At 56.7% G+C, this 110,972-nt stretch overlaps 3 protein-coding genes across 3 annotated transcripts; all 3 read left to right on the forward strand.

Annotated features, from left to right (window-relative positions):
• The first annotated feature begins 218 nt into the window (after positions 1–218).
• DRG2 (developmentally regulated GTP binding protein 2) lies at positions 219–18,330 on the forward strand. Its single transcript, XM_080826478.1, has 13 exons — positions 219–344; positions 3,919–4,079; positions 8,080–8,169; positions 8,640–8,700; positions 10,282–10,372; positions 11,005–11,077; positions 11,170–11,260; positions 12,080–12,177; positions 12,345–12,421; positions 13,651–13,739; positions 14,524–14,582; positions 17,113–17,166; positions 17,513–18,330. The coding sequence occupies exons 1-13, from the start codon at positions 281–283 to the stop codon at positions 17,597–17,599; spliced, it is 1,095 nt and encodes a 364-aa protein (XP_080682604.1). The 5' UTR covers positions 219–280; the 3' UTR covers positions 17,600–18,330.
• Positions 18,331–26,108: 7,778 nt separating this feature from the next.
• Positions 26,109–73,932, forward strand: MYO15A (myosin XVA; the record flags this gene model as incomplete). Its single annotated transcript, XM_080826602.1, has 66 exons — positions 26,109–28,057; positions 28,100–29,723; positions 31,762–31,844; positions 32,435–32,498; positions 33,046–33,155; positions 33,498–33,572; positions 33,830–33,920; positions 34,986–35,036; positions 37,557–37,660; positions 37,773–37,836; positions 38,744–38,857; positions 39,325–39,486; positions 40,571–40,684; positions 41,140–41,198; positions 41,289–41,412; positions 41,645–41,740; positions 42,149–42,280; positions 42,731–42,856; positions 43,563–43,640; positions 44,423–44,571; positions 44,688–44,733; positions 44,918–45,042; positions 45,325–45,442; positions 45,725–45,900; positions 46,396–46,480; positions 47,141–47,194; positions 47,291–47,372; positions 47,458–47,588; positions 48,069–48,164; positions 49,136–49,371; positions 50,721–50,902; positions 51,204–51,276; positions 51,481–51,672; positions 51,978–52,156; positions 52,237–52,331; positions 52,877–52,997; positions 53,216–53,283; positions 53,359–53,436; positions 53,575–53,755; positions 53,866–53,998; positions 54,330–54,435; positions 54,571–54,643; positions 55,960–56,081; positions 56,314–56,373; positions 56,838–56,913; positions 57,261–57,376; positions 57,461–57,579; positions 58,572–58,713; positions 59,331–59,442; positions 59,528–59,602; positions 60,031–60,209; positions 60,850–60,965; positions 61,237–61,309; positions 61,568–61,640; positions 61,878–61,951; positions 62,199–62,281; positions 64,117–64,247; positions 65,035–65,129; positions 65,312–65,389; positions 65,688–65,784; positions 66,963–67,123; positions 67,495–67,628; positions 69,118–69,251; positions 69,561–69,694; positions 70,913–71,053; positions 73,831–73,932. The coding sequence occupies 66 exons, from the start codon at positions 26,109–26,111 to the stop codon at positions 73,930–73,932; spliced, it is 10,626 nt and encodes a 3,541-aa protein (XP_080682728.1).
• Positions 73,933–79,068: 5,136 nt separating this feature from the next.
• Positions 79,069–104,709, forward strand: ALKBH5 (alkB homolog 5, RNA demethylase). The gene is made up of 4 exons (XM_080825700.1): positions 79,069–80,591; positions 89,836–89,916; positions 99,498–99,653; positions 100,470–104,709. Exons 1-4 carry the CDS (start codon positions 79,822–79,824, stop codon positions 100,645–100,647), a joined length of 1,185 nt encoding a protein of 394 aa, XP_080681826.1. The 5' UTR covers positions 79,069–79,821; the 3' UTR covers positions 100,648–104,709.
• The last annotated feature ends 6,263 nt before the right edge of the window (positions 104,710–110,972 follow it).

Below are 110,972 nucleotides of genomic sequence, written 5' to 3' on the forward strand. Positions count from 1 at the left end.
GGCCCCGCCCCAGCCCGTCTCGGCCCCGCCCCGGCCCACCGCGGGTCTCCAGCCCCCGCCCACCGCGGGTCTCCAGCCCCGCCGGCGCAGCGGGCGGAACCAATAGTGTCTGGCACTCCGCTCGACGTCGTCCGTCCGGACTCTGAATCCCGGAGCGCCGGGCGCACGAGGACGCTGTTCTCTGTGGGCTTCCGGGCTCACGCAGTTCTTCCGCCGCCGAGAGGGCGGAATTCCCGGTTCCGGTGCCGAGTGTGTCGGTGCGCCGGGTTCAGCTGCCACCATGGGGATCCTGGAGAAGATCTCCGAGATCGAGAAGGAGATCGCTCGGACGCAGAAGAACAAGGGTGAGGGCCGGCCTGGCGGGGCCTTCCTTTCTGCCCGCCTCAGTTTTCCTGTCTGTAAAATGGGGGAACAACTCCAGCGATAGAGCTGAAGCGGGCTCGAAGGCAGCAGAGAAGTGCCAGAGACGTGACCAGGTCTCCCAGCGCACCCGAGGCAGGCAGGACCAGGCGGGATCCGGGTCCCAGCGCGCTGGTCTGATTGCAGACGATCGCTGTGAGATCGGCTCGGTGCCAGAGCAGGCGACCGGGGAGAGAAATCGCAGCCCGCAGCCAGCGTCTGACCCAGAGAGAGGCATGGTCGGGCTTCAAACCCGGGTCTCCTGGCGGCTGGGCTTGGGGAGTCGATGCTCTCCCCTTTTGTACTGGAAAGCCCAGGAGGAGACCTTTCACGGGTACAGCCTCACCCAGCGTCTCGGGAACGGAGGCCGTCAAGACTCGAGCCTGGCGGACCTGGGTTTGAACTCCAGGGCCACCCGTACCTGCTGTGAAAGCTTGGGAAGTCACTTCGCCTCTTTGAGCCTCAGTGTCCTCATTTGCAAATGGGGATCATAACCCCGTCTCATCTTAGCTCACAGCTCAATTAAATTAGGTAGTGTATGCAAAGTACTAGGCACATGGTAAGCACTACGTAAAGTTACCCCTTAACATCGATAGCGTGTAATAAAGGATCAAATGTGGAGTTCAGATTACAAGGGCTGGAGGCGATCGCAGGAGAAGAGTAGTGGGGAGAAACAAATGATGACACCCAAGAAGGCTTCCAAGAGGAGGTGGGACTTGAACTGGTTAAGGGGAGGGTACCCCCCGTGAGGGGCACTGCTGAGGCAACAGCATGGCAGTCCTGGTGAGCATGGTGTGTTCCTGGAGCAGTTCTAGATCTAGAACAATCTAGATCAGAAGGAGGGTCTGGAATAATGGGGGATGCGATTGGCCAGGGTTGGTGAGGCCCGGTGCCCAAGCAGACCTGCTGTGGGGTTGCAGAGGCAGAAAGTGGGGAATACTAGGTACCTAGTGTCAGTGTCTGCCCTTCCCTGGCTCTGTGTAGTTCTGGAGGCTGAGAAGTTGGGGGACTTCATTCATTATGTAAATCTTCCCCAGGCCCTTATAATGTGCTAGGCTTGAACACAGCAAGCACATCCTTGCCCTCCTGGAGCTGACCTTCCAGTGGATAGTCTTTAAATGAATAACCAAATAAATAAGATCATTTCAGCCAGCCATAAATGCTGTGACGACAAACGAGGCCGGTAGAGCAAGAGTGTGGGGCATGGGAGCTGGGCCTCCTAAGGTAGAATGATCAGAGAAGACCTCCATGAGGTGGGGACATCTGAGCTGAGACCAGAATGAGAAGGAACCAGCCATGCAAAGATCGGGGGCAAGACTATTCCTGGCAGAGGAATGAATATCACTGAGGCTGGAACAGACTTGGCTTGGTCAGGGATCTGAAGATTTGGGGCTGGCGTGCAGTGATGAAAAGGAAAGGGCCAATCATGTAGGGCCATGTATGTCATGGGGAGGTGGCAGTTGTTTTCTCAGGCAGCGGGAGCTAGTGGAGGGTGTAAGCAGGGGAGAGACGTAGTCCGATTTCGGGTTTATTTATTTGAGAGAGGGCACAAGCAGGGGGAGCAGCAAGCAGGGGAGAGGGAGAAGCAGACTCCCCGCCGAGTAGGGAGCCCGATGCAAGACTCGATCCTATAATCCTGGGATCATGACTTGAGCCAAAGGCAGATGCTCAACGGACTGAACTATCCAAGCATCCCTGATTTCTGTTTTAAAAGCTCCCACTGGCTGCCCTGTGGAGTAGCATCTACAAGGATCAAGGAGAGTAACAGGGAGGCTTTGGCAGTGGGGAAGGGGATGTAAAGATGATTTAAGGATCCAGACCTAGTCCTTCCTTTCAGAGGGGCTCAGAATCTTTTATGAGCTGGGATGACAAGAAGGATCAGATGAACCTGACACTTGCGGAACCCATTCTTGACCCCTTCTCTCCGCCACCAATTCACTCCTTCACTTGTTAGACATTTCCTGAGTACGTGCCCTGTGCCACCGGAAGCCGAGATCCTGCCCCATTTGAGTGAGGGAAGTAAAAAAAACAAGATAGTATCGAATAGCGATCAGAGCCATGAAGACAATAAACAGGATCATGAAGCCAAGAGGGGCCAGAGGAAGGGTGGGGGTTACCATAGATCATAATGACAACCAGTGATTACGGGGTGCTTATGTGTGCTAGTCATTGTTCTTAGTGCTTTCTCTAAGGCTCAACGAAAGTCCAGTGGTGTGGTTTCTCCTGATAACATCCTACTTTGCAGATTGAGACACTGATACGCAAGAAGATTAAGTAACTTTTCCAAAGTTACGTGGCCAGGAATGGCAGGGTGGGTGTGACATTGCCCACTGCCCCCTCTGGCTGAGGAGGGGAGGCCTCTTTGAAGAGATGCCATTTGAGCTGAGCCTCGAATGTTGAGAAGGAGCCAGCCCTGGGAAAATAAAGTTGCAATGGAAGGAATAGCAAATGCAAAGGTCCTGGGGCACAAATAGTGTCAGCTTGTCCTGAAGAAACAAGAAAGCCACTGTGGCTGGAACGCAGTACATACAAGAGAGTGGAAGGAGGTGTTGGAGAAGTAGTGAGGGACCATGTTACCTAGCCCCAGCCTGCTCTTGTATCGAGGATTTGGTAACACCTCCTTTACCATCAGGAAATGCAGCTCACCTCGGATACTGTAACTTTTGTCTGCTCAGAATTTGAGAAAAACCAGTGTAATGTCCTAATCATAAAAAAAGGAGGAGAAAAAAGACGGCATAATTAAAATAGTGTTGATTTCAGTATTTACATGTTGGGGCATGGCCCAGACACAGCGATGTTACAACGAAGGCGTGAGGTGTTCACACCTCTGGGCAGCATCACAGGGCATGTGCCGGCCGCGACGCAGCCCAGTGCTCAGTGTGTTGTGTTGGTGACTTAGGTACCCTACAAGAGGCCTGGGATCCCCAGATGGTGAGCACCTCCAGGTAAAGTTTCCAACAACACATGCTGGAGTCTTTCCTTAACATGCACAGAAGTTGTATTCCTGGAAATTCCAGTGTTTATTGACACTGTTAAAAAAAAAAAAAAAGTCCTGTGTTGCTGTGTGAAACAGAAGGCTCTAGGCCCCAGGTTTTCCCTCTACAGATGTCTTAGAGCTGTGAAAAGTCATATGGAACATGGGACGATTGATGGCTGTGCCAGACTGACTCACACTTTGTAGGGCTGCGGACTTCCCTGGTCCTTGCCTGATGAATGCTGATGGGGACTTCGCCATCACACTGACAACAGAAAACATCCCATTCCCCGGACTCCCCTAGGGAGTGCTGCTGCCCCGGTTGAGAACCACTGACTTGAGGTCCCGTGGTCTCGATAAGGAGACTAGCTTCTATCCTAAATGAAGTGAGAGGCTAAGTGGTCCTGTTAAGCAGAGGGTGTTTTCTTCCCCGATCTGGTTCTTGATGTTTCCAGCCAGCATTTGGCTGTATGTGTGTGCACACCTGACCCACGGGGATTGGAGACCCTGGATACTTACCTTCCGTCTTGCTTTACGTCCTTCAGCCACCGAGTATCACCTGGGTCTGCTGAAAGCAAAACTCGCCAAGTACCGGGCTCAGCTTCTGGAACCGTCCAAATCGGCCTCATCCAAAGGAGAGGGTTTCGATGTCATGAAGTCGGGTGACGCCCGCGTGGCACTGATTGGATTTCCCTCTGTGGGTAAGGTCAGTGATGGTCAGCTTGGGCCTTGGGGAGGAAGCAGGTTGTCTTCCAGACACGACTGTCCAGCGCCTTCTCTCGCTGCCTTTCTGAATTAGCTCCAGGGACCGAGAAGACCCAGCGTCCCCCAGGATCCGGTCCCACCCCTTTGTCATCCTGCCATGGCGACCATCGTTGCCTGTCTCTGGGAGGAGTGTTTCTGCTCAGTCTCAGACCCATCCGTCACATACAAACATTTACTGAGTGCGCACCCTGGGCCAGGCTCTGGGCCGGGCCCTGGTGATGCGGGAGCAAACGAGATAGTTCTGTCCAGTGAAGAGGCCGCACAGATACAGGCTGAGGGAACAGTGACCAGGTGGCTTGGACAGGTGCTGGTGGAGCAGCTTTTAAACCAATTCAGCTAAAAGGTGTTAAGCCCGTGCCTCTGGGCTGCACACGAGGGGAAGCCGCTAGCCGCTACCATCACTTGAGTGCTTGCTGCCGGCTGAGCGGGGTAGCTGTGCTTTGTATGGGCTTGGTTTTATTTTCCCCTCTGCCTGGATCATGGGTGTGTATATCACAGGAGGTGGGGATTGGTCTGTGCTCTGTCCACACACACACACACACACACACACACACAAGATGGGATTGTAGCTGCACTGGCTGCTGGCGTGTCACTTCTCTGTGGCTGTCTGTCCCATTCCCGCAGTAGAGTTCCCTCACCCCGTAGTGGCTGCCCAGAAGCCCCCACTGTGCCCAGAGCATCCTCACAGTCCGCTCCTTCCCTCGCGCACCGATCACGTCCTAGAGCTGGTGTTTCTGGAGGACGTGTACCTCCAAGGCCGCCCAGGGGCTTGAGGTGGCAGGTTTTAAAAACATCTATCAGCGCTGCCGTTTATCCTCCGACACAGCACTGACTGACTCTAGGTGGGGACAGTTGGGAATGTCTCCAAGCACCCGCTCACGGACGCCCACATGGGGAGCTGTGTGAGTGTGGGGCTGTGGGCCGGGCCAAGGACAGGGTAGAGGAAGACCACACTCGGCATCGAGGTCTGCAGGCTTCCTTCTTGGGGGCATGTAGGTGCCTCTGACTCTTCGGGGAGCTCCCCTGTTCTAGGTGGACCTTATCGTCAGTACTAGTGGTGGGCGGGCGCTGGGTGCACTGCCCCCTTGTCCTCCATCCATGTGGGCTCAGGACATCATATCATTTTGGTTACCATCCAAGCTAGGTGGGACGAGAAGGGGAACGTTGCTGGAGGCAGAAGTGACACCAGGTGCTGGACATGAGCCGCTGCCCTCCGTGGGTCCTCCTCCTCTGGGGCCGCTGGCTGTTCCCCCAGCCGACGCCTTGCAATGCTCAGCATCAAACCTGAGTGTGCCGTCTGACATGCAGCTTCCCCACCAGGGCTTAGATCCCTGTAGTAGTGTCGGGTGCTTATGACCCCTCAACTGGACAGAAGTTAGACACGGAGCAGCGTAGCGGCCTCCTGCTGCCGCGGCTCAGAAGGAGCTGATGCCCCCTCTGCAGGGCGGGGGGCCCTCGGGAGAGCCAGGACCTCCCCCACGTGTGCCCTCTTCTGGCTGAACAGCCTCATGATCTTCAGTCCTGGCGGGGTGTCCAGATCCCCCTCTGTCTCTTTGGCCGTTTCTCTTTTTTTTCTGTGTACTAGAAATTTCCACACACGTGGAAGAGGTTAAAGCAGAGTACAACGCACCTGCTCTCTGAGTCCGTCCATTTCGCCATATTGCTCCGTCCCTTCGGATTTGTGTCTGTGCGGGTGTTTGCGGTTTTCTTTCTGTTTCGACTGACCCATTTGAGAATAAAGTACAGACAGCATGCTTCCTGACCTTTCACCCCAAAATATTTAAGCCTGTGTCCCTAAAGAATAAGGATATTTTCCTACGCAGCCATGAGCTATCACACCAAACAAAATGAACAGTAATTTAGGAGTGATCTAACGCCGGGACCGCACTCTGATTTCAACACTCACCCCCAAATGAGCCTTGAGGCTGCTCTGTCCCAACCAAGGTCCATTCCAGGACCGCATGTGGCCCCTGTAGGTATCATGCCTCTGCCTGCTCTACTCTGCAACGGTCCCTTTTGCCAAGACCCTAGCTCTAAAGAGACCGGACAGCGGCCCTGCGGAGAGTCCGCGCTTGGGAGGTGTCCCCTTGCTTCCCCGTGGTGTGCTTTAGCCGGCTCGTCTGTCTCTTGTGTTTCCTGGGAGCCAAGAGTCAGGTGGAGACCCGGGACTGGTGGCCAGATTCCGCATAGGAAATGGGGCGGACCTCATTTTGTACCATGCCAAAGAAAACCCCCGACCGCTGGTTGCATGTCCAGAATGGCTTAGGGGGAGGCATGCCCTGTGTCCCTTCTGTGTGGTTGCGTCGGTGTCCCCTCAAGTCCAGGTAACTGGAAAGTCCGCTGCAAGGTGCTGCTGCAGTGGCGTGCGGCAGTCGGTCCCTGTCGGCATCCCCTTAGTGACCTTGACGCCAGTGAATTGTCCTTGGCTAGGAGGTTTGTTAGCTGGGGTAAAATGTCAATTTTCCAGTTGTCTTCCTCCTTCCTCGCTAATTAGCTGATGTTCCTCTGGGGAGTAGCGCTTTCTCTCATTGGGGTCAGCTCTTTGGTTCACCTGAAAAAGTTCCTGGAAAGGCAGGACAAGTGCGTAGGTGCTGCCGTTAAATGACCAGCAAGATGCTGGGGTCAGAGCTGTCCCGCAGCGTGACCAGTAACTCTTTTTAAGCTTTAATTCTTGGGGTGTTGTGATGGACTCCATCAGTTTTCACCTGGTCTTGATTTTACTTCCAACCTGCCAAGGACTTCTTTTCCAAGCCCAGGCTGGGAGAAGAACTTTGTTTACCAAGGGCTGTGTGCCCTTGAGGGTCTGGTCCCGTGGCCAGATCCTACCATCCTGCTGGGGACTGGGGCTCTCCCACCAGGGAAGGCCCCAGGCCTCCCCTCCCCGCAGAGGCCAGACAGGGTCAGAGTGCCCTCCTGTTGGCCTCCAGCAGCGGTAACTCAGTGTCTCAGCAGCCCTTGCTCTCAGGGTCACCCCACTTACCCATACTCGTCTGCCCCACCAGGCTTTTATCTGTCCTTAGGTTTCTAAGAGGCCCCCAGGACGGAGAGTGTCTGGATTTGAGGCCAGGGTTTCCTTCAAGGTGTGAGGGTATATGAGTGAGATGTGCCCCCAGCCTTCCTGGTTGCCCGAGAGGCAGGGTCCACGTGGCCCAGTCACAGCTGTGTCTCAGGCTCTCTGTTCCTGGTGCCCTGCTGACTAGGCTGGGGCCACGGGGCCCGGGCTGGGTTTCCTCCCCCTCTGGCTCTGCGCACTGCTTTGCTGGCCCTCTGGCCCACTATACCCATTGCTGTGGCCTCACCACACTCTGGGCTCAGCACACCTTGGGCCTTATCATCTCCTTTCACCCCACGCAGCCCCCCAAGGTGGGGACCGAGCAGATGGCCAGCATGCATACAAAGGACTCAGAAGCTCAGAGGAAGAAGTTTCTTGCCCGGGGGGAGCCTGGTCTCTCTGAACTCTCAGCCAAGCCACAGCTCTAGTCCCACAGTGAACCGTGGCACGAGCATTCCCATCCAGACCCTTCCCAGCTCACCCCTTCCTGCCTGGCAACACCTTTTCCTGCCGTCTGGCTCTGTCTCAGACCACGTCTGTCCCCTTGCACATTTCACCCCTCCCTGGGTGAGCAGCTGCTCGTTGCCTGCTTGAAGGTCTCTGGGGCCCAGGAGGGGCTGGCAGGTTTGGTGGAGTTGGCAGGGGGCCCCGATTTTGGAACCGGTTCCCTCTGGCCACGTGAGACAGGCCTTGAGGCCTCCAAAGAAGGGGGTGCCCTCTGGTGCCCCACCTGCCCTGGGCAGGGCCAGAGGTGACATTTCCAGCCATTGAGGCTGAGGCTGAGGAGGGAGTCTGTGCTGCCTGCGTCCAGCAGGCGCCCGGCCCATGGGGATCCTCCCAGGAGGCTGGGACAAGACTTCTCACTACAATGACCTCCTTTTCCTCCTAGTCCACCTTCTTGAGTCTAATGACCTCCACAGCCAGCGAAGCCGCGTCCTATGAATTCACCACCCTGACGTGCATCCCTGGGGTCATTGAAGTAAGTTGGGGCGTGCTTGGTTCCGGAAGGGGAAAGGGTGTGTGCTCGGGTTTGCGGTGGTGTAGCTGGGTGTTGTGGGGGGAGAGGGCGTTGTCCGTGGGGAGGGGGAAGACTCTGAACTGAGCTGCCTTGCCCTTAGGCACTGGCACCTCTCGGCGGTACCCGTCTTGCTCTGCGTCCCACACTGCCCCAGCTTGGGTCCCTTGTTCCTGGCTGGCCGGATCCCTCTGGCTCCCGTGAAGCTTCAGAGTCTGGGGCCACTGGGGTCCCGGGGCCTGGAGCCTCCACGGTGCAGGGACATTTCTGTGCAGTGCTCTTACTGTCACTGGAGAGCCCCTCCCTGGGGGCTCCTCAGCTCGCGTGATCGCGTCTGTGCCGGACTGGGGCGGTAACAAGGCCGGGGTCCTGGGGTCAGGCAGGCCCTTCCTGCAGGGACTCCTCCCCTGACCTTCTTCTCTTCCCCAATACAGTATAAAGGAGCCAATATCCAGCTCCTGGACCTTCCCGGGATCATCGAGGGCGCAGCACAAGGTAGAAAGTGGGGACAGGTTGGGGGGAGACAGGGTGGACCTCGGCACCCCAGCCTGCCATCTTCCAGAGTGTGTTGGGTGTCCTGGCCTCACTGTTAAAATTGGACGTGGCTGCGGGGCCAGATGGGTCGGGGAAGGCTTGTAGCCGCTCACACCGCTTTGGCCTCATACAGTCCTGGCTGGCCCCATCTTAAAGCCAAGGAAACCGAGGCCCCGTGGGGTGAAGTAATTTTCCCAAGATTGCGTAGCTCACCTGACAGGTTTGAATTCACTCTTCCACTCCGCGGGCTCCAGCATGGCCCTGCAGGGACCCCTACAAGGAGTGGACACCTATCAGTTGTGCTCCTCATCCCGGAGCCCCGTCCTTTGTCATTTTAGTTCTAGGTTCTGAGATGAGAACATGCCTGTGGCTTCTAGTGGCGGGGGGGTGGCCCGCAGCCTCGCAGAGATGGGAACCAGCTGATGGTTCTCCGGCAAGTGACAGGCTGTGTGTTGGCCGCTGTCTTAGTCCTCAGCTGGCCCTATGACTTACTGAGTGTCACCATTTCCTTTTCGTAGCTGGGAGGAGTGTCAGGGATGACAGATAAAGGGTCTGCCCTGAACTGAAAGGGTCTGCCACTCGGGCAGAGCTGGGGTCGGCACCCACCTGTCTGGGTCTGCAGCCCCTGCATGGCTGGGCAGCAGCCGGGCCTCCTCCCTGGGGGTCCATTTGCCGTCTCTGCCCTGCACCCTCCCATACCCCACTGTCCTCATCAGGCCAAAGTCCCGCCTGCTTGCATTGGGGCAGGGGGAGTGACGATGGTCCCCCAGGAACCCGCTGTCCCTTCTAGCATTGTGGGGCTTGGGAGTGGTCTGGCCACAGTGGAGGGCAGTGTGCAGATAGTGTCAGGAGGCAAATGGACCATGAACTTCACTGCACCCAAGCCCCTCTTTCTCAGGAGAGAGGCCAGTCATGGCTGAAATCTGTACTAGATCCTAGTGCTGTGACCTTGGCAAGGTGCCTGGCTTCTGTGGTGGCCTCGTAGCCACAGGGTCTGATCCTTATAAAGTGGCGGTCCCCACAGCATCTCTTCCTGTGGCGTCTCGTGATCCCCTCTGCAGCCCTCAGAGTGGGGCTGGGTCATAGCGCCCGTTTCCAGAAAGGGCAGATGTGTTGAAATCCTCATACCACACTAGCTTTGTGATCTTGGGCAAGTGCTCGATTATCTCTAAACGAGGTCTCGGTTTTCTCCTCTGTGAAATGGGTGTGATAACGCTGCCGGTACATGATAGTTTTGAGGACTAAGTGAGGAAATGTTTGTGAAGCACTTGGCAGGAGGCCTGCCGCATGGTAGGGACAGGGGAGAATGTTACTTCTCCGGGGGGTGGCAGTGTTACGTTGCCTTCTCTACAACAAGCCTCCGGGAGTAAGACAGCACGTGGAACAAAGAACAGGGCCCGGGAGATCCCAGCCCAGGGCCGGCACGTGGCAGAGACCAGGGAGGAGCTGTAAAGAACCAGAGTCTGGGCCCCGTGGGCTGGGTGCAGGTCACACGCAGCGTGCCTCTGTCACCGTGTCACCATGTCTCTCCCACCCGTCCAGGGAAAGGCCGCGGCCGGCAGGTGATAGCTGTGGCGCGGACGGCAGACGTCGTCATCATGATGCTGGATGCCACCAAGGGAGAAGTGCAGAGGTCCGCAGGCTGGTGCGGGGGCGGACTGATACATCTGGGGACGGCCCTGAGCAGGCTCGTGGGACACTGTGGCCCAGCTGCTGTGTCCCTGAACTCATGATGGGTGGCCCGGGGGTGCTTGGGCCTCTCCCACGTGGGAGCAGCGGCAGGCCTGTCCACAGGCTAAACCCGTGCGGTCCGCCTGGAGCGTCCTTGCAGAGGCTTGCATCTGGCACGTAGATGTCTGGAGACTGGGGGGTGTGCTGTGCTGGCAGAAGCCTCTGCCACTGGCTCTCGCCAGCACAGGCCATCCTGGCTCTGGCTCCCACCTGCCAAGGCCAAGGTGCCTCAGTTGCTGCCCAGACCCATGAGGAGCCTGGCCTCAAGCCACAGAAGCTTTGTTCATGCCCTGACCTGCTGGCCGGGGGGCACACCGGGCCTCCCTCTGCCTGCCAGTCGCAGACCAGCCAGTCTCCCCTCCAGTGGGACAGAAGGGCCAGAGGCTCCCCTTCAGCAGCCTTGGCTTGCCGGGTTCCTCCTGGGGGGTGAGAGGGCACTGGTCTCCCTCCGGGTGGGCAGAGGCTTCCGGTATAGCACGGAAGCCGCCCGGCCTGCCCCCGGGCACTGATGAAGGTTTGCCGCGGCTCCGCCAGGTCTCTGCTGGAGAAGGAACTGGAGTCCGTGGGGATCCGCCTCAACAAGCACAGGCCCAACATCTACTTCAAGGTGAGGCCCCTCTCACTGGGAGGCCAGGCCCGGGCGGGATGGGGATGACCGCCGCTGCCCCTCAGTGAGCAGCCCCCCCTTCTCCTCTCCAGCCCAAGAAAGGCGGCGGCATCTCCTTCAACTCGACAGTCACGCTGACCCAGTGCTCAGAAAAGCTGGTGCAGCTCATCCTGCACGAGTACAGTATCCTTTCCCAAAGCAACATGGGAGGGGCAGCAGGAAACAGGCGCCTTATGGCCCAGGATGCTGACACACCACACCCCAAGCCGCCCCAGAGCCGTCCGAGCCGCTACCAGGAAGGCTGCAGCCCAGTGACGTGGGGCACCTCCTGTCCCCTTCACCTCCATGCTCCCCAAGCTGCAGGCTGGCCAGGCCACAGCCGTGCACTCAGCAGTGCCTTCCTGACTCCCTGCGGGTTCTGGGACTGGTGGCCAGTCACATCTGGAAGGAAGGTGACATGGTGAGGGAAACAGCCCCCGAGAACAGCCTGAGTAACCCTCAGGGAGAACCAGGGGCTAGGCGAGTGTCTGGAGGACCCTGGAGGACACGGCAGAGCCCCAGAGGCAGAGAAGCTCAGCACATGGAGAACTCCCCATGGGACAGGCTGTTTGCAAGGTGGTGAGGCCCCTGTCACCACAGGTATGCAAGCAGAGGCAGGGCGGCCTCCAGAGGAGAGCACTGCATGGGGGCAGGTGGGTTAGGCCGGTGCCTGCAGACAGTGCTCGTGGCCCTGAAGCCTGGGGTGCCGCTGAGCATTCTGGCAAGTGCATTTTTCTTGCCTGGCGGGGAAGAGCGAAGCCACCGACTAAACTTTACGTGTTCTTGTTTCTGTTGAAAACATGAGGGCGCTCCCCACACTTCACTGTCTTGTAAAACCCCAAGGCAGATGAGCTCCGAGGTCCCATTTGGCACTGTGTTGCTTGCCTGGCCGTTCGGGCCCCTCTGATGCAGGGACCTGGGAGGCTGCTGGTACATAAGTGGCCCTTAACCTGAGCCCCTCAGAGATCTTCAACGCGGAGGTGCTCTTCCGAGAAGACTGCTCCCCAGACGAGTTCATTGATGTGATCGTGGGCAACCGGGTGTACATGCCGTGCTTGTATGTAAGTCGGGCTGGCCCCCCGGTGCATGTGCAGGAGGGCTGACCCCCATGGGAGGCAGGTGTCCCAGAGGATCGGGAGGGGCCTGGAGTTGCTCCGCACCCCCCCATTTCCTACACTTCTTTGTTCCTTTCCTTACCCAACACCTACCTCCCTGGTCTCAATCCCAGGTTTATAACAAAATTGACCAGATCTCAATGGAGGAAGTGGACCGCCTGGCCCGGAAGCCCAACAGTGTGGTCATCAGGTGAGCACTCAGCTGCCCCGAGTCCTTCGTGTATGTGAGCTTGTCAGGCCTCCTGGGCACCTTGGCCAGGCAAGCCCCCCATGTGCACCCAGGGTGGAGGAGACCCATCTCAGTAATGGCTTTGACCTGGTCTTACCCTGGATCGGCCTGGGCAGAGTGGGTGATGCGGGGTGGGCTCTGGCTAAGAAAACAGAAGGGAAATAGTGCCACCTACGTAGAAGGTTCATAATCACTGAGGCTTCAGAGCCTCGTAGTCAACGGCAGGCCTCAGAGAGCCCACAGGTGTGAGCCAGCTCCTCCCGATCTCTGGAAGACGGGGCTTCCAGCAGCAGCAGCCTGGAGGGTAAAGGGAACTGAAGTCCTTGGGTGGGTGGGGCCATCCTGGCCGTGGCCTCCAGCCCTGCTTGGAGTTGGGGGTCTGGGGTGCCGCCTGCACCTTGGCTGAGGGCTGTTTGTTCACTCCTCACCGTCCCTGCAGTTGCCTCCTCTGGGGCAGCCTGACTTGGAGGCTCTGCTCTGCCGGCTGCCCAGCTCAGACAAGGCTCTCTAGCTTCACAGGGAGGCTTGGCTCAGGGGGAGCAGGATGCTGAGTGACCGAGTGGGGTGACTGGTGCAAATGATGGGTAAGGGTCCTGGACCATCTCCTGGGCATTGCCAGCTACCGCCAAGGGCAGCAGAGAGCGGGCGTCCTTCCCGAAGTACAGCTCAGTTCCTCTCCTGCTGTGTCTCAGGCTGCCTTCAGGGGCTGCCGAGGACATGTCATCCTCAAGGCGTGAGGTCACCTCCACACCACACCTTCACCTGCTGTGCTCACAACATGTCACGCTCAAGGTCATGCCTCTGCAAACGATCAAGCCAGGGGCTGCCCCATCACTGAAATCCCCACCAGGTGGCCCTGGAGCCGCCAGTCTCCCAGCAGCTGTCAGGAGGGAAGCCCCCCTCCAGGTACCCTGTGTCTGTTAGCGCTGCTGTGTGCTCTCCACAGAGCGCCACGGAGACCCCCCAGGAGAGACAGCTGAGCTCTCCTGGGCATGACCGTGGCTGTGACCGGAGGCGCTGGCAGCTGAAGTGTCAAGCTGCTCTCAGATCTGCGGGCTTGGTTCCCATGGGTGCCAGATGGGCTGCACTGGCCTCGGTGCAGGTTGTCGTTTGCACGAGTGAGAAAGCAGGGAGCCCCGGTCTCTGAGCCCATGGGGGCTGCTCTGACCGGCTGCCTTCGACCCTGGCAGCTGCGGCATGAAGCTGAACCTGGACTACTTGCTTGAGATGCTTTGGGAGTACCTGGCCCTGACCTGCATCTACACCAAGAAGAGAGGACGTGAGTGCGGCGGCGGGCAGCCCAGGAGACGGGCTGAATCCCCCTCCCGATGGGGCTGCCAGGCTCTGCCCAGTGCCCCTGACTCAGCTGGTCCGTACAGATCGCAGCTTTTCTCCCATTTCACAGCTGGCACTGCCCTCTGCCCCGGGCTGCTAGAGACCGTGGCTGAGCTTTTGCAGTAAAGAATGCTGCTTTCTGGGGCTGCCAGTTCTGAGGATGCCCCAGGGCAGGGGCGGGTTGAGGCTGGCCTGTGGTTCCCCATGGGCTACAGTGATCACCCCCCTCCCAGCCTCCTCTGGGTCAGGACATGAGGCATGTGAATACAGGGGAGCCTTCACCATGTGGGGTCTCACCCCGCCCCCACCACCACCACCTCTCACACCCTGTGACCTTGCAGCTGAGTTCTGGCAGTTTGTGCAGCCTTGACCTTGTCATCAAAGAAGGAGCTGCAGCTGCCCCTGACTGGTCGCCAGCAGCTGTCACATCTTGCCAGTGCTGTCCAGATGCTCCCCGTGACTGGACTTAGTTAGGGCCCTTGTGTCTGATGGGGTTGCGGGCCGCCTGAGTCCTGGATGTGGATTTATGTTGATTTCCTTTGTTAAAGTCAAAGTTGCAGAACACCACACAAGGACCTGTAGGGAGGGTGTGCCACATGGGAAAGGTTAAACCAAGGCTGGGGGCTAGAAGGGCCTCTGTCCCCTGATGGAAGGCAACCACAGAGCAGCTTGGGGCCATAATCGTGGTTGCCTCCCTGTCCCCCTACCTCCAATCTCTACCTTCGCAGAGAGGCCAGACTTCACAGATGCCATCATCCTCCGGAAAGGGGCCTCCGTGGAGCATGTGGTGAGTTGCCGAGTCATGTCCAGACGGCGAGTCAGGGAGGTCACCGTGCCCCCTGCGGGGTCTTGCTGAAGGCCCTCCCAGCCCTCTGCTGGCTTGAGTGACACCAGCTGCGGTAGCAGAGTGGCCGTGGGCAGGCCCCAGAGTAAGACCTGGGGTCGCCTCCCAGCTACCGTTCCCAGCTGCATAGCGAGCCTGCAGGCCTCGCCAGAGGCAGGGATGTTCTGCCCACCCTGGTGGTGGCTAGGGTGTGCGGATGCATGAGGCCCCCGGCAGCAGGCCGGGCACTGGGAAAGTCCGGGAAATAGTGGTCATCCCCATTCTGTCACATCCTCGCGCCGCAGGCCTCTCAGAGTCCTTGTTCTCTCAGAGAACCCTCTCAGAGTCCCTTGTTCGGGTGCTCCACCACCGAGAGCTGCTGCCCTGGGGCATTTCTGTATTTTTAACTCCAGGTTGTGTTTCCCCAGTGCCAGCTTACGGCTCAGAGTTACCACCTCCCTGCCTGTAGCCTGTCTTGGCTTCCTCTCCCCCAGTCAGCCCCCCACAGCCCTCCCTGCTCCCACCCCACCCCCCAGTAGCTCTGAATGCTTTTTGCACTCAACACACATTTACTGAGCACTGACAGTAAACAGAGCATGCCCGGCAGAAGCCACATCTCTTAGATGACTTATAAGGAGCTCCGTGGGGGTGTCCTGTTCCTACAAGCCTGTTTCAGAACCTGTGAGTGAGGTGTGTCCTGGGGACCGAGCAGCTGTTGGTACAGGAGCCCCCGCCGGGTGCTGGCCCTCTGTGGGGTTACCCTGCCCCTTCTATGGGTACTTTCCTCCACCCTCTCAGGCCCTGGCTTCTTGCCCAAGAGGTTGTAGGACTTTAGCCACTCCCGGGAAGAAAAGCAGGAGATAGCAGGAGAATGATTTTCTAGGCAGGGGGAGTAGCAGGCCCAAAGGCCCAGAGGCAGGAGCAGATGTGGGGAGTGCTGGCTGTTTGCCATCAGCTGCACAGAGGGTCACAGGCAAGAGGTGCTAGACCCAAGGGTGAGAAGCGCCCAGTGGGGTGGGGAGGGGCTTTGGGGGCCGGCTCCAGAGCCTGGACTGTGTCCCCCAGAGGCGTGCTCTTCAGTGGTCCCGGTCTCCCTGTTCACCCTCCCCACAGGTACCTCCCTCCCGGGACACTCAACTGTCCCAGGTGCCACAGGGTGTACACAAGGAGGCCTGCCTAGACGCTGATGGCAGGGACCCAAAGTAGAGGAACCAGGGAGACACTGGAGTCAGGCAGATGCAGGATCATACGCTGGTTCCCCCATCCTGGGTCAGCCTCCCGGTGTCTCAGTTTCCTCTCCGGGGTGTAACTGACCCCCCCAGGCCCGGGCCTTTGTGATGCACCCAGCCCTGGTGTATATTCAGTGAGAGCTGATAAAGGCCTTCCCTCCAAAGGGGTCATGGGCCATACCTCCCCGAGGCAGCGAGGACCTTGCTGGGCTCTCAGCAAGGTGAGAGGTGCGGTGGGCACAGAGGAGCAGGAGTCCCCCCATCATCAAACAACACCATCTCTCCCCCAGTAGAAAAGATGGCCTGGGATGACCTTCATTGTCCCTAACTGCTAGGGACAAGTACAGAGAAAGACACAGGAGGCCCAAAGCAGGTGGGAAATATTCTTACAGGCTCAGCATCCTCTCAGGAGCGGGGCCGAGGGCTCGGGGCTCTGAGCAGGACCTATAAGGCTTGCGGGCGCGTGGGAGGTGAGGCAACACCACACGGCCTTCCCTCTGGCGCCCCTTCCACTGCCCCCGCTCCACTCTGCAACCAGGGGCTCCCGATCTCGGGAAGAGCTGGCTGCCCCTCCAAGGCCCCCTCTTCTAGCTTCCTTTTTTTTTTTTTTTTTTTAAGATTTTATTTATTTATTTGACAGAGACAGTGAAAGAGGGAATACAAGCAGGGGGAGTGGGAGGAGAACCAGGCTCTCCACTGAGCAGGGAGCCTGATGCGGGGCTTGATCCCAAGACCCTGGGATCATGACCTGAGCTGAAGGCAGATGCTTAATGACAGCCACCCAGGCACCCATTTCCAGCTTCCTTTACGAGCTCTGGGATTCCTGAGGCGGGGGTGGATGATGTCCTGGGCGGGAGGCTCCAGCTCCCAGCTGTGGCCAGGAGACGGGGACCAGCTGTGGTGATTCCAGGCTGAGGTGGGGTGTCCTGAAAACCACCCCCACCCATCCAAAGGGGCATCTGCCGGGGTTGTCATTCAGGCAAGGCCAGCAGAAGGCTGCTGACAGCCAGATCCAGGCATCTTCTAAAGGCTTTGAGAACATTTCTAATGGGCACCACAGCCTTCGGGCCAGACTGGAAGTGGGAGCATCAGAACAGCCTGCTGCGTGTGGCTCGATCCTGTGGTGTCCACAAGGCCACTGCTCTCTGAGCACCTGCCTGGAGAACTGCTGCCGCTTAGCACACGCCTGGGGCTTGGGGGTGTGGCCAGGCGCGGGGGTGCTCAGGTTCAGACTCCTCTCACTGTCCTACTCTCCCATCCTCCAGTGCCACCGCATCCACCGGTCACTCGCCAGCCAGTTTAAGTATGCGTTGGTGTGGGTAAGTCTCTGGGCCAGAGATGGGTGGGGTCATACCCAGCATCGCCCCTGGGTTGGGCAGGAGCATGGCATCTGTGCTGTTTTGCCCGGCATCCTGGTTCAAGGGCCTGCATGCTGACTCGTGCTGGCCTCTCCCACGCTGGGGTCCAGGGATGGTCAGACTCCTGGGGACATTGTCCTGTCTGCAGGTGGTCTGCCAGTGCTATGGCCCCCACTTCAGACTCTGGCATTCCCGTCCCCCCAACATACCTACAGCCGCACCCGCCATCCTCCTGTCATAGCTATTCCGGGCTTGGCCCTGCTCAGGACAGAGGCTGACATGGTCCCTCTGTCTGTCCCCCGCCTAGGGCACCAGTACCAAGTACAGCCCACAGCGGGTGGGCCTGACTCACACCATGGAGCACGAGGACGTCATCCAGATTGTCAAGAAGTAGTGCCTCCTGCTGGGCCCCCTGCCTGCCCACCCTGTCTCCCCCGGGAGTCGGATCCGGCCGGACACACCAAAGCCCAAACAGGAAATAACGTACAAATACATACACCCCAGGAAGGGGTCTCTCAAGTCTCCACTGTTTCTGGAAGTTTCTTCAGTAGGCAGATGATACAGAGTGTATTGGGGCAGAGGGACATGGTTGGGGAACTTGGGCTGGTCTGGTGGCATTTCCCGTGAGACTGGCCCCTTGGATGGGGATTCTGTGTTTGGAACCCTGGGCCTGCGCCCTCCACTTGGCCCCCTCAGGCACCGAGGGGGCACCCTGCCCTCCTACCCTGTAGCCAGGGCCTCATGCGGACGGCTTGCTCAGTGCCGGGGTACGGAGCCAAGCCTGCCCGGGTCCCAGGAAGCTGTTTCTGGTGGGGCGCCTTGGGCCTTCAGCTCCCGCCGTCCTCTCTGGCACTTGAGGAGGGGGCCTCCCAGGACAAGCCCTCTGCCCCACCCCAGGGCTGCTCCATGGTGGCTTTAAGCCCCAGCTCATGCCCTCTGCAGCCTGAGGAGCCTTGATGTACGGCCCTCCCAGGGCCGCCCCTGCCCAGAGCCCACGACCCAGGGCCTTCACGGACGCGGGGAGTGGCGGCTTCGGCATTGGGTTTCTGTACTTTTTCTCTAAGCCCCTGGTCTTGGCTCTCCTTTCTACAATAAAGAGTGGAAACAATCCCTGTTCAGACTGAGGACAGTTCTGTCAGTTGGCTGGACTCTGTCACCAGGCTGGGTCTGGGCCAGCCACGAGCCTGGGGATCTGAGTGTGGGTGGAGTTTCGGCTGTGGGAGAGCAGGCCCAAGTCTGGGGTGCAAAGGAGAGTGTGGGGGACCTCCAACGTGGTCTCTGCCTTGGCGGGTGGGCCAGAGGCCACGGGCCCCAGATGCGGCACCTCCCAAGGCTAGGCCTGGCTGCCAAGGTGGGGAGAATTCTCAGAAGGTCCTTGTGGCTTTTGGGGTGGCGGGGAGGCTCCCCTGGGAGAGCAAGGTAGCCAGGTCTGTCATCTGTTACCTCAGCAGGCAGGGGTGGACGGGCCTTGGTGTGTGGCCAAGGAGGGGCAGCATGTGGTCACTGAGCCCCAACCTGCCAGGGTGGGTGTGGGGCAGTCCCAGCAGCCTGGTCTCCAGGGGCGGCAGCGTGCCCTGGGGTTCCACAGCTTGTGAGCGCGCAGCTGGGATTTCAACTCCAGCTGGGGCTTCTCAGCCACAGGGGAGGCTTCCTGGAGGAGGTGGGCCTTTGGGGAGTAACAGGTTTCACGGGGCTCCCAGGCACTGCGCTGGCAGGAGGCAGCGAGGGCTCCCCCGGAGGTCTTCAGGTCCAGCTGGGGTGTGGAGCAGGCCCCCTGCCCTGCTTTCCAGGCTGTTCCTGGCTCCTCTGTCAGCTGCTTGGGCTCCTTTCCTGAGACAAAACAGGAATAATAGACATCATTAAATATACATGGGGCCCCAGGCGGTCGGCGTGGTGGGCTGGGCCTCTCCTCCCCGCAACACCGAGCTGCTGTGCTGGGCTGGCCATGTTCCTGGGGCCACCCGCAGGACCCCCATCAGGCGGCATGCAGGCAGGGAGCAGTCCACGGGACCCAGGTAAGAAGACCCCGGCCCCAGGCCCTTGGGGTCTGCCACAAGTACCTCTCCCCAGTCTGCAAGGAAGGGAAGAAGGGAGAAGGCAGTGGCAGAGCTGGGCCTTGCCCCTAACTCACAGTGAGGTGCTCCACTGGCCTCAGTTTTTTCATCCATAAACTGGGCGTGATGTGCACAGAGTTTCCCTTTCAGCAATGGTCGGATGCCAGGACAGGTAAGTGCTGCGTGGCTTACCTCATCCCCTCTCCCCACGGCCACAAGGCCTGGCCATGAGGTCCCATGCAAGGCTTTCTGCCTGGGTGATGGGCACTGCCACTTTCTGCCTTGCAGTTAGGGAAGGGCTCTGTGTTCATGGAGCATCAGATCCAGGCCTACACTGTGCACCGGGCTGGCTGGGAAAGGCTTGGGGGGAGACAAGGCTAGAGACGGTCAGGCAGTGTGGGCTCGGGGCAGGCATTGTCAGAGTCTCCAGCCACTGGGCCACCGTGTTCCTCACCATGGACAGGCTGTTTCCTGGGCCAAGTCTGTGTGTCCACAGATAGATCAGGGCAATCTGCCTCTCTGTGCTAAACATTTGGTTTTCTGGATGGGTGGCTGGCGTCGTCGTCCTGTCTGGGCCCGCGTGAGAGCGGAAGGAACCGTGAGCAGTGCACACCCAGGTCGGTGTGAACTGGCAGCTTGCAGGGCCTCGTGCCAGAGAAGAGGTCCTTAGGGCTGGAAAAGGCCCCCCTAAGAGCCCCCCGAGGTCCCTGCCCCCACCCCACCAGGCTGAGCGGCAAACATTGGGCCCCGCCCCAGACAGCCCCCCTGTTCCCACCACTCACCTTCCCTGGGCCGCCTTCTGTGCGGGGAGGCTCGGGCCCGGCTGATCCAAAGCCCCTTCCTGCTCAGACAGCCTGTTTCCGTGAAGGTCAGTGAGACCCAGTCCCTCCCTCAGGCCCGGCCACAGACCACAGGGCTGTGTTCCCAGAGAGCCCAGACCGCAGCTTTACAAGGCTCAGGGGCAAAGGAGCCCAGGGTGTGAATATTCATCCCCATCTGCGCGTTTCTATGTCCCTCCTCCTCACCTTAGATTTCAAGCTTCCTCCTTTCAGCGACCTCCGTTATCAAGAATCCCCCCGGCCAAAGCTCATCTGCCTTCAGGATCCCCTCTGGCCTGGCCCCAGGAGCGGGGCTGGGGGGCTCATACCACCTGCTGGGGAGGGGTGCTCGAGCGGTGCTCGAACCACCTCTGCTCCCCCTTGGCCCCCAGCTAGGAAACTTATCTTCTCCAAACGCTCCAGGCTCCTCTGCACCCACTTCTCCAGGATGGAGAGGCTGAGTCTGGGCCGCCACCTCCGGGCCTTCACCCTACAAGGGTTGACTCAACCTCTCTCTGTTTCTCTCGATTTCTCTGTCTCTCCTGGGTCTATCCCACTGATTTGCCACCTAATCTGTATTAGTTGGTGGTGCTGCCATAACGAAGTGTCACAGACTGGAGGTCCTAGACCACAGAAATGGATTTCCTAGCTGTTCTGGAGGCTGGAGGTCTGAGATCAAAATGGCGGCGGGGTTGGTTTCTCCGGAGGCCTTTCTCCTCGGCTCACCGGCTTACAGGCCCCCTCAGCCAGCATTTTGTCTGTGCACCTTGTCCACTGAAAAAATTATGAGTCCCTGGACATGTCATTCTCTGTGGCCACCTCCTTTTCATGGCTCAGCTCCTCCAGGTACCTGCCCTCCCCCGTGTCAGTCTCCTCAGCGACCAGCTCTCCCCAGCCTGCTGCCCAAACAGCTCTTGCCGCAGCCCGATGCCATACGTTTCTAGACAGCGGACCATTTCTTTCTTTTTTTTTTTTAAGATTTTTTATTTATTTATTTGACAGAGAGATCACAAGTAGGCAGAGAGGCAGGCAAAGAGAGAGGAGGAAGCAGGCCCCCCACCGAGCGAAGAGCCTGATGCGGGACTCGATCCCAGGACCCTGGGATCACAACCCGAGCCGAAGGCAGAGGCTTCAACCCACCGAGCCACCCAGGCGCCCCGACAGCTGACCATTTCTAACCATGTCTACCTGGCCCAGCAAACTTGGCATAGCCAGTGAGCACCCCCTTACCTCTGTCCCTCATAGTCCGTAATGGCTGGAGTGGGAGACCCCGACTTCTTCCTCTGTCCTCCTATACAGGTTCACCCCACCCCCTACCTCTGTTTCACGTGACTTGTGGATCTAAATTTCCCTGCCTCCTCATCTGGGCACCCCATGGTCCCCCCAACACTCCCTGTGCTAGAACAAACCCCAGGCTTCGCCACACGGAGGCCCAAGAGCTTCTCCCACACTTTCCAAGAAGCAACATGAGGCAATGGTCCAGAGCACAGACACTCAGGAGCCAGATCACCCAAGCTCAACTGTTTCAGGCTCTGTGGCCTCGGGCAACTCACTAGACCTCTCTGGGCCCATCTCTCCCCATCTGTAAAGTAGGAAGAATGATACCTACTTCCCGAGGTTGTAGTGAGGGTTGGATGAATGCTGTGTGGCTGGGTAGTTTGCGATTCCTCGCTGGGGGTTCTCTGCTGAGTGATGGAAACTCTCTAATCTGGAGCCCTTCATCTATGGGATGGGAAGAGCAGTTCCCACCTTACATATCATGAAAATCTTGTGAGATATTATATATCTTAGATTATTATATATTAGAGCAAAGCATTCAGGACCAAGCCTGGCACACAGCAAAACTTGGCAACGTTGGTTACTTTTGTTATTTTCAAAATACATATGTGGTCTTGGCACTCCTGACAGCCTAAAACCCTTCCAAGGCTCCATGCTACTCCAGGGACAGAGAACGAAGTCCCACCCCGGCCTCCAGGTCTCATGGAGCAGGTCCCTCCTGCATCCTGGCCGCTTCTCACTCCACATGCTCTGCCTCCCCTTGCCCCTCTCACCTCTTGGCCTTTCCCCATGCTGTTCCACCTGGCTGGAACACTGTTCCCTCTTTCATTTGATCAGCTCCCGTTCATCCTTCAGATCCTGGCTCAGGGGCACCTTCCTGGTCTTCCAATGGACTGTTACATCCTGGCCTTCAGAGCCCTTCTCATGGCCAGCAGTGTCCCCTTTGGGGAGGCTCTTTGCTTCAACTCTATGTCCCCATGACACTGAGAGTTCCACGAACACACAGACTGTGGCTGGTTCCAGTCAACCGTGGGAGCCCCTAGCACCCAACACAGTGGCTGGCACTGAGTAGTTAAACACCCTGCTCCACATCCCCTGGGCTCCTCAGAGGACCGTGGGCCCTCCTGCAGCAGGGTGCACCTCTCTGAACCTCAGTCTCTTCATCTGAACCAAGGACCCTCCACTTACGGCAGAGGAAGGGTGTGACTCTGGGACGTGTCCTTAAGCCCAAACCTACCCTGCCTGCTCTCCCTGGCCTCAGTTTCCTCAACTGTCACATGGACCCTGGGAATGGGGTTGGATCTTGTGGTCCCAGGCCAACGTTCTTCCCAAGAGCTCCTCTAATGGGGTGTTTCCATGCACTGTTTCCAATCCCTTTTTTCTCCATTTTCACTTTTTCTCTTTTCAGATGTTATTTGTTGGAATCAGAAACACACTCACATGGTTCAGAAATCCAACTGATACAGAAAGATTTACAGCTGGATAACCATTTTCATCCATTTCTTGAATACCTTTCTCAATATTTCTATATGCACATGAAAGCAAATAGCAATGTATATTCCTTCCCCTACACTTGTTGCAAGAAAGAAGGCCTGGGTATGAACCATAGTCAGCACTGTTCTCCACCGTCCTCTGATCGTTAGCAGATTCTGGGGATCGTCCCCTATCCGTACACAGAGATCGTCTGTGCTCCTTTTTATGGCTGTGTAGTACTCCACCATGGAAGGCACTACAGTGTGGGTACCAAGGAGTAGCTCAGTGTGTATACCGTTCCTGTGTGCACAAGAGGGCTCTGCAGGATGGACTCCTGGCCGTGGACTCCTCCCTCCCTCCCTCCCTTTCTTTTTTCTAATAGCTTCAAGATATAATTCACACGCCACATGGTTCACCTATAAAAGTGTGTCTGATGCAATGGGGTCTGATAGGTTCACGGGCATGCACGCCCCGTGACCAGAGCGTTCCTGGCTTCCTTGAACCTTCTGCCATTAGGCTGGGACCACCCTCACCCCTGCTGCTCCATGGGGACCACCCTTATGGTAGCTGCCTCCAGCATTCAACTCTCCATCTTTGACCAACCTGCCTCGTGTGCCCGTTGGGTGCAGCTGCTCTGCTCTCCTCCCCAGCCTACTTTCCACTTCTTTGTCCCCACCAGTGCAGCCCTGTGGGGTTCATGCCTTCTCCTCCAACTGCACTCATTCCCTGGTGTCGTCCTCTGGAACTGTTCTTCAACACCACCTAGGTGCCCCTGACGCCCTAACTGATGTCGTCAGTCCTGATCTCTGCGGTGCACCCCCCCACCCCCCCATTGAGTTCCTGGTGGTGCCCGATGGACACCTGAGACCAACAGTACAAAGCTGAGATGTCTGGCCATTTGGCCTCTACCTGTTCTGCTTACAGTGTTCCTCATTCAGCCAGTGGCATCTCTATCCTCCCCCTTGGGTAGGAAGGAAACCTCAGAGGTACTCACAGCGTCCCTGTAAATCTTAGTGGCTCTGCCTGCAAAAGGTACCAACTTCGCACGACTGCCCTCCAGCTCTGTCTCTGGCCCGGGCCAGGCCCCCGGTGTCGCTCACCTGGACCACCATGCTGTGGCTTTCACGCCAGTCTCCTGCTTCTGCCCTCACCCCCTGCCCTCTGTCCACCTGAAGCAGCCAGAGTCGTCCTGGGAAGACCGAGGTCAAATTCCACCCCTTCTCTGCCACAACGCTCCCACCGCAACACCCTCACTTGCTGTCAAGGCCAAGTCCTCAACCTGACCTCTGACCTCACCTCCCATCTTCCCCTCTCACTGCACTCTGGTTACCCTGGTCTCACTGCTTCTCCATCACATCAGGGCCCTCCTGCTACCCCCGCAGGGGTCCCTCCAACACCTCCTGCAGCTCTTGGTCCCCCGTGTCCTTTCCCAGTGTCACCTTCCCCAGTCCCTACTCAGTGTTGCACACACACAGCCCCTCCCTGCTTTGTTTTAACCACCAGCGCTAGTCACCGTCTGACCAATTACAGCTCTTCCTTATCTTCCTTGTTTGTTGACAATCCCCCCGCCCATATCAACTCCCCAAGAGCAAGGTTTTTCTGTCTCCTTCTTACCTGTATCCTCAGTGCTCGGCCCATGAATAAACAAACAAACAAAGGCACGCTGGCTACAGCACCGGAGGGACAGAGGCCAGGCTGGCTGAGGAATCCAGGTGGGAGCCCCAGACAGGGACACGGGCCTGGGCGATCGCTATTGGCATGTCAAGAGATAAGCACCATGGAGGCCTCGGTGCCTGAGGGATGGAGACCTGACTGAGTCTCTGGCTTGGCCAGGGGTTAAAGCAGGGGCTTCAGCCCCCATCAAACTCCTGGAAGGCCCAAGCTCTGGGGTCGGCTCAGTTAAGCCCCTGCCTTCACCTATCAGTAACTGAGGATCTGTCTTCAGCTGCTCTGAGTCCTGTATGTCCTGATCCTTGATCTTTGGGCCCAGAGGGTAAGAGGACCTGAGGCCTCAGGTCTCAGAGCTGCTGCCCCTGAGTTCACACCCCCCAAGGCCCCCTGACACCCACTGTCTAACGAGCAACAACCCGTACCACTTATGACGCCTATTCTCAAAAGTGGACTGGTCACTGGCTAGATGGTGGGTGTCTGGCCTTGGGACCAAATGTCCACACTGGAGCAATGAGCTGCACCCAGAGAAGGCAGGGGCCACAAGAGCACGGCCTTCTCCACAAGGACAGAAACTGGGAGGAGAGGCCAGGGCTGGGGAGGCATCCCAGGTACGAGCCACGCATGTGGCCCCTCTAGCCACTCATGCTACCCAGCAGCTCCATCAAGTCTTGCTTTCTCATGGAGGAGACAGGGCATGGCTTACCACTTCCATCCTACAGATGAGAAAACTGAGGCCCAGAGAGGATAAAGGGATTTCCCGAGGCCACGCAGCCAGCTGCTGGCAGAGCTAGGACTCAGAGCCATGACTGACCCGCCCTCTGTTTGCTACCCCAGCCCCCTGGCGTGCAGCTTCACAAGGCCCTGGCGAAGTTCCCTGAAGACACCCCCACTTTTTCCTGCCTTCTGAGCTGGCCGCCTCTTTCTCCCCAATGCATTATTCATGTTCCCGAGAGCTGACCAGCTCTGGTTACACTGACCACAGCCCTGGACACCTGCTCTGCCCATTCCCCTCTTCCATTGCCCAGGTCCTCCTGGGTCCAAGGTTCCCATCCAAGGTAATTTGGTGGGCTTTGAACCTCCCACGCTGGCTCAGGAGAGGTGGCTCCCCTCTGGCGCAGGACCCATGTACTAGGTGGATTCCCACAGGTGGCTTCCCTGCTCTGGGACTCAGAGTTTCCCTCCGTGGAGTGGCAGTGATCCAAGCATTCACTTTGGTGGGCTGAGGTGGGTGAGCCATAGGGAGGGCTTGACCCCTCAGCTTGGCTGTGCTCCTGGCGATTCTAAGGCCAAGGTGGTCGCCCCGGCATAGGCCTGGGCCAGACCTCCCCTGCTGCCGGGTAAACAACACCCATGCACTTTCCACCGCAGCTGGGGTGAAACCCAAGGCGGCTCTGGAGGAGATGAATTATGGATCTGCCCTCCCGGAATCTGGTCACAGCCAGAAGCAGCTTGGCCGTCCCTTCCAGGGCCACCCGGGCCAGTGCCGGCTGCTCCCAGCCCGAGGAGGCCGCGTGTCCAGCGGCGGGCAGGAGACACAGCGTGTCTCTTTGTCTCCAAGTCCCAGAGCGCGTGACACGGGGCACAGCCCAGTGGGGAGCCGGCAGCCACCATGGCAAAGGAGGAGGAGGATGAGAAGAAAGCTAAGAAAGGGAAAAAGGGGAAGAAGGCCCCGGAGCCCGAGAAGCCCAAACGGAGCCTGAAGGGGACATCGCGGCTGTTCATGGGGTTCCGCGACCGCACGCCCAAGATCTCCAAGAAGGGCCAGTTCCGGAGCGCGTCGGCTTTCTTCTGGGGCCTGCACACCGGCCCGCAGAAGACCAAACGCAAGAAGAAGGCGCGCACGGTGCTCAAGTCCACGTCGAAGCTCATGACGCAGATGCGCATGGGCAAGAAGAAGCGGGCGATGAAGGGCAAGAAGCCGTCCTTCATGGTCATCCGCTTCCCGGGCCGGCGCGGCTACGGCCGCCTGCGGCCGCGCGCCCGCTCACTCAGCAAGGCGTCCACGGCCATCAACTGGCTCACCAAGAAGTTCCTCATCAAGAAGGCCGAGGAGTCCGGCAGCGAGCAGGCCACGCTGGACGCCTGGCTCAACCGCTCGGACTCCCGTGTGGGCTCCCGCAAGCTGCCCTTCCCGTCGGGCGCCGAGATCCTGCGGCACGGAGGCCGCCTCCGGAGGTTCCCCCGCAGCCGCAGCATCTACGCGTCCGGCGAACCGGTGGGCTTCCTGCCCTTCGAGGACGAGGCCCCGTTCCGGCCCTCGGGCTCCCGCAGGTCGCTGTACGGGCTCGAGGGCTTCCAGGACCTGGGCGAGTATTACGACTACCACCGTGAGGGCGACGACTACTACGACCGGCAGTCTCTCTACCAGTACGAGGAGGAGGAGCCTTACCTGGGCTACGGCGGCTACGGCCCCTATGGCCCCTACGACCCAGCCTGGCCGCCCTATGGAGACCACCCCCCCCATGGGTACCCGCCCGAGGACCCCTACGACTACTACCACCCGGACTATTACGGCGGCCCCTACTACCCCACGTACCCCTACGGCTACGGCTACGACGATTACGAGCCCCCGTATGCGCCCCCGGGGGGGTACGCGTCCCCCTACAGCTACTATGATGGGTACCAAGGCGAGCCGTACCCGCACCGCTACTACCTGGATCCCTACGCCGCTTATGAGGCGCCATACCTGCCCTACAATCTCCCGTACGACCTCCCGTACGACGTACCCTATTTTGATCCCTACGGGGGGCCCTATGGCGCCCCCTACGCCGAAGGCATCTATGGTGGCGCGGACCAGGCTCTCTACCCTCCCGAAGCGCCCTATCTTTACCCAGAGGAGCCGGCCTTCGCCTACCCGTGGGCGCCGCCACCCATCCTGTCGCCGCACAACCCGTACGCCCACCCCATGGATGACATCGCGGAGCTGGAGGAGCCGGAGGAGGCGGGCGGCGAGCGGCAGAGCACCTCCTTCCGCCTGCCCAGCGCGGCCTTCTTCGAGCAGCAAGGCATGGACAAGCCCGCCAGGTCCAAGTTGTCCCTCATCCGCCGGTTCCGCCTCTTCCCGCGGCCCCAGGTGAAACTGTTCGGGAAGGAGAAGCTGGACGTGTCCCTGCCCCCGTCCCTGGACATCCCTCTGCCCCTGGGGGATGAGGACGAAGACGAGGACGAGGAGGAGATGCCCCCGGTGTCCCGGGTGCCCTACGCCCACCCCTTCTGGGGCTTCCTGACGCCGCGCCAGCGCAACCTCCAGCGCGCCCTGTCCGCCTTCGGCGCCCACCGGGGCCTAGGTTTCGGCCCCGAGTTTGGCCGCCCCCCGCCCCGCCCGGCCACCTCGCTGGCGAGGTTCCTCAAAAAGACGCTGTCGGAAAAGAAGCCCATCCCCCGGCTCAGGAGCAGCCAGAAGGCACGGCCGGGCGGCCCGGCGGTGCGGGAGGCGGCCTACAAGCGCTTCGGCTACAAGCTGGCCGGCATGGACGCGGAGCGGCCCAGCACGCCCATCGTGCTGCGGAGGGCCGAGGCGCGGGCCCGCAACAACAACAACTCGCGCCGGCCGCCCGCGCCCGCGCCCGCGCCCGCGCCCCCGCCCCCGCCCGCGCCCGCGCCCGCGCCCGCGCCCGCACCCCGGCCGCCCTCGCACTGGAGCGCGCTCCTCTCCCCGCCCGCAGCTCGGCGGCCCCCCAGCCCCAGCCCCGCGGCCCCGCCCGCCCCGACCCTCGCCGGCCTGCCCCGTCCCGCGTCGCCCTACGGTTCCCTCCGCCGCCACCCGCCGCCCTGGGCCGCCCCGGCTCACGTGCCCCTCACGCCGCCCGCCGGCTGGTGGGCCTTCATGGAGCCCCCTCCCGCGAGCCCGGAGGGGCCCCCCGACCCGCTGGCATACCGGCGCCCCCGGCCCTCCTTCAGAGGCTCCCGCCGGCTACCGGCGGCCTTCGGCCTTCCCTGGACCCCACTGCCCTCGCCCCAGCCCTCGCTGAGGAGCCTGCCGGGCCTGGGCTACCGCTCGCCCGTGGGGGGCCGGTCCCCTCAGCCATCCCTCCGTGCTCGGCCCTTCCAGCCTCCCTTCTCGCCCCCACCCCGCCGGCCCCGCTCGCTTCGGGAGCCCCTGTCCCCGCGCCGTGGCTCTGGGCGCCTGGGGCCACCGCGCTCGCCGGTGCTGGGCTCCCCGAGGCCGCCCTCGCCACCCCCTCTGTTGGGCCACAGCTCGCGGTGCCGGTCCCTCAACCTTCCCTCGCGCCTACCGCACACGTGGCGCCGGCTCAGTGAGCCCCCAACCAGGGCCGTGAAGCCGCTGGTGCGCCAGCCCTTTCCCCGGCCTCCCAGTGCTGGCCCCTGGCCGGTGGCTGCAGCTGCCCCTGAGCGCTGGGAGAGCCAGCGGGAGCCTGAGGACTCAGAGACACCCTGGACGGTACCCCCGCTGGCCCCCAGTTGGGACGTGGACATGCCTCCTGCCCAGCGCCCACCCTCACCCTGGCCAGGAGGTGCAGGCAGCCGCCGTGGTTTTTCCAGGCCACCCCCTGTGCCGGAAAACCCCTTCCTCCAGCATGTGGGCCCTGTGCGGCCCCCTGCTTCCCAGCCTGAGGACCCAGCCTCAGACATGACCAATGTCTTCCTGGGTAGACACCATGACCCAGGGCCTGGACAGTTGCTAAAGTCAGCCTGCCCGATCCCTGAGAAGCCAGAAGAAGAGACCACTCTGGGGGAGCCTCGGCCACCAGCAGAGCCTGAGCCCTCCAGCCCGACACCTCCCAAGGATTCCCTGCCAGAGCGGAAGGCACTAAGGCTCAGCCTCTCCCACCCGCTGGCCGCATGTGATAAGATGAGAGCCACAGGGCCACCATGGCGCCGCTGGGGGACACTGCCCAGCGCCCCAGCCCCCTTGGCACCCTCTGGGGCCCCAGCGCCCCTGCCCAAGGCGGGTGAGCGGCGCCAGGCAGGCCCTGGGCGCTTTGCAGTGGTCATGCCCCAGGTACAAAAACTCAGTGCTTTCCAGCAAGTTCGTCCTGCCGCCCTGCAGCCCCCTGTCCAGGTGACCCAGGACCCAGAGTCCTGCCCCAAGCCAAGAGCCTGGAGTTTGCTCTGGTCCTGTTTCTGGCTGCCGGCGGAGGCCCATCGACCCTGGCCACGAGTGCTCACCAGCCCCCAGTCCTGCCGCCTGGGCCCTGGAGCCAACTGCCTGCCCCATGGGGGCCCCTGGGAAGAAGTTGGCCCCAAAAGCTGGTGGAACAAGGTATGAAGGCATAGGTCAGAGGGAGGGTTTGGGGGTTCTGTCCTGGGAAACAGGACAGGAGACAGCCTCACGATCCCGGTGAGTTGCTGCCTGCTTGGGCCTCAGTCTTTCCATCTGTAACCCGAGGAGAACAGCCTTAGGGCTTCCAGAGCTTTTGGAAGATCGAACACGAAGGATGCCCAGCACAGGCGGGCACAGTACAGAGACTCTGGAAACTCCTCCCAGTCACTTTAGGGAAGGGATCTTGTCCCAGCCTGCGCTCTGGGCAGCCCTGTCCTGGGCCAGTCTGGATGGTGCGTCTGCCCCCAGCAGCCCCTCAGAGATCTTATCTGAGTACAGAACTTCAGGACATGCCTGTTCCCCCTGTCCCAATCTCACATCCATGTTCACACTGTTTCTGTTGCCACCTGCTGACTCTCCCCCGGGCTGGAGTCTTCCTCTTTTGACTTCCTGCTTAAGGGGAGTTCCTTGGGCTGCAGAATTCTGAACTGTCCAAAGGTGAGAGGCTCAGGATCCAAACCTCCCGTGTCCTCATAGTATGGGGAGGAAACTGAGGCCCAGAAGGCCACACAGTGAATGAGGGACCGGCCCAGGAATCTGTCTGGGCCCCCCGTGGGGTGCAAGGCAGGTGGCTTGTCTGAAGGGTGCCAAGCTCATGCTTGGCTACCACGCGCATGGCGGAACGCGAGCCTGATGCTGGGTGGCCCTTGGTGGAGGGGGGTGGTCACCGGAGACTCCCCCGGGACGCCCGGGGTGGGCGGGGCACGCAGGGCGGCCGGTGTTTCTCAGCCTCTGCACACGGTGCCCCGGGGAGCGGGCGGCCAGCCGGCCTGGCAATGGCGACTGGGGCGGCCTGGCTGCTGGGGGGGCCCTGGCCCCGGCGCCGGGTGCCCCGTGCTGTGTGGGCCGCAGCATTGTGGGAGCGGGGCGCAGGGCGCCCAGGGGTGAGGGGCAAGGATGCCTGGGCCCTCCTCACCCTGGAATACGTGAGTGGCTGAATTATTCAGGGTTTGTGGCCACTGGCGCACATGGCCAGACGGGTGGGCGGGAGGCCAGGGACTGCAGGGTGATACTCTCTGTGCCCTACTTAACAGCCTGGTGACAGGCCTGCAGCACACAGGGCTCCCTCCTGGTGTCCCCTTCCCTTGCCCGCTCAGAGGAGGGTGCAGGGAGGCTGGGAAGGCGGGATGTACACACGCTCTCACAGTCGTGTGGGTCACAGGCAGGCCTTTGGGCCTGGGACACGTTCTTACGTGTACTGCGGCCAGGCTCTGAGCAAACGTGGCATCCTTGGTGTCACGAGTGTGCACACAGATGGGCACGGTGAAGATCCCACAGCCCACGGTGGCGGGGGAGGTGGTGCACAGGACCTTTGTCTTGGGACCCCCGCTAGCTGTGATCAAGAGAGCCCCAGCCCTCCATGCACTTGAGAATGGGTCAGACGGATCCTGAGAGCGTGTGCCTCTTAGCCAGGCAGCCTAGGCCCGCGTGCGTGTCCACAGGCATGTTGCAAGACCACGGGTGTGGGTGAGAGTTGTATGAGCTGTGAATGCCTTTGCATGTGGGTCTGAGCGCAGGGTTGTACGTGTTTGCCCTGGGCTGGAAGCAGAGGTGTGGTGCTGAGGGGCATAGTCTCAGTGTCCGCCCTCCACCAGGATGTGGATGTTCATTAGATGGTCACATAAGCAAAGATGTGGGGTCCACCCAGGACAACGATGTCGACGCTGGGACAGCATGAGGTTGGGAGGACCTCCAAGCAGTCAGAGGGAACAGTATGTGCATGTGCTCAGCCCCAGGTCAAGGACACGGGAGCACCTGCCACAGGGGACACATGGGCACAGGGCAGGCCTGTGTCCCTAGGAGTTGCAGGCAGCCTCCATGGGCCACAGTATTCCACAGCAGGGAGGCCCCAGGACCCAGTCTGGCTTTGGCCTTGGGGTTCTCTCCTCCCCCCAGGAGCAGATCCCAGGGGTGTGCAGGACAGGCGCCCGCACACGGGTGCCCTCCATCTGGGCCGACCACAGACTCTCTCTGACAGATGCACTCCATCCGCAGCCTGCCCCCCACAAGGTTCCGCGAGCAGTGCCGGGACGACGGCGTAGAGGACATGACGCAGCTGGAGTAAGTGGAGTGTGGGGGTGGAGGGGTGGCAAGGGGTCACCATGGGGTGGCCCACTCCTGGCCAGGGCGCCTCCTCCTGCGAAGGGGGCCTCTCACCTCCTGGAATGTTTCCAGAGCCTCCGTGTCCTCACCTGTGAAGTGGGGTCATGCGGCGTCACAAAGTCAGTGTGTGCTTGTCAGAGCTGTGAGTTCAAATCCCAGGCCCACCACTTCCTGGCTGGGAGACCTTGGGCAGATCGCTTTGCCTTTCTGTGCCTCAGTTTCTCATCTGCAAGATGGGGGTGGGTGGCTGTTACTGTCAGGATGCCGGCACCTTGGAGGGGCCCAAAATGGTAGGGTTGGTGTCATTATCTGGTGGCGATGACTCAGCCCTCACATCTGCTTCCCCAGAGGATCCCCTTACCCAGGGAGGTAGAGACAGTGATTAGTATAGACATGGAGAAACCAAGGCACGGAGAAGTCAAGGACCTTGCCCGAGGCTTCACACTGGGTTGGTGTCAGAGATGGGACTCGAGCTCAGGCCTTTCTGACCAAGGCCCTGCCGTGAGGGGGAAGGTGGGCCCTGATGTCCCTTCTTCGCGCCCTCCCAGAGACCTCCAGGAGACCACCGTGCTGTCCAACCTCAAGACAAGATTTGAACGGAACCTCATTTATGTAAGTCCCAGGGCTGGCCCTTCCCTGGGCTCAGATCAGAAAGGTGGCTGCCTCTTGGGACCACAGTGGGAAGCACAGATTTCTCCTGCTGAGCTCCCAATGTGTGGTCTCTGGTTTGAAATGTGGGGTTTCTACCATTTGAGTATAACATGCTAGAGTCTGGGGTTCTAGATGGTGGATGTCACCCACAAGGGCTCTGGCCACTCCAGTCCAAGCAGGAGAGGTTTGACCTCACCTTGAGACAGAAGTTTCTGGAGTCTAGTCCTGACTATGCATAAATGGAATACACAACCGCTGACATGGCCACCTTTGCTGATTTCGTGGCTGCGGGGTTTTGCTTACTTGAGCCTTCTCCGAGCCTCAGCCTGGTACAGTGCCTGAAATCCTTCAGCCAGAGTAGAGGACCCATCGAGCTGTCAGAGGGTCCCAGGCGTGAACACGGAGGCTAGGCGGCCAGAGACACCTGGCGCCATGGAAACAGGCTCCCGGAAGCAAGGGAGGAGGTCTATGAGGAGGCATAGCATTAAGGCCACTGTCTGCCCAGCAGACCTACATCGGCAGCATCCTGGTGTCGGTGAACCCATACCGAATGTTTGGAATCTATGGGCCTGAGCACGTGCAGCAGTACAGCGGGCGGGGCCTGGGAGAAAATCCCCCGTGAGTGTCTCTGGGGCTGGGGCGGCGGGGGGTGGGGGGTGCTGTCCTGGGATCTCCTGGGTCGCTCTTCCTGAGCTCAGCAAGTCCCCGCCTGCGCCCAAGCCATGCATAGGGCCAGCTTACCTTTTCGGCCCAATGGTCTCTCCCCGAGTCTGGCCACGGTCCTCTCTAGGTCAGAGGCCACTGTGGCTCTGACCAGAATGGGCGCAGGGAGCATTTCCCCAGGATGAAGGGTAGAGCAGAATTGGCTGCTTGGGTGGACAGAGATGCTCTCCAGCTGACCCCTGAGGGGTTAGAGAGGCAAGGTCCTGTCCCAGTGATACCTGTGGCCCGTCTCTCCAGGCACCTCTTTGCAATTGCAAATCTTGCTTTCGCCAAAATGCTTGATGCCAAACAGAACCAGTGCATAATCATCAGGTGGGTCAGGCTGGGGACCTTTGTGTCCGTGGGGCAGGGTGGGGGATGGGGGAACGTATGGGAGGAATCTCAGATGACAGGTCTGCATCAGGCCAGACCCGCTGTGGGAGCTGGGGTAAATCACTTGGCATCTCTGGGCTGGGCCGGCCCGCCCATGTTCTCTTATGTCATAGGAGGTCAAAGAAGGGTAAGGGGAGGGGGAGCCCAGAAGAGGCTGTGACCTTGTGGATGCTCACTCGGCTCCTTTGCCCGGTCAGCGGAGAGAGCGGTTCTGGGAAAACTGAGTCCACCAAGTTGATCCTGCGCTACCTGGCTGCTGTGAACCAGAAACGAGGCATCACGCAGCAGGTGAGTCTGTCTGTTGCGTGATCTGCCTGAGTCCCCAGGACTCCTGAGCTTAGTGCTCCCCCGAGACAGGCTCCTAGGCCCCACTTGGAGGATGGGGAGGCTGAGGCCAGGGTTGCACTGGGAGGGCTCCTAGGACTCTGGCTTTTTCTGCCACCACCCTCCCCACCCAGGGCATGGCTGCAGGAGTCTGGTTCCTGCCCTGCTGGGCCTGGCCAAAGCGGAAGTCCCATTTCTCCTGCCTGGTCTCATCTTCCTGGTGGTGTAAGAGACAGGACAGGCCTAGACGTGGGGGTGGGCTGCAGAAGATGCTGGGGCACTGAGGACATGGAATCTGGGAGATGCTGCCTCAGAGCATTGTGGAGTGTGCTAGGTCCTCCAAACCTGAGAGTGTCAGGCCCTCAGGAAAACTTTCCCGAGGACATACTGTGTGCCAGGCCTGGGCTAGGAGATGAGGAAGCAGGCAGCAGCGATGCAAACAAATGTTCCCACACTCATGGGAATTTCGCTACAGTAGAGGAAACAGAAGGAAAGAAATACACAAGGAAATGACATCTATGTGAAAGGCTGGGAAGTTGTGGACAAAAACACAACAACAACAAAACAATGGAGGAGGTTGGGGAGTTTGGGGGTTTGTAATTCGAAGCATGGTGGTCAGTGAAGGCTCTACTGAGAAGGTGAGGGAGTGGGCCCTAAAGACATCTGGGGAAAGAGCAAGCAGGTGGAGGGAAGGGCAAGTGCAAAGGCCGTGGGGTGCAAGGAGGTCTGGTGTGTCCAGGGGATGGCAAAGCGGCCTGGGGGAGTCCAGGTGAGGGAGGACAGTGGCTTTGACCAGGGAGGTAGTGACGGAGGTGGTGAGCACAGCTAGACTCGGGCGCAGTTTAAATGTCAGCTGATGACTTGCTGAGGGACCAGATTTGGGGTGAGAGGGGATCGGTCCAAGGGCAACCCCAGGCATTTGGCCTGAGCCATAGGCAGCGTGGAGCTGCCATTAGCTGCATGGGCAGGGCAGCGGAGAAAAAACAGGTAGGAGTCTTTTCTCCCGGGGAGTCTGCTGGGTGTCCCTAGAGCGATGGTGGGAAGGTGGTGGATGTGCCACCAGCCTGGAGCGCAGGGAAGGTGAGGCTGGAGGTGAAGGCCCAACAATTCAGACTCCAGAACCTTCCTTTGCTCCAAGCGGGTCTTTCAAAACCTCTAAGTGTGGATTTCTGGAAGGACTGGCTAGGTGGGCAGGGCAGTGTGGGCTTTGAGCACCCCTATGTCTAGTGTGATATGGAGTCACACCAGGGCGGCCCAGCAGCCCTGGGAGGCAGGTGTGTTTGTGTCCATTTATGGACTGGAAAACTGGGAAGGGAGAGCACTTACCCAGAGTCCCAAAGTGTGGGGGTGGAGGAGCTGGGATTTGAAGCTCAAGGGCAGAGAGCTGTCTCGGCAGGGATCGGGGAGGACGATGAGGGTGGTGGGATACGGCTGGGTCTGGGAGTTTTTGGCCCGGCCTTCCACAGACATGAGGATGGGCCTGCCAGCTGTGATGCTGTGGGCTCATTTCCTAGCTGCTGCTGGCCCAGCTCACGTAATCTGACGGTCCTTACCTAGGTTCGGTTTCAGGTATGGCTGGATCTAGGGTCTTAAACAGCGTTCCTTGTTTTGGCTCCATCCCCATCTATGGGCATCATTCATTCTCAATCTCTCTCCCATTGATCAGCAAGATAGGGCCACAGTGTGCCACCCGCACCTCCTAACGTGCCAGGAAAAGTCTCAGGGTTCTCTCTTGTTGGACTAGTTTGGGCCACGTGTCCTCCCTGGGCCCAGTTGTGCCTCAGTGGGCTGAGGCCTGGGCCAAAGTCTCTGCCACCGGGCTGGGAATGCGACATGCGTTTCCCAGGAGTGGAGGGTGCCTGGGTGCCGCCCAGCCCAAACTACAGGCCGTCACCCCACCTGCGGGTTGAGCTAGGGAGCCCCACAGGACCGCACGTTCACCCATCCAGCCCAGCAGTCCTCTTTCCAGCCCCTGGCTGGGTGCTACGGAGAGAGGAGAGGCTGACTCCCACTCAGACACCTTCAAGGGGATTCCAGAGCAGGGGATAGCATGGGCCAACACCCAGGCAGACCCCAACTCACTGAACAAGCCCAGGCCATCTCACACTCTCGTCTGGGCTGCAGTTTACTCCTTTGTGCGATGGACGTGGTATTTCCTGACTAAACGGGACCATGGCCGTGAACAGATGGAAGGAACTGGCGCTCTCCCCCAAGTAACATTTCTGCAAAGAGCAGACCTTCCAATTGCTTCTTTCCTGAGAATTCATCCCAAGGAAATGACTCAGCCTGAAAGTGCTGTGGACACAGTTACCCCGCGTGCTTGGCACGGTGTTGTGATCTCACTCGTGGGACTCCGCAGTCCCCCGGCTCACACCTCACCTTTCCACGTGTTTCCTGATCTGTGAAATGGGTGCATCAGTACCTACCTCCAGGATGGTTCGCAGCCATATCATTAGGGCCACTAATCCTGTAATTCTGGCACGTGGTAGGGGCCACTGGCTCTGCCTTGGGCAGCTCTGCAGTCCTAAAACGCTGGTCTTCGTGTCATTCATTCAGCCCCTATTTTTTGAGGGCCTCTGATGCTCCTGGTCCGGTGTAGATGCTGGGGACCCAGAGATGGTACGCACAGATTCTTGCCTGGGGGGCCTGACGTTCTAGGGTGGGGGAGACACGATGCAAGGAAGTGAGGGGATTTGCCAGCGGTGCTGAGGGCTCCAGAGGCAGAGAACCCTAGTCCAGAGGCCGGCGTGGGCCTGGGTCAGGAGGGCTTTGCAGGGCGAGGGAGGGAAGAAGCAGAGGTGGAGCCAACCAGGAGCTTGGCTGTGCAAGGCTTGGCTTTGAGCCCGAGTGACGTGGAAGCCGTGAGGGGACCTAACAGGACCTAACGAGTTCAAAGGACCCCTGGAGGGAGCAAGGCCAGGATCAGGAAGGAGACTCCTCTGGGAGCCCAGGTGATTGACAGGCGGTGATGGCCGTGGGGATGGGGTAAAGAGGACATCCCCAGAGCTTTTTGGCAGGTAGACCCAGCAGACTCCCACACCCTGGGACCATACTGCAGACCCCACGCCTAGACAGCTGGGGTCTCGAAGGTTCACAGGCTTGCTTTCACCTGGCAACCCCTCTACCTAGGGGCCCAAAGGGGTCAGTGGTCCCTCCACGCTCTAAGGCCCCTGGTGTCCTGGAGGGAGAGGGGTTCAGTCCTGTAGGTGACCTGCTTCTGTTCTTGTCCCTCTCTCCTCCTTCTCCGTCCTGGGCACTCCTGAAGATAAAGGTACTGGAGTGTGCCTGTGTGCGTGTGCGTGCTCATGTGCTCATGTGTGATGGCAGGATGGGCAGGGAGGGGCATCCAGAGGCCTGTCCTGGCTGGGGGCTGCTGTGGGAGGGGCCGGGGGCTGGGAGAGGGTAGCTGTGGCCTGAGTGTGGGGCCTGGCAGCATGAGGGGTGCTGGGGGACACTGGGGAGACCCAAGGATGCTACAGGGAGCCCACCTGCAGTTGCCCCTCACACAGGGGGCCTATATCTGGGAAAACCTAGGGGTGGCCCTAGCTACACTCCCTACTCTGGGCCCCCAGAACAATTCCCACATCTTCTGGGGTCCAGATCCTGGAGGCAACACCCCTCTTGGAGTCCTTCGGTAACGCCAAAACCGTCAGGAACGACAACTCCAGCCGCTTCGGGAAGTTTGTGGAGGTCTTTCTGGAAGGGTGAGTGGGATGGTGGCAGGAGGGGACCCTCAAGGCTTTGCGGTGCACCCTGTGTCCTGGTGCAACCCCTCAGAGCCCACCTGCACAAGCTGACTGAGCTCCCCCTTTCCAGGGGCATGATTTCCGGTGCCATAACCTCCCAGTACCTGCTCGAGAAATCCAGGATTGTGTTTCAGGTGGGACAGGACCTCCCGGGGCCCTTGTGCACTGGGAGGGGCTGGGGGTAGACAGATACGCAAGCCTGGCACCTGGTGGGGCTGGGGCAATGTTGAATTAATGAACAAAGACATGTTTCTGTGTGAGCATGTGATCTCCTCTCCTCTCTCACCCCCTACAGCCACACTGACACCTTCTTGTCCCTGAAGCACACCACCCATGATCCTGCCTCAGGACCTTTGTACATACGATTTCTTCTCTCTGAGCACTCCTCCCCACCAGACCCCCACGTGACCCAACCCGCATCTCCTCCAAGTCTCCCCTGAAATGGTACCTGCTTGGGGGAAGCTACCCCATTTAAGATGCAGCCCCTCTCCACCCCTCTCCCAGAACTCCCACCCCCTCCCTGCTTTATTTCTCTCCAGAGCACTCTGTTCTTTCTGACATGTCTTATTTTCACCAGCGGTTGGCTGGGTGTCTATCTCCACAGCTAGCAGGTGGGCTCCAGGATATCGAGGGCTTCTGTGTTCCTTGTTCCCCACTGGGTCTCAAGGGCCTATAAGAGGGTCTGGGCGCAGTTAGGTCTCGGCCCGCCCAGGCTGAGAAAACCTTCATGAGGCCCGGTGTGTGTGCATCTGGGCCTTGGACACAGTACACGTAGCCGGGTGTGCCCAGTGTGCACATGAGACCTTGGTCTCATTCCTCCAAACAAAATTAAATCCTGACCAGAGCCCCTTCCTACCACCATTCCGGGGCTTCTCTGCCCCCGCACCCACCCCCAATCAGAGCCAGGCTGGGGGCTCACTGGTCACAGGTGCCCGGTCTCACCTGTATCTGTATGGGCGGGCACACCTGGCCTCGTATGTGTGTCTGGGGGTCACCTAGGTGGGTGGCTCCCTTCTCTGCCCCTGCCCACCCCCACTACAGGCCAAAAACGAGAGGAACTACCACATCTTCTACGAGCTGCTGGCCGGGCTGCCCGCCCAGCTGCGACAGGCTTTCAGTCTGCAGGAGGCTGAGACCTACTACTACCTGAACCAGGTGAGCCCTGGCAGGCATCTGAGGGCCCCCAGGCCTGGTACCCCTGCCCCATCACCCTGAGCAGGCTGAGAGAACCAGCTCATGGTGTCCTGACAGCCAGCGAAGTGGATGGGGATTGGCGGGGGTAGGGCACAACTTTGGATTTAAAGTGTGTCTTATCACGACAAGGTGACAGGCATCTTTGGGGTCCAAAGTGGGGGTAGAGGAGGCCTACCTGACTTCATTTCTCTACGACCTAGAACAAAGATAAGCAGCTCGGAGTTACGGCGCTTCCGGTTTTGTGCCTCAGTTTCCTCATCTGTGACATGCGGACAGCATAAGACCACGTTTTAGGGATATAGTGAGGATAAGATGAGGAAACGTATGTAAAGCAGTTGATCAGGGCCTGCCTCCTGGCCCATGGGAGTGGGACAGAGCTAGAGTGCCTGCCCAGGGTCCCTGACCCCCCGGCCCCTGCCCTTGCCCAGGGCGGGAACTGTGAGATCTCAGGGAAGAGTGACTCTGACGACTTCCGCCGGCTTCTGGCCGCCATGGAGGTGCTAGGCTTCAGTGGTGAGGATCAGGACAGCATCTTCCGTATCTTGGCATCCATTCTGCACCTGGGCAATGTCTACTTCGAGAAGTATGAGGTGAGAGCCCACAGCCTGCAGGTCCTCTCCTCAGAGGCTTGGGGGCCATGGATACTGGCCTTTCATGGTACGCCACGAGCGTGTTTCATTTGTTCTCTCTCCCACCCCTGCCCCAACCATTGGTGTCACTCCTCTTTTTCTTATTGATGTATGAGAGCTTTTTATATATGAGAAGGAGACCAACTCTTGGTTCCTGGTGGGAATTACCAATATATTTTCTGGCTTGTCATTCGTATTTTGATTTGTACCCAGGGTGTTTTGTTTTGGCATTTTCCTTGGTGGTTAGTTTGTTCTGTTTTGGTTTGTTTTTTGCCATGTAGGTGTTTAGAATTATTTTCAGGTATTTTATTTATGAACGTTTTCTTGTATAAATTTTAGACTTTGTATCATTTTTAGGGAGGGACTTATCTCTCTAAATTGTAACAGCTTTCACCCATCACTTTTTCAAAACGAGTTATGGTGTATGTGTGTGTGTGTGTGTTCACATTTAATCTTTGGTTCATCAGGAGTTTATCCCAGTAAAGCATGAAGTAGGAATCCGGTTCCTTTTTTTCCATGTGGTTACTCAGTTACACTAATCCTATAATTCAAGAAATAGAAAGTTACCATGTACTAAATTCTCACATACCTTTATGCCTAGTTCCTGATTTCCTGTTGTGCTTTATTAACTTACGTATTGTGTGTCTATCTCCCACTGTTTTATTTTGTTTTTTAAGGATTTTATTTATTTTTTTTCTTTGAGAAAGAGAGAGAAAGCGTGTGAGTAGTAGAGGGAGAGGGAGAAGCAGACCCCCCACTGACCAGGGAGCCCAATTCGGGACTCGATCCCAGGACCCTGAGATCATGACCTGAGCCGAAGGCAGATGCTTAACTACTGAGCCACCCAGACGGCCCTAAAATCCCACCTCAGTGCTTTAATTATTGTAACTTTATAACACATTTGACTCTCTGTCTCCTTGTGCTCCTTTACTCCCCTTCTATGTCGGAATTTTCCTGGTTTTTCTAGCTTGTTTATGCTTTTTACATGAACTTTAAGTCAAGTTACGTAGTTTGAAGCATGTTGTTGTTGGTATTTGGCATGTAGACGGACGCACAGGAGACGGCCTCGGTGGTGAGCGCCCGGGAGATCCAGGCCGTGGCAGAGCTGCTCCAGATCTCCCCTGAGGGCCTGCAGAAGGCCATCACCTTCAAAGTGACCGTGAGTCCCGGGCCCCCGGGCTGTCAGAGCCCCCTGCCGGCACCTGGATGGTATCGGCTGTTCCCTCTGCCTCGAATGCTATTCCTTCTCCTCCTTCAAGACCTGATGCAAGCATCCCCCATCCAGGGTGCCACCCCTAAGCCCTGGGTGGGTCATTACCTCCCCCGGGGCTCCCACAACCCTTGGCTCTTTGTCTCTTCCCAAGGCTGATCTCGCTGGGTCTGTAGCCTTATGTGAGTGTCTCTGCTTTAGACCAGTGGCCCTACCCCCGCCCGCAGCATAGTCAGGCAGAAGTGGGGGTGAGGGTGTCTTATTCCACCTCTGGCCAGCCCTGCGCCTGAGACCAGTCACACCAACATTCCTGCTCTCTTCCATGTGCTCCCCCCAATCCTCCCGGGGGTTTCCTGGAGGCGGCAGCCAGCCCGCTGCCATTCAAGGGCCTCATCCCTCCGCAGGAGACAATGCGAGAGAAGATCTTCACCCCACTGACCGTGGAGAGTGCTGTGGATGCCAGGTGAGGCCTTGCCCCTCCCCGCCTAACCCCCAGATGCCTGCACCCCACCCCCGCACCTTCCCACCTGTCCCAGCACCATCTCTGCTCCAGGGACGCCATCGCCAAGGTGTTGTACGCGCTGCTCTTCGGCTGGCTCATTGCCCGGGTCAACGCCCTGGTGTCCCCTCGGCAGGACACACTGTCCGTCGCCATCCTGGATATCTATGGCTTCGAGGTAGGGCTGCACGGGTGGGTGAGGGGCAGAGGACATTAAACCACATCTCCCTCCTGTCTCTGCTGACAGTCCCCCCCCCATCTCCTCTCTCCTCCTTCACGTACCCTCCCTGAGGCCACGGAAGGCAGGGAGGGCACTGGGCAGCCGGGGCCAGTGAGCGGGGCCCTGGGCGGGGACACGTGGGCTACTGGCCAAGGAGGGAGCCGGCCCAGCCTCACCATCCGCCTGGCAGGACCTGAGTTTCAACAGCTTCGAGCAGCTGTGCATCAACTATGCAAATGAGAACCTTCAGTACCTTTTCAACAAGATCGTCTTCCAGGAGGAGCAGGTGTGCGGAGCCTCCCTGAGCACTCGTGTCCCCTCCTGACGGGCCAGGCAGGACAATATTGGTTCTCAAAGGGCAAACCAGAAGTGGTCAGGCAGAGGGGAGGGAAAGGTGTTCTGGGCCGGGGACCAGCACATGTGAAGGCCTGTGCTCTGGACACAGAAGATGCTGGATGCTGAGCCGACAAAAGCCCTCTTGGCGTTGTGGGGGATCCTTCTCCCCCGCTGCAGGGCTGTCCCAGGGGGAGGGTGGAATGGGGCTCAGAGATGGTTCGTGTTGCCCTCCCGGGGAGTGAGCTCCCTGTGCGAGCAGAGGTGCCCCTGGCCAGACCCTTTCACGGGGCTCCGCCCTAGGAGGCAGGGTGGGTGCGGCCTGGGCAGGGCAAGGAGGCCAAGCGCTGGACGCCTGCAGGAGGAGTACATCCGGGAACAGATCGACTGGCGGGAGATCACCTTTGCCGACAACCAGCCATGCATCAACCTCATCTCGCTGAAGCCCTATGGCATCCTGCGGATCCTCGATGACCAGTGCTGCTTTCCCCAGGTGAGCCATGGGTGCTGTGTGAGCCTGGTCAGGTTGGTCAACGTCTCTGAGCCTCATGACCTCATCAGGCCCGGGTCCTGCCTTCTTATCTGCTCTGGCCTGGTGGACAGGAGCTCAGGGCACCCAACCTACAATTCACGACCTGGGGGACGGAGGTTGGATAGGGGGCTGTGGGTGTCCAGAAGAGGGTACCAGCCTGGGAAATTATGGAAGGCTTCCTGAAGGAGGTGACCTTGAGGCTGGACCTCAGACTCTGATTGGAAGATGCAAGTCCGGGGTGGGATTCCGCTTAAGCCTCCCCAGTCAGGGCAGTGGGGCCGCTGGGGGCAGCTGTGACTTGCTCCTCCCCAGCGCTCGCCGGGAAGCAGTCTGGGCTGAAGGATTTGCCACTAGTCCTGGAACGGGGTGCCTGGCTCCCCTGCCCACCCGCTGACCCCCACCTGCCCGCAGGCCACAGACCACACATTTCTACAGAAGTGCCATTACCACCACGGCGCCAACCCGCTCTACTCCAAGCCCAAAATGCCACTGCCTGAGTTCACCATCAAGCACTACGCAGGCAAAGTCACCTATCAGGTGAGACCCAGGACAACCTGCACAGCGTCCTGCGAAACGGTCCCGCAGTTGGAGACACAAGCGCACCAGGGGCTGCAGACACTCCCCACTGGTTCTAGTTCTGGCCCCCTGCCAATCCTCAGTTGTGTGACCTTGGGCAAACTGCTTTATCTCTCTGTGCCTATGTGGAGACATCTGGAAAATGGGGCTAATGATAGTGCCCATCTCCTTTGCTGAGTGTGATTAGGAGTAGCTGTTATCAGTAACGACGCTGATGCTGCTGATGCCGTCACTCTGTTATCTCAGACATGTTCCTGCCCTGGGGGTGGTGTCTCCGGGCGGGATCTGAAGCTTCTGTCTCCATTCAGGCATCGTTTTCCTCATCTGGAGGACAGATACAGGACAGGGTCCTCCACTAAGGATGGGGCCAAGACCCAGACTGTTTATACGAAGCTATGGCTGGTGCCCCCTCCCCGGAAGATGGGAAGGGTATTGGGGGCAGAAGGGGAGGGGACCACAGGAGGGGGAAGGGTCCCGTATTCTCTAGGACAGATAGGGAGATAGAGGCCTGGAGGGGCAGGGGCTGAGAGCCCCTGACCCTCTGTAGGGAAGAAGGAAGGAGGAGGGGAGCAGACAGACTGATGCACACTGGGGTAGGTTATCCCCATGCCCTGCCCCCAGGCTGAATGGGCTCCAACCCAAGCTACCCCTTGTTACCCCTTTGCAGGTGCACAAGTTCCTAGACAAGAACCACGACCAGGTGCGCCAGGACGTGCTGGATCTCTTTGTGCGGAGCCGGACACGGGTGAGCAAGCTTCACCTCCCACTGCCCTGTCCCCTCCCCCCCCCACTCCGAGAGCAATCAGCCCACCCTCAGGTTCCTCTCTCGGTCCAGGAAATGGGGAGGTCCCCTAGGTGCCCAGGTGCTGGCCCTGCCTCTAGCACACCCCAGGTCCAGCCAGGCTCTGACCCTGATCTCAGCCCTAACCCAGAGTTTTGCCTTGCTCTCTACTTTCTCCCATTGCTGGTCCTGCCCCCTGAAGAGCCATGCCCCTGGCTGGTCCCACTGGATCACCCTGCCTGTCCCCTGGCCCTGCCCACCCAGCCATGCCCTGCCCTGTTCCTTCAGTGAGCAGTTTTCCCAAATAGCCCTGTTGTTCCCAGACACCCACCCCATTCTCTGGGTCTCCACCTTCTCTGTCAAATGGGCACCCTGCTGAGGTCATTGCCAGAGTTCATGACCATGTGTGTAGAAGGCCACCTCAGGACCAGCTGCACATTCAGACAGAAGGAAAAAAGTCAGCCCGACCACGGGACAGGTCCCTTGGAAGGTGCTGAGCACCTTGACTTGAGAGGGGTGTGGTCCAGGAGGACAGTGGCCTTGCAGAGAGGGCAGGGGCCCAGGAAGGTGGTTTTCTGATCCCTCTGGTCTGGAGATTTGGCTCCTTTTGTTTTTAACTCCTTTTGTCCCCCCATCCTCCTGCCCCGCCACCAACCTCTGTTTCCTTGTTTCTGTCTCTCGGCCCCTACCCTGCTGTCTCTCGGCGCCTGGACCACTGCCCCGGCCTGCTGCCCGCCCCCGCTCAGGTGGTGGCACACCTCTTCTCCAGCCACGCCCCACAGGCTGCCCCTCAGCGCCTGGGCCAGAGCAGCTCCGTCACCCGGCTCCACAAGGCACACACAGTGGCCGCAAAGTTCCAACAGTCGCTCCTGGATCTGGTAGAAAAGATGGAGAGGTGAGCGTGCAGGGGGGTGGGCATTCAGCTTCACCTCTGACCCACGCCACCACCCTTACGGGTCAACACTTCCTTTCTCTGGGACCTCACACGGCCATCCTCCCGCCCCTGCGCAGGTGTAACCCCTTGTTCGTACGGTGCCTGAAGCCCAACCACAAGAAGGTATGTGAAGGCTGACATCCCCGGGAGAGCCAAATCCTCTTCCCTGTGATGTGTGACCTGGGGCAAGTGGCTGTGCCTCTCTGGGCCTCCAACCGCCCAGCCCACTGTGGGGACTGTTTGTAACTGCTAGTGCCTGGGGCACGTGGGCCGGTGTGCAAACTCCCTATCTGGGCCGTCCTTACAGGAGCCAGGCCTCTTTGAGCCAGACGTGGTGATGGCGCAGCTGCGCTACTCGGGGGTGCTGGAGACTGTGCGAATCCGCAAAGAGGGCTTTCCAGTGCGCCTGCCCTTCCAGGTGTTCATCGACAGGTACCGCAGTCAGGGTGGTTCCTGAACTCCACAGATCCTTACCCAGCTCCCCCGCGGCCCCAGGAGTACAGAGCCCAGGCAGGACGCAGCCTGCCATGCACAGTTGCTCAGGTTGTTCACCACCCAAGATCATCACCGGCTAGCTATCACAGAGCAGATCTATCCTTCCGCATTTTTTCGTAGTTTCACCGCCTGTGTGCATGTAGATTCTAGGAGTAATTTGAAGCTATTACAAGTTTCCAGCAGGTGGCAGTAAAGTGTCTTATTCCACGGAAACCGTAGGTACCGCTGTCTCGTGGCCCTCAAGCACAACCTGCCAGCCAGCGGGGACATGTGCGTGTCCGTGCTGAGCCGCCTGTGCACGGTCCTGCCGAGTATGTACCGCGTCGGGGTCAGCAAGGTGAGCCCCACCCCACGCGCAGCCCCTGGAAGCCTCAAGTTCAGGGGCTTCAGAGCGGGAGACGATGGAACGAGAAACGGCGTGACCGAACATTCCTGACCCAGAGAGCAGCGCGGTGGGGCTTGGTCCCGTCTCGGGACCGTTGCTCGGGCCGGTCCCACCGCCCGGTTCCCCGTCGCGGCTCCTCCCACCTCTCCGCGCCCAGCCCGCCCCGCACCCACCCCGGCTGGTCCTCCTCCCCCGCTTCCCGGGAGACCCTCACGGGCCGCCTGTCCTCCGCAGCTGTTCCTCAAGGAGCACCTGCACCAGCTGCTGGAGAGCATGCGGGAGCGAGTCCTGCACCTGGCTGCCCTCACCCTGCAGCGCTGCCTCCGCGGCTTCCTCATCCGCCGGCGCTTCCGCTCGCTGCGCCGCAAGATCGTCCTGCTGCAGAGCCGGGCCCGGGGCTACCTGGCCAGGTACCAGGCCCTCCCTCGTAGGGCAGGGCTCGCCCGCCGGAGCCCCATGGCGAGGCTTGGGCGGGGCCATGCCAGAGCAGGGGAACGAAGCTCCCTGGCCCCGAGGCGTGCAAGTAAGAGCCGGGCCTCCTCCAGAAGGATGTTCCCACTATGGCTCTGCCTTGGGCCGTCCTGCCCACCGAGCCCCTGGCCCTCGTGATCTCTCCAGCCAAGAGGGGCCCCAACCTGCATCTTAGGAGCCCTGGGAGGACAACCCATTGGGGTGCGCCTGCTCCCGGCAGTGTGGTCCAGGCCTTGCCACTTAATTGGCTGTGTGACCTTGGTCAAGTCACTGCCCCTCTCTGAGCTGTACAGGGCTCCCGTAGTGAACCCGGGGTGCTGATATCCAGGCCAGGTTGGCGTGGGCATCTCTGCACCTTGGCCGCCGGGTGATTCCAACCCCTGCCTGCCCCATTCCCTCCCCCCACACACTTCTTTCCACCCACCCCCCTCCAGGCAGCGGTATCAGCAGATGAGGAGGAACCTGGTGAAATTCCGGTCCCTGGTGCACACGTACATGAACCACCGGCATTACCTCAAGGTGCAGGCTGGCCCCTCCCCCTGCTCCAGGGAACCAGGCGGCAGCGGGAGGGAGGAGGCACTTAGCACCCAGGAGGGGACTCCTGGCCTCAGACAGTCCTGGGTTCCAATGCCCACTCTGCCACTCGCTAGCTGTGACCTTGGCCTTCCCCATCCTCACTTTCCCCGCCTTCCCCTGGGGTTGTGGAGGGGGTTCCGTGAGATCTTGCTCGTGAAGGATTTGGCCTGTGCTGGGTTCACGGCAGGGCCTTCAGTCGTCGGGTATGACGGAATTTGTCGACCGAAGCCGCCCTAGATACGGTTTTCCGTTTACCTCGATGCCCATCTTGGCCTGTTGTCATATAAACCAATGATCCAAAGGACAAATGTAGTCCCCAAAGCCTTGAAGAACGATCTGGCTTCTACTGAAGGCTTTGCGGAGGGATAGAGGCGGGGACCTCCTGTGGGTCTTTCGCTTTCTCCCAAGTATTACTCCCTCTGCCTCGTGCCTCTGTCTCTCGCTCTTCTTCCCTTCCTGTTTCTCTGGCCGTATCTTTGCCTCCCTCTGCCGCCTGCGAGGCACCAGCCGTCCTCTGGGAGCCGGCTCAGGCTGCCCCCGGCCTGGGGCCTGCCGTCGCCTCTGCCCACCATTCCCCTGCCTTGACCATCTGCTCTCCTGCAGCTGAGGGCAGAGCGGAGGCTCCGGGCGGAGGAGGCGCGGCTCCGGGAGCTGGAGGTGGGTGCGGGCGCTGGGCGGCAGCAGGGGCAAGAAGGGAGGCTGGCCGGCGGGCGCTGTGGTGGGCCTGCCCCTCACTCGGTGCTGTTCCTCCAGGAGCTGAGCAAGCGGGAGGTAGTAGCTGTGGGGCACCTGGAGGTACCTGCTGAGCTGGCAGGACTCTTACAAGCCGTGGCAGGTCCGTGAGTGCTGGACCCTGGGGTGGGGGGCGGGTGTGGGCGGGTGCTAGACTCTGGTGCCCCACGACCTCCCTTTGTCCACAGGCCTCAGAGCGGCCCAGGTGCCCCGGGTGGCCCCTGTGCGGACTCCCCGGCTCCAGGCTGAACCCCGTGTCACACTGCCCCTGGATATCAACAACTACCCCATGGCCAAGTTTGTCCGATGCCACTTTAAGGTAAAGGCTGGCATGGTCCCACGTGGCCCTGGCCAGTGGGCACTGGCAGATGAGAAGTCAGCCTGGGGCAGGCTCCTGGCCATGCCCTGCGGCATGGGGTATGAGCTCCTGAGTTGCTGGATCATGAGGAGTCTGGGGGCTCCAGGGGAGGGCTGGACGGAAGTGGGGGGCCCTCAGGGGCTTAGGAAGTGGCCGTTTGCCCACCAGTTGGAATTATTTCAGATGTCTAACAACCGGTCGAGCCATGGGACATCATCCCGTCTTTCATTTCCGGCTCTCCAGGACGCTCAGATGGTCTCCACCCCCAGCTTGCTGATGCCCAGAGTCTGCCCCCTTTCAGGCCTCAGTAGCCCCATCCACACCCTGGGGAAAGCAGCCCGTAGCTCCCTGGCTCTTGTCCCCCTCCCTGGCACAGAGCAGTGGATCCAGATGTGCCCACAAGCCCCAGCTTGGTCCCCACACCCCGCCCTGTGCCCACAGGAACCTGCTTTCGGGATGCTGACGGTGCCCCTGAGGACACCCCTCACTCGGCTGCCAGCAGAGTGCCACGCGGAAGCTGTGAGCGTTTTCAAGCTGGTAAGGGTCCGCCCAGGCCGCCTTTGAAGTCTCAGGCCATGAGGCTCCTTGTCTTGCCATCCTCGGTCCTCCACTAGCCCAGGCCATTCAGCCCAGAGCTCTTCTTTGGAGGAAAGACTTCTGGCGTGGGATGGAATCTGGGCTCCACTCTGGGCTAGGGCTAATCCCACTCAGGGGATTGGGAGCCTTTCTTCTCCCAGCCGTCTTCCTGGCAAAGAGCTTCCCAGGGACACCAAGAATAGATCGGGGTCCTCTCCTCAAGGCCTTCCTAGTCCGAGGGGGAAGGCAGAGCACACCTGACCAGTGACGACTAGCATGGACAGAGGTCAGGCACAGAGGCCAGGAAGTCTGATTGGAGCCCTAATCCCGTTCTGAATGGACAGAATCAGAGAGGGCTTCTTGGGAGGAAAGTACGGAGTTGGGGGGGCAGCATTTGAGCTCAGAATCTGCCAGCTGAGACAGATGGAGAAGGCACAGAGAGAAGAAAAACTTGATGTCAAACACATCAGTTGGTGAAAGTCAGAAGGGCAGAGGCAGGGAGAGGTCCCAAGGGCCTGTCTGCCAGGTCAGGAGCTTGGAGTTCATTTCAAGGGCCCTGGGAAGCCAAGGAAAGTGCTTGGTCAGACATGGATGTTAAAGAGCGCTCTCTGGGGCCTGGAGCAGGAGATGAGGGCTGGCTGGAGCCCAGGGATGCAGGCTAGAGCTGGGGCTGTATGGAGAGCGCTCGTGGAAGCTTCATGAGCATGAGAGAAAGTCAGAATGCACTTTGGATCCTGACTTTTGTTGTAGTTGGTGCAAATCACCTGGTCATTTGGCACGGGGCGTGGCAATTATACTGTGACACAGGGGGCTGTTATCTGGGCTTCCCAGGGACCTGGGGGAAGGACGGGAGAGGGGTGCATGTTGGGGGTGGTGGGACCCTGGCAGGAACCACCTTCTAAGAGGCCCAGGAGAGTCTGTCTGTGTCCCAGATCCTGCGTTTCATGGGCGACCCCCACCTGTATGGTGCCCAGGAAAACGTCTTCGGGAACTACATCGTGCACAAGGGGCTGGCGATGCCTGAACTCCGGGATGAGATCCTGGCGCAGGTGGCAAACCAGGTGTGGCGCAACCCCAGTGCCCACAATGCTGAGCGTGGCTGGCTCTTATTGGCTACCTGCCTCGGTGGCTTTGCACCTTCCTCGCGCCTGAACAAGTACCTGCTCAAGTGAGTGGACCCGGCCAGGGCATGAGGACGGTGACGCGGGCGTGAGGCCCCCGGGGTGGGATGTGAGAGGTCAGGCCAGGTGGGAGTGAGGTCTCTGTGCTGGGAAGCTCAGGCATTGGGGCTGGGCTGGGGGCTGGTCTCTGTCTCCACTGGGCTCAGAGCCAGAAACGAGGGCAGCTGTTCACTCTGGAGGGTAGGGCTCAGGCAAAACTCAGATGATGGCCGAGACCAGGGTCTGGGGAATTTGGGGAAAAGGTGCTGATCTGTCATGTCATGGGAAAAGGACCAGGGAGTTAGGAGCAGAGATGCTGGACACGTGACAGTTGGGGTTCAAATCCCAGCTTCAACCTATAGAATACCAGAAGCGGTGTGTGGGTGTGGATCTGGTCTGCATCCTGATCGTATTGGTGATGCCGATGATGATGATGATGCCGGGTGAGAAGAGTGATTTGCAAAAGAGAGAGCTCAGGCAGGCCCCAGGTGCAAAGCCCAGCTTTGGTACTTCCCTGCTGTGTGACCTGGAGCAAGTCACTGCCCTTCTCTGAGTCTCCTTCCTCACCTGTGAATTAGCAGTGGTAACAGGACCAACCTTACGGGGGGCTGTGAGCCTCAGTGTGCAGGGCCGCGCCCAGTAGGTAGGCAGCTCAGAGAGTCAGTCTTGGGAAGCTGGGGCAGCAGTTTAGGACCACTGCCTGCCTGTCTGGGGCTTCCTGTGGGAACAGCTCTGGGTTCCCTCTTGCGGCCACCGTGGGCCTGCTCCACGGCTGTCCCAGCAGCAGGGAGAGAAGGAGCCAGAGAGCCAGGTATGTGGGGTACCTGCCTCTGGAGGGGATCAGTCTGATTGGGCCTGGGTCAAGTTGAAACCTCTCAGCCATCTCTTGTATGGATAAAAAGCTGGAGGCAAGCTCAGAGGGGGCAAATGACCCCCTGGGAGGCTTGGTGAAGGGATTGGGAAGAGTGTTCCAGAATCCATATTCTTGCCCACACCCTGCTGCAGAGCCCACCTTGTCAATGACGTTTTGCTCCAACAAGCTTTGGTGGGCCTTCCTGGAACCCGTTTGGCCTTTTGTTGGACCTCTGTGCTGGCTAAAGATACTTCTGGTTAGCCTGGGACCCTTTCAGCTTAGTCCTGGGACTCTGGGCGCTCGAGGGACCCCTTTAGTGTCATCCCAGAGCTCTGGACTATAGCCTGGGACCCTTCTGAGCCAGCCTCAGAGCTGGGGCCTTGTCAGCTTCACCTCACAGCTCTGGGCTAGCCTGGGCCTCCCTCAGATTAGACTTAGAATCCCCCTCTATCAAGGGCTAGCCACAGCACACTCTTCATCCTGGCTCCAACTCCCGCCCATCAGGTTTGTGTCTGATCACGGGCAGAACGGCTTCCAGGCTGTGTGTCAGCACCGTCTCATGCAGGCCATGGGCCAAGGCCAACAGCAGGGCTCTGGGGTGGCCCGCACCTTCCCCCCTACCCAGCTCGAGTGGAGAGCAACCCAGGAGAAGGCCAGTATGGCGCTGGACGTGGGCTGCTTCAATGGTGAGCTGTTCTGTCCCCACCACGGGCTGCCTTCCCTCCTCCCTTTCTCCCTCCAGAGGGGCTACTGGAGTCAGCAGGCCCCACTTGCCCTGGGAATCAGGAGATGCTGGGGAGGGGCCCTCTGGGTGTGTCTCGGGAGAGAGGTCAGCAGGTGGATGTGGGGGCTGGACCTGGAATGGGGGAAGGGAGTGGGGCCGGGAGGGTGTGGATCCAGGGTCCAGGACAAGAGTGGGCAAGCAGGCAGGGAAGCAGCAGGTCTGGACCGCGGATGCATCCTGGCTGAGCCCAGCATCTGTCCCAGGCGACCAGTTCTCCTGCCCGGTGCACTCCTGGAGTACGGGGGAAGAGGTGGCTGGAGACATTCTGCGGCACAGGTTGGCTCCTGGAAGGCCCCACCCGGCACAGCCTTGGGTAGTGCAGAAGGAGGGAGGGGGAGGAGCAGGAGACCAGACACCCCCTCCCCCCACCATGGGTTCCACTCTGGTCATGCTTAGGGTCTGGCTCGTGTTCCGTGGTTTCTCCGGACAGTACCCATTGGCTCTGTCCCTCATTCCTGCTCCTCCATGTGCTGTCTCTAGGGGGCTGGCAGACGGCTGGCGGGGCTGGACGGTGGCCATGAAGCATGGGGTCCAGTGGGCAGAGCTGGCAGGCCACGACTATGTGCTGGACCTGGTGTCCAACCTCGAGCTGCTCCGGGACTTCCCGAGACAGAAGTCCTACTTCATCGTGGGTGCAGAAGGGCCCGTGGCCGGCAGGGGAGGCCCCAGAGCGTAGGTGGCTACCCGGACCCTTCACGCAGATGGCCTCTCCTCGCACATGGCTTTTCTCCCAGCTGCTGGTTCAGAGCTGAGTTCTAAACCCAAGCTTTAAGCAACTTCTACACCCAGCATGGGCTCCCACTCACTATCCCAAGATCAAGAGCCCAATGTTCTGCTGCCCCCCGCCCCCAGGGTCCCACCTTTAAAGGGAGGGAGTCACCCATTTTCAGAGCCCAGAGAGAACATGGTGGGGGGTGATTCAGGGAGAGCTACGATCTCGTAGGAGGGGAGCTGCTCCATGGTCCCCTTCCCTACAGGTTGTTTGGGAACAGCTGGGACTCGGATGAGGATACGCCCACCAGGCCCCAGGCCCAGGGACATGTGACCAGAGTAGCTGACTCCGATGGCTACTGCAGCCACAATGAGGACGGTACAAATGGGGCCCAGAGAGGGACAGCGAACCACCAAGACCAACCAGCAGTGGCCACTGTCTCTGGTGGGAGGGATCTTGGAGGCGATGGGGTGATTACCACGAGAAAAGAACTTGGCTTTCGTGTCCCCCACCCTCCCAACCAGACTCAGACAGCCCGGGAGAACCCTCTGTGCCCCACAAGGGACTGGACGGCTACCTGGACAGCCTCTTCGACCCCGTGCTGTCCTACGGGGATGCGGTAGGGATTTGCGGGGGTGGTGTTTGCAGACAGCTGGGACCACGTGTCCATACCAAGTCACAGTCCCACAGGGTGATGCAGGAGCATCTCACAGCCAGGGCTGGGGGGTGGCACGTCTCACCTGGGTCTCTGCTGGGGGCCCGGCAAAAGACGAGGGTGTCCCCGTGGCTCAAGATGCTCCGGGCTGACCCCAGAAGGACCCACGGCTAAAGGTCCAGGGCCCCTCCTCCCCCTCCGGTGGGAGCCAGCCCCCTCAGGCACCCTTGCTCGTTTTGGGAACTTCCAGGAGCCCCTCCTCGGCATGATGTGGGCCCTGAGCAGGGCACAGCATCTCCTGGAACCTGTTCATTCACCTGTGGGAGGGGGGATGGGTTTGGGGAGTTTGCAAGGCTGGGGAGTACTGACTGGTATGCTGCATGAGCAGAGGCTGGGCATGGAGCAGACGCCCCGGGGACAGAGGAGGTGGCCGGTGTCAGGTGCCCGTTGCCTTGGTGCCTGAGGAGCATGACAGTGAGGCAGACACTTGAGCCACCTGCTGCCCCCAGGACCTGGAGAAGCCAACAGCCATTGCCTACCGCATGAAAGGGGGAGGCCAGCCTGGTGGCAGCAGCGGTAGCAGCACTGAAGGCCCCCCCAGGAGACCCCCAGAGCCAAAGCCAAAGCCAAGTCAGTGCCTGCCCCCAGGGTGGTTCCGGGGTCGGGTGAGGTGAGGGGAGCTCCCCTGCTGGTTCTCGGGGCTCCTCCACCTGCTAGGATGGAGGCAGCCACGGGCCTGGCGGGGGATGGGGAGGACAGCGGCAGGGTGGGGGGTAGCGGGGGAATTCCTACTTCCCTCTACCTCCCATCCCTCGGGATCCACGCCCTCCGACTCGGCTCCCCCCCAGTCCCAGGCCTAGATGCTTCCACGCTGGCCCTGCAGCAGGCCTTCATCCATAAGCAGGCCGTCCTCCTGGTGAGTGCCGGACGGGTGCGGGGGGGTGCCCTGAGTTCAGGCCTGCCAGTCACCACTGCCACCACCTCTCCCCAGGCCCGGGAGATGACCCTGCAGGCCATGGCGCTCCAGCAGCAGCCCCTGGGCCCCACCCCAAGGCCCTTGCCCCCGGAGGTGAGCCTGGCCTGCCCAGCCAAGAGGCATGCTGCTCTGGGACATCGTTGTGCCTCTCTGGGGCAGTCGCCCCGCAGCCCATCCTGGGCAAATGTGGGGTCCCCAAGAACAGGCCGGTGTGTCCCCTGTTCTCTGCAGAAACCCCTACCGCCAGAGGCACGGCCGCAGTTTGTGGGCACTGGACCCCCAGCCAAGCCTGTGCTCCTCCGCTCCTCTCCAAAGCCTCTGGCCCCTGCCCCTCTGGCCAAGGCCCCAAGACCCCCTACCAAGCCTGTGGCTGCTCCTGTTCTAGCTCAGCACCGGGTTTGTCCAGAAACCAGTGAGTGTCCTATCCCTGTGGTGGGGGGCGGGGGGCTTCCCGGGACAGGACTGGGATTGTAGTGTGTCCCCTGGGGCCTTACCCTGTCCCCCACCCCCCCTTGCCCACAGCTGCACCCTGCCCAGATCTGGTCCGGTATTCCACACTCAACTCAGAGCACTTCCCACAGCCCACGCAGCAGATCAAGAACATCGTGAGGCAGTACCAACAGCCGCCCCGGGGAGGCCGGCCTGAGGCCCTCAGGTCAGCTCTGCCCCTGTCCCTGCCGTCCGGCACTCTGGACGCTGTGGGGCGGGGGCCCTCCTCACTGTGGGTCCGTCCACCCGGGGAGCAGCCCCCTGCCTGGCGCCCTGCAGGGAGTGAGTCTGCTCACGCAGATGGTCCCAATGATCCTTCAGCCAGAGGAAGGCGTAAACCGCTGCTCTCTAGGTTGTGCTGTGTGACCTCAGGCCAGTCTCTGACCCTCTCTGGGCACTCACGTGTAACGATGGGGGTGGGGCTGTGGGTGGAGGAAGAAGTTCCCTATTACAGGTATTTGTGGCTGGGAAGAAGAAACCCCTATCCAATCCACCAGGAAGGATGGCGGAAAGATGTTTGGGAAGCGGCCGGATCCCCACGAGGAGGCGCTAATGATCCTCAAGGGGCAGATGGGTGACCCAGTGGCAGCAGGGGGCAGCCAGGTGAGGGACACGTTTGGGCTGGGGCCCTGGAGTGCTTCCAAAGCCAGCTGCCCCTATAAGCTGCTGCCCCTGCCACTGCCCCCTTCCTGCCCCCCCCATTCTGCCCCCTGAGCACTCTCTTTGTGGTGGGGACAGGTACCCAGAGAGGCCGTAGCCTTGGTCAAGCCAGTGACCAGCACACCAAGGCCATCCGTGGGACCCACTCCAGGTGAGAGGCCAGGAGGGAGAGGGGAGAGAGGGCATGAGGGTCCAAGGGTGTAAGCCTGTGTGAGCACAGGGAAGCACAGTCTCCATATCCATGGCATGTGTGTGTCTGTGTCCCTGAGCCCACGTGGACCTACTGTGTGCGCATTCATGTAAGTGTATCAGCACTTATGTAACACTGATTTCAGGCCAGACCCGCTCTGGCCTCAGTAAATCCCCACTCAAATCCTTCAAGGAAGTACTGTTCCGGTCTCTAAATTACAGATGGGAAAACAGACACAGACATTTGTCCAAGATCACACAGTTCAAATGGGTCAAACCAGGAATATAAGCTCAGCCTTCCTAGACTCATAATTGGAGCCCTAATCTCTACATCCTCTGCCTCATGGCAACCACAGTATATCTTAAAAGCTCACATCATGTTGGGGCGCCTGGGTGGTTCAGTGGGTTAAAGCCTCTGCCTTTGGGTCATGATCCCAGGGTTCTGGAATCGAGCCCCGCATAGGGCTCTCTGCTCAGCAGGGAGCCTCCTTCGCTCTCTCTGCCTGCCTCTCTGCCTATCTCTGTCTGTGAAATAAATAAATAAATAAAATCTTTTAAAAAAATGTTTTAAAAGCTCACATCATGTCTCTGCCAAGAACTCTCCCATAATTTCTAGGATGAACTCCAGACTTCTCACTATGGCCTATGAGACCCTACACGATCTGCCCACCTCCGCAACCTCATCTCCTCCCACTCTCCCTTTGGCACACTCTGTTCCTGGAACACAGCAAGCCCACTCCTACCCCAGGGCCTTTGCACTTGCTATACCTAGAATGCTCTTCCCCAGAAGATCTTTGCATGCCTGGCCCATCTCATCATTCTGGTCTTTGCTCAGTGTCATCTCAGAGAGGTATGCCAGATCACAGAGACTGAAGGACCCTCACAGACAAGCCCCTAGACTTCATCCTAAATACGCAAGATTTATTTCCATCCCAGCTCCTAGAACTGAGACCTTTGTTATTTCTCGCCGTTCCATCAACACCTACCACAAGACTGTCAACACAAGGGCAGGAGCTTTGTCTCTACTGTTCACACCCAGACTCTAGCACAGACCGGCTCCATACACTAGGTGATCTATATATGCATCAGATGAAAGACTGAGCCAGGGCTGAGCTGTTATGATTGTTCCTGTGCCCTCATGACTGATGTGTCCACAGTCAGGGGTGTGGGAAACCTCTTAGCCCTGGTCCCTTACCTGACAAGAGGTCACCCCCAATCCCCTCCCTCATCGGCTTTGCGTCTCTCACTCATGCCTACCCGACTCACTGTGCTCCCCAGTGCCGCCTTCGCGGTCTCTGGAGCCCCCTGAGGAACCCCTGCAGACGCGGCTGCACCGCCTGGTGAACCCCAACTTCTACGGCTACCAGGACGCCCCCTGGCGGATCTTCTTGCGCAAAGAGGTACTTGGCACCGTTGAAGCCAAGGGAGGGGCTGCATGGGGGCGAAGCCCTCTCCCCTGCAGGGGGCAGGGAGGAGGGGCGGAGCTGGGGGTGGGGCACAAGAACGTGGTCCATGTAAGGGGGCGGAGTCAGAGCCCGAGTATGGAGCCTGCTGTATTTAGGGGATGGGGCCTAGTGGGAAGCAAAGCGAGGGGACTGTCCCAAGGGCCTCACTGGAGCCCCAATCCCACAGGTGTTTTACCCCAAGGACAGCTACAGCCATCCTGTGCAGTTAGACCTCTTGTTCCGGCAGGTGAGGTCTTCTCTTCCCTTCTGCCTCAGTGTACTCATCAGGGCAATGGGTACATAGACTAGCTGTCTGCAGATTTCATTTTTGTACTCTTGGATGTGGGGTCCTTGACCACAGAGAGGATAGGAAGCTGTTCTACTGAATTTCCCACCTCCACTGTCAAGGTCAGTAAGCCCACAATTGGGATTTCACCAGATACACCGTTTGTCTGAGCTGGATGGTACTCAGAAGTCAAATCCCAGCCCCAGTAAGTACGGGAGGAAGCTACAGCCCAGGAAGGGCAGCATGGGTTGTGGAAGAGAGGAAGGAGGAGAGGGGCCTCTGTAACTGGGATCTGATTCACACAGATGACCCCACTGCCTCATAAGTAGAAACCTCCGCATTCCTACTCCCACTAGAACAGTCCGGCCTGGGTTCCCAGCTGGGGGAGTCTCAGCAGCCACCTGCATTGCGGCTCATTCCCACAGATCCTCCATGACACGCTGTCCGAGGCCTGCCTGCGCATCTCCGAGGACGAGAGACTAAAGATGAAGGCCTTGTTTGGTACCATAGGGGCAGGAAAGGACCCAGATGGGGCATCCAGCTAGAGTCAGGCTAGCCCTTTCCCACAGGGAGATTGGGGATGATGAACCCAGCCCTGTTTGCCTCCTGGATAGCCCCCTTGGCTCTGTTTCTGGCATCTTCCCTGGCCAGGTGTCAGGCTGAGTTCAGATTTGCCTAACAAACCATGTGTCCCTAGCCATCCTGTCTGTCCGTGGATCTTGGTTTCCCCATGTAGACCCTGAGAACACAGTCCCAGTACCTTCTTGCCGGGTGTCAGCCTCCCTCCCTCCAATGTGGGCTGGCAGGGGAGGGGAGGAAGGGTTCTGACCTGACCCGGCATCCCTTAGCCCAGAACCAGCTGGACACACAGCGGCCCCTGGCAACGGAGAGCGTGAAGCGGGCCGTGGTCAGCACCGCACGTGACAGCTGGGAGGTCTACTTCTCCCGCCTCTTCCCCGCCACGGTGCGAGCCCCCTGCCAGCCCCCACTCACCCAGGGGCTTCAGGGAGGAGACTAGAAGACTCACGTATCCCTCATCCCCACCCAGGGCAGCGTGGGCACTGGCGTGCAGATCCTAGCTGTGTCCCACACAGGCATCAAGCTCCTGCGGATGGTCAAGGGCAGCCGGGAGGCTGGCGGGCAGCTGCAGGTCCTGCGCACGTACAGGTAACCAGCGGGGAGGTGGGTAAGAATGGGGCTGGCTGGAGGTGGGCATGGACCGACAGTAGCATCTCCTCCCCGACTCTTGCCCCAGCCAACTGCCAGCTGCCTGTGATGTGCCAGGCTCTGGGACAACCCCTTTAAGCGAGTCCATTTTACAGACAGGGTAACTGAGGCTCAGTGACAGAAATGACTTGTCTCAATTCACAAAGGCAGGAAGTGGATGAAGCTAGAAGCCCACCACCCTGTCCTGCCTCTTAGCCTACACCCAGCCCTGCCCTCCCAGAGCTCACTGTGCAGTGCAGGCGTCTGTGTTGTGAATAGCCGGGGAGGGCAAGGGTGCTCCAGCATAAGACCTCACGGCGTCTGCGGACCCCTCCTCTGTCACACAAGCCCAGAGACAGAGCCTTGCTCGCCGGTTGTGTGAAAGCTCCTTACTTTGAGAGATGCAGAGAATTTGGTCAGTGGGTGAAAGAGAGACATTTCTGTGGGCAAGACCTAGGAGGCTGGATTAAGAAACAAACAAACAGGGGCGCCTGGGTGGCTCAGTCGGTTAAGTGGGTAAGGGTCTGCCTTCGGCTCAGCTCATGATCTCAGGATCCTGGGATCGAGCGCTGCATGGGGCTCTCTGCTCAGCAGGAAGCCTGTCTCTCCTTCTCCCTCTGCCACTAGCCCCCCCAACTTGTGTGTGTGCTCTCTCTCTCAAATAAATAAAATCTTTTAAAAAAGAGAGAGAAAAAAAGAAACAAACAGAGCAAGGCAAAGTGTAGTGAGGGCTGGAGTGTGAGTTCACAGGGTGCTAGGAAATGAGCCGGAGCCACAGGCAGGATGGGGTGGGGAGGCTAGGCAGGCTCCCAGGTCCCGTGGTGGCAGGGGGCTGGGGTGGGACTGGGCTTTGGGAACCGTACAGGGCAGGAGCAAAGGAGCAGGATGGGAAGGGAGGAAGGCACCCTCCGGCCAAGGAGCCCTGCCTTCATGCCACTCTCTCCGTTCTCCAGCTTTGCGGATATCCTCTTTGTGACCATCCCCTCCCAGAACATGCTGGAGTTCAACCTGGCCAGTGAGAAGGTCATCCTCTTCTCAGCCCGAGCTCAGCAGGTCAAGACCCTGGTGGACGACTTCATCTTGGAGCTGAAGAAGGTCAGGGTCCTCCTACAGATGCCCTCTCCTCAGGGGCCCGGGGGCAGAGAACAGGGCTCTCCTGCATCGTGGACATGCTTGCTGCACTGGCCTGGGAGGCATGGGTGTGAGTGTGTGTGTGTGCGTGTGCACATGTGTCCACAGACATCTGGCATCTTTCGGGCCTTTGCATAGGCCGTGTCTGGGACACCTGTTCCCACTTTTGCCGGCTCCCTCAAAGCCTTTCCTAATGCCCTCATCACGGGTGTCACCCCCCCCCACACCCCGAGGTCCAGGGCGAGTGCCCGCCTCGGCCTCCGCAGCCTCCCTTCCTCCCCACCAGGCAGCCTCAGGCCCAGCAGCTGGCCTCAGTGGGGCAGCTTTGGAGAGGGGGGAATGGGTAAGGCCTGTACACGTCCTGACAGCCACCAGTGTCCCTCGGACTCTCAGCTCGAGCCCTTCATGGTTATGGGAACCCCTTCGACTTGCACAGCGTCCTTCCCTCTTGCACCCATGGAATGTTCACTTGCCCAGGAATCAGGGAGAAATACCTGCGGGAGAGAGGAGCCAGGGCGTGGCCCAGGCTTCTGGGAGGAGGGGGATGGGACCGCAGCCCCTCTCCCTGCCCCTCCACCCAGGATTCGGACTACGTGGTCGCGGTGAGAAACTTCCTGCCCGAAGATCCAGCGCTGCTGGCCTTCCACAAGGGCGACATCATCCACCTGCAGCCCCTAGAGCCTCCCCGAACAGGTCAGGGCCCTGGGACGCTGGGTACTGGAGGGGGAGGCCGGGCCAGGGGCCTCTGGGCCGGTGCTGACATCAGCTCGACCCCCAGGCTACAGTGCCGGCTGCGTTGTCCGCAAGAAGGTTGTGTACCTGGAGGAACTGCGGCGCAGAGGCCCCGACTTTGGTGGATACCCCCGGATCCCCCCATCTAGCCTCCAGGGCTCCCAAACCTGGAGACCCTAAACAGCTCCTCCTGGCTTCATGCGCTGGCATTGCGCAGGCTTGGTGGGGTTTCTCCTGCCCCACAGCTGTCCGGTCCGTTGGCAGCCCTCTAGCCCAGCCCTCTGTCTGCCTGTCGGGCTGAGGGGTCCCCTGTATGTGGCCTGGGTCTCTCTCTGCCCGAGGGTCTACAAGCACCGTGTCTTCTCATCCACCTCCGCTGAGGGAATGCCTTCCCTGTCCCTGTGTCTGCATCTGCAGATAGGCTCCAGGCAGGGCTCCCTCACAGACCCTGGGCCAGGGGCAGGAAGGAGCTCTCTTACCCCTTCAGGGGCCCCTTAATCCCAAGATGAGACCCTTCTGTTTGTCTCAGACCCCTTACCTGGCCCCTAGGCTGGAGGTTCGGGACCATCCACGGGCGCGTAGGCCGCTTCCCTTCGGAGCTGGTGCAGCCCGCGGCCGCCCCCGACTTCCTACAGTTGCCAGCTGAGCCGGGCAGGGGCCGGGCTGCAGCCGTGGCTGCTGCCGTGGCCTCCACAGCCGCTGCATGGGAGGTGGGCCGCAGGAGGGAGGTGAGACCGGCAGGGCTGGCCATGGGGCTGGAACAGCAGGGGGTGCTCAGCCTGATGGTGGAGGCGGAGGGGAGCCAGGTCAGCCAAGAGTGTGACCAGTTCCAGGATAGGAGAACCTGGTAGGGCTAGCCAGATGTGTGACCTAGGGGATGGGACCAGAGACAGCTGGAGGTGTGGCCAAATGGGGTTGGGGTGGTGGGGGTCAGCAGAAGGATTGTGATGAGGCCCCTGGAGGAGGACCAGCTTGGGGGGCCAGTAGGGGTGGGGCCGGCAAATGAGGCGGGGTTGGGTGTGTGGAATGGAGCTAGCGAGGGGTCGGGTGAGGTAAAACTAAGGAGTGAAGGACAAGGTCAGCCACAGCCAAGCAGCTGGGGAAGCTACCCCTAGGCTCAGATGGGGGGCGTGGCCAGGTGCCGCAGGGGGCGTGGCCAGGTGCAGCAGGGGGCGGGGTCAGCTGGGCCTGTGGAAAGTGGGGCCAGGAGAAGGGGGCCAGGACTACTGAATGGGGGTGGGTCTCGATGGGTGGAGGTTAGGGGTAGCCTGAGAGGCTCTGGACAGAGTCATCCTGGAGTTGGGTGTGGCAGCTATGAATGTGACCCCTGTGGCAGGACAGGACCTCTTAGCTCTGGGCCTCCTGCAGGGGCCCCCGGTCAGGGCTGGGTGCCCTGACGGTGCGGAGGACGGCCTGACTCTCCCCCCGTACTCGATGCTTGAGTTTGCCCAGAAGTATTTCCGAGACCCTCAGAGGAGACCCCAGTGAGTGGTGGCCCCACCCTTTATCCCCACTCTGAGGAAGATCCTTCTGGGGCTTCTTACAGCCATCCACGTGGGGGCACCCACTTGTGATGGGGGGGATGAGAAACCCCCCCAGATGTGAGGTCCGCCTGCAGCCTCCGCTTCTGGGAGCCTTCCTGCCTGGCCGACTGACGCGGGGTGGAGAACATCCTGGGTGGGAAGGGGATGTCGCCAGAGGCTCAGAGGCGAGACTAGTCAGCAGCGCCATCCCTGTAACCTATCTCCTGTGCAGGGATGGCCTCAGGCTCAAATCCAAGGAAGGTCGGGAATCCAGAACCTTGGAAGACATGCTCTGCTTCACCAAGGTGTCCAGCCCCGGGCCTGTTTCCCCATCTGTAAAATGGTGATGCAAGATTCCCCCTTCCAGGCCCCTCGGGAAAACAGTCTTGTCCTCAGTGGGCCCCCTCTCAGCTCTCAGCACCCCAGCCACCTGATTCCTCCCAGGGGCAGGATCTGTCCCCATTGCGGAGCAAGCCTGGTGCCTCTTCTGTGATGTGGACTCTCCTGTCGTGAGATGGGAGGCACTCCCTGGCCCTCACACAGCTCCCTTCCTCCCCTCACAGACCCCGCTCCAGGAATCTCTTATCGAGCTCAGTGACAGCAGCCTCAACAAGATGGCCACTGACATGTTCCTAGGTGTGTGGGTGGGATGGAACCGTGGCCAGGCCCCCGGGACCAGCTGGGATCCAGCACCCCATGACCCTACCTATCCCACCCCTCTGGTCTTGAGTCTTCCCCCTCCCCTCAACTCAGACCTGGGGCCCCATTAAACCCCCAGCTGCCTCCCGGGGATGGACCCAACCTTGGGGTGCCCTGGTGGGGAGCGGGCAGCTAGGTGTCTGCTGGCCTGAGTGGGTCAAGTCTTTCCTATAGCTGTGATGAGGTTCATGGGCGATGCTCCGTTGAAAGGCCAGAGTGAACTGGACGTGCTTTACACCCTCCTGAAGGTCAGTCTGGCAGATTCTCCAGATGCTCCCTTTCTGGCTTGTGTGGCTCAGTTTCCCCAACTGTCACCCAAAGTTGCAGGACTTTGGGCGGAGGGGAAGCCCAAAGAGGAGTGCATCCTGCAGGGGGGGAGGGGGCTGGGGAAAGGACACCAGGCCTTTCTCCAAGCACACACCCTGTTCTTTTGTAACTGGTGTGTGGCACGGGTCCTGGTCTGGCCTTGCCATGTAATGGCCTGCCCTCCTTCAGCTGTGTGGGGACCATGAAGTCATGCGGGACGAGTGTTACTGCCAAGTTGTGAAGCAGATCACAGACAACACCAGCACCAAGCCGTGAGTGAGCTGGGCCTTTCGCTCTGTGCCCACGCTGGGTCCTCGCTCTCACCCCCCACCCAGATCTTCCCTCCTAATTCTCTTCCCCTCATGCTCTTCCTCACCCAATGGATAGAGTACACATATTTGGAATTGTTTGATCTGGGACAAGCTGCTGCTGCTCTCTCAGCCTCATTTTCCTCATCTGTAAAATGGCATTGATCGTGTGATAAATCCAGGATCTTGGTTGCAAGTGACAGAAACCCAGTTCAAGATGGTTTAACCAAAAGAGGATTCAGGTGACTGAAAAGCCCACGTATGGCTTCAGGCGTGGCTGGATCCAGGTGTCATTGGGAACAGGCTTTCTCTAGAGTCTAGCCCTGCTGCTCTCCGTGTTGATAGCATTCTTTTTTTTTTTTTAAATATTTCGTTTGTTTATTTGACACAGAGAGAGATCACAAGCAGGCAGAGAGGCAGGCAGAGAGAGAGGGGGAAGCAGGCTCCCCGCCGAGCAGAGAGCCTGATGCGGGACTCGATCCCAGGACCCCGAGATCATGACCCGAGCTGAAGGCAGAGGCCCAACCCACTGAGCCACCCAGGTGCCCTGTTGATAGCATTCTTAAGTAACATCTCCCATCCACTGGCAAGGTACCAGCTCTGGGGGCACCTGGGTGGCTCAGTGGGTTAAGCCTCTGCCTTTGGCTCAGGTCATGATCCCAGGGTCCTGGGATTGAGCCCCGCATCGGGCTCTCTGCTTAGCGGGGGGTCTGCTTTCTCCTCTCTCTGCCTGCCTCTCTGCCTACTTGTGATCTCTGTCAAATAAATAAAATTAAAAAAAAAAAAAAGATACCAGCTCTGGGAAGACATTTCCCAGTTTAGTAATCTTAGGGAAAGCCAAATTAACCCAAGATTGTAGCAAAAATTCCCAAATCTAGTCGTTTTGGCTTCAGTTAGTCCCGTGCCCATCCCAGAACCAACCACAATGGCTAGAGAATACCGAGCTTTGACTGGCTAGAACTGGGTCAGATTTTTGTCCCTCACCCAGTCACTGGATCCAAAGGAAGGTTGAACTCTGATTGGCCAGACCAGGATCAACAAACCATCCCTAAACCAATCACTGTGGCCAGGCAGCTACAGTGTTCTAGTTCTAGGTCAGACCTGGCTCCCATGTCTGTCACCAAACCACGGTGAACTGGGGAGGAGAAGGTGCTTTCTTAAAGGAAGCCCAAGTGCTGGCCACAGGCCCCAGTAGGCCCCACAAATGAAACCTCGCCTGTGGGGCGGTGGGAAGGTGAATGTGTCTTACATGGGACCGGCACAGAGCAAGTGGCCAGCGTGGGATGCTCTTGTTACCACCAAATCCACCCTCCTGTCCCCATCTGGTCTACTCCCCCACTTGCTCTCTACCCCCCCAGGAGTTTTAGAAGCACTCAGCATATCCTCCTGCCCTTTCCCATCCCCTGGCCCTCCCTGCCTTTCCCTGTGCCCAGCCCCAGCATATTCCTCTCGCCCTCCTTCAAGGCCCTCCACCCAGGAGCCTCCCCAGAGAGATTACACCCAGAGAATACTTGTGGGTTTTTTGTTTTTGTTTGTTTGTTTGTTTTGTGCACGTCTGGCTTGTCCTGTCACAGGCCTTATTTCCTTCTTTCCCTGTCTCCCACCTTGTCTTCCCAAGCACACTGTACCGTCTGCATGGCTCTGGGGCCCTCCCGCCCTCTCTCCCTGGCTGGGGAGCACCGTCAGCCAACAAGCTGCATGAGAGCCGGAGACTTCCAGCCCCATCCCTGGAGTTTCCCGGCATGGCCCTCTGGGGCCGCGGCCAGCTGTGATGCGGCCCTGTGTGCGTGTCCCCACAGGGACAGCTGCCAGCGAGGCTGGAGGTTGCTGTACATCGTGGCTGCCTACCACAGCTGCTCCCAGGTCCTCCAACCACACCTCGTTCGCTTCCTCCAGGACGTGAGCCGGACTCCAGGCCTGCCCTTCCAAGGTGAGGGGCCAGTGAGTGGCGACCTTGGGTAGTGAGCGCATGGCAGGGATTTCTAGGTGGGCCAAATGGCGGGAGCAAAGGCCCGGAGGTGGCACTGTGTGGCATGCGGGAGAAAGAAGGGGGTAGCAAGGGCCTGGAGCACTGGGTGAGGCCCTGCTTCTCTCTCGGCCATTGAGAATCCCCAAGGGTCTTGAGTGGGTCTGCGCAGGGGTGAGACCCAGCTGGTGGCAGGGTCTCAGCCTTTCCTCCCTTGGAGACTGGAGGAAAGGGGCTGGCCCTCAGCCTCACCCCTACCCTTGTTTCCAGAGCAACCCCTGGGTTCCCTCTAAGAAAAAGGTCATCATGGCAGTCATGAAGGACCTCACTTTGTCCGCCCCCCGAGTCCTCCTCTTTCATTCGGTTAACATTCCCAGAGAAACAGACGGTGGTGTCTTCTGCACCCAGCTCTGGGTGAGGGAGGGGGGTTGGCAAGGGGTTCCCAGCTGACAGGGGAACATACCCCCCTGGCAACAGCGGAGGTGACAGCTGTTTCCAAGGCCCATAAGTAGCTGGGGGACCGTGGGCTAGACAAAAGGCTTTAACCACATGGGCCATGAGTTCGAATGCAGCTCTTGGCTTTGGGCAAATCCCTGCCCCTCTCGGGACTGTTTCCTCAGCTACCACCACATTGGGGAGTAGATACCCCGTAGATTGTGGAGAGAAACCAGTAGGCTGGTGCTGGTGGCCGGAAGAGCCTCTTTCTTGCACTGCCTACCCTGGGCAAGGCCTTGACTCTCTGTCTCCTCAGGGATTGCCAAGGCATGTGAGCAGAATCTTCAGAAAACCTTGCACTCTGGTGGCCGCGTGGAGCTCCCCAGCAGCATGGAGCTTCGGGCCATGTTGGTGAGCGTCAGGTGGGGTCAGAAGGAGCAGGGGGGAAGCAGGAGCCCAGCCCAGAGACGCCGTGGGCACTCAGGCCTCGCCCGTCCAGAGCCCCTTGGTTCGGGCACTTCTGTGGCCGGGGACAATGGCTGGCCCAGATCCCAGGACCCGGCCTCTCTTGTCTCCTCCCCTCTCTGTTCCAGGCAGGCCGCAGTTCCAAGAGGCAGCTCTTTCTTCTCCCCGGAGGCCTTGAACGCCACCTCAAAATCAAAACATGCACCGTACGTGAGGGAATGTTTCTGGCAGGCAGAGGCAGGAGGGTGGTGGGGGGGGGTGCCCTAGGGTGCTGAGCCCCACAGGGCAGGACTTACAACGTCTCAGGGAAGCAGACCAAGTCTCCGAGAAAGAATTTGAACTCCAGAAGCTGTGCTCCTTCCCTGCATGAGGCCGATTCTCAGAGGACCTTTCACGACCCTGCAGAGGGCCCGAGGAACTCTGTGGTTGGCCTTGCAGGGCCTGGGCCACCGGGAGGACAGGGGTCAGCTCAGCTGGCCTGGCCTCACCCTTCCCTCCCTCCAGGTGGCCCTGGACGTGGTGGAAGAGATCTGTGCCGAGATGGCTCTGACCCGCCCCGAGGCCTTCAGCGAGTACGTCATCTTTGTCGTCACCAACCGAGGTGAGGGGCCAGGGGGACTGGGGATGCGGGGCCCAGCCCTTAAGTCCCAGGTCAGATGCCACTTCTTCCGGGAAGCCCGGGCTGCCGTGCCTAAGAACTCTTCTGTGCGCCGAGCACCCCAGCTCTGGACGTTGGTTTTGCCTACCAGACTGGAAGTTCATGGAGGACAGTGGCCTGCTCGGCGGGAGCCCATGGGCCCTGCCTTCAAGGAGCTCACATCCTGGGACGTTGCCTTGAGTGGACCCTGGCTTCTAGAGCCTGCCACGCATGCATTGCTTCCTGTCTCTCAGGCAGTAGCAGCGGTCTCCCCCAGCCCTTCTCACGCGGCCCAAAGCCCCTTCTGTCTGCTGCCCACTCTGGACCGTGGTCTTGCCTCCTGCCACCCTGGGGTTGGCGCCAGCCTCCTGCCCCTAACTCTAGTGGCTGCTGGCTGGGTTCTGAACTGTGTGTCCTCAGCCCTGCCCGCCCGGGTCCAGCTAAGACAGGGGGCCGGGGATGGTGGTCACAAAATGGTCCTCATAACGGACATGTATGGACCGGATACGGTGTTCCAGGCACAGTTCAAAACATTTTAATTGTAAAAACTCCTGGAGGGGGTCCATTGTTCAGTGGAGGTTAAGGGGTTTCCTGAGGGTCACACCCTGGGCAGTCTAGCCTCAAGAGTCTGGGTTTTATCATCACGCCATACCTCCTCTTTGGTAAAATGTTACTGAAGACCTGGGATGGGCAGCAGAAAGGTTCATGCGAGAAGGAAGAGCTTAACCCTCCCTCACAGACTCAGACCACCCCCATTGCCAGGCCCCCATCTTCCCCACCCCCCACCCATACCAGGAGCCACTCCAGGCAAGGGGGTCTCCCCTGAAGGAGTTCTGTAGGAAGGCACTCATGGGTCTCACGCCCTGGGGCCTGTGGTACTTCTCCGGGTCCCCAGCCTCCTCCGGAAGGGGGCTGGGCTTCCTCTAGCCATGACCCAAGGCACTTTCCGAGACCTTGGTGGGCTGTAGCTTGGAAGCTTGGATTGGAATGATTCCCACCTCTGCTCATCAGCATTCCGCAGGCACGGGGTACCGTGTTCCATACACGTGCTCCCCTTCAGGGAGGACCCAAGTCCTGGAGCAGGGAGGGGCCCTGCCCGGGCTCTGCATGTCTGCTCTGCAGCCACCCCTGTGTCTCCACAGGCCAGCACGTGTGTCCGCTCAGCCGCTGTGCGTACATCCTAGACGTGGCCTCGGAGATGGAGCCCGTGGATGGGGGCTACATGCTGTGGTTCCGGCGTGTGCTCTGGGATCAGCCCCTCAAGTTCGAGAATGAGCTCTACGTGACCATGCACTACAACCAGGTCAGCACATGGGCTCTGGAACCTTCCACGCTTGCCTGTGTGAAGTCGGACTCCACAGCCTTGGCACCGGAGGCCTTCCCGGCTATAGTGACTCTGGCGCAGGCTCTGTTTTCCGAAACCCCGGCCCACTGGTTGTTCCTGAATGCCGCGACGCGGATGTCCACAACACTCTTCCCCCGCCACTGTGGGGACTCCCATGTGGGCTTCCGGGCCATGGCCCTCCCCACTCACCTTCTTGTACCTCTCATCGTTCCCCAGAGCCCAGGAGGGTAGCCAGCCTCCCCAGCCCAGAAGTAAGCGGGACTGGAACTATTGCAGTCGCATGCTATGGGGCGGCCTGCAGCCCCTCATCGGAATTCTCAACCCCACAGGTCCTGCCCGACTACCTGAAGGGCCTCTTCAGCAGCGTGCCAGCCGGCCGGCCCAGTGAGCAGCAGCTGCAGCAGGTGTCCAAGCTGGCCTTGCTACAGCACCGGGCCAAGGGCCACTCCCATCTGCCCAGCGTGTGAGCACCTGCCACCTGTCAGCCCCCCTCCCCACCCCCACCCCCAGAGCTGGCCCTCCCAGGCCCCAGCGCTCTGCTCCTGCACCCGTATCTGCCAAGCTGGCTGGGAAGCGGAGAGCAGTCCTGGCCCTGGGGCAGAAATGTTCGCTGCAGTACCGCAACCCCAACCCCCCACGATAGGAGATCCCTTAAATAAATTCTGGGTGTCAGGCAGCCTTTAAACTGAGCTCCCCAAAGAGGTCATCCTAAGACTTTCGGCCTCAGAACATTTTTACTCTCTTAAACATAGAACCCCAAGGAACTTTTGTTTATGTGGGTCGTACTTACCGTACTAAAAACTGAAATTGAGAACCGCCTTAAAATATGCGTGGCTTGAAAAATAAGGATAATGTATTACACATTAATATAAATAACCATATAATAATTGTAGTTCTAAAAACATGTCAGAAGCATTTGTAACTCAAGCAGCAGAAATTAATGTTACGTGCTAATGGAAACAACTTTTTTTTTTTTAAAAGATTTTATTTATTTATTTGACAGACAGAGATCACAAGTAGGCAGAGAGGCAGGCAGAGAGAGAGGGAAGCAGGCTCCCTGCTAAGCAGAGAGCCTGATGTGGGGGCTCCATCCCAGGACCCTGGGATCATATGACCTGAGCAGAAGGCAGAGGTTTAACCCACTGAGCCACCCAGGCGCCCCTGCAAACAACTTCTAAAAACCAACTGTGTTTCCCCAAAAAGATCTAGTGAGGAGAGTGGCACTGGTTTACATTTTGCACATCTCTTTACCAACTGGCATAACAGAACACAGCTGGGTTCTCAGATGTGCTTCTGCGGGTTGGTGAGCTGGGATCTCACAGGTCATGGGGCCTGTGGCAAATTCCACTTGTGAGAGAACCCGAGGGGAAAAGTCCAACTAACATCTTAGCTCTTCAGATGTTATCAGGGAAATGGCTTTGACCTCCCAGGCCCTCAGCCACACCCTGAGAAGCCCTGGTATGAATAATAGTAAGATAACATAGCTATGCTATATGTATTTCCAGGAGCTCGTAATATGGTAAGAACTCCGAATGTAAGGCTCTTTTTATATTCTATTTTTAAGGAAAAGGTCAAGGAAGGATGGACAGCTATGATCCCAGTATTGGGGGGAGAAATCACTGAGTTTTACTTTTTGGAAGGTACTTAACATGCATCATCTCAGCTAATCTTTATTTCCCCCCTAATAGACGAGGAAACTAAGGCCCGCAGAGGTTACAGGGCTTACCGAAGCTTACCCAACTAATAGGTGGGGGAACCAGGATCCAAACAGAAGGGACTGGAGTAGGGGGTCTGTTGGCCCAACGGGTCCAGCCTGGAGCCCCACGCTTCTCTGCTCCACGCTCTGATCACATCCGTTTGGCCTAACACCTGCCGTGCAGGGAGGATGGCAGAGACCGAGTGCGGAGCCTATGACGCTGGGCGCTCAGGACCATCCTTCCTTCCACATGCAGGCGAGAGATGCAGGACTACATCCCGGCCCAGCTCTACCGCTCCCTGGCCGGCTCCGCCTGGCTCGGCCTGCTGGGCCAGCACCGGCAGCAGACACAGGCACTCAGCCCCCACCAGGCCCGGGCCCAGTTTCTGGGTAAGAGTCTGCAGCTGGGGTAGATAAGCAAAGGGCACCCCACTGAGGAAGGGGTTCTGGAGGCAGGGGGAGGGGGCACTTTTTTCTTTGCACAAAGGCATTTTCGGTGCTAGCAGAGCTGAGCACCTGCCTGGAGAGGACACCTTTCCAAGAAGTTCACCAAGGCACCACTGAGGCTCTGGGCGGCTGTGGGCAGATGTGGGGGCTGGAGAGAAGGAGGAGCCTTGGGGTGAGGACACAGATGCTGGGCGCAGCGGAGGGAGGACACAGGCAGCAGGCTGACCGACCACCCCCCTCTCCCCTCCCCAGGCCTCATCAGCGCCCTACCCATGTTCGGCTCCTCCTTCTTCTTCGTCCAGAGCTGCAGCAACGCCACGGTACCAGCCCCCTGCATCCTCGCCGTCAACCAGAATGGCCTCAACTTCCTCAGCACCGAGACCCACGTGAGTGGCCTGAGCCTGGCCCCCGCCCCCTGTCCTCCGAGCGCACTCCCTGGGGTGGGGGACGCTGAGCTGGGCAGTGGTGGAAGCCAGCCCCAACACACCACAGGCCCGCTCTGAGCCTCACCCGCTCTGAGCCTCACATGCCCATCCGGAACATGGGTATGATAGCAGAACCCAGCCCACGGGCCGTCGTGAAGGTCAGCGCGGTGGGCGCTCACATAACTAGCACACAGGTCTGCCCCGCCTGCCTGAGCAGCCGCAGATGCTGATTTCTCGAGGGTCTGGAGGCCCGAAGCCAGAGAGCAAGGACCTGGTGGGGTTCATTTTCCCTGAGGCCTCTCTCCTTGGCCTGTAGATGGCCGCCGGCCCCCTGGGTCCTCACGTGGACTTTCCTCGGAGTGCACATCCTTGGTGTCATCCACACATCCAAGTTCCCTCTTCTTCTAAGGACAAGGGTTGGATTTGAACTACACCCACCCGCCCCGACGAAGGTCTCATTTCAACTTCGTTCCCTCTTTCAAGGCCTTGTCTCCAAATACAGTCGCAGTCTGAGGGACGGGGCCTTAGGACTTTATTGGAGGTGATCTAGGAGATGCTGGAATGAGGAAGTGAGACCAGGAAGGGACAGTCTCAGGCACCTTGGAAACACACCTTCTGGAAGGGTGTGTGAGCAGCCAGTGGGAACTGGCGCTCAGTGGTGAGGGAGAGGGGGCGGGGCTTGAGACAGCCTGGGACACACCCCTGGAAGGATGTTCTGGGGGCGAGAGAGCTGGGGTGTCTATGCACCTTGTCACCTCCTGTCACTAATCATGGCATTAACTCCCATTGCCCTGGCTTTCCATGCATGGGCTTAGGGTTTGCTTCTGGGGGTGGAAAGAAACCTCCAGGCAGAGAGGAGCAGACGTTAAGAGGCAGCTTGGATGGGAAGGTCAGGGCACCGCTGGCTTCTACCGCACCCCCGGATCCCAAGCATTCAGAACAGGGCCCAGCACCGTGGAGATGGGTGCGTCCTATTTGTAGAATCAGTTTCACAGGCGAGGAAACCGAAGTCCAGAGAGGTAAAGTGACTTGCCTCACGTCACACAGCAAGTCGCTGGGGAACTGGTACTCCAGCCCCCCCCCCCCGGGGGGGGGTCCTGCCTCCTGCTGATCTGATCTGCAGGGGAGAGGTAAGGGTGGGTCCCACCCACAGGCCTGTCTCCTCCCCTCTCCCTCCAGGAGCTGATGGTGAAATTCCCCCTGAAGGAGATCCAGTCAACTCGAACCCAGCGACCCACAGCCAGCTCCAGCTACCCCTACGTGGAGATCGCACTGGGGGATGTGGCTGCCCAGCGCACCATGCAGCTGCAGCTAGAGCAGGTGGGCCCAGCCCTGGCCCCAGGCCTCAGCCTCCAACCCAGCCCCTCCCTCATTAGTTTCACCCACCAGGCTCTCTGCCAGGCCTGGCTCCATGGTAGGTCAGGTCCTGGCCATACCTCCCGGGAGCAACCAGCCGGGTGCTGGGCATAGAGCTAACCCAACTAACCCAACCAAGCACAGAACTGTGGGTCATTAGGGTAGTCTGGCAATGAAGCATCTCGGTGGTGGGCTCATGGGAAAGGGCCAGGTTATTTGTAGAAGATTGAAGAGTTTGATGGGGCACTGGGGAGACACAGCTGGCCCAGGGGAGGTCTTAAAAGTCCTTAAATGTCAAGATAAGACTCTGGGGCATTCCGAGAGCACTAGGGAGCCACAGAAGGTTGGTGAGAGGGCAGGGACACAGGAAGTCTGAGGAAGCTCACCTGGACTGAGGCTTGGAAGATGGATGGTGAGGTCTGGGGTTGAGGGTAGAAAGGGTGTGTTCCCATGTGACAGGGAAACAGGTCCACCTGTCCTGTACCTTCCCATATCTGGAGCAACTGTGGCGGCTTCTTAAAAGGCATCTCTAGACTCCTTTCCAAGTCTCACATCCCTGGCGTAAGAGTTCTCACCCCCTGGAGAGAGAGTATTGAGGGCCAGGGAAGGTCTGGGACCTGGGCTAGGGCCATGCATGTCTGCGCGTCCAGGCTTCCACACCCCCTCAAGATCTGGGCCTACGACCACCCCCCACACCAGGGCCTCCCTTGGAGGGGCTGACCTCCCAGTGCAAGACGGAGGGACTCCCACCACCCTGGCCCTGCCTCTGAGGGACACAACAGAGCCCTCCATGTACCCCTTGCAGAGCCTGCAACTCAGGACCAAGCCCCCTGTTCTGCTTCCCACCACACCCGAGTCCCGCTCCTGCCAAGCTCACCCCCAGTCCTGGCCTTACTTTCTGACCTGGCCTGCTTCCCAGAACCTTTCTTTCTGAGCTCACACCACAGCGAACTTACCTTCCACATCTTTCTGGCCTCCTTTTCTGCTGTCCCCTCCCTGGATGATGTCTAAGTATTGCTGAGTCTGAACCCCTCACCCCTTCTGGCCCTGAGGCTACCATCTGTGCTGTGACAGCCCCCGTATTTCTGGCTCCTGCCCTCACCCCTCATCATCTCCCCTGGAGACCAACAGCACTTACCTCAGAACCCTCCTAGGCTCTCGGGCCCTAAATCAGGGGCCCATTCCATCCCTCTTGCCTCCTCTCTCTACCTTTCTGGCCTCTGCTCTCACCCCCCTCCCCTCTGCGCACAGCCCTGGCCTCTTCCAGCTCCCTGATGCCAAGCTTGCCCTTGCCTCTCTGCCCCAGACCCTTTGCACTCACTGTCCCGTCTACCTGCAGTGCTCTTCCCTGGTTCAAAGAAGCGTCGCTTCTTTCCAGAAGCTTTCCCTGACTCTCCTCCTGGATGTGCTACTGTCTTCACCTTGGCAGACCTCCCTATGGCGTGTAGATCCGTCACTTGTTTACATATTGTCTGTCTCCCCCACCAGAACACCAGCCCCCAGAGGCCAGCGCTGTGTCTGTTTTGTCCACATTGGGTCCATAGCACAGCCATGCTCACTAAGTGGCTGGTACTATGGATGGTTGGATGGGGCCTTTTTGGCTTCTCCATTTCCTTGCAGACCTCCAACACTTTATGCTGCTGCCTCAGCCTCTGGCACGTTTGACTGAGGGGGTGGGGTGTGTTCATTCAGCACATAACCACGGAACATCTCTATGTAGCAGGCTCTGTACCGGCTAGAGGGATCCCCTCAGCCCTTGCCCCCACCGAGCCCTGAGTCAAAGAATCTCTCCAGCAGACCCCATGATCAGTGCTAAGGATGATGTAGCTGAGCTATCTGGGATATAATCAGCGAGGGCTTCCAAGAGGAGGTGATACTGAGTATGGCGGCAGTGCAGCCGACAGACCTAGGTCCCTGCCTCGTGCACCTCTGACAGGCTGCATGAGGGGATCTCAAGGCACCTCCACTTCTTACTGAACTTCAGTTTCCACACTTGTCAAGTAGGGCCACGGCTCCGGGGAGGCCTCGCATGCGGCACGTGGGTGGGAGGGCTGGCTGGAGAATTGGCTGGCACGGTGTGGACCAGAAGGGGTAAGGTGCTGGAAGCTTTCAGGACGGTGCCTGGCACATAGTCAGCTCAGTCAGCATCCTTTCTCTTTACCTCTGTCAGAGCAGCTCCCGTGGCCCCTCGGAGATCCCTGTGGGGCTGCCGCCGCCGCCGCCCGTGGTCTGAGAACCACGCTCAGGTGGATTTTCCACACTTCTCTGCCGCCTCTTCCTCCCCACCCCATCTGGGAGCCCTGAGGCTGGCCCACAGCTTATTCTCGGCCCTGGGTGCCAGGTGGTAACCATGGCAACACATCGGTAGACGCTGACCACTCATCTACTAGACTAATATTTTTTCCATGCAAAGGGTTTACATGCAACAAAACCTAAGGGAATTCTCCCTGCAGCCCCGTGAGGCAGGCCCTGGGAAACTGAGATCCTACTGATGAGGCCGCTGAGGCTCTGAGAGGTGAAGTCACCAGCCCTAGGTCACACTGGTCACAGTGCAGCAAAGCTGGCAGATGCACTAGGTCTCCTGCTTACTGACCCCTTTCAGCCTGGAGGTGGGGACAAGGGTGGGACCTGCCAGTACTCTCCCAACCACACCTCACCCCAAGGTGAGAGCTGGGGAAGTATTGCTGGGTGCGGGACTCTTTTTTTTTTTGGGTGCAGGACTCTTACTGTCTCTTCTGCAGGGCCTGGAGCTGTGTCGGGTAGTGGCTGTGCACGTGGAGAACCTGCTCAGTGCCCGGGAGAAGCGGCTCACGCTGCCCCCCAGTGAGATTACACTACTTTGATCCAGCCCCCAGCCCTCCCGCTGCCCTCTGCCAGAAGGCTTGCTGTGTGGCCCCAGGGAAGTTACTGGGCCTCTGTGGGCCAGTGACCCCTGGAAGGGGCCAGACCCTTGGTGCAGAGACCAAGGTTGGGTAGGACGAATGACCTAAATCCCTGGGAATGAATACAAGAAGACAGATCCACAACTGGGATGGAGTTGCAGTGTGCAAACTTGGGTCAGATAACAGGAAGAACTTCCAAAGACTGGCCCATGGGGACTGGAGTCACATACCCTGTATGGGCCCGGCCCCGACTCACCCCTGTGGCAGAGAAGCCCCACACCAATGGCCTAGTCAAACTGGACTGTGAATTTGGTTTACCGCAGGTCTGATTTTTTTTTTTTTAAGATTTTATTTATTTGACAGACAGAGATCACAAGTAGGCAGAGAGGCAGGCAGAGAGAGGAAGGGAAGCAGGCTCCCTGCTCAGCAGAGAGCCCGATGCGGGGCTCGATCCCAGGACCCTGGGATGATGACCTGAGCCGAAGGCAGAGGCTTAACCCACTGAGCCACCCAGGCGCCCCAGGTCTGATGTTTAAGTCTGCCCCAGCCCCACATCTCAGCCCCTCACATGTCCTCCTTGAGTGCTCCCCGCACTGCTGGTCAGCTGGGATTTGGGACCCTTGGTCATGTCTGTGCACTAAAAGATGTGCCTGGCAGCCATTCCTCCCCCCCAACGCAGTTGCTGAGTAGCTGGGAAAGCAGTCTAAGGGAGGAGGCAGGAACTGGAGGCCCAGCTGGGCCCCTGACTCACTGCCCGTGAATACAGCTTCTAGCAGACCCCTGTCCCCCAACTCCACACTCCTTAGGTGGCCCTGACCCCAGGCCCCCATCACTGGATGGCTTATGCAAGGTTTGAGCAGGGTATAGTGGTGGGAGAGAGAAGTTTCACATCAGAGTCTGGGGAGGAAGAAGTCTGGGAAAGGCTTCCTTAGAGAATGGAACATTGGGGTTGTGTTTTGAAGGATGGGTAGACGTTTGCTAGGAATAGATGAAGGGAAGGGGAATGAACGTTCCAAACAGAGAAAACAGTGTTCGTTCCCGACTGTTACCCCCCAGAGCCTAGGACAATGCCTATCACAGAGTGGGCGCTTAAGCGTTTGTTACACGGATGAAAGAATAAATAAATGTTGATGGAAAGTGTTGGTGCTTTGGGGAACTTGGGGAGGACAGAAGCACTAGGCGTGTGAGAAGGCGGCTGGATAGCTATGTGAGGGCATAAGTAGCTGGAGCCATGGTGCCTGAGGACCAATGTATTTACTCATTCAGTACATATTAAGCACCTACTGTGTACTTGGCAAATGCCAAGCCCTGGGACTTGCTCACAGTGAAATGGCTATAAACCATGATAAGGTCTGTGAGTGGGACTTAGGTGAGGAGGAGAGGGAACAGTATGTGGACATTGGAAGACTTGAGACCGAAGAGGCCAGCGTGGGTGGATGGAGTCAGGCTTGCAGGCTATGCTAAGGATTTAGGATTTCATCCCAAGAGTGATGAGGAGCCTTCAAGGTTTTCCGGTGGGAGAGGGGGTAATCTGCTCAGATCAGACTTTGAAGAGGTCATTCCGACCACAGAGCAGAGAGAACGTAAGAGCCAGGGAGACCAAAGTGGGGGCTGCTGTTGTGTCAGCCAGGAAACCCTGTGGTGTGGACACTGGTGGTGGTGACAGGCGAGGAGAAGTTGGTAACTCAAGGAGATCAGTCAGGCTGTCCTGAGACAGGGAAGGTCAAGGAAGAGCCCTTCATACGCCACGGGGCTGTCCCATTAGTAGCACTGTCGGGCTGGTTTCCCCCAAAGCCAGTCCAGCGCATGTAGCTGATTTGGGAGGTGAGGGAAGTGGAAAGGGAGTCGGAAAGAGTGCGTTATCCATCAGGCTACCCCTGCTGCAGTTACTCTGCCCAGGTGAGAGGTGAGAGGCCTTCTGGGTGTCAGAATCCAGGTGGGCCATGGGAACATGGCCCCTTGGAAGTGGCTCCTTGAGGTTGAGCAGCCCTGCTAATGCGCATGGAACCGAGAGGAGCCTTCCAGCCCACCCCTGGCCGGGCTGCAGATCTGAGCTGGAAAGGTGACTGAAGGCTAAGTTTTGGGGGTAGTTTGCTACACATAGCTTTGGACAACCCAAACACCAGAGCTTTGGGGATTTCAGGACTTATCAATTCAAGCCCTTGTAAAAGGAGGTCACAATCCCCACAAGGCAGAGAGGAGAGTCAGGAGTGACAGGAGAGTCAGACACTACTGTGTCCCTCAGGCACCGTAGGGGTATGACACTGGGCCCTTCTACCTGGGCCACACCCTAGAAAGGAACTCCAGGTACTTGTGGGGAGATCCAGAGCAGAAGGAACCAAGCCTTAGGGTTCCCAGCCGAGCGTGTGGTGAGAACCATACAGGAGAAAGGTTTAGGTGGCCCGGGAGCCCAAGACAGTCAACTGGTACAGGCTTGAGGTACCAGATGGGTGTGGCAGGAGGCACCATATTTGGGCACCGAAAAGTAACCAGAAGGACTTCATTGCATCCCCTGTGTGGGACAAGTGGCTAGACTTTGCAGGTTTGGGTGTTCACATACTCTCCTTGCTGGTTCCCCTTGCCTGGGGGTGCCACCTGCTGCCCAGAACCCACAAGCCTATTAAGAGAATCTTCGCTGTGGAGCCAGAGGACTGTGTTCAAATTCCACATTTCCTGATTAGCTGTGTAGCCTTTTGCAAGCCCCTTGCCCCTTCTGAGCCTCTGCTTCCTTCTTTGTAAACGGGAAGCACTGACAGAGGTGTTAGAGCAAATATTTCCTAAGGGGTCATCATTATGTCCAGCATAGAATACAAATGCATGTCCAGGGTGGGGGTGGGGAAGACATTTTTTCCTTTAAAAAGCTAATTCTTACCAAGTTTTTACTCTGCACCAGGAATTTTACATACACTGATGCACTTAACCCTCAAAATAACCCCAGTGAGGTGGGTACTATTATCACTGTTTCATATATGGGAAAACTGAGGCCCACAGAGATGAAGCAGGTAACCACTAAGTGGTCTAGGCAAGATTCGAACACAGGCAGGCTGGCTCCAGAGTCGGTGGCTGTCTCTCACTGAGGCTCAGCGAAGGGAGGGCCCTGGCTCCAGAAGAATCAGAAAGGAGCACATGGACGCTTACGATGAGGGGTCTGGGATGGGAGGGGTCGTTGAGACCCAGAGAAGAGGTGATCCTCATCCTTGGCTGGGTGAGAGGAGCTGGGCTCCGCAGAGGAGTCTCTGGGTTTTCTTATGACTGTGCGATGGTGACCTCCCTGTCAAGCAGGTGTGTGGGCAGAATCCAGTGCCCCCCACCCCCATGTTAGAGGGCAGTTTAGAGGTGGGGGGCTGCTGGGTTCTGAAGGGCCTGAGCCACCACAGGCCAATTGCTCATTATGCAGGCAAGGGGTCCCTGCCCATGTGTTCACACAGCATGGCCCAGGCATGACTGAAACGGGAGCTCCGGATGCCTGACTACAGCCTTGCCCACTGGCCACCTTCTCACAACCTGCAGCTGCCTTCCTACCACCACCACCATCAGCGCCCCCACTAGGCTGTGTCAGAAAGGGGCAGGAGCCAAAATTACTATGGGCTTCGGGCGTGCCCCATTTTCTGCTGCACCTGCTGCATCTTAGGAAGGAAGGTGGCCCAGCAGGGAGCTTGGGGACAGTACTAGAGTCCCAGCCAGGTGTCCAGGATTCCCCATCTCACAGGCCCCGCCGGCCTAGGCTTGCCCGGCAACAACACAACGCACATTTCCCAACAGCGACGGGCAGGCCCTTCAGTTTGGAAACAGACCCTGACTACAGCTGTGCAGGCCCCTCTGCTTAACATACATGACCTTGTTTAGTTCTCACAACTACCAAATGAGGGGGTACTAAGGTTATGCCATTTTACACACCAGTAGACTGAGGTTCAGAGGGTAAGTCACGGCCAGGGGTCAGAAAGCCCATCAGCCCGTCCAAGACTCAAACCTCTGTCAGTCTGGTGCTTTGGCAAGTTGGGGGGCTGGGTGGGTGGTGGTGGGCGGCGGTGGGCGGCCGTGGAGAGGATGCAGACACGCACGTGGGCTGGGAGCAAAATGGCCAGGGAGGTGAGGCTGAAGGCAGATGCCGAGGCCAAATCACGAAACCAAAGATGCATCTCATTTCAGTGTGTGTCTGGGAAGGCTGCTAGGGGGGTGAGCTGAGGCTCAAAAAAATCAACGTGAAGGAGATGGGTGGAAAGGAACTGGCATTTCAGGAGGAAGAAACAGCTTGGGCGAAGGCCAGGAGGTGTGACAGAGTTTGTCTGAGCGAGGCTAGCGCTCAGAGTTCGCGGGGAGGGTAGAGGGGGCGAGGCCCGAAAGGTCTCAAACGAAGGCTTGGTACGCCAAGCAAAAGAGGTGAACTCGATCCCGGGAGCCACGGGAGGTTTTCGAGAAGAAACCCTGGCTGGGGAACCAGCCCTCGCGGAACCGCCACGCCATTGCCCACGCCGTGCGCGCGCTGTCCAACCGCACGGCTTCAAAATTTTGGAATCGTCCCCGGTAATCAGCTATAGTTTTGCCTTCACCGTGAGTCTACTTGTCCCCTTGAGTTTCCTTCTGTCGTTTCGAAAAGGAGCCCCTATACGCATCTCTAACGCGAAGGAAAACCGACGCCAAATCCCCGCGCGCCCCGCGGCTGCGCACGCGCCCGCCACCACCGGGACGTGACTCGTGGAACGTCCACTCCGGACGACGGGGGTGGGGGGCGGGGAGGTGCCCCCTGAGTCCCGCTTCTGCGGCCGTCGCCGTTTGGACTTAGAGCTGGGACCCGGTGCTCTCGGCCCCGCAGTTTGAAAAGTTTCTGCTGGTTTCATAAGTTTCCTAAGGAGTCTGAGGGCTTTTCTCCGTTGGCGTCTACATTCGGGCACTTACATAGCCACCCATTCACCCTTCAGGGGTCCTCGACGCCCTCCACGCAGCTAATTAAGTGACGGACGCAGTAGCCAAGGCGACCGCTTGATCGACAGGCTTGCATGCAAACCAACTTCCGGAAGCTGCTGTCTGGGCCCGCCCGGCGCGTGGCCGGTGACCCAATGAAAGAACTAGAAACGCCAAAGGGGGCGGTGACGGGGCAGCCTAGGTTGTGGCGGTTTCCCGGTGGTTGCGCGTTGAGGGCTGAGGCGTTTTCGAGCATTTGGACGATGCCGTGACGCAGCATCGCGACAGCGTTGACAGCGTGAGCGCACCCCTGTGGAGGGAGCCCTTCGGTCGCGGAGGTGGCGCGTCAAGGAGGCAGGTTGCTATTTGAGGGTGCTCCCTCGGAGCCCTTCAGTGAGTGGGGGAGGGGTGGCGGACGCCGAGCGGTCCCCGTCTGCGCTTGCGCCGGCGCCTCCGGTGACCCGGCCTACACGCACGCGCATGCCCGCTGCGCGTGGAGCCGCGGTGGCCGGCGGCATTGCGCGTGCGCGCAGAAGAACCCGCTGAGGAGCGGCGCTGGCGGACGTCGGGCGGACGGCCCGTGACGTCGTGAGGAGCGCTTTAAAGTGCGGGCTGGGCCGGGCGTCTGAGGGTCTGGCTGGGAGTCGGGTCGGTCTTCCGCGGCGACCCTCCGCGGCATGAGGCGCTGCCGGCGCCCTTGGTCCCTGGGACGTGGAGAAGGTGGAGGAGGAGGAAGCCCCGTTGCCGCCACCGCTGCATGACCCCCCGCCCCTGAGGCCCGACCCCGCGCCCGGCCCCTCAACGACCCCCGCCGGGTCCCCCGGTCTCGCATGGGGGCTTGGCGCTGAGGAACACTTTTTCTCCCGGGGCGCCGGGGCGCGTCCTCCGAGAGCCATGCCCGGCCGCCCCTCCCGCCCCGGAGGACCCTAGAGCAACGTCGCGGGGGCTATGGCGGCCGCCAGCGGTTACACGGACCTGCGTGAAAAGCTCAAGTCCATGACGTCCCGGGACAACTATAAGGCGGGCAGCCGGGAGGCAGCGGCCGCCGCCGCCGCCGCCGTAGCCGCCGCTGCCGCTGCCGCCGCCGCCGCCGAGCCTTACCCGGTGTCCGGGGCTAAGCGCAAGTACCAGGAGGACTCGGACCCCGAGCGCAGCGACTACGAGGAGCAGCAGTTGCAGAAGGAGGAGGAGGCGCGCAAGGTGAAGAGCGGCATTCGCCAGATGCGCCTCTTCAGCCAGGACGAGTGCGCGAAGATCGAGGCCCGCATCGACGAGGTGGTGTCCCGCGCCGAGAAGGGCCTGTACAACGAGCATACGGTGGACCGGGCCCCGCTGCGCAACAAGTACTTCTTTGGCGAGGGCTACACGTACGGTGCCCAGCTGCAGAAGCGCGGGCCTGGCCAGGAGCGCCTCTACCCGCCGGGCGATGTGGACGAGATCCCCGAGTGGGTGCACCAGCTGGTGATCCAGAAGCTGGTGGAGCACCGCGTCATCCCCGAGGGCTTCGTCAACAGCGCCGTCATCAACGACTATCAGCCCGGCGGCTGCATCGTGTCTCACGTGGACCCCATCCACATCTTCGAGCGCCCCATCGTGTCCGTGTCCTTCTTTAGCGACTCGGCGCTCTGCTTCGGCTGCAAGTTCCAGTTCAAGCCTATCCGGGTGTCGGAACCGGTGCTTTCTCTGCCAGTGCGCAGGGGAAGCGTGACTGTGCTCAGGTAACCCACCTGGGAGGAGGGGGCGGCCCTGCATCCTGCTGCCGTAGCTGCCCACCCTCACCCGTGGGGCAGCAGCAGACAGGGGCCCGCTCTTTACAGTTCTGATCCATTCTTCTGGTTTTGGGGGGGAGGAGGGTGTGGGGGGAAAGGGGTCTGTGTTTAAAACACGTGTAGTGATAAAGTAGGGATCGGTCAGGATACCAGTCTAGAATTTTGTATCTCGAGGGCAGGTTTGGCATGATCACACAGGCTTGACCAAGAATTGATACAAGGCATCTTTCTAGAAGGCTGAGATTTAAATTTAAGGAGGCTGTTTCCGTGTGTGATTTTAGCAAGTCACTTTTCCTTTTTCTGGGTCTCTGTTTCCAGATCTGTGCTTTTCTGAAAAATAAGTTGAACTCTTATCTGAAAGTCTCTCCAACTCTGCCGTTTTCATGTTTGTTAAAAAACAGAAACAGAAAAACGGAGGACATATGTGAGGATTTCTTAACAGAAAATGTGGAGGAAGGTCCCTGAGAGTAATAGATAAACATTCTCTCTTCCTAGCACAGGGAATGACTTCGCTGGAGTCAGATCGGTTAGTGGCTGGGGCAGAAATAGAGTGCAGCGGACTCTGAAAATTCAGCCCCTGTTGTCTGTTGAAGAGCCTGTTGGGCCTTTGTAAGAACGTGTTACCTGTTACCGGGGCCCTATGAAACCAAATAAAGCAGATCTCTTTACCCGATATTTGGCATTGTAGTTTCGTCAGCCGCAGAACTTAGGTGCTAGGCCTGTTTTGGGTCCCAGATCCTGCTGAGAATTCACTCAGTACCCTGGCCCCCAAAAAGGTTGCCTGCTGGAACCCCTTTGTTGTTTATATAAAGTGGAATATTTGTTTGGAGGCTGCGTCCTTCCAGCCCTAGAACAAGTAACCTAGCACTGTATTTCAGTAATCCCCAAAACCTCTTAGGAGCTCTAGACTGCAGCTTCTCAGAGCCGCTGCTTGACCATCGAATTCTAGTATAGGATCAGGACATGCTGAGTTTTTGTGACCCGCTTAGCCTCTGAAGTCTGTGCCATGGGTCCTGGGGAGAAGCGGGTACCCTGGAGCCCTCTTAATATGAGGCAGGTCACCAGTCTCATTTGAGTTAAACAGCTGAGGCTGCTTCTGTATTTGGGGGTGGCAGCAGAGCCTTGTGATATCCCAGGGTCTCCTCACAGGGAAGTTTGGGAAGTCAGTGGTAGCCAAAACAGTACTTTGCATCTGAAACGTAAGATAGCCACTTATCTGTCAGGTGCCCCTTTGTCATTTGGGCTTCCAAGCTTGTCCTTAGATCTAAGTGGTGATCCCAGATTGATGTTTTAGTAGAACCCTTTTAAGGTGGGATTTCCAGGGCAGACCCTCACAAGTGGCTTACTGTGTAAGGCAGTTTGGCGTCTGACTTCGTTGAAGGGCTATTGATGCTAAAAGGACCTCACACAAAGACCATTTAGTCTCTTAAGGGGATAGTAATTTTCCACATAGTCACAGGTCTTTAAGGTTGTCATGAGCTGTAGCAGTGGTTGGACATGTAATGGGTGGTCATAAAAAACAGTTTGTGACTCTGAGGCTTTCCTGTTCCCCAGCTCGCGTGCAACACACACACCCCGCTGTATTGAAGAGCAGAAGTTTCAAGTTCTTAAAATGCAGGTCTGCTAGTGATCAGCAACAGGATTGCATCATCAGGAAAATTTTCTTCATCTTTTCCTTGGGATAGTAAAGTCCTAAAGCTTTCCCAGTCTTCCTCCAACTCCTGGATTCTGACTTGGCTGTAGAGTTAATGTGGGAGGCTCAACCATATCCTGAAAAGTGCTGCCCCAGGCTTTGAATCCAGCTCGGCTGTCATTTGCTTTGGGACCTTGTGGGTGTTCTTTGAGCAGGCTTTCCTGTCTGTAAAGTGGGGGTAATGCCAACTTCCAAAACCTGTTAGAACTAAACACGGTGATTTGGTGTTTATACAGAACCTGGCACGGAGTAGGCACCTAAATGGGTATTTGCTTTCATACAGAACCATATAATAATCCCTTGCTCTCTTGTTAGGGAAAGGGCTAGATATTTGGTGGAGCCTACAGCGTGGCTCTTACTTCATGGAGTTCACAGCCCAGTGGAAGCCACGGGCAGTTACAGCCCAGGAAAGTAACTGCAGTAGTACTTTGAAGGTGAGGGAACCCATTTTGGAGTGTTAGAAGTTTTTAGGAGGAAATAAGGTGGAACTTGAAGGGTGACTAGAAGTTAGCCAAGCAAAGAAGTTAGCAGGGAGAGCACGGAAGCTTTGGTGGCAGTAGCAGAGAGTAGCCATAGGTAAGGGGGGGGCAGGTAGATGCTAACTTGAGGCTGATGGAATTTGATTTTAGTTCTCCCATTCAACCTGGACCTGAAGTAGAGATTCTGGCGAGGCGTGCCATGGGAAAGCACTACATCAGATCTTCTCCGTAGTAGTACTGTTGACATTTCGGGTTGGCTGATTCTTCGTTTTGTAGGGGCTGGTCTGTGCATTGCAGAATGTTTAATAGCATCCCTGGTCTTTGTCTACGAAATAGCAGTTTCATCTTCATGGTGACCAAAAATGTCTCCCAAGTATTGCCAGCTATCCCGGGGTAGGTAGGGCTGCAAAAATCCTTCCAATTAAGAGTCACTGCTCTAGTATTCTGGATGCCCCCACTAATTTTAATTTTCTAGCACCTGCTTACTTAGTGTACTCTGTTTACTTGGTATGCAGGTGGGTGAACACCTGTCTGTCAGTAGTGCCTCTTTAAGTGCTCCTTGGGCTTTTCCCCAGGCTGGTAAGAGGGGATGCTTTCTTTGACTTCCTGGTATGTATCCCAGCCCAGAAGTGATGAGCTGTAAAGCTGCAGATTGGAACATGGGGGCTGATGAAGATAGTGGTTCTCTGCAGGTGGGGAGGGTTTTTAGTAATTCTCATGTGACTCAGACATTAGTTGTTGGTGGCAGTAGAGTCTATACCCGTTCCAAGGCTACATGGCAGGAATACTGTTTTATGTGTAATAGTTGTCAGTGTAGACGTTAGCGTGTGGCAAACATTGACTCAGCAGTGTCCAAATGTGGGCATTTAGAGCAGTGCCTCACAGACCCTTCTGGAAGTGCTTTAAGTGTCTTTCCAAACCCAGTTTTTGTTGTTGTTTTTGTAACCTTCCCATGTTGGGCCTGGTTGGGTCCCCTCTTAATACTGTTCTCCAGGGAAATGAGTATCTTTCACCTCTTTCTATCAGTTCTTTCCACATTCTTTTTTTTTTTTTTTAAAGATTTTATTTATTTATTTGACAGAGACCACAAGCAGGCAGAGAGGCAGGCAGAGAAAGGGGGAGAAGCAGGCTCCCCGCCGAGCAGAGAGCCCGATGCGGGGCTCGATCCCAGGACCCCGGGACCACGACTCAAGCCGAAGGCAGCGGCCCAACCCACTGAGCCACCCAGGCGCCCCTTTCCACATTCTTTCTCCTGTTCTCTGTAGGGTGATGGGGCAGATTAAAACACATTTTAGTTGGATTAATTAGAATAATTACCTCAAGACTAATTGCTTACTTGCTGCTACTTTTAATCACTGCTTCATGGTCTGTGGTTGTGGCCACATGCCCAGAGACCCAGGCCTTATTAGCCACCTGTTTGGAAATGACTGTTAACCACCCAGCCATGGGACATGCAGAGGTGGGCACAGCCTGTGCCTTCTAGGTAGAAACTAATATTGGGTGGAGTGGGCACCCCTGTTCGTTCTGGGCTAAGGGCTGATCTTGTTCAGCTTTTGAAAGCAATATTTAGCTTTCAGGCTTAAAATAGTTGGGAAAGTAGGGCAGATAGGTCCTGGGCCACATCTCTTGTGTGCAGTCTGATTCCATGGGAGGGGGAGGAACCTCAGGATGAAGTCAGGGCTGTGCTGTGCGTTCTTAGGAGGAGCTCTGGGCCAAGGGGATTGGCTGGCCTTGGTTTTACCAGGCCTAACAAGAAGGCAGCAGCAGCAAAGGGAAGGAGGCTAGCAGGTAAACGATGGTCTTAATCATGAAGCTCAGAGCAAGCAGAAAGTAAACAGGCCGCACAGATTTCAGGGCTGGCTGGCCATTTTCGCCTGGGGAGTTGGTGTTCAGCCATTGCTGAGATAGGGTAGCTAGCTCTCTGGAGACATGGGCTCATCTTTGCAGACTTCTTCCTTGGGGGTGGTAGGTATTAAATGTCCTTTTCTAAGGCCAGTAAGGTCCTCCGGATAGATTGGACCTTGTTACCAGAAAACACAGATGGGCTTTTCTCTCTACTCCTTATTATCTACCTTCTCCCTCAACCAAAAAACCAAAAACATGGATAGCATAAATACTGAAATCAAGAGTTTGATTAGAGTTCCAGTGTCACCATTTTAGCTGTTTGACCTTGGGTAAGTAACTTAACCTCTCTGGGTCTTAGTTTTTCTCTGCAAAATGGTCTATTGATGGCATAGAGTTGTTAACAGATATTGAATTTCACGCTGTTGAATGCTTGAAGTTTAGGTAAAATGTCTCTGGAGATGAGCTACTTTCTGTGCTTAGCTACTCTCTAACTATACCTTGATGTGAAGAGAATTGGGACCTGGAACAGGTTGACCTTCCTTCTGTATTCATAAAGTCCCAGGACTTCTCATAAAGCTAGGCCATGGGTCCTCTTAGAAGGTTGGGTCTGGTTATAATGAGCGTGAGCTCACAATCCCACCCCTGTGCCCAGGTGGCTGGCCTCCTGTTCCCCAAAGCCCAAGTTTCTTAATCCTCTAGGCAAGCTGTGAGGCAAGCTCGTGGGGGCTGCCCAGAGCAGGTTAGCTGAAGGAAGGTTGCCTGGCAGTGCTGGTGATCTTGGCCAGTCCCTCAACCTCTGGTTCTGTTCTGTCCTGGGCAGGGCACAGAGTGGATGGAGAACGGTTGCTGTCTTGGAAATTTGCCTTAACACTGTCTCCAGAACTGTTCCCTAGAGAAGAGATGTACAGTCCTGCACAGTCTCTTAGAAAGAGTTTTTCAGACTCCTCGTTTAACTTGCACCTAATCCTCTTAAGGAAGGATTTGCTGTGAGAACTTTTTTTTGTAGATGTGGAAACAGAATAGTTGAGCCCAACACACATTTCATTTAGTGTCCATTGAGTGCAGAGATGAATAAGGCCTTTGCAGCACTTCGTCTTACAGGGAAAACACAATTTCCACAGGGCCAGACATAGTAGTAAAGGAGGGTGGGCGGGTGGGTGGTTGGTTGGTGTTGGGGAAACCCATTCTGGGGGATTTGAGGAAAGCTTCCCTGTGGAGAAGAAAGACTCTTAAGAGTCACTGTAAGGTGTAGTGCTATTGGGTTACAGAACCACGTCTGTCGCTCTTGATGCTTGTGGTGCTGGTCACTGCTACATGGGGTGGGGGGACCTTGAAAGGGCTCAGCTCAGGCAGGGAGCAGAAGGCTGACCAACATGAAGTATTTCCTCTTCTCCTTTCCCTGTGAAAACAAAGAGCAGGAGGCACTGGAACTTTTCTTCCTGCCAAGGGTAGGGCTGGACCCAGGGCATATTAAGTTTCAAGCTGGCAGACTGGGACTTGCAGATAGTTTCTCTTGTGGTAAGTAGGTTCCTTAGCAGTAAGTAATCCTCTGTGGTCTCTGCTGGACATTTTCTGTTGAAGTTTAGCCAGACGAGCTTCCTTGGCCAGGACTTAGAGCCTCCTGCTCCCAGAGGAGCCTGAGATACTGAGGAGGGGTCAGTGGGCCATGTCACAGCTGCCCCGAAGTTCTAGAAGACCAGTGCTAATGAGCTGTTCAGGTGCAGTCAGTGATGCGGTCATTTCTGGGGGTCCAGGTGGTCTTAACTCCGCACTAGCTCTTCTGAGGCCTGAGTTTAGTGGCACAATTCTGGAGCCCTTGGGAGTGGGGGCAGTTAAGGTTTTTTTTTTTTTTTTTTTAATTTTAATTTTAAATTTTTTATTAACATATAATGTATTGGGCAGGTAAGTTTTGACAGACATCTGGGTTTACTCCTTCTGCATTAAGGGGAGTTGTTCCTTGCTGAATATGGGAGGTGAGGGCCCCAGTTGCCTATAGCTGTGTCAAACAGACTGATACTTGTTGACAGTAGGAAAGATTGTCTGTGGCCAGTACTTCAGGTTCAGGCTTTAGAAATGTGCCTTGGATTACCTTTGGGGAATTGGACTTAGCTCTTTGAGGGGAGTCCTGTATTCATACAGGACTGTCTTGCATCCTACATCTGTGTTCTCCCAGTGTGCAGTGACAAGAACCTAGAACAAGCTCTAGAACTAGTCCAGAGAATGGGGTCCATGAGGCTTCTTCTGCTGGCACATCCCCGCAAGAGGAACCCAGATCTCATTTCCTTGGCACGTACTGAACCCAAGTCTCTAACTTCCCCCAGGGTGGTCCAGGGCCTCTGGCTTGTGTCCTGTGCTTAGTAAATGGGAATGCTGTGCCAGGCACAGTGCATTGTCTAAGTTAATTCTCACAACACCCTACAGGTTTCAGGGGTGCCAACCATGTAGTCATAGAACTCTAGTTCTCCCTTCAAGGGAAGAGGCAGGGTCCCCCTTTTTAAAATCTTATCATTGGGGCGCCTGAGTGGCTCAGTAGGTTAAGCATCTGACTCTTGATTTCAGCTCAGGTCATGATCTTAGGGTCATGAGATCAAGGTCGGTGTTGGACCCTGTACTCAGTGCAGAGTCATCTTGGGATTCTCTCTCTCCATCAACCTCCCCTCCCCACTTCTGTGCATCGCATCAATGGTGTCTTTCTCTCTCTCTCTCAAATAAGATAGAAAATCTTATTTTCATTAGTGGTCATAAAATAATACCTAAGTTGTAAAGCATAACAAAGTGAACACCCGAAACCTACTGCTGTCTTTATTACAGATGAAGAAACAGGTTTAGGTGCCCAGCAAGTGAATTCCCTAGGGTCACAACGCTAGTAGGCAACAAAACTCAGGTTCTCACTCAGGCCTCTTCAACTCCTCTAGCTCTGTGTGGCATTTTTCACTGTAGGCCTACAGATATTAATAGGTGTTATTTGAGAGAAGGTTCTTTGGTCAGTGCTCAATTAAACAAAGTCAGCAGATTCTTTTGCTGTAGTAATTCTCAGATCTCTTAACATAGTCGTGCTTTTTTTAACTCTTCAATATTTTCCACGTTGATATGATTGTGGACACTTATCCATAGTCTCTTCTAGGACTGATGTTCACAGAGAAAATTGAAAACCTCTGGTCTAGGAGCAGCTCAGAGAAGGAATCTTCAGAGTAAAGGTTCTGGGAGCGCTTGGTTGGCTCAGTCAGTTAGGCATCTGCTTTCGGTTCAGGTCGTGATTCCAGGGTCCTGGGATCAAGCCCCATATCGGGCTCCTTGCTCAGCCGGAGCATGCTGCTGCCCTCCCTGCTTGTGCTCATGTGCTCTTTCTCTCTGTCTTTGTCAAATAAATAAATAAATCTTAAATAAATAAGGGGCACTTGGGTGGCTCAGTCATTAAGCGGCTGCCTTCAGCTGGGGTCGTGGTCCTGACTGAGCCCCACATCGGGCTTCCGGCTCCGTGGGAAGCCTGCTTCTCCCTGTCCCACTCCCCCTGCTTCTGTTCCAGCTCTCACTGTGTCTCTCTCTGTCAAATGAATAAATCTTTTTAAAAAATCATTTAAGGGGCACCTGGGTGGCTCAGTGGGTTAAGGCCTCTGCCTTCGGCTGGGGTCGTGATCTCGGGGTCCTGGGATCGAGTCCCGCATCGGGTTCTCTGCTCGGCGGGGAGCCTGCTTCCCCCTTTCCCTCTGCCTGCCTCTCTGCCTACTTGTGATCTCTCTCTCTCTGTGTCAAATAAATAAATAAAATCTTTAAAAAAAATAAATAAATAAAAATTTAAAAAAAAAATCATTTAAAAAACAAGCAAGCAACAAACAAAGGTTCTGGGATGCCAGGGTGGCTCAGTCAATTAAGGGTCTGCCTTCAGCTCAGGTCATGATCCCAAAGTCCTGGGATTGAGTCCCACATCAGGCAGGGAGCCTGCTTTTCCCTCTGCCTGCCACTCCTTCTGCTTGTGTGCGCACACACGGTCACATGCATGGTGTGTGTGTGGGTGTGTCTCTCTCTGACAAATAAATAAAATCTTTAAAAATAATAATATAAAGGTTTTGTCTCTCCCAGCATGGCCTCAAAGCAGAGGGTTTTTTTTTTTCCCTCTCTTGGACTTATTTTTTTATTTGTCTTGCTTCTAGTTCTTGTCCATGTTGGGGCAGCCTGGCCATTTTGAGGAGTTCCTCCCAGGCCTGCAGTGTTTCTAATAGTTACACGGTTGTCTTTTTAGTTGCCCTTGAGAAGGGAGCTGATGAGCAGCCATGGAGAGGAAGATTTGCAGTCTAGGGGTGGCCAGGGAAAAGCTGAGCGAGACCAGGCTGAGGTGTTCACCTCCCACTATGCCTGTGGCTGAGCGTGGGTCTGGCTGTGTAGAGCCCTGCCTCAGCTCCGTGGAGGAACTTGGGGTGGGAGTGCCTCTTGGGTGCCAAGCTCCTGGCGAGGGCATGTGAGGAGGCTCAGGATGCTGAGTCTGCTTCCAGAGTTTCAAATCAGAAAGATGGTAGCTGTGAAGAGGACAGTCATCTACCCACATTCATTGGTCTAAGCAGTTTTTTAAATTGTGTAACTTGATGAAAATAAATAGATATTTGAGTGTGATGGGAATTCTTAAAATATCCCAAACACAGCTGTCTTCAAGATTTTTGGATCCCCCCAAATGGAGGTTTTTGAAAGCTTGTTTTCAAGTAGACAAATTGTCTTTTTAAACATTGCAGCCTTAGTTCTCTCTGGTGACTCAGGGCTGTCAGTGTCTGCCTAGGCTTCCTCTTTGTGCTGAAGGGTGGGGGCGGGGTGGGGGAAGAGGAGGAGGTAGAGTTCTTGTCTTCTCACCAAGGTTTGGCCTGAGTCACTCTAGCTGCCTCCAGAGTGATTAAAGGTGTACCTTCTTGGGGGCCCTGTAAAAGAAGGGCTCTTGGCTTGTGTGGAGAGATTGCTGCTGTGGTTTATACCTTCAGGCTTATCTTTGCCTCTTCCCCGGTTTTTTTCTTGAGTGGTGTATCCTGAATCTTAACAGATGAATTCCCTTTCCACGTAGATACTTGAACCTCTCAAAATAACATGGCAGCGGTGTCCATAAGACCTGGACCATATTTCTCTCTCTTTACCCTCTGGGAACTTCAGTTGTCTGTTCACTTTCCAAGCTCATATGCTCTGTGTTTATTTTCAGTGGATATGCTGCTGATGAAATCACTCACTGCATACGGCCTCAGGACATCAAGGAGCGCAGAGCGGTCATCATCCTCAGGAAGTAAGTGCCCCGGTGTCTGGCACCTGCAGGCCTGTCTGGAGATGTAGGTCTGGATTCCCTTAGAACTTGGCTCCTCTGTATCAATAGCATAGCGGCATGAAGCCTGGGAGAGGAAAAGGCTATCAGGTCTCCTACTTTTTGATTTTAATTCTTCGAGGAAAAAGCTGTTTTGTCTTTTCTTCATTGGAAAATTAAGTTCTGTGGTTGTTTAACTAGGGAGTTGGGGACTGAGCAAAAGCGTATGCTCCCTGTGTTTATGGATACAGTCTTGAGACAAGATTTAGGGACCCCTCTTCCAGACCTCCCTTCCCCCTCTCTTTTTCCCCATCTCTTTGGTTCTGATTTGTCACATGTGATCTTGCTGATTATTTTTAGACTGCGCCTTAGCAGCCTGCTTTAAAAATGCCTGGGTTTTCACTTCTGGGAGGAGCAGGGAGTGAGAAGAGGAAACGAAGGTGGGAGGTTAGGCTGCAGTGTTTAGCAGGTGTATAGCTTGTGGCTGTCTCTCTTCTCTGGCCAGGAAGTCGGGGATATACTGACCAATATCACCAGTCCTGGCCTCTTCCGCTCTTCTGGTTTTCTGCTCATGGGATGAATGGACTGAACCAAGCGGATGCTGGGTCAAGACAGGCTTGTCTTTAGAGTGGAGTGCAAGAGGCTAGATGATTGTCCAGGGTTGTACAGATGGTAGTGAGGAGAGCAGAACCAGTGCCAGGACACCCCCCACCCTCCGCCCCAGCTAGAACACAGCGTCCTATAGCTTGCCATCTTTTTTTTTCTTCTTTTAATTTAAATAAACATTATTTTTAGAACAGTTTCAGATTTATAGAAAATTGTAACGGTAGTACAGAGTCTCTGTACTCCAAGCACCACTTCCCTGATATTAATGTTTTATATTAGTAAGATATGTTTGTTATAGTCAAGAAAGCAAATTGATATATTATTGATATATATTATATATTAATTGATATATATTATATTGATTATATATTGATATATATTATATATATTATTAATTGATATATGTATTATTAATCCTATGTATTGGGGTTTCCTTAGCCTCCTTGTAACATACTTCTTCTGTGCCAGGACCCCACATTACATTTAGTCGTCAATCATCTTAGGCTCCTTTTGGCTGTCACACTTTCTCAGACTTGCCTTATTCATGATATCACTGGTCAGATATTTTGTAGAGTATCTCTCCATTGGAATTAGGCATTTTTCTCCTGGTTCTACTGGGGCTCGGGGCTTGGGGGAGGAAGACCACGGAGGTGAAGCCCTCTCCTCTTCCGTCCTATCCAGGGCACAGGACTTCTCACTGTTGATGGCGACTGGGAACACCTGGCTGAGGTTGTGTCCTCTGGCTGCGCTCTGCGCTCTAGAGTTGCTGCTTTCCCAGGGGTAGGAGGGAAGTCTCTATGCGCAGCCAGCCCATAAGGAGTGGGGAGAATTCCAAGTTATTTGGAATTCTTCTGCAAGGAGATTTTGTTTCTTCTCTTGTTCATTTGTTTACGTCTTTATTCAGTTGTTTACTTACATCAATATGAATTTATGGGTATTTGTTTTATGCTGCAGTTATGCCAGCTTTGGCCATTAGGAGTTCTTTCTCTCTGTCTCTCTTTTTTTTCTTTCTTTCTCTCTCTCTTAAGTACATCCTTATTTTCTGGCATGTCACTTTTTACTTATTTATTTACTTATTTTAAAGAGTATTTATTTATTTGACAGAGATCACAAGCAGGCAGAACAGCAGGCGGGGGTGGGGGGGAAGCAGGCTCTCCGCTGAGGAGAGTGCCCAATGTGGGGCTCGATCCCAGGACCCTGGGATCATGACCTGAGCCGAAGGCAGAGGCTTAACCCACTGAGCCACCCAGGCACCCCTGGCTTGCCATCTTTTTAACTTCAGTTTATAACTGAAAGCCTCTTGGCCTTTTGGGTCCAGAATGCCAACATAATGTCGTGGATGAAGTCTCTTTGGCATGGCTCTGCCACTTTGTCAAGTCAAAACTTCGAGTATCTATTGTACCTATGTAGCATGGAAATGATAGAGACCTAAAGGACGATCCTGGGGTGCAGGCAGAGAACAAGGCACATGTGGGAGCTGCAGACGGGGGTCTGTACAGGAGCTGGCAATGTCTCGCCTCTAGCCTACAAATATTCCTAGAATTCATCAGAAGAAGGGTTTTTAATCTGCCTTTTTGCTTTCTTTTCCTGTGGTTCCCAGCACAGGCCAAAACCCAGAACACGGAAGTGATGCAGTCCAGAGTGTAGCTCCCTTCTGGCCTCTTCTCCCCGGTCATTTCTTCCTGGGCTATACTGGCATTTCAGCTGCAGCCAGGGACAAGTGCCCCACCTAAGCCAGGAGCTTGGAGAGGAACTCCCAGGGTGATACAAAACCAGAGCAGCAACTTCCCAGGTGTTCCCTGCAAGGCTCTCAAAATAGCTTATCCCAGGGAAATCTTCACTGGAGGTGCAAATGAAGTGGCCATAGCTGGAGTGTCAGCTCATTCTTCCAGCTGTTTCCTTCCTCTTCGGCAGTGGCTCCCTTGCTTGACATCTCAGGCTGGCTGGGTTGGATGCTTCTCAGTGGAGTTAGGAGCCTACACTGTTAACCAGGTCCCCCTGGAAGCTCTTCAGCCAGCCGGGCTCCTGGCAGTGGTCTGACTTTAGAGAATGACTGTTGAAAGGTCAAAGAGCATCAGTCATCTACCGACTTGAATGGGCCCAGGAGCCAGCCACAGACTGGGTTAGACAGCAGAAGCACAGAGCTTTGGTATGAGGGGGCTGGAGAGGAATGGGAGGATGGCCCTCAGCTTCCCTGGGTCAGCTGAGCTAGAATACCGCCCAGCTGTAGAGAGACAACTTGGGACCAGACGAGAGGCCCAGGATAAACACCAGGCTCTTTGTTCGGCTTTGCCCGTCCATCCAGCCTAATCTTTTGGAGTTTTCCTTGTTGTCTTGTACTCCACACTTATATTAAAGTATTGCAGCTCCTAGTGTGGTCCACGGGCTTGGATCCTTGCAACAGTGTGACCTCTATTGAAAATGTTTTCCCATCAACATGTTCATCTTCCTCCACATCCTACCCTGCAAATGACCCACCTATGCACAGTGAAAGTTGGTTGACCTAACCATCCCTCAAGGCTCAGGTGCTGACTGTTTTGACACGCAGAAAGCATCAGACACATACCTGTAGCCCTGTCAGTGTATCTCCTCCCTCTTTAGACTGTTAGAGCCCATATACTTGCCATTGTGAATTTCCAAATCTGCATTCTATGGGGACAGGGACCCTGCTCATCCAGGCCCAGCACTGAAGCCCAGCCCAGAGGAGATACCAGAGGGGGACAATGCAAGTGAATGAGGAACAGCTCCAGAGTAGCTGTATGGGCTGGTCTTGGAAAAGGACAAGCTGGTGACGGGATGAAAAATATAGCATCCTGGCCCAGGCACTGCCCAGGCATTAAGGATGTGGTCTTGATGGGCACCTGGCTGACTTGCTTGCTGGTGAGGCCATATCTGGATGGGTGGAATCTGGGCATTGAGCCTGGCCCTGCTCCATAGGCAGAGGGGATGGAGCCAGTCTTGCCTTCTCTTAAGTTTGGATAAAAATTGCACAGGCTGTTGTGGGAGGGCCTGGGGGCTCTATCACCAGCTCGGGTCAGTCAGAGCTGGGACAGTCCTAAACGCCTCATGGGGGGAAATGGGTGGGTAGCCACTAAGTGCTTTTTGATTCAACACAATGTGGCAGCTTTGAATGTGAGTCTTCATGTGTGTGGCACCATTGTTTCTCACAGAGAGGACTCGAGGCTGGGAGTGATCACCTGAGAGTTTCCCCATGAGTGGAATCCTTGGGCTACAGCTCAGTGTCACAGTCCTTTCAGGGTCACAGCCAGTAAATGGCTGAGGAAGACCTTGAACCCGGGTCTGCTGGTGTGTAATGGAGCTGGCATTTTGCATGCTAGTACACCACCACCAGAGTAAACACTGTCTTAAAACCACAAAGTATATCTGCTGGATCCCAGCAAACAGGAGCAGCAGCAAATAGATTTAGCAGTTATATCCAGCTTGGTAGGGGTTGGGGGTGGGATGGGACAGGATTGGTGGATCTGACTCCTGAGCTAGAAATTGCCGGCCAGGCAGAGATGGTAAGCCTGGGACTACTGCGTGGCTCAGCCGGTTAGTGTCTGCCTTCAGCTCAGGTCATGATCCCAGGCTCCTGGGTTCTCGCCCCGCACGTGTCAGGCTCCCTTGCTCAATGGGAGTCTGCTTTTCTCTCTCTGCCCCTCCATGTGTGTGTTCTGTCTCTCTCAATTAAATAAAAGTTCCTCAGAAACAAAAAACAGCTAAAAGGCTAGAAGGTACAAAGTATAGAGGATCTCTGTAGTTGAGGGGAGGTGTGGAAAGGAGGTCTTGTTGAATCAACACTTGATCATCAGAGATGGGTTGTGGGCCTTCAGAGCCTTCGGTTGGTGGCCAGGGCACCCAGTCCCTTGGCCTTCAGGAGATGGGCTGCCCTGGTCTGCTTATAAGACCTTATATTTCTGCACAGCTAATCTCCAGTTAATCAGATAAAGTGGCTCAAGGCAGTGTTAATCGCCCATTCCTTTGCTTTTACCGCAGTGGGTTGAAGCTGGGAAGAGCAGCTAGAGGTTCATTTGCCAGATATTAACCAAGGCTGGTGTGTGCCAGGAAGCAGTGGGGTGAGGGATTTGCATGAGAGAGATTGTAGGCAGCCGAGCTAAATGGCTTATTTGGTCCTTCAGACCAGGGGTTTGCAGGGGTCAGGGGGAGACTGTTCCTGAAAGCAGAGTAGCCCAAGTATGAGGCTCTGTGATGAGGGGAGGGTGGAAATGGAGGATGCATTCTGGGCTTTGTCCCTCGGGGCAGGGGTGGCCAGCTCTTGGCTTTCCTGACTTGGCCTGAGACATTGTCCCCATCAAGTCACGTGCCATTGCTTCTGCTCCAAGATTCTCATCCCCTGGGCCAAGGGTTAGCCCACCTTTGTTTCCTGGTCCAGTGAGTATGTGTATATGCATGTGCATTTATCCTGCACAAGGAGTGGGAGAGCAGTAAGACCACCTAGAGATGAAACTGGCTTAGGCTCCTGGCCGGCTTTGCCCCCTCTTCAGTGAAGACAAGCTGGTTACTTGAGCCATGTGTTCTCACATAAATTGGGGCAGCGGTGGTGCTGGGGATGGTTAAATTGAAGAATGCCGTGCCTGCTTCTCTTGGCCCCTTCCTCACCATACTTTGCCTCTGAATTTGATGAGTCAGGGGTAGGGGATGAGGAAGGCTGTGTCCATTCGAGGTAAGATATGAGTACAGGCACAGCGAATGAGAGGAAAGGGAACCTGGAGATAGGTTGTTCACTGGCCCAGGCCAGGGAAAGCAAGCTTGTTTGACTGCCTGGTGTCATGGAGGATATCAGTACCTTACCAGGTCTGAACGGGAGCTTCCTGGACACCCATGATGCTGGCCCTGTTGTCTGGCTATCATCTGTGTAGCACTGGCTTCTGGAGCCCTGAGTTACAAGTGTGTGGTATGACATGTTGGTAATCAGGCTGAATGAATTGGAGAGGTCCTTGGGGCCTCGTTATCTTGCAGGCCTGGGTATGGAGGTCTTCTGGAAGCCTTGCTAGGACCATGGGCCTTGGGTGCCCTCTCTTTGGGTTATACCCCTCACATGCTTTTTAGGCTCTTTGAGACCGGTGTGGAAGCCTGCTAGGGTCAGAACTGTCTTGAGGCAGCGATGTGTGATGTTGGAAGGAGTTCGGTGGAAGATGGGGAGTGGTGGCAGGAGGTCTGAATGCTGTTGCAGGAGAGACAACCGTACAGGTCTGTGCTTTATGGGAATCTGACACTCTGGTGCTGGAGCTTAGACCTAGAGGCCCAGGTCACTCAGTAGACAAGGGGTGCTCAGACAGGCTTGCCACACTGCCTCTATGCTCTGTTGGGAATGTAAGCGCAACAGATGTTGTAAGCGGCTTTGTAAGTGCAAGGGTGCTTGGTGTGAGGGTGGAGCCAGAAGTTGAGGGATGGTTGGCCTGAGGCGCAGGCTGGTTCCGGGTTTCCTAGAAATGGTGTCTGCCTGGACAAGCAGTCTGTTCTGTTGCAGTGCAGCGAGCCCACTTTCAGAGGCCTTCATGGGATAGTGGCTGTGTGGCTTAGGCCAGCGACTTGGTCTCCAATTAATATTGCTTCCCCATCCTTACAGTGGGAGTAGTCCTCCTCAGCAACTTCTCCAGAAGATTAGAGAATTCAGTGAGTAATAAAGGAACATGAGGAGAGCTCCTGGGATGGTCAGCCCCCTCTCTTCACTCTCAGGTCCCATGTTAATGCGTTAATATTAATGCTCAGTCATCCTCCCTTTGTTTTGGCTTCCCAAGTATCTCTGCCCAATCCCTGCTTTTGTCCTGGGGGTGTCCTGATGCCTGGGTGACCTCATATATCTGGGGTACCTTCCTGTAACCCCTGGATGTTGACTCAGATCTGTAAGCCAGGTCTCTTTGCCTCTTGTCACCTGAGGAGACCCAGGCCCAGCCCTTACTGCTAGAACTTCCTGACTTCAGAAGTTTATGGATATGTTTGCTGAACCCTGAGGGGTCTAGCATGCTCCTTGAAAGTTAGCTGCCTTTTAAGAGGGCTGTTCTCAGAAATTAAGCTACCAGTGGGTACTGGGTTTGGGATCTTGCTCTAGGCTGGCTTCCTGCAGCATAGTAGCCTTTTGGAAATGGAGGGAGGGAAACTCCTCCAGCTATTCTGAGATGTACTGGTAAAGCCCCAGGGGATTCGTCAGGAGCACTTTCGGGTCCCAGAGCTTATACTGTCCCAGAAGTAGGTACAGGAGGCAGGGACTTTTTTTTTTTTAGTAGGGCCACCTCCTGATCATCTCTTCTCTTGAGGCTGCATCCTGATGGCAGTGGTATTGTCATGTGCAGAACCCCCTTCCCCTCCTTCAGGCAGTGAGAGAGGAGCAGAGCCAGTCTGTGTTCTTGGCCTGTCTAGTCCATACCTGTCTCCCTAACCTCTCCAGAGGCTCTACACCCATAATGGGGGGGATGAGGCCTGGCCTGCTAAAGAAGAGGTCCTTGGGCTCCAGTGATTTCTGATTCCCACCCTTGTGTCTGGGTGTTACCTGGCACCATCTCTTCCCCTTAACCCCTCTCAAGAATGTTAGGCATGAGGGGTGCCTGGGTAGCTCATTCGGTTACATGTGCCTTCAGCTCAGGTCATTACCTCCAGGTCCTGGAATCCAGTCTGGCTTCCTGCTCAGCAGAGAGTCTGCTTCTCCCCCTCCCTCCCTCTTTCTCTCCCTCCCCTCTGCCACCCCTCCCCCTTTTAAGTAAATAACTAAAATCTTTAAAGAAAATATTTTTTAAACTTTTTTTTTGTGATTTTGGGACGCCTGGGTGGCTCAGTTGGTTAAGCAGCTGCCTTCGGCTCAGGTCATGATCCCAGCGTCCTGGGATCGAGTCCCACATCGGGCTCCTTGCTCGGCAGGGAGCCTGCTTCTCCCTCTGCCTCTGCCTGCCACTCTGTCTACTTGTGCTCACTCTCGCTCCTCTCTCTCTCTGACAAATAAATAAAAATAAAAAAAAAAAATAATAAACTTTTTTTTTGTGATTTTATTTATTTACTTATTTTTAAAGATTTTATTTATTTATTTGACAGACAAGTAGGCAGAGAGGCAGGCAGAGAGAGGAAGGGAAGCAGGTCCCTGCTGAGCAGAGAGCCCGATGGGATCGTGACCTGAGCCGAAGGCAGAGGCTTAACCCACTGAGCCACCCAGGTGCCCCAGCGATTTTATTTATTTTGGGGAGAGAGAAAAATGGTGAGCATGAGCAGGGCAGAGGGAGTAGCAGATTCCCTGCCAAGCAGGGACCCCGATGTGGGATTTCATACCAGGACTCTAGGATCATGACCTGAGCCGAAGGCACACGCTTAACCAGCTAAGCCACCTAGGCACCACCCCCCCCAAAATCTTGAAAGTCCTAGCCTTGAAGGAGGCCACTTGATTTCTAGACTCTTAGAACTGAAAGAGGACCTAGGGACAGCTACATTTCTCCCTACTTTGTTTAGATGGAGAAGGCCCAGAAAAGGATGGCAATTAGCCTGGATTCTAAGTGGCACCATTAGGGTTGGATCTTCTTCCTTTTGTTGCTAGATAGGTCCTGGTTCCCTGAGCCTGGAGGGCCCAGAGTGGAGGCTGAGACTGGTGGGCCAGTGAGTACAGCTGACCATTCTGGCTTCCCTCTCCGTAAGGCCAAAGCAGGCAGGCCTGCGAAATTGCTCTGCTGGTCTGCCCACCACTTTGGACCTGAGGGTGTTAGAATGTTGGCTCCCAGCTAGAAGGCGCCCCCTGCTGGCTTCAGGAGAAAAACCCGGGGTCAGAGCCCTGTCGTTCCAGCTTGTTAGGCTTGTTTGGAGTCTCACCTGGGCTTAAACTTTTCTCCCACGACTTCCAGGAGCCGTGAATTACCACAACCTTTGGGACCTAGTTTTCCCCATCTGTTTACAGCAGGTCAGCCAGTTGGGGGTAGGTAGAGGGATCTGTGAGTTTTGCATGCACTTGTTACCAAGAACAAGAACCTGCCGTTAGGCCAGGGCAGCTCTCGGGTTTCCCTCCTGCTGTCTTCCCTGCAGTGTTCTTGTGAAGGTGCTCTGCTCTAACCACAGCACCTTCCTCAGAACCAAGTGACGATTTTGTGCACAGCTGCCTACTGGAAGGGTGCCTTTAGGGCCTTCTGCCAGATGTGTTCCATCACTCCCCAAACCAGGCTTCTCTCCTGCCCCTTGCTGGTACCAGCCTGACTTGCCAGCCTTCTCGGGGCTTCTTTGAGGTTTCCCAGGCTAGCTTCCTCCTGGCCTGGCTTTTTAAAGGATTCCGATCACTGCCCCATCCATACTTCCATGTTTTCCCTTTACTGGGCAGCATCTTCCTTAAAACTCAGGCCTAGTGCTCAGCGGGGATTCTGCCTTCAAAAGCCCTTCGGCCTTGACTTGGTTAGCATCCTGTAACCAGCAGAAGCTGCCAGGTGGCTGTGGTGAGATCAGAGCCAAGTGTGTGAATGTTGAGTTGGGCCTGGACTTTCCTGGCTCTCCTATAGCTTTAGTGTTACTGTGTAAGAGAGTAGGAGAGTCTCTTTTCCTTTTGTAGGCCTGGACCAGGGGAACCTTGCTTCCTGTCTTGATATTTCAGGAAGGATGAGGGCATCTGCTGGAGTATTTTGGGGCCCTCAGGACTCTGGCAGGTAGAGTAGAAGCCCCTGGAGAACCTCTGGGCTGGAGTAGGGTGAGTGGGGCTGCTTGTCCAACTGAGAGAGAGAGAGCCCTGGATCTTTCCCCTGGTGCAGCAGACCCCTATCACTAGAGGTCTCCAAACAGAAATGTTCCTCTTCCTACTCCTAAGCTTGAACGTAAGAAGGTAGGTGTTTGCAAGTCAGCCAGACCTAGTTGAACTATGAAGAAACTGAGGCACACAGCAGAGGCTGCTGGCTCCCCTCTCCCTGGCCAGAGAATGGGTCTCATGGGGCCCACTCCCTCCCCAAGGCCCACTGGTGACCCCATGCGTGTTTCCTTTGCAGGACGAGATTAGACGCACCCCGGTTGGAAACAAAGTCTTTGAGCAGCTCTGTGTTACCACCCAGCTATGCTTCAGATCGTCTGTCGGGAAACAACAGGGACCCTGCTCTGAAACCCAAGCGGTCCCATCGCAAGGCAGACCCTGATGCCGCCCACAGGTACTCAGCTTAGGGACCTTCAACAAAGGCCAACAAAGCAGCCCCATGGCCCGGCTGCAGGGTGAAATAGGTGGGGGAAACCTGGGGTATGTGGTTAGAAGCGTGGCATTGACCACTTTTCCAAGCCTTAATGTCTGCTTCTAGGTCAGTGGCATTGGTGGCGTTCCCACCTAGCCCATGACCACCTGCCTGCACCCTCAGAGGTAGGGCTTGGGCTGAGATTCTGACAAGTGGGAAGGCTTTGTGGGCTTCCCATGACGTCCCTTGTTCTGTCCACCCAGACAAATGCTCTCATGAGTACTTAAATGTTAGGAGGGAAGCTCGGGATGTGGAAGACAGCAGACCAGGGACCTATTTCAGAAGGGTTGGGGAAGACTTCTGGGGACGTGTTTAAGCTGAGATGAGAAGGATAAGGAAGCCGTACGTGAAGGCCCATCTAGGCAAGAGGTACTGGGCTGAAACCCTGAGGCAGGAAGAGCTTGCCGGTCAGGGCCTAGTGGAGTGGGTGAGCAGAGCGCAGGGAGGTGATGGCGGGACCAGGCAGGACCTTGAGGCTGTACTAAGGAAGCCCGCCTCCTGTCCGGCAGCCTTGGGGGTGTCCTCGACTCAGCAGACCCCCCAGGGTAATTGGGAAGTCTTTCCGAGACTAGGTGTGGCTGCTGCACTTAGTGGGCAAAGAGACGATGCCAGTGTTCTGCCATTACCGACCCTCCTGGAGAACCGCCGAGCTGGAGGGCGCCATCCCGCAGATGGTGAGGGCCCAGCGCAGACACAGAGGTGTGAGGGAACGCTTCCACCCACCCCTTCCCCTTGCAGGCCTCGGATCCTAGAAATGGACAAGGAAGAGAACCGGCGCTCGGTGCTGCTGCCCACACACCGTCGGAGAAGTAGCTTCAGCTCTGAGAACTACTGGCGCAAGTCCTACGAGTCCGGGGAGGACTGCTCGGAGGCGGCAGGCAGCCCCGCCCGCAAGGTGAAGATGCGGAGGCACTGAGGCGTGCCATGCGCCGCTGGGAACTCTGGTTACTCCTCACGTAGCTGCCCCCTCCTTTTGTTCGTTTCGGTTTTTTGGTGTTCCGTTTTGTTTTTGTTTTTGTTTGGTTTTTGTTTTCATTTTTTGGTTTTTGTTTTTTTGATCCTGAATTTTTTTCCTCGGGTTTGTTGCCTGTTAAGGCTGAAGAACAGAATTGGCTGGGACCTGATTCTCATGTTCTCGGTTTTCCTACAAAATGGAAAGGCTGTTGGCATCTATAGGGGACAGAAGCTCGCGCTGGAGTGGCCAGTAGAGATGTTGGGGGGCAGCTGTCCTCGAGTGGGGCTGTCAGGCTGGGTTTATTTAAAAGCAACAAAATGTTTTGGTTAAGAAAATTCTTGTTTTGCTTTAAATGTAAATCTTCTCAGTGTTGTAAATGAAGTTCAGTCTTCTGCCCCTTCCCCTCCCGCCCGTGTCTGCGTGCTGGGTTGAGGTCTCATGCTCCTTATTGGTTCTGCTGGAGGCCTGCTGTCCTCCCACCTCTCACCTGTTCTCCAGGGCTTGGAAGCCTACACAAGTACCCCTGCCTCCTGCAGCAGAGTTGTTCAGGATGACTGGGTGGAGGTTTAAACAGTCCTCTGCCACCCCAAAGCTGTTGGCTGAGCTCCAGGGCTTCCTCCAGGCCCACTGGCCTGCTCCGCCCACAGGTCCCTGAGCTGCTGAGGGGCTGGCTACAGTGGTCCTGACCTTTCTTGCCAAGAGCACACGTCTTTGCTGGGTTACTTCTTTCAAGCATATGCGTGTGATTGTACGGAACAGTTAGACTTACCATGTTGGGGCAGTTTTAGGAATTGTTTCTAGCTAGAGGGACTGGTGTCCTTCCAAGTCTAGTATTTGGGGTATGGAAAATTGTTGTGGTGTGTGGTAGGGTTTTTGTTTTTTTTTGTTTTTGAGTTATTTTTTCATCTGATCTCCGGACTTTTTCCTAACCCTTTCCTTTCTCCTTCGTTGGCCAGCTTGGGCCTTCTCTCCATGTCATCCCCATAGGAAGGTGCCTGCCCACCTGCTCTGTCTGCCTGTAGCATGCATCCAAGGCCAGAGCTCAGGTCTGCAGACTGGGTGGGCGCCTCCTCTGCCTCAGGGGGCGTGGGAGCTGGGGAAGGGGCTTTTAAGAAGTAATAAAAGGAAAAAGATAATAAAGTTTTTGGCAGTTCCCACCTACTCCAGATCCTTGAAGGTTGCAAGGTTTTGATGATCTGGATTCATTAGGAATGTCTCCTTGCCAGCCATGGCGGAGACCCGGGCCTGCTGAGAGCAGAGGCTTTCCCAGTCCCCAGGCTGCCACCACCCCAGGGGGCCTTGTCTTACAGAGGCCCAGGCCTGAGGCTGCAGAAGTCTGGGGCAGCCGTCATCAAGAAGCCCGCTCTCAGGGGCCAGGACTCCTTTGCCAGCGTGGATTCAAGTCGGGACTGCATAACTAAAGCAGTTGCAGGTTTATTTTTCTTACAGCTTTTTTCCCAAAAATGATTTGTAGTTGTGTGTGCAGCACTTTGCCCTGATATGTGTGCTCTACAATAAAAACCAAATCTAATATATTTTGAAACAATTGTCTGATACTGTTATAAGAGAGGACTTGCCTTTGGTGCTTCCTTAATCCCTTTATTTTCTTAACTCTGAACCCGGGCTGGGGAGGCCAGACAGTCCTTCGCCCATCCAGGTCCTCACGGGAGATAATAGGGCTGAGGGTCCAAGGTGACCTTGCCCTCTGCTTACTGTGCTCTCTCCCACTCCAAGGAGGATGGACCACGTGTCCAGGTGCCCAGGATGCCGTGGTCCTGCAGGAGCCAGAATCATACCCTGCTGAATTTTGAAGCCCTTCCCCCTTGGTGTGATCAGATAGGGTGTGTGCCAGTGAAGGAGGGACAGGGTGAGCAAAGGCAGGGAGAGCCTGGCCTTTGTAAAAGATAGGCAAGTGGTTTTGCTCATTAAGCAAATTCTTGAGTTCCTACTATGTTCTGGCCAAGCCCTCATTGTGGCCTCATCGGTGAGCAAAAGTCTTGGTCCTTGCTTTCAAGATGTGTACTACAGAGTTGTGGGATACAGTTTCAGGAGTCAGCCAGATGTGTTTGTGTGGACTGGGGTTGGGGCCCAGAGGGTTTTTAGTCCTTCCAGGTCCTGGACCTGGCTGCCAGATTCTGGTCAGCTTGGGTGTGGAGTCTCCCTCATTGATTTCCAGTGCCCAAACCAGTCTGGCCAATTCTTGCTGTGGAGACCTGGCAGGTTACTTACCTGCCCATATCAGAGAGGAGAAGAGATACTCTAGAGGGAGCAGGTGACCGGCTAGGGCTCAATCCTGCAAATCGGTGACAGGATATGAAGGGCGCTGGGGGAGAGCCTCCATATGCTCCATAGCTAGTTGGGCCTGCGGGGGTAGACAGGGCCACAGTTGTCCCAGAGAGGAGACATTAGAGCTGAAAGGGATGGTAACTTGCTCAAAGTCATCCAGACTACATGGCAGAGGGGGGTACCTCCCACTCTAGGGCCCAGGCCCCTGACTCAGGCATAGAACAGGAGCTCATGTGCAGGCCTGGGGAGCTGAAACTCTACAGTAGCTGTGACAATCACACCTGGGCTTTTCCTAGTCCCCAAAAGGCCCTTTGCTCTGCAGGAATAAGGGACAGAGAGGCTAGGGGAAGGGGCTTCGGCCCTTATAGGTCCTGCTGTATCACTGGCTTTAGTCTCTGCCCAGTGGTTCCACAGCATCCCATCTCTGGACTAAACTAATTTTCTGAGTAGTCCCTAAGCCTGTGGGGGTTCTGTACCTGACTCCCTGAATCTGACTGTGCCCCCACCCCAGTCTTGCACATAGTAGGTGCTCTAACAACATCTGGCACCAGCCCTGCCTTCTTAGGTACCCCATCCCATTCCTCCAAGCCTCTCGTGCTGGGGGAAGTTGAGGCCCAAAGTCCCCTTCATTCAAAAATACGAGTGTCCTACTGTGTGCCAGGCTCTGTGTGGGGTGCTGAGGATACCAGACCTGGTATAGATCTCTCACACACACGGCTGTTCTAAATTGTGCCAACATGAAAGATGTGTAGCACAGAAATTACGAATAAAATACACAGTACGCTCTAGCTCTGTATAGCCAAGTGTTCCTTATAGAAGCCTTTTGTTGATCTTTTTTGATAGATTCTTTTATTTGTAGTGTGCCCGTGGTTGTAATTCAACCATGATACGGCAAATGGAGTTGGATCCCATTGCTGATAAGTTTTCCAGGGCTCCTGTAACAAATTACCACAAACTTTGTGGCTAAAACATCAGAAATTTATTTCTCACAGTTTGGAGGTCTGAAATCCAAAATTATGATCACTGGGCTGAGATCACAATTCAAACCACGCTCCTTCTGGAGGCTCTAGTCCTTGCCTCTAAAAGCTTCTGGTGGCTGTTATGTTCCTTGATCGTGGCCGGGTAACTCCTGTCTCTGCCTCTGTGGCCACGTGGCTGTCTCTTCTGTGGGTACCAGATCCCCTTCTGCCTGTCCCTCACGAGGACACTAGTGATTGGATTTAGGGCCCACCTGAAAGATCAGAAATAATCTGCCCATGTAATCTTCAGTCACATCCGCAAAGTGAAAAAATGTACAAATTCCAAGGATTAGGAGCTGAAATCTTTGGGGGGGGGGCACTGTTCAGCCTACTACACTACTCTTTTCCCAATAGTCTGTCACTAAATCTTGTACATGGCCTACTGATTTCTCATCGTTGGAACAAACTATGTTAATTGGATTGAAATTTCTCAGCCTCAGCACTACTATTAAATTTGATCTGCATAATTTTCTCTACTGATTTCTTAAATCTAGACCTGTGCTGTCCAATATGGCAGCCACTGGACAGTTTGGCTGTTGAACACTTGAAATGTGGCTGGTTTGAATTGAGATGTGCTTTAAGTGTCAAATACACACTAGAATTTGAAGTTAGTATGAAACAGAATGTAAAATATATCATTAGTTACTTTATATTGATTACGTGTTGAAATGACAATATTTTGGACATACTGGGTTAAATAAAATACACTTTAATTTCACCTGTTTCCTTTTACTGTTTTAAATCTAGCTACTCAGATTTGAAATCACATATGTGGTTTGTACTCTGTTTCTATTGGATGGCACTGGTCTAGAAAGTCAGCAATAAATTCAGCCTGATCCGCGGCGTTTGCCGATTTCTGTGGTGTAAACACTCGCTTGGTGGCTGACTGAAAGCTGTCAACGTGAGGTCACTGAACACGGAATCCTGAAGAGAGGTGGACAGAGCACACGATTGTACAGGGTCTCAATCCCCCAGATCCCACAGATGGAAGGAAATGAAAGTGTACAGACTATAGCAAAACCTTAACATAGGAAGTGCTTTGTTTTGAATACTATCTTTGTTTTTAACAAAATTTTAAGTAATTTTCAAGAACGTTTAACAAATGAATTGCAAAATTCCATAAAATTTGACAATTTGACTCTTGCGAGTAGCTCCCCATGAGAGGGTTTTGAGCAGAGGGCATGATCAGACATAGGATCCCTCAAGTTGCTGTGTTGAAGACAAGTCAAAATCATTAAAAGATTGGCATTGGCAAGAGATTAAGGAGCTCCAAACTCAAGAGCTGTCGCCTACTGTGGGGCTGGAGTCCCACTGCTGGATGTCCGCATGCTCACTAGTGCAGTACCCCCCTTGCCCACAGGGTGGCAGCAGAGCCCAAGCAACAGTGCTTGGTTGGGGGGTGAGGGGTGGGGAGGGGTTGCAGGGGACTGCTGTCTGGGGAGCTAAGGCCCCAGAGGCAAGAGCTTAGGTTCCCCACTGCATCTGCCCTGCTCTGCCAGGACCCCAGGCTTAATGGGTGTGTGGAGGGGACCCAACTCACCGACTCACCAGGACATGATCCTGTGAATCATGTGCCAGTGCCCACTGCTGTCTCTGGCCCCCACCCAGACTCCTCAGGGTTGCCTCTGGGATCCCCAGACTCCTGGCTGGTGTCAGCACAGTCCCAAGTATGCTGTGTGGTCCCACTGCTTCCACTCCAGCCTGGGGGACTAAGACCCAACTCTCCACCCTCTTCTGGACTCTGTGAGTGTGGCCCTTTACAAGCTGTCCCAGTTTATTTTCACCACAAACTCTAATACCTTCCTTGGGTCCTAGGCTCAAATCCTGACTGCTACATACTAGCTGTGTGACTTTGGGCAAATTACTTAACCTCTCTGACCATGGTTTCTTCTTTTGTAAGATGGGCATAGGATTAAATGAATGACAGTGGTGCCTGGCACAGATGAAATGCTCAGTGCTAATAAATGGTAGCCATTAATATTTGCTCCTATTCTGCAGGCGAGTAAACAGGCCCAGAAAGGCGCCGTGGCAGAGGCAGGATTAGAACTTGGGGGGCCACAGGAATGAAGCACAGATGAGCCTGCCACAGGGTCAGGCTGAAGCAGGAGGCAGGTGCACATGAATCACGCTGTGGCGCAGTGTGAGCTGAAGAAAAGCCCAGCTCAGGATCCAGGTTCAGGGGGAGGATCAGGAGTGTCAGGGCTGAGTCCTGCACCCAGAAAAGGAGCCCTGGGCTGGAGGTCCAGAGACCAGTCACTTCTCTCTGAGCCCGTTTCCTCCCTGTAAAATGAGGACAGGCTGGGTCTGCTCCAATACTCTCCCTACTTGTTTGGCCTCTTTCTTTCACGGAGGCCCAGCACACTGTTCACCTTCTGTGGACTGAGGGCTCCAGATCCGCTGGCCCCTCCCCTGTCCGGGCCCTGAAGAATGGCCCTCAGAGCCAGCTTCATTTTGCATGCTGTGCAGCATGAGGGGGTCTCTCCTCCCCACCTCTAAGCCAGGCTCCCATGTGGCCTCTCAACCCCCACCCACCTTTCTCCCACCCCAGGCCCTGCCCACCCTGGGCCCCAGCCCACACTCCACTCCAGGAATCCTCGGGCCTGCCAGGTCCCTCGAGGGGCCGCCAGGAAGAAGCTGCGTGTGTGGTTTGGGCAGCAGAGGAGGGTCGTGGCCTCAGCCGGGATCTGGGCCAGCTCCTGGAAGGCAGGGCCTGCCTCCCTCAGCCAGGTTTTCCTCCCCCTCCCTCGCTGCCCCTACTCTGCCTTTTTGGGACTTCCCCATGTCACCTCTTCTTCCCTCCTTCCCCCCTCGGGTGGCCTTGGGCAAGTCACTTCTCTGTCCTTAGCTTCCATTTACACTCAGTACAGCGAGATCACCCTTGTACCTCCTCCAGCGTTGCTGCGAGAATTCAAGCAGATAAAGCACAGATACAGCATTTATTGGGGGGTCTGCCTCTGAGGACACCCTTGATGCATGCCAGCCTGGCTCAGGGACACCCTTCTTACCCTCCTGCCTCTCCGCATGCCATCCACCACCCTTTTCTGTGGATTTGACTCCTAATGAGTGTGGATTATTTTTTTTTAAGTTTATTTTATTTTATTAAAGATAGAGTGTGGGAGAAGGGGCAGAGGGAGGAGAGAGAGAATCCCAAGCAGGCTCCATGCTCCCCAGGGACCCCATCACAGGGTTTGGGTTCCACAACCCTGAGCCAAAATTAAGAGCCAGATGCTTAACAAACTGAGCCACCTGAGCGTCCCAAAATCAGGGCTCCTGTGTTTTATATTTTTTTAAAAGTATTTATTTATTTATATATTTAGAGAGCACAAGTGGGAGGAGCAGGGAGAGGAGGAGAGAGAATCCAAAGCCAACTCTGTACCAAGCATGGAGCCTGACGCGGGGCTCCATCCCGTGACCCTGAGATCGCGACCTGAGCTGAAACCAAGAGCTGGATGCTTACAGACTGCACCCCCCGAGCGTCCCTGTGTTTTATGTTTTTAATGAACTATTTCTTTTTCTTTTTTTAAAAGATTTTATTTATTTGACAGAGGTCACAAGTTGGCAGAGAGGCAGAGAGGAAGAAGCAGGCTCCCTGCTGAGCAGAGCGCCCAATGTGGGGCTCGATCCCAGGACCCCAGGATCATGACCTGAGCCAAAGGCAGAGGCTTTAACCCACTGAGCCACCCAGGTGCCCCTTTAATGAATTATTTCAAACACATTGAAAAATACTCGAACAAGAGAAGCCACAGGAGCACCCACCGCCCACACACATTAATATTTTGTTGTACTGGTTTCAGATCTTTTTCAAATTTATTTTATCTATCTATCTGTTTACTTATTTTTATGTGTGAAGTATCTACTCTGTGCCAGGCACTGTTTTGGGCACAGTGGACACAGCAGTGAACAGAATTAAAAACCAGAAAGACCTTTGGGACACCTGGATGGCTCAGTCGGTTAAGTGGCTGCCTTTGGTTCAGGTTATGATTCCAGGGTCGTGGGTTCGAGCCCCGTGTTGGGCTTCTTGCTTAGATGGGGAGCCTGCTTCTCCCCTGCCTGCCACTCTCCCTGCCTGTGCTTGGTGCAAGCTTGCTCACGCTCTCTCTCTCTCTGTCAAAAAAATAAAATCTTTAGAAAAAAAAAAAAAAAGAAGAACAGCAAGAACTTAGCTCACTCTCAAGCTGGGGAGACAATATACACAATATATACATATACACATAAAGAAGTCAAGGGTCTCCTGGGTGGCTCAGTCGGTTGAGGTTGACCCTCATGAATTTAGGGTCTCGCGTCATGATCTCAGGGTCATGAGATCCAGCCCTGCTTCTGGCTCTGCATTCAGCGGGAGTCTGCTTGAGATTCTCTTCCTCTTCCTCTACCCTGTCCCCACTCACTCACTCACTCACTCTCAAGTATTTTTGTAAAAATGAAAAAGTCAAATAGATGGTGGTTACAAAGAGGTCATCAGAAGAATCAGGCAGAGGAGGGCATCACGAGTGAGGGAAATAGACTTCTCTGAGCAAATGTTATTTAAATTAAAACCAAAAGGATGTGAGGGATTTGGCTAAGTGAAAACCTAGGGGCAGTGTTCCAGACAAGGAATCAGTGAGTGCAAAGGTCCTGTGGCAGAAGCATGTTTAGCACATCTGAAGCATGGTGAGGCAGCCAGCAGGTCCTGGAGAGAGTCCTAAAACCAGGTGGCTCACAAGGTCCAGAACCTGCTCCATGCTTAATTCCTGTGTGGAATAATTTCATTTAGTCCTCGGTATATTTTACAGATGAGGATGGGGGAACTGAGGCTCGAGCTGGACAAGTGGCTTACTTGAGTTCATCCAGCTAGCAAGGAGATGTCTTGGGATTTGAAGCAAGACCTGAGTCTCACCTCAGAGCCAGGCTAGGGCCCTGGAGTGCCTGAGGAGGAGGAGAGAGGAGGGAGAGGCCACCCCACCCAGGAAATGCCGAGAAGGGAACAGTCCTTCCCTGGCCTGAGGTTGACCCAAGGCTGGAAGATTCCAAGAAGGGACCTGCTTTCCCTTCCAGTGCTCCCAGGATGAGTATGGTACCTGAGATCACTGAAGGTCCTGTGTTCATGCCCTTGCCTGGGCTCCCCTGAACCTCGGTTTCCTGCTTCAAGCAATGAGCTGGTGGGGGGTTGGGGTGGGGGGGTGGGGGGGCCCTATTGCCTTGGGCTACTGTAGTAATCACAGGCCTGTTCCTGAGGAGGCTCTGGGGTAGGGGAGTGACAAAGAGTCATTAGTGCCCCAGACCCTCCCAGCCTGGGTTGATAACCTCCCTGGTGCCATTCCTAAACCCTGCCCCGTAAGTGGTTAGGCTAGACCAGTCTGCCTGCATCTCAGTTTACCCATTTGTACCCTAGTGGACCTCCTGAGCCCCCTTCAAACTGATCGGATGAGGCCAAACTGGTTCTCAGTCACCTGAGAAAGCGCTTGTTTAAAATCCACATTCTGGGCCCCCATACCTCAGGCACTCAAATTTGGGGGACCTAGAATCTGCATTGTTTACAAATGTGGAGGGTGCATTCTGACACTTTATGTACCCCTCCTTGCCGCGGGACCCTTCTCTGTCTACCCCCAGACCTCCAGGACACTACCTCGGGTCAGATGCCTCTGCTGGGCTCCCGCAGCCCCCACACGTCTTCCATCACAGCAGAGTAAACCCTGGGTGGTCATGGTCTCCACTCAGCTCTGCACCCCACCCCCCTGCAATTGTGAGCTGGGGGTGGGGTGGGGAGGCACGGCTGCTTACTGCGTGATGACTAAGTCCCCTTTCAAAGAGAAGAGGAGACTGAGGAAGGGCAGGGACTGGCCCAAGGTGATGAGGGGAAGAGCTCCCATGGCAATTAGCAAGAACTCTCGGAACTGCTAACACTCACAGGGCCCTGCCTGTCTGCCTGGAACTTCCTAAGGGCTTTACAAGTCCTAATTCATTTCATCTCCATAGCAACCCCTTGAGGTAGGTACTAATAGTCTCCACATTTTCACAGGTGAGGACTGAGGCACAGAGAGCTTAGGAAACTTGCCCCAGGCCACACAGCTTCTAAGCAATGATGTGGGAATGTAAATTAACAACTTCACACTTCCCATTGTGAGGCTTCTGTTTTGCGGAGGAGGCAATTGGGGCTCAGGTCTTGTCACTCAGTCAGTGGGTGGCAGGGCAGGGACCAGAACCTGGGCCTCCCAGTGGCCTGAGCAGCCTGTGTTGGGGTGTGGAGTGGGCTCTGCAGCCACTCTGTCCAGCCAGCTCTGCCTACAGCTCAGGTCAAAGCCCCCACCTGCCTTTGCCCATCAGTCAGCTTCCTCAACAGTAAAGCAGGGAATACTGTTTCCTCCCTCACAGATAAATTGAGAGCATTAAGTCAGTTGAAACGAGAAAGGCTTTGGAGTAGTGCCTGCCACCAGGGAGGTACCCTTCAACTTTGTTCTGATCGTCCTCCCTGCACTCACCTCCCTGCTCCCCCACCCACTCTTCCAGATGTAGCCCCAAGCCCAGGGAAGGGCTGAGCTGGGCTGCTGTGGGCGTGGGTGGGCGGTGGGGGACAGCCAGGCTCCAGTTGCTTGGCAGCTACCTCGGGGTCAAAAGTCAGGCCCGCCTGCCCTGATCCAGCTCTATGGGGCTGGGCCCTGGTCCACCTGCCCCACCTGCTCCTGGGAGCTCCCTCCTGCCCGGCCCTGAGCCCAGGCAGCCTGTCCTCAGCCTTGGAAGGAAAGGTTCAGCCTTGAGGCCATCCTCCAGATGAGAAAAGGCAGCCTGGGAGGTGGGTGGGGACAGGCCCAATGGTCCCTCGGAGACTGGGGGCGGGGTGCAGCTTTGTTTATACACTGTTCCTGTGCAGGGGTGGCCCTTCCCCCATCTTGGAGCGGCCCAGATGCAATCTCAAGATCGTCCCAAATGCCACTTCCTGAGAAAGGGCCTCTTACCTGCCCCTCTCGTTAGCTGATGGCCTGCCTCAGAATCCCGTGCTGCTACACA

The sequence above is a fragment of the Martes martes genome, assembly GCF_963455335.1.
Source record: "Martes martes genome assembly, chromosome: 16".
Taxonomy (NCBI): domain Eukaryota; kingdom Metazoa; phylum Chordata; class Mammalia; order Carnivora; family Mustelidae; genus Martes; species Martes martes.

Coding starts and splice junctions, on each gene's coding strand:
- DRG2 (XM_080826478.1), top strand. CDS start 281: ATGGGGATCCTGGAGAAGATCTCCGAGATCGAGAAGGAGATCGCTCGG. Junction 13,740..14,523: donor CTACACCAAGAAGAGAGGAC/GTGAGTGCGGCG, acceptor CTACCTTCGCAG/AGAGGCCAGACTTCACAGAT. Junction 14,583..17,112: donor GGGCCTCCGTGGAGCATGTG/GTGAGTTGCCGA, acceptor CCCATCCTCCAG/TGCCACCGCATCCACCGGTC.
- ALKBH5 (XM_080825700.1), top strand. CDS start 79,822: ATGGCGGCCGCCAGCGGTTACACGGACCTGCGTGAAAAGCTCAAGTCC. Junction 80,592..89,835: donor GGAAGCGTGACTGTGCTCAG/GTAACCCACCTG, acceptor GTTTATTTTCAG/TGGATATGCTGCTGATGAAA. Junction 99,654..100,469: donor GACCCTGATGCCGCCCACAG/GTACTCAGCTTA, acceptor TTCCCCTTGCAG/GCCTCGGATCCTAGAAATGG.